The 144,179-nt window shown below is 50.4% G+C and overlaps 1 protein-coding gene across 1 annotated transcript; it reads right to left on the bottom strand.

Moving 5' to 3' along the window:
• Positions 1–36,586: 36,586 nt before the first annotated feature.
• Positions 36,587–137,221, bottom strand: TCERG1L (transcription elongation regulator 1 like; the record flags this gene model as incomplete). The annotated part of the gene is made up of 13 exons (XM_082486561.1): positions 36,587–36,743; positions 38,269–38,387; positions 41,904–41,993; positions 45,968–46,103; positions 52,915–52,984; positions 58,364–58,518; positions 63,543–63,631; positions 66,902–66,996; positions 77,141–77,266; positions 123,332–123,511; positions 134,492–134,672; positions 135,548–135,694; positions 136,928–137,221. The coding sequence occupies 13 exons, from the start codon at positions 137,219–137,221 to the stop codon at positions 36,587–36,589; spliced, it is 1,839 nt and encodes a 612-aa protein (XP_082342687.1).
• Positions 137,222–144,179: the final 6,958 nt, after the last annotated feature.

Below are 144,179 nucleotides of genomic sequence, written 5' to 3'. Positions count from 1 at the left end.
AGGTCAAGGTCGGGGCTCGCGGGGAGCAGACGGGGCTCAGGCTGGGAACAAGCCCACCGGGGGGGATGCTGGCAGTAACTTCTTTGTAGGCAAAACCATGAGGTTGCCCATCTTTCGTTTAATATCTGCTTGAAAAGACCAGGATTTCCAGCCCGTCTGTTCACATTTCCAGTCCTTCCACCAGTTACACCGTAGCCAGAGCAGAGTTTAGCATCCTGCACTGCAGTGCTTTCTATCCTGCTAGAGCGCAAACTCTGTGAATGAGAATAAACTCGATGAGATGATGGAGATTGTGTGTCAGATACGTGACTGGGAAACCCACAGAGATCAGTGCAGAGTCCTCATTTCGACTGCAGCAGTGCTTTTGGTGAAGCTGGTAAGAGCCTGCATCGAACTGGGGGCCCAACACCACTCTGAAATGCCACTGAGGGAAGAGTCAGGGAGACTGCTGGTACGTCAAGTGCTCTCCTGACGCGGGGCAGCACGGGAGCCATCCTTCACTTACACATTAGTGAAAACCCAAACACAACAACAACAACGAGGCTGTTACATGGCAGAAAGGAGCTGAAGAGGCAGCGGCAACCAGTGCTCAGCATCTGCGCGCAGCGTGGCCCCGGCCGGGGATACACGCTCAGCACCTCGCGTGCGAAGGGTGGGCTCGGGGAGGGATGCCGAAAGAGTAGCCAAGCGGAGGGAGGAGCAGCAGGAGACGCCAGCCGAGCAAGGGGGGCCTTGGTAGCATCACGCGTGCACAGAAAGAGGAAAATAAAAAGGCAGAAAAAGATAGAAGCAAGTGGGGGATGAAAAGGGTTTTGAACTACGAGCAAAGGAACTCGGACCGCTTGAGCCCAGCGACGTGGAGGGAATCGGCGCCCCGGGCAGCCCCTATAAACAGACCTGCACCGCCAACTCTGACTCCATCTCCAAATTTCTCTTCCTCAGAAACCTAATTTCAGCTAAATGCTGGAGTGACAAGTGTAATAAAAATAACACTATAAGATGCATGAAGAATTTCCTTTCCTAAATATCAGATTTTAAAAGCAAAATAAACATTAATTCTCTGCTGTCCCGCCAGTGACACTGATGTGATTCATGGCCATTCCGCTGCACAAGGCTATGTTCTTTTCTTTGAGAAAAAGAATATAAATCTTCAGATGAGCTATCAAACGGCTTTATGATTAATTCTGTGTTATCCTTGAATTTAAAGCCAATGGGTGGGAGGAAAAGAGGAATATCCCACGGAAGAGGAATGGAGCAGCAGACACACTCAGCAGCTCCCAAGGTTAATCTGAAAGAGTTTCTTTCTCATCCCTCCTGCGGAATGCAGCGCTTCGGGGCTGACGCTGGCACGTCCTCCCCCCGGGAAACGAACCCCGCGGAGGGGCTGCCTCGAGGAAAAAGCAGGGCTGGTGAACGCTCCCTTTTTTTGCCTGCTGTGCCCAAATACGCTGAGCACAGGTCCCCTTTGGAAGCAGAGCCCACGCTGCCGCCAGGACCTGCAGGGACGAGCGCTTTGCAAAGGCTGTGCCTGGCTCCTGAGAACACCCACAGGTGTCTCACGAAAGGCTGGACAATTCCCTTTCATCCTCTGCGGAAATCTAGTAGGATTTTCCTAATTTCAATTTCAATAGGCGTGGGAAATTCCTTTTATTTGGTATGAGTTGAAAATTAAAGAAAAGAAATGAAGCCGTGCCTACGTATCTGATGTAAGTGTGGAATTTAACTGAGAGGGGTGAAAGATTTTATATCAGCTCTTACTTGCGCAGACCACAAATTAGCCACTGTCTGCTCCGGTCTCAGGAGGTTCACCTTGCTCTGATCACTAGGTTGTACCTGTTAAGAAGCAGCATGTCAAATAAAATGGATCGATAGCACTGATGGTATGTGACTCCCTGGTAAAATTCACTGATAATTTTATTTTTCTTGTTCTTGTAAAAAGGCGCCGGCCGGTGTGGAAAGTCATGTTCAGAGGAACAACAGGGCAGCCCTGTCCCCCATCCTGCGCCCAAGGGACCCCCCAGCCTCCAGCCATGCATGGGAGATGTCTCTGCGCTGAGTGGGCTGGGGTAGGTTCCAATTACCATGAGGATGGGGATTTTGTTTTTCATGTTGTCACCTGCGTGTTAGCAGCTGGATAGAAGCTGCCAACCCCTCCACCGAGCCAAGAAGCTGTCGGATCACGTTAAGGAGCATTGAATGGTACTGACAGATTGGGAATGAATATTCATGGCCATTATTCTGCAGTCTGCACCCCATATATGCGTTATCGGTAAAAAAAAAAAAAAAAAAGTAAAAAAAAAAGTCTGAACTGACCCCTCAAGCCTGAGTGTCACAAATTTTTGTCAAAATAAATGTGGTTAAAAATAAGCGAGGTGGTGGACTGCGTTGTCCTTGGCATGGCTTGCTGCTTCCTCAGGCGTCTCTGGTCCCCAGCAGTGTAGAACACCCAAATTCCCCAGGGAGAGGTTACACATGGGTGTCGCAGACAGAGCAGTTGTACAAAAAGAAATAGTTCCACATTTCTGGATATTTAGAGAAAAGAAGAGTAGTGCTTGGGGCCCCCTCTGCTCGGTTTCAGAGCAGGAGGAGTGGCCAACCCCCCGGGAGACTCCGCCACAGCTTTCAGCCTGTGACCCCGCAAGCTTTTGAGAAACTTCTGGGAATTTTCTCAGAAAGTTCAGGCTTTTTGTTTGTCATGACTCAGAAACCAACAGAAATCGAGGTCAAAGCATGAACGGCCAAGACTTTCTACAACTTAAATTGGCGTCTTTTGCTGTCTGGACTCTGGAAAAGGGACTGAGCAATAGAATGAGAAAATTGCTGATGCCACAAATTACTTGAAACCAGTCAAAGGTCAAAAAACTGAATAGACTGCGAAGACATTTAGTGGGTACCAAACAAGTCCAGGTCAATTGATAGGACGGTGTTGGAAGAACCCACATCTTGCCAAAGACACATTAGTTAGTATAAATTTTGGAAGATTTCTTGCAGTCTTGCAGGGATTAGGCCTGGGAAACATTTATAAACGCAAGCTCATTTGCTCACTGCATGCTATTGCTCCTTACAAGTAAAGTGCTAGGCAGCATAAAAACAGAATAGAAATAAAGCAATACAAAGGATACCTTAGTATCCCACCTTTTGTTGAAACTTTGTCCTAACCTAAATTTATCTTTTTGCAAACTAGAGTGGCTGTACTTGGAAAATGCACTCGGTATTTCTCCCTACCTCAAAAGATCTGGGCAGACGTAGAAAGTTATCCATGGCAATAAGCAGTCAACACATGAAAAATCAAAAAGATGGGATAGAAGAATTCAAGAGGAAATAAATGAGAGGGTATCCTGTAGAGATTTATGGAATTAGAAAAAAAAAGAGTAAAAGACGCTAAATCTGACACTTGATCTGTCTTGTTATATATAAACCACCAACAACTCCTAACACTAAATTATTTTTACTTTTGACTTATTTTGTTTTGCTCAAAAAAAAGCCTTTCATAGAATAAAGCATGCCATCCTACAATGAAAGCTTTTGAGAAACCCATGGAGAAGAACCTGACAGAAGTCATCCCTGCGAGCCCACGGGTGACAGTGCCAGTGCTCGCGCACCCCACCTCCAGCACTCCTCCTCTTTCCTGGGTATGTGCATGGCCTGGTCCCATGGTCAGACGCTTCGGAGCAGGGTACGACTGAGGTTACGGGCTCCACAGGATTAAAAAATAAATGAACAAATAAAAAATCAACACTCCTCCGAGCAATGAAAATATCTAAACACACTATGTTAGGTTAAAGCGAGTAAGGAAGGTAGACCTTCATTCACCATGGCAAAATTCAATGATTAACTATTTGTGTTTGTAAGAACTAATCCTAACTAAGAGGTTTTTTCTCCACAATACACGAGCTGGTGATCAGAAAAGATAGACAGAATAACATACAAATATGGGCCATCACCCAGAAAAGCAGTGCCTGTTCTCCGGGGGTGGCAGGAGGTGGAAACCAAGAGTGGGTTTGGCCCCTGGAGGCAGCTCAAGCAATGGCCGAGTCTTCATATTGATTAACTTGCTATCGTGCAAACTGTTAACGATATGCACACTTCTCTACAAGTCAGAAACACATCTTACAAGGTCAATGAACTGGAGCATGAGTATGTTGTGCATTCGTGTGACCAAATGAGCAGAAGACGGCTTTAAATGGGGCCAGAACTGAGCTGAAACAGTCAATGCAATTCTATGCAGCAGTCAAGAAATCCCACGTGCTCTTTGAATGCAAAAGGGAGAACAAACAAGAGAGCAAAACTCCTGTGTTTTCCGAAAAGAGCTTGTGTAGGCTGCTGTACAACCTAGAAGATTTAGAAACTCAATGTTTAGGAAAGTCCCAAGGGCATCCCAGGACAAGAAGAATACCCAAAATGTTCCACTGAAAATGTTCCACTGTCATCAGTTTTCAGCTAGGAAGTGTCATCTTCTCCATCCATCAAGGAGAGAGGAAACTTTAGCTCCATGTAAGACCTGGCTCTTAAAATTCTATTTGTGCTTTTGAAAGATCTCCACAAAAGTTTAAATAAAAAAGGACAGAAGATGTGGCTAGTATACTCAGGAGTGACCCACATGGAGAGCAAAAAGACTCTCACACAAATAACGGCTACAATTTACCATGGAGATGGTCAAACAGCGATGGTATCAGGACCACTTATTTTTATTTGGCAGTTTGAAGATCAAATATACCAGGAGGTGAAGGCTTGCTGGAGAAGGCACATGTTTGGGATAGCTGCGGGAAGGGGGCACGCTGTCCCTCAGGGTGCCAGGCAAAATCCTTCTACACGCTTCTTTATCCATCCCTTTGAAAATTATTCTCTTTCAGACAAAGGAATATGAAATAGAAATTAGTGACCACACTACAAACTGCTCACACATGAATTAGAATTACTTAAAAAATCATTAAATTATGTTGTAATGTTTATTCTATTTTGCTTATGATTTTTCTATCCATTACAGTCACAGAAATAAATGATTTAATTTCTCCGGCCTGCACTCCAGAGAAAGTATTGCTCTTAGAAGCTATGGAATATATATGTTAATCAGCTCCACTGCTGCCCATGCCATTACCACCCCTATTCATTTGTTTCCTGTTGTCATTCTTGATTACACATTTTTAGAACAGATTACTGTAATAACAGGGGGCGGGCAGGCAGTTCCCCTGCTACGAGTGTCCTTGGATCAATCTTCTGATCCCAGGTGAAATATATTTTTTCTAATAAATTGCCGGTCTGCTTTACGTTTCCTGTAACTTTTCAGTTTTGGAAATCAGTTAATATTAGTGATTCCAAGGAGAGGTAGGTAGAGCTTTGAAAACAGCATAAAGACACACTATTGGAAGCTTAGATGAAATACAGTACTGGTACTGCTTGAAACAGCAAACTGAGGAATCGAGTGATTTTTCCGTGCCTCCTAATTCAGCACCCCTTGAAAACAGGACTCTGCTCAGCCTCGGAGCCAGGTCTCGAGCGACGTGCTCCTACCACCAGCCTTTTCCTGCTGCTTTGTTCTGGGACCGGTTGTTTGGGTTGCCTGTTTAGTTTGCTATTGATTTCTTCGTGTTTTAAAACCATCCTGAGCAAATTGTCCTCCTGAGTGAGTCTCTTACCGCGGAACAAGGCTGTACTGTGCGTGCGGGTCCATACAGATGCACAGAGAAGCCAACGTTGCTGCTGAAGTGGCTGTTCCTTTCTGGGCTGCTTTTCAGCAAACCTAAAATGATGCTGTATATGGAATGCCATACTGATGGATTACAAAGAAATTCTTATGGACTACTCACAGCACAGCATATGTAGCTGCCTTCTTTGAAACAGAGTAATTGGGGGCTCTTGATCATGTACACCCTGTCAAAATCCCACAAAAGTCTGTGCTTCACAAGAAAAGCCAAATGGCAACCCTCCCCATCTGTCATTTAGGAGTGAGTAGGTACTCCCGTAAGTGTTAAGTTTATCAGAAAGCCATCAATTAATGACAAAGACCAACGCACCACTACCCAAAAAGCATCATTACACCCGGATTTCCCTGTTCCTCTTGACCAGCCTTCAAAGCCCCCCTCTTCACGTCTTGCCACTGAGCAAATAGCCAACTGCTCCCCATGCGAACAGGGACTTTAGGACCCAAAACTGCACAGGAAGGCTCCCCAGAGCCAAGGGAAGCCTGGGCGCAGCCACACACCACTCTGCACGGAGCTCGCCTTGGCTCCAGGGGCATCTCAGCCTGCTCGGGTGTTGAGGCTGGAGCAATGAGAGACTTAATAGACATAGGGATGACTCGATGCTTTCCATCAGCTCAAAGAAAATGGGACAGGAGCCATTCGGAGCTGATAATTACAGCATAAACTCAGACTCAATAACAAAGAACAGCAGCACAAAACCCCAGATAGATAACACTGGAATAAGAGAATAGGTTGTTTCTTCTTCTCATTTCTTTTATTCACATGGTAGAGAATTACTCTCTCTCACAACACTCCCTCAAACCTCTGTTTTTAGCGGTGTGGGTCATGGGGAGAACAGACCCCCTACATCCCTCCAAGGTTTAGCTACCACTGGACTAGGTCGAGACCTTCTCATCACAAACCATCACATGGACACGGGTGGCTGCTGCAGGTGGGACGGTGGTTACCCATCTGCCGTGGAGCCATGGTGCCTCTTGGTCACCACAGCATGGAGCAGCCTTGGCTGCCCCACCACCAGAGGGGTGTCCCAAAGCACTGTCCAGACCTGCGAGGGCTGAGCCAGGGCAAATGCTGGGACTCTGCACGCCAAAGTGAGATCTTGTCCTCCGGCCCGCTGGATTGGCACAGCTAAGTGAGCCCTAAGGCATGCTCTAGAGAGGTTTCCACTAATCATCAATCCAATAAAGACTGTGGTGGCAGATACGTACCACGCTTTTATGCAAAGGACTCCCCATATGAAGGTCTCCAGTTCCCCCAGCGTTACCATGGGCTCAGTGGCCAGCTCTCAGCCCCGCAGCCTCCCCGCGAGCCTGGCTAGCGCCGGGGAGCACCCCTGGACACACCACCTCCGCTCTCTGTTTCAACTTTTGAGGCCACAGGGGATCTTAAAGGTCTCTCCAAGCGAGCTCTGCAGTGAACACTAACAGCGGAATACTAAAGTACAAAATATTTTCTGCTCAAATCTAAGAAGCGCGTCGCAATTTCAGCTGTGCGCAGCAGAACACCCTGCTGGAAAAGCCCCATGCTGGGAGGAGGGCAGGGCAGGACGCAGCAGGAATCCCACCAAGCAGCGATGAGCAAGTGACACCTCCAGCAGCTCCTCCCGCGGATCCACACCAGCCCATCCCCCCAGGTCCACACACCTCATGGGGTGAGGACAGCACCGTCCCCATGGCTGACTCTTTCCAGCAACCTCACTTCATAAACACTGTGGCTTCCACATTTCAGACACAACGCAATAAACCCCCACGTGTCTGCAAGAGCGACTCAGTATTCATATTCAATAAAGTGCTTTACTTCAATTAATGACTTTCTTTCGATAATTACTTCACTTGTTTTGAATTAGGAACCGTGAATCCGCTGATAAATTGACCGATTTGAAAGATTTATTCCCACTGTAGCTTCTGCAATTTGCTTCTCATGCAGCACTGCATCGCAGTGATTCCCGCCCGGCAGCTCCGGAGCCAGCGGGGAGGAGAAGCATGGGAAGGAGGGGACACGGCAGGGCACGGGCTGCCAGCCCGCAGGGATGCCCACCCGCTGCACCCCGGCTTGTGCCCCCTTCGTCTTTCCCCCACTGCCCCCACGAGCACAGCACCGGGCACGGAGCAACACCGCGGCGCGGGGGCACTGCTGGTGCTGCGCCTGCACGAGCCCAAGGGCCAGGGGGTGAAACACGGTCATGCTCCAAAAAAAGTCTCTATACGCCTGAGGTCAAGGCCTCTCGCTTTTTCCAAAGACAAGGGCTAATTATTAATATATATTTAATTTAAATATTAATCTAGGTGAGGAGTCTGGAGCACATGTCTGATGAGGAGTGGCTGAGGGACCTGGGGGTGTTCAGCCTGGAGAAGAGGAGGCTGAGGGGAGACCTTCTTGCTCTCTACAGCGCCCTGACAGGAGGGGGTAGCGAGGGGCGGTCGGGCTCTGCTCCCAGGGAACAGGTGATGGGACAGGAGGAAATGTCTCAAGTTGTGCCAGAGGGAGTTAGATTGGAGGTTAGGAAAAATGTCTTCACCACAAGGGTTGTCCAGCACTGGCACAGGCTGCTCAGGGAAGGGGTGGAGTTGCCAGCCCTGGAGGGATTTAAAAGACGGGCAGACGTGGTGCTGAGGGACGTGGGTTAGTGTTGTTTTTTGGCAGTGCTGGGTTGATGGTTGGACTCAGTGATCTTAAAGATCCCTTCCAACCTCGATAATTCTACAATTCTATGCTTCTAAACCCTGGCTCAGGTTGCCCAGAGAGGTGGGAGATGACCCATCCCTGGAAACACTCCAGGCCAGGTTGGATGGGGCTCTGAGCAACATGGTCTAGTTGATATCCCTGCTTATGGCTCATGGCCTTTAAAGGTCCCTTCCAACCCAAACCATTCTGTGATTCTATAATCCTCTGAACTTCTCAGCCCATTTCACCCTTGTAGATCATTCTGCCGGATGATCCAGATTTGCCTCATCCCGTGCCAGCTGTTGGGATGGTTGGGAGTTGCCTACCAGTGCTTCCCATTGCAAGACTCCGCAATCATTATCTAATTCCCTTTTCAAGTGCAATTACTGGAAACAAACTTTTCTGCCATCCATATTTGCCTCTGCTGCTTCACTACATTTCAGTGTGCTTTTTTAAAAAAAAAAATATTCTTTTTTCTTGAAAATTGAAAGCCTCTTAGAGCAGTGGCAGAGCTGCAGGATCTCTGCGCTGTCGCAGGGACGTGAAAGCAGCGTGGGGCATCCTGGGGCTCCGGGAGAGCGGGCATCCCGCTGAGCCCATGCTGGGTTTGGGGTGGCTGGGGGGGTCCGGCCGGGGGGCGCAGGGCTCAGCACCCTCTGCAATAGCTATGGCTCGCAGGAGAACTGTGCATAGAAATAGTAAGTGTGGTTAAACACTCAATTTGTCAGTAAGAAGACCTACATTAACTAGATTTAGATTTACATCAATTTAATCATTAGCGCGCATTATTACTGAGTGTGTGTTAAGTGCGTGTCTGTAAAGGCATATTTAAGCATCTCAACGCATTTAACAACTGGAAATTTTTACAGACTGCTTTCCACGCGTTTCCAGGCGGTGTCCTGCCAAGCTGTGGTAAAGGCGCGGGGCTAACGGCTCAGTGCCCGAAAGCACTGTAAAGTGCTGCCGGTAGAGTGAAGGACACCGCCGCAGGTGTGACCCGCAGTGAATCCTCCTCCGACCGGTTTGGTACAGGCACACTGCATCAGAATAGGCCCATTTGAACTGTGCTGTGATGCAGATGTATAATGAACCGGGGTAAGTCTCTAAGTGTACTTAACACCTCCTGAGCAGCACTCCCAGCTGGCATCTATCTCCGCCGCTCCTGACAGCAGCAGCGCAAGCAGTGAGCATTTCGGTTCCCCACGGCTTAGCACGCTGCTTCATTGCCACTTCACGGTGCTCCACTGGGGTAATCCTCTGCTCCGCATCCCTGCGGGGACGTGCTTCACCTCCTCCCTGGCCGCAGCCGCTCTCTGCTGCGCCGTGTGTGTCATTTGGTGGGCACAGGGACCGGGACCCTCATTGCACGAAGGTTTCCCGCACCCTCCCAGATCACAGCATCCCAGACTGGCGAGGGCTGGAAGGGCCCTCTGGAGCCCCCCCAGTGCCAACCCCCGCCGGAGCAGGGGCACCTCCAGCAGTGGCACAGGACACCTCCAGGCGGGTTTGGAATGGCTCCAGAGGGGGAGACTCAGCAAGGCTGATCTCTAATGAAACTGCTTTACCCCTTAAGACATTTGCCGTTACATTAAAAATACGTTATGCCACATAAGTGGCATGTGTGCATGCAGAAGAGCGTTTTAAAAATCCCTTTTCAAACTTTTCCCAATTCTTAAGTCACCCCAACCCTTGTCTGATCTGCCTCTTTGCATTTCTCCCCCTCGCCCCCCCCCCCCCCCCCCATATTTGCAGGTGATGTTGTTATACGCCAGCTTCCTAGACTGGAGAAATAAAATCCTGACATAGAATATTTTCACGGAGCTTTTTTCAGGTTAAATGTAAGCAGATTTGGTGTGGAGAAGCTAATCCTTTCAAGGCATATTTAGCTGTCTCCCCAAGGAGCGGATCAAGTGGTGCGTATTTCAGAGCTCACCAATCACATTAAAAAACATTTCATTTCGCTGCGGATATCCCTAACACCTCCCTGCACGAAACGGGAGCCCACGCAGGAATTTCAGGCCCTTTCCCTGCTCCTCACGGGTGTCAGGGGCGAGCCGAGCCCACGGGAGCTGCTGGGACAGGGACAGAGCACAGGGTGTGCGTGCGGTGCCCGAAACCACCCTCTGCCCGCTGAGAACTGGGAAAAAAGGCACAATTCTGCCTCGTCCGTTTAGACCATTCGCGTCACCAGTTCAACAATCTGCTGAACTACTGAGAGGAAAGACCTTGCGGTCTTTCGGCTCCTCCCCAAAGCTACGCTGGTTTATTGCCAGACTGCTTCCTGGCTCTTCAGGGACACACGAAGGTTTGTCATCTCTGTTTGGCCCTTTTCTGCCCATTTTGCCAAAGACAAGGGATGAGCGGCTGCCTGCGAGCGTTGAGTCCCGGCAATGTGCTCCTCTGGGACAGACCCAGCTTTGACCCCGGGGGAGACAGCGCTCTGTCCCCTGGGAGTCCTTCATCACTGCACGGCCTTTCCATTGCGAGTGCACCGCAACTTGTGTGGGGAGCTTTCCCTTTGCGGGGAAGGGTCGTGCTTTAATTTTTCATTCCCCACGGGAACTGGAAGGTGGTTGAAGGCTTTTTCTTGAACGTTCGCTTTCATTGAACCAGAATGCCTCCCACCGCAATCAAAGAGGGGAACCTGGGCTTCTCAGCAGGGTACCGCTGCTGCCCGTGCCACCGCTGCACAGCATCGAGCACCGCTTCGGGAGGTGGAAGACAGGCTGGAGAGGGAGCTCTCCGCCCATCAGGAGCTGAAACGGGGTTTTTTTACATAATTACGTGTCCTGGAAAACTGATGGGGCTCTGTGGGTGGTAAGAAGAAACAGAGCAGAGTATGGAACTCATGCGCATCCTTCTGCGCTCAGACGATGCTCTAGAGGACTTTGCTGGCCAGTAAATGGAAAGGGCAACCAAATTACTCCCAAATACACTCCAGTATTCTGACACAAAAAAAAAAAAAAAAGCCTAGTCTTGTTCTCTTTTCTCATTGAGGCACATTAAAAGATTAATAAGGAAGATGTGATCCTCAGGAAAAGGGCGTACAGGATTTCTATTAAGAAGTCTATAAGTCTAACCAGATCAGCAACAGCAGCGGTAATAAAATATCTTTCTGTGATCCTCACAACTGAGATTAAAGCCTTCAAGCAGCCCACAAGATTAAGGAAATTACTTCCATAAAGCATAATCTGTTACCCTTTCTGGACTTGGCTCAGCCACACAGTCAATCAGGGAAAAATGTTTTCTCCTACTAAGAAAAAAAAATTTTTATAGTGACGCTTCTTTGCAAAAATGAGAATTTTTAGCGATAACAAAATCCAATTTTCTTTGACCTGGTTTCTGCAGGACAGTGACTACAGGCTGGATGTTGTAAACCATTTCTCCAACCTCTCAAGCCCAGGGTTAGCTCAGTCCCTGCCTTCTGGTTTCTCTCGCAGGGTAGAGGAGCGAGTCCCTCTCCCGGCATCGGGATAGTGATGAACTTCTCATTCCCCTCACACCGCGTTAGACTGCACAGCGCTGAGCGTGCACTAGGGCACAAACCTTTCGCTTTCCAACCAGCTACAGAGAAAAACTATTTTTCTGGCATGAAACAAACTCCATTTCATTTTGACAGAAAGAGCAAGAAATCTACCCAGAGAGGCTTTCTCTGAGCCACCACCTTTCACCAAGACCTGTCCCTGGGCATCGGCCACCGCCTGCGAGCCCAGTGGCCACCACCGCTGCTTCGGGTAGGGTACCCTCAGGTACCCTCAGCTTTCGCAGGGCAAGGGCCAGAACCGCAGCAGGAGGGGAAAAAAAAACAAACCAGAAGAACCCATTACAATCATAGCTTAAATATTTCTTCTGAAGGTTATTAGAATGATTAATGCCTGCGCGCAAACTTGTTGAATTAGTACCCAAGTTAATCGAGGACTGGATAATTGTACAATTTCTATATACATAGTAAAGTATATATATTATGTAAATGAATAATAATAGAGTAATATTTCTTCTGTTCCTAAACAGAAAACTCGCTGTTAATGCAGTTTTAATGTAAAATGCCATTTACAAAAGTGCCGTGAATCTGCCTGCTCGCCGGCAGCGGCGCCCACCAGGAGAGCGGGCTCTGCCGCTTCATCCCCACCATGGCCATGGCCACCAGATGCAAAGAGGCGGCAGGAGCGCTCGGGGACAAGGGGGGCTCAGGCATGCCACCGGCCAACATTTAGATTTTGAATGTACCTTTCACCCACACCTGGAAATGGTTGACTTTCTGCTCGGATTTGGCGGGGCTCCAAAGCCCTGCCATAAAATTTGGTGGCCTAAAGAGGGATTTTCAGCCGGGGAGAGCGGAGCACCACAGCCCCAGGTTTTGTGGAGCCACTCTTCTCGCAGCCTCCCGATTCAACCAGAATGGCACGGTATCAAACGTCTCTGCTACCAGGTTTTGAGGTTTTTATATTATTGCAGCAAATTTGACCAAAAAAACCCAGAGAGAGATCAGGCACCAAAGAAAAGCCGGAATCTGCAAAGCGGAATGGGAAGGAGCAGCGGTGCTGCCGGCCCCATCCAGCACAGGGCATTGCCGCCGGCAGAGACACTGCCACTGCTACAGGCAAATTAAAAGCACATTAAGAGGAATCTTGAGATTTTCGACAAAAGGTTATGGAGGAGTGATGCAGGGCAAACGGTTTCACTTAATATACACTTACAAGTGTTGCAGAGGGATGTCAGCATCAATTTGATAACACTATCGCAAGAGCAAAAGACTCCGGGGAGCCAGCTCCGCTGGGAAGGAGCACATCTGATAGGAGCAATGCAGATGGTAATGGACTTTTTGCTTCGCTAAGTGACACGATGTCAATAAAGTGAGCATTACAGGAGAGCGATGCAAATTTTAAGTGTTGGGAAACCCTTGCCTGGCCCATGGGGATGCTTCTCCTGCCTGGCGCTGCGAGAGCTCACATTACCAGCCTCCACGGGAAGATGGGGGAGGCCAAGAGATGAACCTGCACCAAGGAGACTTTCCGTTTGTGCTAGGATAGAAAAAAGAAAAGAATAATTCAAATAGATGAGGGAGGATAACAAGCAATGGCTGCGTGCACGGAGAGCAGGGTCTTGGCTCACTCCTTTGTTGCATCAGGAAAAAGGAAACTGAGATTCTGAACTGGAAACCGCAGTCCAACCACAAAGAGGAGTAGCATTTTAAAACCAGGGATTTTGTTTCCCGGGAAGCTGACACTTTCCCACCCTGAGCGAGCGTGGAGAACACAGGCAGCAGCTGCGGGAAGCGGCGCATCTCCATCGCTCCCCACTTTACCTCCCTGGTTAATTGGCCGTAACGGCGGCTATTTCTTGTCTGGAATAAATGAGGTGTCACTTTTCTGGGACAGCACTGTGGAAGCAGCTGTGTGCTCACCCTCCCACAGTCAGCCAGAAAAAAAAAAAAAAAAATCATAGAATCATTTAGGTTGGAAAGGACCTTTAAAATCATCAAGTCCAAAACATAGCTCTGAAAGTGCTACAGGAAAGGAGTCTAAACCCAAAGTCTAATTTGCCTTGTACCTCCAATGTCTTCCTAGAACAGCTGTAAACCTCCCCAAACGTCCTTTGGTTTGGCATTTAACCATTTCCAAGCCAGGCAGCCCAAAAGCCCACCAGTTGGTGACAGCCCAAAGGCACTGGAGACGTGCTGCTGGGGGACGTGGCAGGGCTGTGGGTGAGTGGACCCCCTCAAAGCACCCACATAAGCAAGGGCAACGGCGTATGCCCTGATGCCACGTTTCATCCACGCCTTCTGAACAAACAGTTCTCCCTTGCTCGCCAGACATGTGAAATCTGTGCCAGTTATGTTTGCAAACGTAATTAATTGTTCTCAGCGCGCCATTTCTGAAGCTCTTCAGGCACATGTTACCTGCAGCAATGTGAGGGACGCGCTCAGGCAGTAGCACGGGAGACATCCCTCCTCTACTCGGCAGGTTGCAGTAAAACGCCCCCAGCACCGCAGTGAAGGGGACGCTGCCCTCGGCGGCTCTCCCGGGGCACCGGCACATCGCCTGGGGAAACGGGATGGGGTTGGGTGGCCAAAACCTCCCGCCCCTGGGGAATTGCCCCGCGAGGGCACCCGGCGTGCACAGGGGGGACGCAGAATCCCCCCAGTTAACGCGGTGGGGAGCAGTTTTTTGGCGAGAGCTCGCTCGCCCTCACAAAGAACAAAAGTAGCTTAAATGGCAAGTCTGAAAAGACCTTGCTCGTTAAATGGGTTTATTATTTCCTGAGCTCTGTTTAATCACCCTTTTAAAGCCTCTGTTTGCTAATTGAATGCTTCCCCTTTTATCAGGAGATAAAAGGAACGAGGAGTTGTTGGAAATGGTTGATTATACATATGTATAAGTACACTGGGCTGCTTAATCAATCCGGTAGAGGCGAAATTTATATTTAACCTAAACCAATCAGCTGCTTTGTTATCCCCGTTTTCTGGGGACTTTTCACAGTTTCCTTTCCAAAAGACCGTGTGCGTGTACGCGTGGCTGGTGACCATCAGCCGCTCATGGTGGCTGCAGCTCGGGGACACCCGGCACCGTGCAACCATGGGGCAGGTCCCTGCTGCCTCCCAGCATGTCTGTGTCCACACAGGTGACAGACAGAGGGTTGGGGACAACTGCAGTGAGCCACAAACGTAGGGCAGCAGTGGGGTACCCCACACCGATGTGGCTGGGGCTTTTCCCTGTGTCCCAGGTTTGATGCTCACAGTCTCGTGGTGTATTTCCACCGATGCATTAGGGAGTCACTGGGGACTGAATGAAAAAATCTACAAACATTTGGCAAATACAGCCATAATGTTTACAGGTAATGTGCTCTGACCACATTCTTTCCCTCTTTTGTTTGCTCTGAGAATATTTGCGTGAATTCATCTATTCTTTCCCTCTTTTATTTGCTCTGAGAATATTTGCGTGAATTCATCTATACAACTGTTTGCAAAAAGCTAACACCTAAAGTTCCGTGTGTGTAATAGTTGCTGGAAAGGAGAATTTAAGGTCATTTACACCAGCACTGCCATCGAAACTGTGCTCTCCTCTCCACACAGCAGCTCCGTAACTCATGAGAACTACTCAGCTCCCCCTACAATAACCAAGGGAAGGAAACCAAACCCAAAGTCGGAGTGTCCACAGCTTTGAGAGCTACTGAAGACATTTGCAGGATGGTCATGAAACAATTGATGAGCTCGAAGCTGAGCTGGAGCCGCGTGTGTGCAGAGAGGGCAAGGTGGGCACGGTGGGTGGGCAGCGAGCCAGGGCGAACCCCCCAGCAGAAGGCACCCTGCCCTGCCCCAGCATCCTCCAGGAGAGCTTGCCTTACAGAATCAAGAATCATAGAATGTTTAGGTTGGAAGGGACCTTGAAGACCATCCAGTCCCCCCCCCCTACCCTGGGCAGGGCCACCTCCCCCCAGCCCAGGTTGCTCCCAGCCCCGTCCAACCCGGCCTTGAACCCCTCCAGGGATGGGGCAGCCACAGCTCCTCAGGACAACCTGCGCCAGGGGCTCACCACCCTCACAGGAAAGAATTTCTTCCTCAGATCTCATCTCAATCCCCCCTCTTTCAGTGTAAAACCATTCCCCCTCGTCCCATGGCTCCCCTCCCTGACCCAGAGCCCCTCCCCAGCTCTCCCAGAGCCCCTTTAGGCACTGGAAGGGGCTCTGAGGTCTCCCCAGAGCCTTCTCTTCTCCAGGCTGACCCCCCCCAACTCTCCCATCATGTCCATTCTTTGATTTGCTGCTGTCAGTAGAGTGCAGCAATGGAGACAGACCTGCAGGCTTGGGCATCCCTTTGCACCACTGTCACCTTGATATGGCTTCTAAATGAAGCCCAGATATAATTAAAAAATATTATTCCTTTTATAGGAAAGGATGCCCCATATCTGGGCTGCAGATACCAGCCCAGCCAAGGGACGTCTGTAGGATTTGCAAGAGATTTACCAGCGGTGGAGAGCGCTTTGAAAGGAGCCAGCTTTGCTAAATAGCTAGGCAGTTTTGAACAAAGTATCCCTTTTTTATCCCCCCAAGCATAAATTATCAGTTATAACACATAATTGCGGCGAGAGAGAGAGGAAAACAAAAGTTAAATGAGCTAAACTGTAAGCAGAGACACTTTTTGAAAAAGATAAGTGTGAAGTAAGTGAACCAAAACTGGCTTAAACACAGGGGAGAGTGGATAATCAAGTTCAGGAATTAAAGTGAAAAAATAGGAGATGGAGTTTAGAAGGATGTCTATCGAGCAGCATACCAAAAGATCAGGAAAGTCAAGTGAAGGATAATCCGATCCCAGCAGGATTTGTGCAAAGTGCTGTTCTCTGACTGCAAACACTCTGCTCGGACCTATTTATGACTCTTACTGTTATTTTGGCTGGCTGATAAGTGCTGTTGCACTCTCCTGCGTGGTGACGGGTTTCAGGTGAGCTGCGGAAGAGCAGGAACTCGTGATGGATTATGATGGACTGAACAGATGCTTTTGCACGGTGAGATCCTGCCCTGAGCACAAGCAGATACCCACCAGCTTCCAGCCGCCCGCCAACAGCTTGTCCAACACCAAGAAACGTTTCACCTCCCGTCTTTAAATTGCATTATACTTCTAACGGGGGTACTTCAGCTCTGCAGCGGTCAGGGCAGCATGGGCGATGGTGACTGAACGACACAGAATCATAGAATGGTTTAGGTTGGAAGGGACCTTGAGGATCATCTACTTCCAACCCCCCTGCCCCGGGCAGGGACACCTCCCACTAGGTGACCAAAAAGATGTCACTGCGCACCCCACTCCTGCAGTGGGGCACACGGTCTTGATTCCCTGTGTTGTTTCTGCTATTTTTAATGCAGTGCTGCAGTTCGCCTAGGAGCATTCCGAGGGGAGGCGGAAGTGGAGGAGATGGTGGAGGCAATATCCATTCTTCTGCTTGTCTCCAGAAAGCGGTATGATTTCCAATTTGTTAGCGCTCATTTCCAAGTGTATTGCTTTGACCAGGCTGTACCCACAAGCTAATGCATTGCAGGTGGGGCTGCTGCTGGATTGCAGAACGCTTTCACACCAGCCTGAGCTTAGCCGGGGACGAGGCCACCAGCTAAATGTTTTTCGTTTGCCATTTTGGAGGACAGGAGCTTTGGCTGTACGCGTTTCATGGCAGCAGCCGTGCCAACAAGCGCCCAGGGGAAGGTGCGGAGCCCAGCGTGGGCTTTCTCCAACAGCGGGCAGCACCGCCGCTATCTGCTAAGGGAAAATGAACCAATTTAGGGTCTGAGGGCCCATGGCTGGAGCCCTGCCCGCCGCAGCCCTGCCTGCCAGGCCTTCCAGCATCCCGTGTTAATCTGGGATACGCATTTCCACAGGTGGGGCTCAGCCAGCTCATCACCTGGGGCTGCACTGTGCGTTACGGGGTCCGCTGGTAACGCCGCTACCAAACGACATGCTGATTTGCGAAATAATTTGCTTAAAGACAAAAAATGTCAGCCCAGAGTAAAGCCTGGAAAATTCAGGTATGCCTGGGCAAAACACTGGTGTGCAGCCCAATGGCCGCATGGAAAAATGAGGAGTCTCTACTTCTGAGGGCTCAAGGGGCAGCACGTCCAACGGCCCCGGCCCTCCCGCAAACTGAACCACGGCCTCTGGTTCAAAGCTTTTCTGGGAAAAGCATCCTGAGGGAACCAGCAGATGAAGTTGCCAAGCCAATATCCATCATATTTGAGAAGCTGTGGCAGTCTGGTGAAGTTCCCACCTTTCCTCTTTTTCCCACCAGCTGGAAAAGGGGAAATATAACTCCCATTGGTAAAAAGGTAAAAAAGGAAGACCCGGGGAACTACAGGCCGGTCAGTCTCACCTCTGTGCCTGGCAAGATCATGGAGCAGATCCTCCTGGAAACTCTGCTGAGGCAATAAGGAGGTGATCAGTGACAGCCAACATGGCTTCACTAAGGGCAAATTGTGCCTGCCAAATTTGGTGGCCTTCTAAGATGAGATTTGGTGGATAAGGGAAGAGCAACTGACATCATTTACCTGGACTTGTGCAAAGCATTTGACCCTCTCTTGCATGACATCCTGGTCTGTAAATTGGAGAGGTATGGATTTGATGGGCAGATTGTTCATTGGATAAAGTACTGGCTGAAGGGTCACACTCAAAGAGTTGTGGTCGATGACTCAGTGCCCAAGTGTAGACCAGTGGTGTTCCTCAGGGGCTGGTACTGGGACCAGTGCTGTTTAACATCTGGGCTGCATCCCCCGCAGCGTGGCCAGCGGGGCGAGGGGGGATTGTGCCCCTCTATTGCGCTCTGCTCTGGGGAGACCCCCCGCAGTGCTGCCTCCAGCTCTGGAGCCCCCAACATAGGAGAGACATGGACCTGTTGGAGTGGGGCCAGAGGAGGCCCTGGAGATGCTGGGAGGGCTGGAGCCCCTCTGCTGGGAGGACAGGCTGGGAGAGGTGGGGGGGTCAGCCTGGAGAAGAGAAGGCTCCAGGGAGACCCCAGAGCCCCTTCCAGTGCCTAAAGGGGCTCCAGGAGAGCTGGGGGGGGACTCTGGATCAGGGAGGGGAGCCATGGGATGAGGGGGAATGGCTTCAAACTGAAACAGGGAAGATTTAGATGAGATATGAGGAAGAAATTCTTGCCTGTGCGGGCGGTGAGCCCCTGGCGCAGGGTGCCCCGAGGAGCTGTGGCTGCCCCATCCCTGGAGGTGTTCAAGGCCGGGTTGGACGGGGCTGGGAGCGACCTGGGCTGGGGGGAGGTGTCCCTGCCCGGGGCAGGGGGGTTGGAACTGGGTGAGCTTTAACGGCCTGTCTAACCCAAAGCATTCTGTGATTCATGATAAAAGCGGCAGTGTGGGGAAATGGGTTTCTTAAATATTTTGGAAATGCTTAACTGCCTCCAGCCACTTTCTGAGCAAAGAGGAGGCTGAGGTGGTGGATGGTCACTGATCTATCTTTTCATCTACTGCCTGCTGCGGGGAGCAGCAGAGCCAGGACCAAGCACGCTCGCTCTGGTTAACAACATAAGCTAAGGGGAGCCATCCCAGTTACTTGGGTTTTTTCTTATTTTTCAGGCCCCACTGGTGCAGTGCTTTGAAGCCATTCCGTCTGCAGTGCATTTGCCAGTCCTTCAGGCTTAACACGCATTCAGGTGCTTGGTCTCCTTCCCAATCACTGATTAGCTGATTTTCAGTGGCTAGATGGAAGAGAAGAGTATCTTGTTTAATTAAAACCTGGGAACATTTCCCTGAATTGCTGGGAAGATGCAGGGATGCAGTGTGAAGGTATACTGTATATTTTCTTATTAAGAGCATCATGTCAGAAATACAAGCAAGAACTAGAGCTACTGCATATTTCATATGAGACTACCTTTAGCAGCGTGCAAGACAGCCCTGAAGATTGCTTTAGAAATTATTCTGGCTGTGGAGCATCAACTAAAGGTGGCTCGATTTATTATTTTTTTTTTAAACTTCAGAGTGATGTCACTATATTCATACATATATATATATATATGATATATATATATCATATACTCATTTGCTGCAAAGTAGGTGCCAGACTCTCGCTATAAACCCAACACATGTGTTGGGTAATTACCGTTACTCACAGTAGCAGCTAAGACCATTTAATAAAGTATATATATTTAGCATAGCAGTCAGAATAAATGTTTGTTTATAGAAATAGAAATAAAACTCATGTGCAAAACCATCTGCTTCTGTCATTACTGTCAGAAGGATCTGAGTTACTACCAGCTACTGAACCATCAGCTTTACCATGGGTTTGCATCGGTGCGATTGAAATTATCAAGGTCATCGGCCGCAATAAGTTCTCCAGTTTGTTTTGCTTTGCTCGGCTCTTTTTTATTTGATTGGGAATCAGACTGGAGCTGGCTGGACTAAAAAACAATGTTTGTGATTCACTTGGACCAAAATCAGCTTTTTGCTGGGCTTGCTGCAGTGGGTTCCCACGGTAGAACTCGGGGATGCTCATAGGGGAGCAGGGACCTCGGTGCGCTGCTGTCTGCCTGCCCGCTCCAGGGCCAATCCCACAACATGGCCTGGTAGAGCAATACATTGATTTTTGCCTCTTCCTTAAAGTACAGATCCCATTGCTGGGAGACAGTCTGCTAAATACACATCAAAGAGCCACTGAGAGAAAATAAGTGAGATTCAAAATGTAATGTCTTGTCTTCCTGAGTATTACAGACTGACTGGCGGAATAAAACTTATAATCTTATCTGCTGTTTCAAAATAAATATATTAAAGAAAGCACCAGTAACTCCACCTCCTCCTTATTCTGTCCAACACTACCAAATACCAGTTGGAAAACACAATGGTTTTATCACCGTGAAGGTTTTATCACGGAAAGATAATCACAAGCTACTTCTATAGCCCAAGAAATAGCTGACAACTCCACCAAGGGAAATAAAATTCTTTCTTCTCATAGTTAACGACTAACAACCAAGATTAAAGACATCCAGAAACATGGCTAGATATCTAGAAACATGGTTTTCACGCAATGAGAATTCCGACCCAAAGCCCTGAGGGCCACACGCGAGACCGGCCTCGGGAGGAGCGGTGGGATCCTGCCTCGACAGAACACTCTGGACGTGAGAGGACTGGTAGTGGCAGCAGCCACAGGCGCTGGGATGAATAAATCAGCACTGGGATGTAAACCCGCCATTCCTTCTCCTGAACGCGTTTCAACTTACTTTTGGTATTCTGCGTAATTTGTATTATAATTCCCAGCATATGAAGTAAACAATCTTATGGCTTTTTTGTGTGTTGTTTTTCCTGAGTATCTCTCCTGTGGCAAAACTTTTCTCCTAACAGAGGACAAGTGCAGAATATTTAACAAGACCAGCAAAGCGGAGAGGAAAATGTTGCCTTTCCTCTTCCCAGTCTTCCCTTCAGAGTACAACAAACACCCACCACCACACTCACAGCACCGGTGACCCCCATGATGGGGACAGACCCTGCTGTAAAGAGCAACGCCTTCTTTTAATGGGAATATTCTGTCCCGGATATCCTGAGGGGCAGGCTCTGAAAGCTTTCTGCGCGATAGGTATTTTTGGAAAGAGCCGAGGCCGTGCTCCCGGATACCGCGGGTCCCCAGAAGAATTGCTCTTTCACCGCACGGCTCTGGTGTCACGCTGTGAAACCCGTGAAGTCTACCTGCTCAAGAGTGGCGTAAGTGCTCTCTTTTCCTTTTAACATTTTCCTACCCGCAATTAAATACATGTGTTATTGTAAACGAGACCTATGACCAACACCCAATGTCAGCACCGACTTCGAGATCCTCAGCAGTTAGAAATGTATTTCAACATTGATGCTGTGACAGATGCCAGCTTCACCCCAAGCCAAGTGTGTCCTTCCCTGCACGGCGTACATTGAGGGATGCGCGTGTGAACTGCTCCCACCTCCCATCACGGGGGCAGTCCCACCACCACTGTGCACGGGGCTGAGGGCTGTGAGTGGAGCAGTGCCTGCACCGTTCTCTCCAGCACTGCTGAACTGCTCCTTCGGTAGGACTCTCTCAGACCAAGCCCATGCAAGAGCCGCTTGCCCAAGTTTTATTTATCTATTTAGAATCATAGAATTGTCTAGGTTGGAAGAGACCCTTGGGATCGTAGAGTCCAACCATCTACCCTACGCTACAAAGTTCTCCCCTACACCACATCCCCCAACACCACATCCAAACGTCTCTTAAACACATCCAGGGATGGGGACTCAACCACCTCCCTGGGCAGTCTATTCCAATGCCCCACCACTCTTTCTGTGAAAAATTCTTTCCTAATGCTCAGTCTAAATCTACCCTGGTGGAGCCTGAAGCCATTCCCTCTTGTTCTGTCATTAAGTACCTGTGAGAAGAGACCAGCACCAACCTCTCTACGGTGTCCTTTCAAATAGTTGTAGAGAGTGATGAGGTTTCCCCTCAGCCTCCTCCTCCTCCTCAAACTAAACAGTCCCAGCTCTATTCGATAGGACGAGGGGGAATGGCTTCAAACTGGAAGAAAGGAGATTTAGATTGGATATGAGGAAGAAGTTCTTTGCTGTGCGGGCGGTGAGCCCCTGGCGCAGGTTGCCCCGAGAAGCTGTGGCTGCCCCATCCCTGGAGGTGTTCAAGGCCGGGTTGGACGGGGCTGGGAGCAACCTGGGCTGGGGGGAGATGTCCCTGCCCAGGGCAGAGGGTTGGAACCAGATGGTCTTCAAGATCCCTTCCAACCCAAACCATTCTGCGATTCGGTGACTCTATGCAAGGAGCCCCTACCTATCATTGACTGTTGGGTGGCATTGAAACCCAGCTGAAGTGCCTTGGAGCAGATCCCGAGGAAAATATGACACCACTGATCCTTTTTGAGAGACGGCTGTGCCAGCACCAGACCTCAGAGGGGTCTGGAACAGGCAGGAGCAGCCTGGGGAGCTCGGCTGGTCCCAGGCACCCAGCGGCTCAGCACAGCCAGCGGACCGCGCTCTGTCGGGGAGGAAGATGCCAGTTACCCAGGCGACTTGACAGGCAGAAAATAATAGAAACAGGGGATTCATTAAATTACCTGATGGCATCTCCAAAGTGAAATTTTAAAATCACAATGGAAAAGTGTAAGTTCCGATTTTTAATTTTTCTTTAATGACACAGAAATCCCCCGTGCAAGCCACCCTCGTTAGCCGGCGGGCTGGTATTGCCTCTCCTTCCTCCGTCATTTTACCCAAGCCCCACGCAGCCCCTCCTACATCAGCAACGACTCTCCAGCACAAGGAATGAGGAAGACCCTTTGGCAGGTTATAAATCAGTCAGTTTGTGTTTTATTTACTGCTCTGCATTTGGGGGTTTTTGCTTAAATTGAAAAAAAAAAAAAAGAGAAAAAAAGTCATTCATGCAGTTCATGGAAACAGCGAGCAGAATATTCATGCTTTTAATTTCAGTATTGAAATTAGTAGATTGCATTTTATTTTAAATTAAAAAGTCAAAAAAAGACTTTTTTTTTTTTTTAAATTGCCTAAAGCAAATCCTTTAATTTTAAAGCAGTACACTGATCTGCCTTTTCCAAAGCAACCTAGGGCAACAGGGATTTTGGTGTAACAATTTCAAAAGTTGACATGTTAGAAAATCCGCTTCATTCGTAGCAACTGCAGAGGCTTTAACAACATGAAGAGATGACAGAGATTTGAAAGATTTAATAATTTCTAATTAGCCAGCATTGGTGCAAATGGGCACTGACAAAGGTACTATCTGTAGAATGCATCTGCCACCCCTAATTGTCCCCTGTGAAAAGCCAAAGTGCCCATCAGCGCTTCATCTGTGCGTGTCTGCGCTAAATGTCAGGTGCGGAGATGATCAGTTCTGCTTTGCTGGGACCTCTCATTGCTCATCGACAACAGCAATTTATTACCCTCTGAACCAATACCCACCAAAGTGATTCCAATGCAAAGAAATTAACTTTACTTTTAGGTCCCCAGCGCTCAGCTGTGGTGGGGTGCGAGTGGGCGAAGCCCTGCGGTGGCATTGGGGCAGCTGCACGGATGGAAAGTTATCCGGGGGGGAAAAGTTACAGCATCCCTTATAAGCGACTGCTTTAAGACCAGAATAATACATGGAGATTGCCAGAATGGAGAACAACTTCTAATTAAAATCATAGAATCGTTTAGGTTGGAAGGGACTTTTAAGATCATCAAGTCCAACTGTTAACCCAGCACCGCCAAGTCACCACCAAACCGCGGCCCTCAGGACCGTGTCTACACATCTTTTAAATCCCCCCAGGAATGGCGACTCCACCCCTTCCCTGGGCAGCCTGTGCCAACGCTTGACAACCCTTTCCGTGAGGAAGTTTCTCCTGACATCCAATCTAAACCTCCCCCGTGGAAAGCAGCAGAGGGCGAAGGTTTGTTCTGTACTGTTTTTGCAGACACCGTGCAGACGCTCAGAGACCCAGAGAAGCGGAGGTGCCAGCCCCACCAGCGCCACAAGAAGTTATGTTTCCCAGATGTCAGATGAAGGCTCTTTTGGGGCCGTTCCCCCACCCAGCATGAAGGATACAGACTGCCCGGGGGCGTGCGTTCTCCAAAACCAATCTCCAGGATAAATACGGACTGACTACAGCATCTCTCTTATCTGTGCTGCGTTCAGCTGTGCTTGCTCGGAGTTACCAGGTGATTACATATTTGGTCTTGAAGAACGAGGACATTTCATTGCTGAAAATTATTTCACCTTTCCTGTAAGGAGGCCAAATACTCATGAAACCTGTGGCTTTTCCGATAGAGAAAGGAGAAGAATGTATAACTTGCAAGAATTAAACAGCATAAGGATCTCTCCTAAGACAGGATCCCACCTCAGGAGACTGGTGCTGCAGATGACGAGTAATAACTGTCCCCAGTACTTGCCGCAAGCCAATAAACATGGAGAAAACCACCTGGGGAATGTATGTGTTCAGGATTTTATCTTTCCCCCTCCCCTACTTCTCAGTGGGGGGTGAAGGGATGACCAGGTTCCAAACGTGCAGTAATACGCTCAAAAAGAAGAGTAAGATCCAACAGAAGCAGTTTCGGTAGCCAGACTGCCCTTTGGCTTCTTCCTGGCCCGAGGAGGGCAGGAGGGACCTCCCAGAGCAGCTCATGCTGCCCAGAGAGGCTCTTTGCTGTTGGTGGGGGGCAGGAGGGGTTCCGTCAGCTGCCGACAGGGCCTGGACGGCCACCAGCACCGACTGACCGACCCTCCCTTCACGCGGTAACACCAGCGTGATGCTGTTTCCCTCCAGCAAACGGTCACACGCAATTGAAGAAGAGAGACACCTTCCTCCCGCTCACCGCCCAGCATCGCTGCTCGCTGGTTCCCGCCGCGACGCGCGTGTCAGCATCACCTGCTGTGCGCTTCTGAGGGCCGAGCGGGGCCGGGGCGGAAATCAAACTGATACTCCCTCTAGAAGGTATTAAACGAGGAAACGGAAGAGAGAAGAGAGGTCTCCAGTGGTCTGTAAATAATAGATTTTAATTAAGGCATGAATTTCACCTTAGGCCACTTACAGAAACTTATGAATGAATTAAATGCCTTTAATCTCCTTCAGGATTATAAGTATTAAATGGCAACAGAGTGGAAAGAAGAAACATTGCACATGGTGCTGCCAAAACCAGCTCATTAGCATTGCTTGAATTCTTCTAAAGTTTCTATCCTTGCTATTTTATGGCCTTCCTGACAAAACATCCAAACCTATTTCTTTTAACCACGGACCATAAAGATGCTGGGAGGGCTGGAGCCCCTCTGCTGGGAGGACAGGCTGGGAGAGGTGGGGGGGGTCAGCCTGGAGAAGAGAAGGCTCTGGGGAGACCTCAGAGCCCCTTCCAGTGCCTAAAGGGGCTCCGGGAGAGCTGGGGAGGGACTCTGGGTCAGGGAGGGGAGCCATGGGATGAGGGGGAATGGTTTTGAACTGAAAGTAGGGAGATTTAGATGAGATATTAGGAGGAAATGTTTCCCTGTGAGGGCGGTGAGCCCCTGGCGCAGGGTGCCCCGAGGAGCTGTGGCTGCCCCATCCCTGGGGGTGGTCAAGGCCGGGTTGGACGGGGCTGGGAGCGACCTGGGCTGGGGGGAGGTGGCCCTGCCCGGGGCGGGGGGGTGGAATGAGATGAGCTTTAAGGTCCCTTCTAACCCAAACCATTCTGTGATTCTGTGGACAGGTTTCGGCACAGTCCCTGTGCCTCTCTGTGCCCGTCACCCCGCTCTGAGCGGAGTCTTCACTCTGAGCAGCGCTGTCGGGAGCTGCAGGGAGGAGAATTTCCCCACTTGGTAACATTACAGCTGCTTTGATCATTCTCAAGAAAACATTAGCAGCTTTTGTTGCAGCTTTTTGTTGCAATTGTAAGAAGATGTATGCAGGTTACACATATCAACCTCCAGTTGACTACGTTTGAATTATTAAATCAATATTTCATTTTTCTAGGAGGAAAAATATCACATCTTATGGAAAAATATTTTTAATACAAACAAAGCACAGCCCTTGAAAGTCTCAGCTTACCACTTTAATAAAGACCTTAGAAGGTCTTTATTAAAAATGCTCTTTAACGTTAAATATATTCTTGCTTTTCATGGAGTGGTTGTTCCAAGCAGGAACACTGCTTTCCTGTGATGCCAGGGAAAAGCTTTTCTCTACAAAGTACGAAAAGGAGGAATATATAAAAAAAGACATTTTGCCTCATCAGCTAAAGCCTGACCTAAGAGCACGGTGACACCAGGCTTGCAGCTTGCCTTCCAGACTGCCGCACCGTGGGCTGCCCGGGACCTCCCCGTGCTCCCCTCCCTTTCCCCCTTCCTCGTCAAGTCGTTCCGCCGCTCTTTGGGCAGTTCCGACTTGATTTAGTATCGGTAGGAATTTACGCTGCTCACAAAGTTGGGGGGAGGTGGCAAAGAACGTGGCCTCTAACGCGCACCCCTTGAAGTTGTCTTATTTTGTTGCATGTATTCGAGGAGGAGACACTGCAGAGGTTTGAGGGAAGGTCAGTGGAGGTTCTCAGATCAGTATGGACAATACTGGAATTCAAATGTCACCGCAATTGCGCTCTGCCATGAAAGCAACAACAGAGAGGGTTTCACAGGAGAGCTGCTATAGCTGAATATGTGATATAGATATCACTAACAGAAGATGATGCTGTGTTAAGAATAGGTTTGATAAACGCTGGGAATTCATAGAAGAGCTAGTTATATGCAAGGAAAAAATCCGAAAAATTTTGATTACTTAACCCCAAAGTGGTTTGGTTCAAAATCAGCGACGGCTGAAGAAAAATAGGTCCCAACAGGCAAATGTGGAAAAATTAATTTAGAAAGATATAGATTGGTCCTTACAGCAAAGCAACTCAGATGTAGAGTAGAACTGAAGACTCTTCAGTTGAAATGCGAATTTCAGACACCTTTTCAAGACAGAAAGAACTCACAAGGACAGGCTTGCTTTCTCTCTAGATAAATAACAAGCTCACAAAGATGGGGGAACGCTCAGAGCCTGCAAATAAGAAAAAGGCTGAATCAGCAAAGAAAAACTGTACCTTTTTTTTTTTTAATCAGACGCTATCTCAAAAGAAATCAACTATAGAAGACATTGTGATATGTATCTTGAAAATAATTTTCAGAGTTAAATACTGACAAGTTATTCAGTTTTTTAAAAAGAAAGAGAAGAAGAGGGGAATGTGTTGTGATCCTCAGTGAAGATGAGAGCACGGGAACAGCTGCCTAACTGGAGTTAAAAAACCAACCTTCGTTTTTTTCCCCACAAGGTAAATGCTGCCCAACACTGGGGTATGGAGATGCAACGGGTCAGAAATGAGGCGTAAGCAAACCCTGACACTTTTGATATGATCAGTGTGCAAACATCTTTAATGGGGAGAAACAGCAGGAAAGAGGTGGAGAACAGCCCAAGCAGAGCAGCTCATGGCCCCATGGCTGAGCAGGGCAGAACACGGATGTTTTTTAGGCAATATGTAGGCAAACACAGTCCACGTGATGCATCTGGGCTTCAGAAGAGCTTTTGAGGAGGATGCCAGAGCAGCTGCTGGATTAGATGGAGGTGTCGGGGCGCGTGAAAGGTGGGAGGGAATCGGAAGAAGCATCATGGGACAGAAACACCGGGATGTGCTGCTGGAGAAACTCTGGGGCTACGCGGCATCAGCGTCAAGGCTCTGCATGGTCTCCACCACGTCCTCACCCCTGATGTGCTCAGGAACCCGACTCAAGCTTAGGAGGCTTAAATGGCAGAGAGTGAGAACCTGGCAGGTAGGAGGAACAGCAATGGGAAATGCTTAACAATAAGAAATGTGAGATGAGGCACCTGGGGATTAATTTATGCTAAAACAAAGGGGACGCTCAAGCAGAAAAATTAAAGACTTAAATTTACCTTATACCTGTACGGTAACTGCATCTAATGATCATCTTTTGCTGTGATCACTGAAACCCCCTCCATAGATATGAACTGTGGCAGATACAAAGAGGAGCTAAGAGCAAATCGCAAAAACGAGTGTCTAACCTGGAAGAAATCTGCCATACCCTGGGTGAGTGATGACAGGGCTGGGGCACCTGGCAGGCGCCAGGCAAATAACCACTAAAAGAGGGAAAGAACAATTGTTACGTGTTTTCTACGGTTGCATTTGGACTGGAAATTAGATAAAAAATAATATTGTCAGCATGAAAGGACTACAGTCTGGGAAGGCATCAGGTGCTTCTGCAGGGATGTAGGAGAACAGGAAAGAGCTGAGAAGTGAAGACCAAAGTCCCTGCTGTCTTTGCTACTTTCCAAACGTACGCATTTATGACCCTTCAGGTGAAGCCTGACCCCGCTGATGTCAGAATGAACATCAACAAAACTCTTTATCAATGCATTAATTAATCAACGATTAGATGTGGATGCTCAGAAAAAAAACGCAACCTACTGTTCTCAATGTCACAAACATGCGGCGACTGCAGCGACCCACCTGCTGACACACAGAAGTCGGGTGCCCAACACATTTTCCATGCATCCACCTATTTCACTTACACAGCTCCATATTTTAACTTGCATCTTGAAAAAACAGGTTATCGCACACCAAAACTACAGACAGACATCTGCAGGGTTTCACGTTCGTGTCTCCTTCCCCCGCCCCCCGGTATAGGATGCTCGAGCAAAAAAAGTACAACTTTGATCAACTATAGAGCATTCAGTCAGGGGTGGACCGAGTATCCGGTTTACTCTCTCAAAGTAACTTTTCACAGACTCTTCGAAAGCCAAATATATCTCACCCTGCAGAAACTCGGTCCCGTTTGTGAGAGGAAGCGTTATTCTCCGTGTCTAGTTGCTGCCCCATTTTCCTTCCCAATGTGAAGACATTATTAAATATAACAACTTCAAGACAAGTAAATAGAGGAAAACCATGAAAAACTGTCTGGATACAAAACAGCTCCGCTACAAGCAAACTTGCCAGAAGAGTATTCATTATGAAAAGCATGTGGAGAGGCAACAATTCTGGATGTCACAGCCAGTGCTGAAGAAATACAATATATAGATATTTCATTGACGGTTGCAAGGATAAATCAAGTTAAATTGCTCACAGAAGCGAACGCAAAGCGTCTCGCTGTGAATCTAGAAAAGTAAATTCGTAGTCTCTTGGGAACGTTGCCATCATTTGTTTTCATTTCTTTGACTTCTCTTCATTTATGCTAGAGATTAGCTCTCCCAACAATGATCACAGCAATATAGAAACGTGTTCCCAGAGGAATGGGATGAAAGTAATATTTACCGAAGTAAACCCAAGTGAAGAAATCAAAATAGCAAGAACTAAGTTTTTAAAAAAAAAAAAAAAAAAAAAAAAAGCCACAACCTACTTAGGAAAGGGAAACAAAATTACTTTAACTGCTGCCGAACGACTAAATGTCTACGCAAAAACCTGTAGCCTTGTTAGGATGCCAAAAAGCAGAGAAAAACCCCAAGCCACAACCCATAGAAACCTGTCATCAACAGCCTTTTGCATATTTTCACATGGCCCACATTGTTCAGAATTTATTCACTAAGTATTTTTCATTTTTCCTAAAGAAAAGAACCCATAAGATTATCACCTTTGATTTTTTCCTTCTATTTATCTCATTTTTAGCCAAATATAACCCTTCTAAGGACATAAACAAACAAATTACTTTTGAAACACCATTATACAAGCAAAGTGATATTAGTATTTTATCAGCACGTGAAGCTAATAAGCAGCAACCTCCAGCCTTTGGCAGGTCATTTCACCTTAACTTAGTTTTAAATTACAACTTCCTTAATTTTCAGTGTTTTGTTTGTGGGGGAGGCAAAACCAGAACTCCCTCTGGATCTATGTACCCTGTGGTCGGCTCAAATTCATTCCTCTTCCTCGAGCCATTTCCCAACGACCCAACCAACTTACAAATTTATCTGCTATACATGTCCTCTTTGGGGTACATTTTTGAGGTTTCTGGGCTGTTCCCTCTATGCTGTTGGTTGAGCTGGGAACCATACATGCTTTGTAATTTTTTTTTTTTTTTTTCTTAAAACGAACTTGAAAATTGAGAAAGAGCAGATATCCGAAACCCCCAAGGCACTTACCTGAGCAAAAGAACACCAAGTCCATCGCAGATGTGAACTCATGGAGCAATGAAGCAGGACACGGAAGAAACGGGGACTCTGATGAGAAGCAACAAAACCAGTACCGGACAAGCATCGCCGTGGGAGCAGAGGGCAGGTACCGTGTGCGTCCGGCACACACGCCTGGACAGGGGCGAGACCCCGATTCCTTCTCCCATACCAAGGCTGGGTGTTGCTCTGACAAAAGAGCCAACCATTTCAAATATATCAAGTTTCCCGGCAAAATAAAAAGTATGTACGTTGCTTTCCACGCCCATATGGGTCAAGCCGTAACGGACTTCAACTGCAGCAAGAGAAGGTCACGTTGGAAGGGGAAACCCTTTCCTGCTAGGAGCAGTGGGGCAGGGAATGAGCTGCCTGGGGGTGGCTGAAATCTCTGCAGGGTTAGAGAGCCAAACCAGCCCTCGGCCCGTCAGGAGTGATTATACACAGCTGAGGCTCCTGGGCGCAGGGGGTGGCCTAGAGCAACAGGGGGGTGGGGGTGGGTTGTTTTTTTTTTTCCCCCCAAATATTCAAAGTTTCATTTCCGTAACTATTTCAACAAAGCAGACCAGGACCTGGTTTACAGAAATAGAGCGGTGTTGAACAAATGCTGTAGGATCAACATTTTTTTCATTTTGATAAAAAGATTCTCTGGTCCTAAGAAATCCAATACGCTGAAAGTTTAACCAACGTGAGCAGCTTCTTTCTGAAGGTGTTTTACCTCATTCTTGCTGCCCGCTTTCCCACATTAATTTTTAACTCTGTCCTCTGCTGCTACGGCAGTCTTGGACTCCGCTGCTGACTGCATTTTGGTTTCTCAGTACTTTAAAACATAGCAAAGGTTTTCTTCTTATTATGACAAAGAAAGTCTGTATTTATTAAAAATCTTGTTGAAGATTCAGTTTTTGTTATTTTTCCCTTTGCTTCCCCTGTAGAAATAGCAAGTTCCAGGCCGTTATGCAATTTTTATTGGCTCCTTTAGGACCACTTAGGATCTTTCCAGATTTTTTTTCTAACTTTACCAACACCAGAAAAGGCAAGCCTCCCTCACACACACCTTTTTCTTCCTTCTCATTTTCAGAAATCCACTATAAGTTGACCTTATTCAGCAGCCAGACCATCACTGCCCATCACAGGCTGAGGAGCATCGGCCCCCACACGCCCCACCAGAAGCCCCGAGTCGTCTCCTCTCGCCCAGCCCTGGCGCAGGCGGTTCCGGGGGAAGGGGGGACCAGGACAGGGCAGGTGGGACTCATCACGGGATCAGGCTCAGCACTTACCTCCAGATTGAGAGATGCTGTGAGCTGTGAAGGGCTGGCGATTAGTTTGAGTGTTTCTGGTCAAATGTCCCCCAGGTGGGAGTTGGAGACCCCCGGGTGGAGGGGCTCGGGGGTGGTCGCTGCTGCAGAGACCAGGGTTAGAAAACCTGTGTTGGGTCAGGGGAAGACAAGAGGGGGGGTGACCCCCGGCAGCCTCCACCCCCGCGTTGGGGCAGTGACCTGGGACAAACCAATCCCCCTCCAGTGATCCCGGTGAGCCCAGGACCCAAAAGGTGGACTGCACTTGTTTTAATGTGACAGGTATTAGGAAACACGGGGAGTCCCGGAGAGCTGAACAAAATTTCTAGCAAAATAAGTTGAACAATCCAGTCACAATCCACCCGGAGCACTACTCTCTTGAAACCAATCGAGAAAAAAAATTCAACGGGTTACTTAAGTCAGGAATAATTAGATTTTCCTCTTGGTTACCCAGATAAAAGGAAGAGTGCCCTCATTTTAGAAGGTAAAAAGAGAGTCCTGGAAATTAACGCCTAACTCATGAAAATCAGTTTAGTCTGATTTGCTCTCGTGGAGTTGTTCAGGTCTAGTAAACATCATCTCCCGCTACGCTTACCCCCTCCTCGCGTGATCGTGCAGAATAATCATCTCCCTTTCTACACTTAACTGCACCGGGCAAAGTCTGAGGCTTTTACGGTGGGGTTTTTTTCAGTCTTCTCTTACATTGGCTTCTCCTCGGGGTCCCGTAGCGATGGGGGCTGACTCCCCCAGTCCGGCGGCTGCCACACCACCTCACAGAGGTGAGCTCCATCCCAAACTATTTTTTGGCGAGGTCTTGCGGCCGCCGCGATGGGAGGCAGGTCGGTTTGGCTGTCCCTGCCGTAGCTTGGGTAAGGCGCTTTGAGGTGTGAATCCCAGCGTAGGCAGATTTAGATATATTGCAGAAAAGAAATAACTAATTCTGGAAAAAATTGTATTTCCTGAGAAAAACCACCAACTCCGACCACTTAACGGAGCCCGGCGCTTATCAAAGTTTCCCGCAGGAGCTCAAAGCTGTGTGTGCGCTCTGTGAGTGACCTGCGCAGAGCGATGCTCCCTCCAAAGCTGCACCCAAGGCACAGGCGGAGCTCGGCAGTGCTGCGGGGGTATGAGCTGTAACTCCCTACCTCATCTCCCCTGGACTTACAGTTTCCTGGCACCCACCGCGTGCTGGTTAATGTATGATGGTCACACGTTCGTGGCCATTGTCCTTGTGCAACTTCCAAATCAGCCGTGAAGTTATCCCCAGCGACAGACTGAACCTCCTGCACCTCCCTGGTCTCACCACGCAGGTCTTCCCCGGGGCAACACAACCAAACCAAGCACCAGGCCTCCTTTTTCTCTAAGGGTTTCTGGCGTTGGCATCAGAAATGGCCTCATTTTTCAGTGCCTGGAGGCCACGCCAACCTCACCTCTAACCTCCCCCCAAAACAGCCTCCCCTGACCATCGGCAGGAGAAAAGGACAGACCTGGAGCTGAGCTTCTGGACACACCAAAGGCACCTGGAACCTCCAAGGCCTTCCTGACCGTAGTTATCTTTTATTAAAGTAATATATAAACAATAATAATTAGAACATTAAGGGATATTGTGTGCTATACGCTATACCCCTTGAAAGGATAACACGGGAAAGCAAAAAGCACCTCTACTCATCTCGGACTGTACTAAAAAGTTGTGATAGGTTTTTCTCTGACATATTAGACATCGAATCACAGAATCACAGAAGGGTTTGGGTTGGAAGGGACCTTTAAAGGCCATCTAGTCCAACCCCCCTGCAACGAGCAGGGACATCGTCAACGAGGTCAGGATGCTCAGAGCCCACGAACGCCAATTCATTTATATCCACAATGCTAACGCGTGTATTCTGATAATTTTTATACATGGTGAAAATGGGATATAAATAAACATGTGATGGTGGCCCTCAGCTCCTCGGGAGTTTTCTGCATTATGCACGGGATACACAAAAGCTGTTTCCAAGCCCCGGCTCCGAGAAGAGGTGCTCCTGCTTTTGGCGGTGGCGCATCCCCGTGATCACGGGGGCGTCTCGCTCGCTCCCGCCCCGGCACCGGCCACGCTGCGTCCCCCTCCGGGTGCGCCAGGCGCGCGAGGAACCCAGAACGGACCAGGAGCCGCGTCTCTGCTACCACCGACAGCCGAAAGGAATAAATCCGGCATCCCTGAAAAGGTGCTCTGTGATTTAAGCTAAAGCCTAAAATGGTTTTGTTGTTTCTCATCGTTATCCGGGTTCCCCTTTCAGCTCAACAAAGCGATTTCCTATAAGAACAGGAGAAGGTAACGCGGAGGACGGGCTCTGCCGTCGTCTGAGGAGACTTCTGATGAACAATGAAACGCGGTCGCTCCCGACAACGTCATTTTTCTCAGGTATTAATAACAAGAGAGGAACACGTTTTAATTTGAGGCACCTGAAGTGAGATTAGGATTTATTAAGGGCACTGTGAAATGAATAGGCCACACAGATATGATTTGGGATGAGATCACACACTTCCACAAACTTGAAGAGCTTCTCTGAAGGTGTTTTACCTTGGCCACTATCAGTATTTTATGATAATGTGCCTTAATATACACATTTCCTTCTGTTGTGTCATGGGACTAGCTGTGTTTCTTTTAATATTCCTCCATTTTAAATATAAGAAGACAGAGCCAAACTTGGAGGCTTTCTGACAAACGCAGGTCACCACCGGCACAGACCACTTCTTGTGTTTCACAGAATTTCACAGGAAAATCAAAGCGCTTATCCATTCCCCACCATACTTACACTGTGACGAGGACTTCTGACACCATCAGGAAACGCTAAAATCACGGAGAATCCCCAAAATATTAATACCCCATTTTATTCATATTTGAAATCAGGGATGGCAGTGTAGGGTCGAGATACGCACATACATTTAAAACAGCACAAGGGGTACAAGCCACTGAAACAGAAGAGCTTTCAGTCATAAAAGCAAGAGCTCATGGGTTTTCTCCACCTTACTTTTCTTTTTTTTTTTTTTTTTTTAAATAGGAAAATTTGCACAACCTTATGAAAACCCCCATGAAGTCCATCTTCAGCTCTACGGACAGACCTGCGTCATTCTTCTGGGTCACCGCTGCCTCCTCCGACCACACGTACCGGTGAAGAGCACTGGTCTCTACGGAATTCATGCAGCTCTCCTGAGCCACACCGGGCTCTTCCAGAGAGGTAAAAATAATTGTTAAATGAAGTTGTAAGCCAGTGGCGATCACAAGTCTTGCAAGCCATGGGAAATCAAATCGCATCTACCAGCTTGCGCTCCAGCTCGCGCGTTCCTGCAGTCCAGCCCTCCCTTGCGGGGACGAGAAAAACGGGCAGCGCGTGTTTCAGCTGCTCATTCCAACACTGCAACACGTCCCCTCCCTCGCGCCGACAGCAACCTCGGGGCAGGTCTTGCTCTCATAGGAATAAAGGAGGATTTTTTTTCGTGTGGAGGTTTGAAACTCTACGTACTTTCTAAAACACGTCTTATGTTAAATACCCCTATTCTGAGTTCATTTTTCCAAAGCATTATAAAATACCCTTGATTTCCTTGATTATAAAAAATATCCAGCAGAAATCTAAAGAAAAATTACCATTAGTTGGAGAAAATATCAAAACCACTCCTACCAAATAGAAATCTATAAAACTCATGACTAATAACTTAAAAATTAGGTCAACGGAGAAATGATTACGATCACGGAGTGTGTCTTCCCTGTGGCATAAAGGAAGGGACATCATGATGTTCAGCGGAGCTGTGCTGAATTATTCCAGCCACGATACCCTGCCTTCGTGGGCAGAGAGACTGTTTTGCTCTCCGTATGCTCAGAACTCCAATTGATATTGGTGGAATTTGCATCCAGTCCATGAGCGGTAGAACTCTCTCTGGGTTTCTACCTCTCATGTAGAAACCATGAGACCTGCGCTATTTTACCCAATATTTCATGAAGTTTAGAAACTTACCCCCCCCCGCCCCCGAAAATTGGCTTAAAATATTTATTAATTAAAAAAGTTAAATATTTATTTATACAAATATGATGAGAAAAATCTCATGCAGACTTTTCACATACAGTAACACGACTGAAATCATAGCAGGATGATGGTTTTACAAAATAACTTCTTTCTCGGAACAGTGACGGAGAAGTGTCGCCACGGCCTGTGTGCCCGAGAACACCGTTCACGGTAAGTAGGAAGGAATTTCTGAAACTTAGAGTTTTCCTATGGAACATATGCCAAGATTTTCACACTCTTCACTAAGATTAACAATTAATATCTTATTACTACTACTCAGAGAACTGGACAGAGACGCGTGAACACCGGGTAATGAATTCCTGCGTACCACCGTACCTCTAAACACTTTATGGTAATGCATAAAGTTGCCAAAAGATTGCTTTAGATAATTCCCCTAAATGATGAAAATACCTTGAGATCGTTATGGATGGCATCTGCGTCTGCTTAATTACAAATCTGCATTGGATTCATAATTTGTGTATATTACAAGTAATTTGCATAATTAAAACAATTAAGGGATTGACATATCATGGCAATTAGAAATGCATCAAACTCTGGATGTTGTACAAAAAAGAGAGCTTCAATATGAAACATTAATTCTTTGAGAACAAAATATCCTTCAGTTTCCTGCAGAACAGCCTTCACAAATTCAATATATGTTCAATAAACTCTGTTCAGAGAAAGTTTTTCTCAGGGATATCCGCTTCCTCGCCAGGGCAAGTTGAACCCCGAACGCTTTAGCCTTCATTTGAATTTCTTACTGCAGTCCCAGCACGGACGTGTGTATTTATTGCCAGTTTCAGGAGTTTTTATCTCATTTTCCGTAGCCGTATCCTGTTTTCTTTGTCCCTCTTTTTAAGAAGAAGTATGAACTGATTGAAAAAATGCTCTTGGTCCTTCTTCTTCTGAACAAGGCGAAACCGCTGATCTCTTCCATATTTCTCTGCAAATTCTTTAAACGTCGTTCTGCAGAAAAGAGAGACATTTTAAAGCCGCGACTTTGTCGATCCCCTCTCAGTCTCTTCGACCTGGGCCTCACTTTCCACACGGACACTAAAATTGGGGGTTCTGGGGAATACGGGACGGTAACGCCCCGGGACGAGGCAGGCGAGACCATGCCAGACCTGCCCGGGCTCCGGGCTCACGGATCGGTCGGCCATAGTTAACTTCCATTTCTCGGTTGAGACAAAACCGGGTGATAGCCGACGGGACGGTTTTGAGTCATTAACACCGTATTTGCTGCAGCCCAGGTTACTGCGGCTTTAATCTATGCCTTATGGCCAGTATTGCAATAATTAGCCTAAAACAGAGCGGAGGACCACCCCCCTACCTGACTGCAAACACACGCTCTTCGACTGTCAGTAGTACACGACACCTGATGAAAACCCAGGCTAGTCTGATCTTTTCTAAAAACAGCAAAAAATTCACTGTAACTTTAAGCGATGGGCACAACGCAACTGAAATGCAGAGGCAGCTCTGCCCCAGGATTTCGTCGTCAGGTCAGCGCTTTCCCAGGCAAAGGCGGCACTTGATTGCGTGTCAAAATCCGGCCGGAGACCACTGCTGGTGCCTGCGTTTCTCGGAGGCTGTGGTCTCACAGTCAGCTCGACGAAAACGTTAACCGGTAAAACGTTCTCTGTCCTGGAGGCCAGCACGATTTTGCCCTCGCAGACCGACAACGTCATAGCTGGAGCCAGCGTGTAGCTGCTCCATAAGCCCAGAATATTCTCAGTTTTGGTGTAAAAAAACTTCTTATAATTATCGCTTCCATTGAGCCTGGCGGCTTGTTTGCATCTGTGTGTCTAGGCAGGTAGTGCGGTACGATTACCTGCATATTTTAGTAGAGAAAACTGTAATTTTTTAGTTCCAATAATTTAACCAGACTTATACTCTATAAATCTCTTTATACCCATATAATATACAAATGCTGTAGTGCTATCCTAAGCGCTGCATTCACCATTGTGCAGTTTCGGATCCACCACTTAAAAATCAATGTAGAAAAAAAAAAATCGTTGCCTTGAGTACTTTATTTTAATTTAGTGCTGTGGCATTAATACTAACTTTGTTAAATTATGTTCCCTTTCCATCAAAAAAGAAACCTAAATACAGTATTTCACTAGTTACACCTATATGCCTAATATGAATACGACTTAACATTCAGGTACTGATTTTCAATAGCTAATACATGCGTGTGTGTTCTATAATTATACCATATATATGCACATAAAATAAATGTCTTATGCAAAATATCACACGTTCTTAATGATAAAGAGAGAGAAAAAGGAACCGAGAGAGAAACGGTTCGTTCCCTTTCCCAGTAATACGACAAAATATTGTAAAATATGAGGGAGGAAATGTTAACGCAGCATTGTAACAATGGATGTAGAAGCTCTATGAAGAGTACGTTCAGCGTTAGGGCGTTCCGGGGCTGATAAGCACAGGCTAAATGAGAAAGCTTATCTTAACAAATCTTCATAAGGCAATGCCATACCTTGGCGATAACTTGGATTCTTCAAGGAGCTTTTTAAATTCTTCTTTGGCTAACAACAATTTATTTTTCTTTTCTTTGTATTCTTCTCTGATCCTGGTCTTGACAAACTGTTCAAATATCTTTCCAAGAAAAGGAAACAAGATACAGCATTTATTAACAAAGCCTTTATGGAATTTATGCTTGATCAAAGGGCCGTCACTCTCACGACCCACAGCTCTTATCTGCCCTCGGTACAGGCTGACTCGCACGCAGCTTCATGCAGCACTGACCATGTTCTCACAAAGTAAGTAGCTGGAAAAAGGCATGATTTGGACAGATAAGGTCTTCATTCAAACTCCAAGTGCAGCCTGCATCGAGATTTCCTGACTTCAGTGTCTTGCTCGCATTTTCATGCCTATAGCGTTGGTTTTGGACATCCGTACATCTGACTGCATTTATTTAGTTTGGATCTCGCATCTTTCCCAACTTGATGGAATTCCTGAAAACGTCTATAACGCTAAACATCAATATTCTGTAAGTCACCCCCCAAAAAAGCCTGAAGACCTTTCAAATCAGTTGTCAAAAGCCACGCGCCTACACGTGATCCTCTGTACACATACACCCGAAAGCTTTAATGTGTTTGGAAGGGTCGACAGCCTCCCTCTAGCAGTATCTGGCAGCTAAATATGCAGCAGGACGCTCAGCATCAGGATTTTTGGTGTCATGAAAAGGAGTTAAGGAGTTCGCTACACCACAAAATTCTGCCAACTGCTTTAACCACATTTTTAATACCAAAAATCCAGTCCTGCCGGTTTCACGCTCTAAAAAGTGTGGCACACTAAGTCATGGAATAAAAGGAGCTGCTCCTCAAAATGCTATTAGCATTCCCTATTCACCATCCTTTCCACCACAAATGACGTACATTAAATATGATTGCTACGGTTACTGCCGCGGTTGCTTTCTCATCAGCCATGAGGATGCACAGGTGCTAATCTACATGTCGTGAAAGCTGAAGCAACCAAATTACAACTGGTAGTTAGTACGGTATGTGGAAAAGGGAAGAAATAGCACTGGAAAAGTAAACATCAACAAACGGCCACGACAGAAGTACTACGAAAACCCCAGGAAATCCGAATATATCATACCGTAGGCAATTGCTTAAGTTGAGTGTAAGAGGAGACGGAAAAAATGGAACAACTAAAGCAGGTGACACCGTTATTGTTCACCTTTCTTGTATCAGTGAAGCTATTATGAAGGTAATAAATCAAAATTAATAGATAGCTCATCGTTTTAATACAGTTGCTCCTTTACCCTTCACTGTTCCTCACTTAAACGTAGCAGCATCTTTAAACTGTTAATAACTCCTTGGAAAATATTGGTAAGTAAGCTGAGCAAACCACAGATGTTCAATACAGATCGTTACGCTCCTCGGGCAGCGTAAGGGCACCCACCATCAGCAGGGCTTGCGCTCCTGGAAGCCAAACCCACCTTAACACGAGCTCATGTCAAGAGGCCGTTCCCTCAGAAGTCTGCGGATCAGTCAGAACGCTCTCCCTGCCCTTTCCACCCACCTGACCATGGGGAGAAGACAACTGCAGTACAGCCAGCCGTGCTCCAGCACTCCCTCCTCCCTCCTTCCCTCCCTCCCTTCCTTCCTCCCTCCCTCTCTTCCTTCTTTCCTCCCTCCCTCCCTCCCTCCTTATCTCCCTTCCTTCCTCCCTCCCTCCCTTCCTCCCTTTCTTTCCTTCCTCCCTTTCCTTCCTTCCTTCCTTCCTCCCTCCCTTCTTTCCTTTTCTTCCTTCCCCCCTCCCTCCCTTCCTTTTCTTCCTTCCCCCCTCCCTCCCTTCCTTTTCTTCCTTCCTCCCTCCCTTTTCTTCCTTCATTCTTTCCTTCCTTCTTCCCTTCCTTTCCTTCCTCCTTCCTTTTCGTTCCTTCCTCCCTTCATTTCTCTCCTTTCCATTCTTTCATTATGAGCCACTTTTCACCTCTGACCCCCTCCGCCATAAATTCATTTGCCTAATTTAGGCAGCCCCCAGAAGCTCGCTATCCGGGTGGCACAGGCAGCCTCCGTGAAGGCAAATGCTTCCATAAACCCACATAATGTCTTCTACTAATCTAAGTTGCGCTTCAAGAAGTACTTTCATTAAATCGGGCAGCTACTCTTGTCCGAGCCTCACTTTCTTCTTAAACTACTTCTTGGAGCACAATGGAGTCCAATTAAATGGAACTCCTCATAATGACTGTCTAGAAGTCTTAACTTAAGCGTAGTATCTAAAATGTGTTACAGACCTGGCACGTGCTCCCAAGCTTACTGGTCTTTTCACCATTTTGCAGAAGAGCACCCGGCGATCGCCCTCTTCCCCCTCTGCTCTGAGCCTGAATTGGTCACCCGCAGAGCCCACCTCCACCTGCCGGAGGGCTTCTACCTACGGGACTGCCAACCACCCGCCTCCCGTAACGCCTTCCCGGAGTATTAAATAGAGCCCCTAAACGAGGTCCCCCTCAGCAGTGCTTCAAGCACGTTATATTATGTGTATTCATGATGTGGTTTTATTGTATCATCTCCAAGGCTGATAAAATGAAAGAAAGAATACATCTTGATTGACTCATCAAGGTCTAGGTTCTGTCCTGGCTGAGTCCCTGAAATAAACACAAACCTCCCTGCTCAGTCTCCTTTAGCAGTATTTTCCATTCTAGCACTTTCTCTTACATTTTCATTCCCGTATTTCCTTATTGTTTTCTTTTGCTTTTTTTTTTTTTTTCCTTAGGACAGAAAATATTGGGAAGGCAGTAAATGAAGATGTATGTGCCCCGTCCCTCAGTAAATAACCAGAGGGAGCTCTCTGGAGAATCACAAGACAATATGGGCCCCGGTGCAATGGAATAGGAATAAGTCCATTTGTCATCGTGTTTATTTAAAAAATGGACAATTCCATATTCAAAATTCTTCCTTCTCCAGGATGACAAAAGACTGGTAAGGAAGAGAAATCACTACAGGATAGAAGCGTTCGCCTTCTCCGCAACATCCTTGCCTCTCGCCTACATTTTTCAGACTGGTCTGCAGCCCTCGGGTCCTTTTAGATCCCCCACTGCCCAAATATTAATAATAATTATTAATAATAATTACTGCCCAAATAAACAAGGCAGGAAAAAGCCCGCTTCCCTCTGCAGCTTGCCAGAAGGAGGAAACCCACCGGGCGGGCACCCGCCCCACTGCTCCACCCAGTTACGTCTGGCAAGTTTGGTTATTGCAAAATACAGCGGTAAACACTGCCCGACTCCTCGAAAATATTCTAAGTAATAAAAATGAAGTAGTCTCTCTACAATACTTAACTCATTCAGAGGGGAGACATTGCCCGGTGGCCGTTTCCCCTTCCGGAGCGCGGTTTCCCAGCGGGGGCAGCGGTTCCCCCACGGCGCCCGAGCCCACCGCTCGCCTCGGCGGGCAAACCCGCGCGCCGCCCCGCTCGCCTTTCAGCGCAGAGAGCGCCTCCGCAGGGGCAGGGCCCACGCCGCCACTCCTACCGAGAAACTCCAAAAGGGCGTTTTAATCTTAGGCGATTCTTTTCATCCCACCAAGATCACGACCCCGTTGCCGCGGTTCACCCGGGCGCTGTTCGCTGCCGCCCCGCCGCTGCGCCGGGGGGAACGCTCACCTGTTTACGCTCTTCTGAATTGAGCAGAAGGTAGCGCGGATCGAATACGATTTTGTGCAACTCTTTTTCCCAGGTAGAAAATGCCGAAACCTGTGAAGAAGTACACAAACGCGGTCGCGTTAAGGAATTTTAATAAGGATGCGCAAGAAGGAAATGTTCCGAGGTGAAGCCAGGGAGCAGCGCAGAAAGCTAATGAACCCTCCCAAGGATGCCTCAGAGCGCTCGGAAGTGGAATTTTAATCTGTTTCTGGCAATGCTCCGGTCGCCCCCACACCATTAGTATTGATTTGCTCTAGGACATCTCAGTGAGTATCTGGGAGACGCTCATTCCACGTTTTTGATGGAAATACTCCGTAGCAGAAAGGAAAATTCCCATTTTATCATCCCCTCTGTACAACAGAAGCATCAATTTCCATTTAAGCGATTATCTCAGCTTTAACTCCCCTCCTCTCCAGAACTTAAATTATAACCCAAATGAGGCCGTCAGCGCATGCAGACACTGAAAATCACCAAAGCCCCACGTTTTTGCAGTAAATGCGCTGCTTCCCTGTGACAGCACGGCTGCCACATCCCCGTTCCGTTGCTGCCCCGTTCCCGCTGCAGCCAGCTGGGGGACACTGGCCACCCGCCCACGCACGGGGACGTGTCACCTCCTGCGGAGGGTCTCCCGTCTTCTCCAAAACCCCCTCATGGCCAGCGAGCTGGAAGGACCACCAGGAACCGGCATGGGTCCCTCACGTGCCCAGACCCCTCTGCCCGGGACTTTTATGGAGCGACACTCTGGGAGCGCAAGCCTCGAACCCCCGGCCTGATTTCGGGACCCGGCACAACACCCCCGTTAATTAGCTTGTTACAGAAAACTCTGCGGTATCATAAAATATTCTGATCGCTCCATCTAATAACAAAGAAGAGTAAATTCACTAAAATAAGTATGTGAAGTATAATTAAAATAGAGTAATTAGTATTCGAACAGGAAAGCTGTGATGCAGCAAAGTGGGTTTAAATGGTTTTCCTCTTAGAGTGGTTAGAAATCGGAAAATTCGAAGTTCGGGCTAACTTTCTGGACGCGCAGCGGTTGAGGGCTGCCTGCTGCAGACGTCGCCTCCTCGCAGCGCGCGGGCGGCCCTCTGTGCCCACGCAGGCGGCCAAGTCCTGAGGTTTGGGGTTTTTCCCCACCAGAAGGGTCAGCAGCAGCAATCCTTCGTTTCAGGATGTCCTTCAGACTCGCTTTTGGACATCAGCTTTCTTTCCAGTACAAAGGCCACTTTGAACTCAAAGCTAGTTAAGCTCGGGCTAATTTATCACGTAATCACTCCTGTTTACGATTTTTTCTTTAGTAATCATTTAATTCCACGTACTGCAGACATAAACCTAAATTAAGCGTTGGCTACAGATATTTATAATTTAATTCTAGCTCCACGTGTCATACACTCTTCAGGTTATTCATTTCGGAGCTCTAAAAACGCACGTACAATATTAACATTCTGACTCATCTCCCAGCGTGTACTGTATCGTGGTCTTCTTCCCTACTACGGGACGCTCAACCAGGGAACACGAGCACGGGGATGGTGGGGGCGGCATCTCCTCCCGGAATACACAATGACTTCGGCAGCCCGCTATCACCGCCGAGGAACAGGGAAAGGGATCGGAGCTGCTCACGGGTTTCCAGTTCTCACCCCCTGCTCGTTCCCAGTGTGCAAAGTAGAGGGAAAAACCGCGCCGGGAAGGGGGGTTAGGACCCCCCGGCCCCTCTTTTTTCTCCGCAGTATTAAAAAGGTAATATCTTGAGAAAAAATATCATTTGGAATCCTTAATAAAGTCTGGTTTGGCCAACGCCGTCCCAGCAAAGAGAAGAATCTCCGAGAAATGCAGCCGGGAGAATTCGGGTGTTTCGGCGCCGTGGCTGAGAGGGAGCCCGAAGAGGCCCGGATTTTCTCAGGGTTTTGTGAAAATTTTTGAACTTTCAGGAGGATATCAGAGATTACATTTTTACATCGGAAAACGGGCCACAGGCTTAAGAATAGTGCCATTGTCTTGGAGGTACACCCAAATCACGTTCTACTTTCAAAAAGTTACGATATTCTTCTGTTGATATAATCTATGTAGGAAGACTCAGAAGCACACTGAAGAACTCGGTCTAGTTCAAGCTCTTTGTAACACCACCAAATAACTTCTTGAGAAAGAACATTACAAGGAAATGGCAGGAGATGTTTGCTTAAATAATCGGTTTAAAATAACGCTAATGGCCTCACCCCAATTTCAAGCGATGCCGACCAGCTGAGCTAACCAGCGGCTTCTCTGGACATTGAAAAACTGCTTAGGGCAAAAGTGGTCACCTATTAGCTATACATTTTTTAAATAATAGCAGAAGCAAACAGTATTTCTTACTGAATTTCTTACTTTTATGAGCAAGTCTGACTCTTACACTGGAAACACACGAGGAATCCTATTACAGAACATCCTTAATACTTTCAAATTTTGACTTACTGTCCCCTGACTTAAAATATTCCAGCAGAAATCTTCAACACGTATTCATTTATGGCACTTCTGCATTTTTTTAAGCGTAAATAAAAAAATGTATTAATAAAGCAGGTCTGGCGTGGAGATAATTTACTGTTGAGCTTCTGAAGCTCTAATTAGCTACCTTTAAACTCCGCTGATTACTGGTGATAAATTTTATGGGCTTTACTGTCTTACAACACACACCTTGGATTTTTTTTCTTTACGGAAACTACCTGAACTTCTACAGAAAACATATCTGCAGCGTGTTGGAGGGAGGTATGAAAGCTGCATACACCACTCCATTATAAACCATTCACATTCGCAGGACTGGGGCCCAAACGTGTTATGCTTATTAATTCCATTCACGCTCAAAATCATCAGTTCTCTGGAAGAAGGGACACCGTGAGGTGAACTTTTGCGGAGGTGATTTTATGTATATAAATAAAAGCATCTTAAATTCCTCATATTGTCGGTGGTCTTTACGTGGCCGGTTCAGCGCAGGTTTGTGTGTGCTGCCACGGAAAATCAGTCAGGATGAAGCTCTTTACAAAATCAGTCACTGGATGCTATTACGTGATCCATAATTCGTGTTTCGCTCTCGGTCATGAGGCTCATAGCACTGATGGGTTCTCTCTGTAAATTTAATTTGTGCTCCATCTATCGACTCGATAGATGAGGTCACGGCAAAATGGCTGCAATGGCTCCGCGCCCTCCCATGACCCGTACCAGCGCCGCAGCCGTGGGAAGGAAGGATGCTCCCGGTGCTCTCGCCCGGCTGGCCGCGGGGGGGCCACCGCTTCAGGTCCCCGTTCCGCCCAAAGCCCCGGGCACCCCACGCTCCTGCCCTCAGCCTCAGCCGGAGCCTCCAGCTCTCCCCAGGGAAACCCGAGGACCCTCAGGGAGGTCCAAGGGAAAGGGTGGGTTATCTTAACCCTCCTGAGACTCCAGTATGTCCTTTCCTAACAGACAGGGTGGATTTCGGATGGCCAGTAAGTGAATTTGGGTTCCCACTGCTGGGATCGTTGGAGTTTGCGGTGATGAAACCTCTCCCACGTGAAAAAAGGTGAGGAGCTTGCCTGGAACCTGCTCTGGCAGGGAGGTTGGACGAGATGACCTCCAGAGGTCCCTTCCAACCCTGACCACTCTGTGATTCTGTGTTCCTGAGCCCGGCCCTGTCCGCCAGGTGATGTGCATCACACATCTTTTGTTCCCTGCCCACCATTTCTGGGGTTCGCGCGGGACCCCCGGGATGGCGTGTGGCACTGCCCTGTGCTGGAAGAGCTCCTGCCTCTGCCGACCTTTAGGTCCGTCTATAGCGATTTAGTCACAGCTGCACCCGCGAAGGGCTTTCAGCTCTGCACAGCCAGGCTTGAGTGGACGGCAGCGCGAGAAAAGTCACGGCATCACAAACCCAACATGGTTAATAGACAGAAAAAAACCCCTCTCAATAACTCTTCATTTGACTGCTAAGTGACAGTCACGACACGATTCCTGCAGCGGTCATAGGTGGTGCCCTGTTTTCATAAATGGCGTGTGTCAGCGTGAGCCAGCGCGTCTCTTACCCCTCTCTCCAGAAGCATGTCTCGGAAATGAGTGATGCGCTCTTCTAGGGGAGGCGTGACCTGAGATGCTGATGTCTCCTCGGTTTGCTCCTCCCTTTCAGCCTTCCCCTGCTCAGCAGCTTGGGAATCTTCTGTTCTTTAACAAGGAAAGATAGAAAATAGTTCAGTAATTGTCAACTCGGGAGGGGATTTTCAACCCTCTCCGGAAAAGCCCCGCGGACAGCCAGGGAGCGGCCGAGGAGAACCGACCCAAACCCGCAGCTCGTTATTAAACGGCGGAGCTGCCGAGGGACCCCCGACAGCTCCTTCTGAGGGAGGAAGGCCTATCGGGGTGATCAAAGAGGGACTCAGCAGCCAAACACTGCGCTATATTTCAACCTACAGAACAGTGACAGCTTTATACAAAATTTGCCAGGGAGTGGAGACTTTAAAGCAGTGACTGAAGAGACTCATCTTTTTTTTTTTTTTATTATTTTTCTTTCCTCGTGCTTTTGTGCCCTCAAACTTGAAAGTCGGCACTAATCTTTATTTTATGTTCCCATGCGCCCCACGAGCTCCCTCCTAAGGGGAGTGCTCCGGCCATGCATGGCATGCACAAACCGCAATAAAGCACCGGCGAGGAGCCTGTCCCGTGTCACTGCCAGAAGGTCTCTATTTATCCCGGAAGGCTTTTTCCAAGATTGCATCTGATTAGAATAAATAGGTGTTTTCGAGAAAATACTGACTGCTTATCGCCTGAGCCCCTCTGCTTACAAGACCCCCTGGATAGAGGCGCGTACGTAGCACCGCTGTGCTCATTGCAGGGACGAAGGACGGTTTAGTGCAAGTTGCAACCATAAAGTAGCAGCAGCGTAAAGAGGGATGTTCTCCTCAGCTGCAGCCCTGCATAACCAGTGCCACCACTGGAGCGGAGCTGTTTCACGCCAGATAAATCACAGAATCATAGAATGGTTTAGGTTGGAAGGGACCTTGAAGACCATCCAGTCCCCCCCCTGCCCTGGGCAGGGACACCTCCCCCCAGCCCAGGCTGCTCCCAGCCCCGTCCAACCCGGCCTTGAACACCTCCAGGGATGGGGCAGCCACAGCTCCTCGGGGCACCCTGCCCCAGGGGCTCACCGCCCCCACAGTCAACAGTTTCTTCCTCATATCTCATCTAAATCTGCCCTCTTCCAGTTTGAAGCCATTCCCCCTCGCCCTATCACTCCATGCCCTTGTAAACAGTCCCTCCCCAGCTCTCCTGGAGCCCCTTTAGGCACTGGAAGGGGCTCTGAGGTCTCCCCGCAGCCTTCTCTTCTCCAGGCTGACCCCCCCACCTCTCCCAGCCTGTCCTCCCAGCAGAGGGGCTCCAGCCCTCCCAGCAGCTCCGGGGCCTCCTCTGGCCCTGCTCCAACAGGTCCATGTCTCTCCTATGTTGGGGGCTGCAGAGCTGGAGGCAGCACTCCAGGTGGGGTCTCCCCAGAGCGGAGCAGAGGGGCAGAACCCCCTCCCTAACGTCTACATCATTTTATCAGAGTGAGAGACCATCAGCACTGTGGTCGCCCAGCGCTGGGAGCCAACACCTCTCCCGTGGTTCGGAGGGCTGAGGTTTGCCCCCGCGGTCCCTTGGCGTCTGCAGGGAGAGGTGGAGGAGCCGGGAACGTGGCGGGTGGGCAGGAGGCTGCGCCAGGAGGTGGTGGGGTTGGGGATGGGGATACGGAACGCCGGCGTTGAGAGAAGGTGGCCAACTCAGAGCTGCAAACCAGGCTCCTGCTCTGGGTCCATCCTGCTGTTTCTCAATGCTCTGAGCAATGAGTGGGTTCAGTGAAAATTAAGGCTCTTTCTGGAAAGATCAGGAGCCTTAGAACGATCGCGAGGTTCAAGTGAGGATAATGAATATAAAGCGATGTGCTTTTTAGCCTCCTACTACACATGACTGCATGTTCTACTGATGTCATTTTCACCACTACGGAATAATACTTAGTTTGAAATTTCAACAGGAAAACACTTTTTTGTTTCTAAGCAAATGAATTAGATCAGCATGTAATGTGAGCCCCAGAGTATTATCTTCCTTCTACAAATAATTACATTACACTTACATTTATCCTAAAATGATGCTGCATTACTACTGATTTGAGAGATCAAATTGGTGTTCTTCACAGAATGACACTGACTTTTATACTGTAATGGCAAATTTTACTCTGTGACATGGTCCATGAAAGGCCCAATTCAATTTCTGGTACACACAAAGAGCTTTTACAAGCTGAAACAGAGAGAAATACAGCGCCGCACTCCACCAGCCGAGCACCAGAAGAGCCCCTCTTTCCATCAGTCCTTCTCACGCAATTGAAAATGATGCTGCAAAATCACACAGACTTCTTTCTCATGCCCAAAATGGCAACAAAGAATACAATTTTCTTTAGCAAACACTACAATAATCTGCACAACAAACTATGTGACTCCCTACTCAGAAGGACGCACAGGGGCAGCCCACTAGCACAATCTCGGAAGTCTGCAAATCTCAAAACGGATATGGCGCTGAGACTTTTTTGCATCACTGGTACCCACAGGAATGAGAAGAGGCAATGGGCACAAACCGCGACACAGGGAAATCCATCTAAGCAGAGAAAAAGTTTTTTTTTCACTGTGAGGACGGTCGGGCACCGGAGCAGGCTGCCCAGGGAGGCTGTGGGGCTCCGTCCCTGGAGATGCTCAACCCCTGCGGACAGGTCCCGGAGCCGCCTCCCGGGAGCCGGTGGGACAGAGCCCCCCACAGCCCTTCTGCCATTCTGTGAAGAACCCCCAGAAATACTAAGTTTCTCTGAAGATTGTTCTTCTTTTGTACAGGGTACAGTCAGAGCACGGCCCGAGTGTGAATTTGACTTCAGCATTTTTTAGCAGTTCCATTACACGCCAGGGAAGCGCAGTGGGAGAGCAGGCTGGGCAGCCCAGAGCTCCCGCGCCCGCAGATACGGCGACCCAGAGCGAACCTCTGCGCGATGACCCTCCAGTTGAATTAGAGAGAACTGTGCTGGAACTTTTATGGAATTAGACCTCAGCATTAGCACCGAGCTTTCTGCATAGCAGATGATTTATTGTATGTCAAAGGAACAACATGATTTCCTAAGGAACTTAAATTAAATAAAACAGAATAAGGAATACAGCATACTTAAAACAAACCCTGAAAGCATGCAACACCTCCTTCTTCAGTTATACTTAACCTATTCAATGTAGGAAAACATTCACTGCCTTCGTATGCAATTATTAACGGGGATATGGCAGCAATATAAATAGTTTTTCTGTCCGTCCAGCACCAAAACGGAAATTTGTTTCGTTTCCTGTACGGACAAATCTGGATTCAGTCTGGAGCGAGCAGCACTTTGTCCATTCCCAGGGACAACAAAGCAGAGGACACAGAAAGTCAGATTTGGGCCGTGTACGTGCGACTGGGAGGATGAAAAGCTGCTGCTGTGTATCCCCTTCTCCAACACTCGGAGCTTAACCAGTGCTTTAACAGACTCCACGTCTTACGAACTCCCCTTTTGCCGTTTATGGCACGGAGTAACTCGGCAGCTTTCCCTACAGGGAATTACGGGCCACGTTTTTGGAACCGCTTCTGCTTTTGGCTGACTGATTCAGGCACACACAGATGGGGGCAACTGAGACCCACCGCGCTCCGAAACGAGACTATTCGTTCCGAGCACCGATGGCAGCGGCGATTCTCAGCGCTGCGCCCACAGCGTGGCCAGGTCTCGGCTGCGGCGCCGGGACCCCCCGCTGCAGGACAGCCGCGGGGACGGTGCGTCCCCCCCGCCGGGGGGATGTGGCAGGCACGTTCGCGAAAACAATCTTGGTATAGCAAAAGAGTTCATGCATGACTTTCAGCCCGAGGATAACCAAATTCTACTTTGAAACGAAGAACCTACAGTATTTTACTTTTTTATGTCATGAACTCTTAGCTATAGTCTAAGATTAATCCATTCAAACAGGCACTTAGACTGCATTTCTCTGGTAAAAGGTCAGTATTTTAAAGGTCCAGCCACGAACCTCTATATTCCGCCGTCGTTTCAGGGTACAAAACAAAATGTCAGGAAATCCTTACATGTTATAAAAGAGAATTTAAAATTCAAAAACAGCTGTAGAAATCACATAGTGGTTTGGGGATGCGTGTTCTGCTGACAGAAAAATAAACTCTTTATGGCTTTTTGGTGACAGGTCAAACTTCTGGGGAATTGGGATCATCACAATGAAGTCTGAGAAAACGCTGTGTTGTGAGGGCAAATTCTACTTGATTCTTACGTGAATATCCTTTCCTAGGACTAAACGTCCAAATACAGCAAATAAGAATTGGTCCCTCCTAACCTAAAGACTTATTTTAAAATAAGTTAAACAAAGATAGAACTTAAGATAGGGTTCTTCGAGCTTTAACTCTCCTCTCAATGACTATCTTGCCACAGAGTCACAGTACGCTATAAGTTGTATTATTTGTTATACCGTAGATATGTGAAGCCCAACATAAAGACACCTGATGACATGAACAGCGGGTGGTACACGTTTATGCCCACATGCTATTTAACTTTGGGGGCATAAAGTCACAGCTGAGAGTACTTTGTGCTGCCTCTGACTCCAAAGCGCTTTTCAAGGCCCAGAGGATGACTCCCCATCCCAGGAACGCGCCTCTCCGCGCCAGATGCCTTTGCAGCACCGGCGGAGACCGCAGCCGACGTTGCCGGCAGTCGGAGGTGATGCCACCACGCTGTGGGATTGCTGTCGGGATTGCACTTTTAGCTGCACGGCTGCATGATTTATGCTTATACATGTACATATACGTATCTCTGGCTGTGTAAATAGAAAGATGCTGCAATGCAGAAAGGCAGCAGAGGCACGCAGCGGCTCCGTGACGGGCGGAGATGGCCCAGCTTGAGCTGCGTTTACCTACTTGCTTTGGGGAAAAATTTATACCAAAATGTATTTCTGTGAGTAAATAAAAATAATCACAGAATCATAGACTGGTTTGGGTTGAAAGGGACTTCGAAGACCACCCAGTGCCGCCCCCCGCCCCGGGCAGGGACACCTCCCCCCAGCCCAGGTCGCTCCCAGCCCCGTCCAACCCGGCCTTGAACCCCTCCAGGGATGGGGCAGCCACAGCTCCTCGGGGCACCCTGCGCCAGGGGCTCACCGCCCACACAGGGGAAAACTTCATCCTAATATCTCATCTCAGTTTCCCCTCCTCCAGTTTAAAACCATTCCCCCTTGTCCTCTCACTCCATGCCCTTGTAAAAGTCCCCCCCCAGCTCTCCTGGAGCCCCTTTAGGCACTGGAAGGGGCTCTGAGGTCTCCCCGGAGCCTTCTCTTCTCCAGGCTGAACCCCCCCACCTCTCCCCGCCTGTCCTCCCAGCAGAGGGGCTCCAGCCCTCCCAGCATCTCCGGGGCCTCCTCTGGCCCCGCTCCAATAGGTCCATGTCTGGACAAATTCTGCAAATATATAAAAAGATGGTCCATATTTGGGTCTTAACAATTTTGACAATGTCCTTTTGAGTGTAAAGAAAATAAAAGACTAAAAAACCCAGAGTTAGCCTTTCAGGAATGAGTAAGTCCTGAAACTCCAATGAAGATGAGACAATATTCCGTATTCTCAAGCAGACAGTGAGAGAGGCACTGCCTGAGCTTCCGACACGCTGCACCGGAAGCCCACACCTACTTTCATACCGTAATCTTTCAATAACCACATTTTTCTTGAGTTCATGAACATGCTTCTGGAGTTTCAGTATTCCATTTATGTACATTAATAGAAAGAGGTTTCACATTTTCTCAACTAATCACTAAAGGGCATCATCTTAACAGCACATGGCAAATAACCGCTTCTGTACACAGGTAATAATACTGGCCTGTTTTGGTAGACCCACTGATGCCAATAAAAAAATTCGGAAACACTTTTATACTAAATATGAACTTTTATACTAGTTTCTAAATACTAAATACTATGTAAATTGTAAAAGTACATACTTACTACACACAAAGTATAAATACACCCTTTTATACCAAACATGAAATGCACAATAGTCTCAGAGTTTATGTTTATACCAAACATTAAACGCACAAATCAACTTGGAGTATCCGACTTTCTCTTCGTAATAAAACAAATCCACAGAAACCCTTAACGAGGTCAAAAGAACCACCCAATGTAGTAGGATCAGAACAGCAATGTGGGACAGAGTATAATTATCTTCAATATATTTACCTGAAAAATATAGAACATTGTTGCGCTTACTGGTCAAATGCCCCCCCGCAATATAACACACGATCTATGCAGATTTACTGCGCAGATTTAGCTTTTTAATGGCCCAAACCAGTACCTCAATCCTAGCCAGCCCGCACCAACAGCTAATGCCATACGCAGTTACCGGCCAGAGGTTGAATAGAATGAAACGTCTCTAAGGTACTTCTTAAACCTGAAGCGTTTACTTCATTTTCTTGCTTTTTTTTTTGGCAAAGGGTGAGGGAGTTGCTTATTTGGCACATTGGTTTTTGCCTGTTACTTCATGAGAATTTGAAACACACATGGTAATAAAGGTCAAATAAAAGCACCGTAACAGAAATAGCATCGTAAGAGAAATACCTCCGGGTATTTCTGAGCCGGTAGCCGGGAAACCCTGACACCAGTGACAAAAATCTGCTTCCCTTCAGTGAAGACAAAGCTTTTATCCAACGTCTTTGAAATAGCTACATATTCTTACAGTCTTTTTTTAACCATTTCGAACTACGTGAGAGTTACCCAGGCAAAAATGGGAAACAGAGATCATAGAGAATCCCGGTGTTTGATGAAGACTGGATACCTTAAGAATGACTCTCGTAACTTATGGGCGGAGTTATCCACAGAGAAGAAAAGAACTGCGTTTTTCTTTGCACTTATTTGTACGAGACGTTCGCTTCCCAACATTACGTATAGATAAGGAAACTTTAGAACTTACTTATTTCTCTTAGTTTTGATGCTAAGATCATCGTTTTCATCCTCTGGACAAGAACTAACACATTTATCTGCTAAAAAGAAAGAAATAGTTATTAGATTTGAACTAGATAAATGGGAATACAAATTCCTCAAATTAACCTTTCATTTCTTGTCTTTGGCCGCTGCTCAGGTTTTCACTATTGTTCAGTCTCCATCTCCACGGAGCATTTTATAAATAACACATATTTCATCAGAACCTCAGAATTGCCTTCATCCAAATGAAAGTGACAGCAATAAACCCGACCGTTTTCGTGCTGAAAAAATACTCATTGTTCATCTGTGACACGATTGTTTTAAATCTTGTTAACGTTTCACCCGATCCTCCCTCCCCCCTTCCCTTAAAAACGCAACTGCAAAGGCAACTCTGCAAAGTTATTTCAGTGCTGGCAGCCTGAAGGATTCCACGGTGCTAAGGGGCTCCGGAGCCTCCCTCCTTAAACTAGAACGCTGCTTTTCCACAAGTTCAATGGGCAGTACAGCAAAGCTGCGGAGATACCAACCACCCCCTCCCTCCTGACGCTGCACCGTCACACTCCTGGTTGGGTCTGGAGACACTCGCCCTTGGAGGACGCTGAGGTTGCACGGTCACTCATAACAGATGTGAAGCGTATGGAACAGGTATCTACCGGAAATTATTATTAATTTTTTTTTGACGTATACAAACTGCAGTTTTCATCAAAATTCAAACGGACAGACCACCAGAAGTCACGTCCATCCAGTTTGTGCGGGGGCTCTTCCGTAGCTCACCATGAATTAGCTGAGAAATGTAAAATTCAAACTGTACGTGGTGAGCTCGGGAACATCCGAAGCACCAAACCTCAGCCTTTCTATATTGGATTGGCAATGAAGATGTGTCTTGCTATTTAGGAAACTATGAAAAAAAACACATTAAAAATAAATGTAAAATTGAACTTAGGTTATGGAGATAAAAGGTTTGAATAACTTGATATGGTGAGATCTGATCTCACTGGAATCAGATGGAACTCCAAGACGTCTGCTAGGAAAGGGGTCCAATCTTTGTGCCGCTCAAGCTAACAGAAATTTGGCCGTTTATTTCTAGTTCCAATTTAAGAATCTCATTCTTATCTCCTTTTGTTTCCCTGTTTCAGGGAAATCACACATTTATTAGCGTGCTTTCAGCAAATGTTACCTTTTATTCACGTTCAGTGCGTGGCCGCGGCATGCACTAAGTCGCTGCAAAAGGAAGACCGAAAAGCGAAGAGCCGCCGTGAGGCTGCGGCGCGGGGACAGAGGCCCCTGGGGAGGGAACGCAGGGCAGGTGCGGACCGACACCTCACTGACTCCAACTTAAAACGATAATATGGAGCAATGAATGGCATTCCGAAATGAGGAGTTTGATCTCAACGTTCCTGCCGCTATACCAGCATTGTGAACGCATAACTGAATTCAATCGTGTTTCGAGTACACATAAATTCACTGAAACTATTACCTCTTCCTGGTAAATTCTTCTTGGGGATACCCAATTGAAAATGTAAAGAAATAGGAAAAACAACCTGTAAACTCAGAAGGTGGAACGTAATTCAACAGATATTACAAAGGTATTAATCAGGAGTTGAAGGCCCTGCGGAGGCAGCGGTGACGTTAACTTTAATGAATGCTGCAGGCAATAATATGGAGTGACGGGGTACGGGATGGTGTCTTCCAGGAGAGCTGAAGTTTAGGGTGAGTGGGGAAGCACCACCCTGTTCCTACCGAACCTCACCACTACTAACGAGAAGGAAAAGCCGTGCCCGGGGGCAGCTCCTGCGGTGTCCCCCTCCAGAGCCGGCTGAAGGACCCGCGCCGTGCCACGCTCCGACATGACGCATCCCAACGATGGGATGTTCCTTTAGCCAAGCGAGCACATGGTGGCGAGTCCGGCCCAGGCGGGGACCCTTTCCCATCGGCGTCCCCAGGGGATGGAGCGAACTCACCGGGGACGGCAGACGGGCACGTGCAGTTCTCCAGCTACTCGATGGTGAACTCAAATTTGAAGTCATCTCACGACAAGACCTTTCACAGATTTCTAAAGAGGATACGTAATTCTTAAATTTTGCTGTGAAAAATACGCGAGCTGGGCACTTATAACCTTTAATGACCACATAGCTTTCAGGTAAAAGAACTCTGACACAAGACACCTGATTTCAAGAGTTCGCTTCCACCCGCCGGTGCCCGACACACCTCAGGGTCGGGCAACACCTCGTTGCTCACCGAGGACACCAAATCCCTCTCCCTTCGCCTGCACGACTGCCTGCTCTGGGTATAGTGTCTCGGATAAACGGGCCAAGGTTAGAGGCAGCATCTTCCCTTAAAATTTCAGTGCAACGGAGAACTCCGTGAGACACGGCCAGTGGTATCTCCGTCTCACCCAGGGACCCACCGAATCACACCGCGCCGCCGGACCGCCGGTACGATCACAGACCCACTGCGAAAGGGAAGCGAGGCAGCCGAGCGCAAAACGTAACCACTGATTTAAAGCTTGGAGGAAGAATATTACTTGACAATAATCTTTCCATGAAACCGTGAAGCGGAGCACTGCCCCGGTCCGACGGTCTACCGAGCTCAGTGCTGATTAATTAAACCATTCAGCTAAGCCCGGCCAGGTCGCGAATTCCGCTTCGCTTTCCAGAAGGAAGAGGAAATACGGGCGTTGACCAGGTGAGGTGACGCGGTGTCAGGCCCCGGGCCACCGGCAGCAGGCTGGAAGGGGCGCTGCCACCCCCCGGGCAGCACGGGAGCCCCGGGGCTCCCCCGGCCCTCCTGGGACCGCGCTCGGCGTTTCTGCCTGAACGCTCTCCGGCCCGAAGTATTTGTGGGAACAGAGCAAACTACATCATAACTGGTTTTGAATAGGGATCGCACCAGCTGTGAAGCAGCACGTCATTTTCTCTCGTCAGAATCTCGGTTTTCTTTTAATCAGCTGAAAAAAATACCGCCCTCAGCCCAAACACCCAGACAACCCCTCGGAGCAGGCGGAGGAATGGGAAGAGAGAAAAATGCCTTTCTCCGCCGCAATGAGACAGAACCATTTCAAGGCATATCTGAGGGGAAATCGGGATGTTCTGGTCCGTCTGTGACCGCACGGAGACAGAGGAGTAACCATTCCAGGGGACGGCCCGATGGGAGCCCGTTAGAAAACAGCCGTGACACCCTCATAAATCTCCCTAAGAACTAATACTTTGTGGAGGCGGAGTAATTGATAAATGAGTAATTTTTCATTTACGCCTAAATTATAAATGCACTTGATCTTTCAGCGGAGCGATGCGCAGATAACCCACAGCACCCCATGAATAACTACGCTTGCCAACTTTTTTCATGCCTCTGATTTAAAAATTCTAATTAAAGCTCAGCAGCAGCAACTAAGCTAAATAAATTTGGCAACCATTGTTGCAAACACACAGCTCATTTGTGTTATTTATTTACTCGAGATTATAAGCTAAGAGAAATGGTAACAAATAATTCCTTTCACCTCGGCAGCTAATATATACTAATTATAACCCGACTGTCTCAAATACTGAGCAACCGCAAGTCCCAATTATAGCAAGGAAGATTAAGACTATCAGCAACAACGAAAGCCGTGGTCATAAAGAAACTGGTGAATCAAATCTTGGTGGTACGTATAGCTATTAAATAAATAAAAAGGATGGAACACGCAGCAAAAAATAGATTTTTGAAGTGAAACATATCAACAATGACTTTAGGCTCTTCTTGTTAATTAGTTACAGACCATGAGCAATGACTTTGGCCATCATTGCCCCTTGTCAGTAATTAATTGATCATTCACTATGTCCTGTAATAAAAAACATATGCTGTATTTTTCTCCCGAAGAATGAACTTCAGCAGAAATGCTTTGGAATTTTTAGATACACAGCTCGCGTTATTCAAACCATATCAAAGATGATCTGCATACAAGCACCCGGCGATTGAAATTTATATTGAAAAATGAAATGACATTGTGTGTTGACAAGGACTACACTACTAGAAAACCATTCTTTGTAGCTCTTTTCGGGTAAAATTCTGCTAATACTGATAACGTAAATCCTGATTATCTCTCACTTTTATCTACCTGCAGACACAGCGTTTCACGTCCACAAACGCGCACTCGCAGCCCTTTCGCAGCGGTGACCTGGGAGCTGTGCGTGCGCCGCAGCCCTGGGGGCCGGAGCGTAAAAGGCAGCTCCTCGCCTCGCGAGACCGGCAGTGCTACGCGTCGTGATAAAATACCACACTTTAAAAGAATGACCAAAGTCTCATTTTTTTCCCCCTCCGTTTTTCTAGACCTCACCACTAAAGAACAGCCATCGGCTGACGGAGGCTCTCCACTGAACTGCCGCAGAGCGGAATATTCAAGAATTAGGAGCAGCTCATCAAGAGAAGCAGCGTTTCGTACGCCCGCCGTACGCCGTGAGTCCTCCCGGGACCGGCCGGTCTCGCTGCCACCGCTCCCACGTGAGAGCCAATGTACAGCGTCAGGAAATAAAAGGAGCACTGTCGCGGCACGGAGCAGCTCCCAGTAACGGGGAGTCCACAAAAACCGGTGAAACATAATCTTTGGAGAGAAGTGTGGTGGAACTGACTGCAGAGCCACGACTGCACGGGGAAGCAGAGGCTGGCACGCCGGGCTGCTCCTGGACTGGTCACCATCACGGACGAAATCTGGACTGAACAATGAAAGTATGGAAAGCAGGAAAAAAAGAGAGCCCGGTGAGGAGCACGGGATGGGAAAACTGCCTCGGCGACCTGGCCGTCTTGGGAGGAGCAGACGGTGAACACCTCGGGCGACTGACACGCCATGCCAAGGGACGTTCCTTCAGCTGTACTTGGAGCCACCGAAGACGGGGTACTGCCAATCGGCACGTTGTTCTTTGGCCACACTCTGCCCTTCAGGAATCCACAGAGTTTGGAAGGTGCGGGGCAGAGTCACGTTTAGATGGAAGCACCCACTTCTCCACCAAACCTTTTAGCGCTCATTAGAGGTTTACTACTGGGATTTTCTCACCCCTCTACAACTTGGCTGGATAATCATTAGCTACGGAGTATCTGCTTTTGTGTAACAGCTGAATAATGCATTGGCAATGCACTCCTAATGTACATCCTGGAAATAAGTGTAATAAAACATAAAGACAGTACCTTCCGAGATGTATTTTATACATCAAAGATTCATCTCGTATAAGAAGCCACCTGCTTCTTCACTGCCAATAACGAGAACGTTCCATCCCCCAGCTCAGCACATCAGTGAAAATAAGGGGTTTGCAATAAACACCAATTTTAACGCAATACTATATATGAAATCTCAAAAGGAAAACCACCCTAATTACGGTTATCAAACTTTCACTGAGCGTATTTAGTCACCAAGTTTCATTTGACATTTGAGTTTAAATAGAGGCAAATAATCACAGGGTTTTAGTTACTTGCTGCAGCTTCCAGCTTGCGCTTGTGAGGAGGATCCTCGATGATCCGGTTTATGTCGCCGCGGTGCTTCAGGTCCACCGGCTTCTCCCAGACGGACAGCTGCATTGTAGGGTTGAAGAAGAAGACCCGGTCATCTCCAGTCCAGACTACACACCTATTCCAAGTGATAAACTATGCTTAGATAATGTCAGATACGCCCACGAACAAGAAATTAACCCACCGCCGGCTCATTGCCTCTCCGTTTGCAGCAGGCGGGTGAGACCGCCGGCCTGCCCCGGGCCCCGCCGCCCACGCCGCTCACCTCGGGGACAGCAACTCTCTCCTCATCCATAAAATGTCATAGAAATGGTCCAAACACCCCCCAAAAAAGCAGTAGGTGAAACATTCTATCAAGGCAGGGGAAAAAAAAAACAAGGTGTGGAGGAACGCCGTGGTGCTCACAGGAAGAGAAGCCCCAGGAAAATACATTCCATGTTCTCACGCCGTGGCTGAGAGCAGCAAGCGGCAGAAGCCTCGGCAGCGGGGCTGCGCAGCCGTCCCTGCAATGCCCACGGGCCGGGGCTGTGCCTGCGCCTGGAGGGCGGCCGTGGGAGCCTTATCGGGCTGCACTGGTCACAGGAGGTGTAACACAGGCATGCCCGTAGCATCCCCATGACATCCCTGTGGAAACCCCATGGCATCCCTTTGGCATCCCCATGGCATTCCCGTGGTAACCCTGTGGCAACCCCATGGCATCTTCATGGCACTACCACGGCATCCCCATGGCAACCCCATGGAATCACCAGGACATCCTCACGGTAACCCCGTGGCAACCCCATGGCATCCCCATGGCACCCTCATGGTAACCCCGTGGCAACCCCATGGCATCCCTGTGGCATCCCCACGGCAACCGCATGCCAACCCCATGGCATCCCCATGGCATCACCGTGGCATCACTGCAGCATCACCGTGGCACCTCCGTGGCATCCCCACGGGCTGCCCCCACCCCCTGTGCCAGACAGGCACAACCAGCCCCCGCAGAAGTCTGCCACAAAGGTTTAGGTTGATTTTTATGGGCTCTGTTTCAAGTTAGAAAAACGCGACCAAGTGCTGCTGTCCAAACGGCAGTTCCTTGACTCGGTCAGCTACAGTATGCGTGACAGCGGGTCAGCTTTTTGTCCTGACATTCATTTAAAATCAGCTAAAATAATATTAAAATAAGTATTGCACCATCCTTAATGGACATTCAAAAACCTCAAGTTGTACTTCACTAAATCTATACGTAAATAAACAAACAGAATATCAATCTCAAGGCCACACTTTCTGAATCCTAAAGAAAACTAAGAAACGTCATACACACACTCGGACTTCCTCACACACACACACACATTTATAATAGGAAAATGTTGGTCTCTCTGAAACATAAATACCTGGAAGGGACAAATTTTATCGTTAGAAGGTCTGAGGCTTAACTCTTATTAAAAGCAGGGAACAAAACTGGTTTAAAAAAAAAAATCTGGTCTGAGTAAATACTGCAAATAGGAAAAATGCTCCATCACTGCAGAGTACTGTAATAAGATAATCCAACATACTCCGTGCACCACTGGTAAGACACCGCCATCGATCTTGCCCAAACACGTAATGAAAAACAGATAACGTGGGTGAGAGGCGGTGGGGGAGCGGCAGGGCGCCGGGAGCAGCTCGGCGTGAGGGGGTTACTGAGCCCCAACACCACCACAATTACGTTCTGTGGAGTTACACGTTCTCCCAGCGAACAGGAGCACAACACTGGTTGTACGAACCCGGCTGCGGACTTCAGTCACACTTACAGCCCACGGAAGTTTTGGCATCCCGAATTCAGTGACACGGACGTGACAAATATTTTAATAACATTCTGGGGTTTTTAGTATGTTTTGGATCACAAAAGAGCCTCACGAGACAGATGCTCTAATCCTCTGCTCCACAGTGATTAGGTGGAATCTAATTACCACTCCTCACTTTGTACCTTGGAGCTACAGGAACCTCTGTTCTCCCCAAAACACCGACCCACCAGCCCCGAGCCCCCTCGGCAGGACGCACCAAGGGGCACTTCACGGGAACGTCTCACACCAAGGCTCCACGCTCCCAGAAATGCCACAGTCATCCAAGAAGGAAGGGGAAACATCTTGGGATTTAGCTGAAGAGGACAGATGCGGCTGATTAATATAACTGGGTTACGGTTATCCTTTTATAAATATTCGAATTATGGTCCAACCCTGCCTGGGAGGAAATGCAGCTCCGAAATGCCCCTCACTCTAATTTCCTTCCTCAGCAAGTTTAGAATCATAGAATCATAGAATTGTCCATGTTGGAAGAGACCCCTGGGATCATAGAGTCCAACCATCTACCCTACTCTACAAAGTTCTCCCCTACACCACATCCCCCAACACCACATCCAAACGTCTCTTAAACACATCCAGGGATGGGGACTCAACCACCTCCCTGGGCAGTCTATTCCAATGCCCCACCACTCTTTCTGTGAAAAATTCTTTCCTAATGCTCAGTCTAAATCTACCCTGGTGGAGCCTGAAGCCATTCCCTCTTGTTCTGTCATTAATTACCTGTGAGAAGAGACCAGCACCAACCTCTCTACAGTGTCCTTTCAAATAGTTGTAGAGAGTGATGAGGTCTCCCCTCAGCCTCCTCCTCCTCAAACTAAGCAGTCCCAGCTCCTTCAGCCGCTCTTCAGATGGTTTGTCTGCGAGGCCCTTCACCAGCTTCGTTGCCCTCCTCTGCACTCGCTCCAACACCTCCATATCTCTCTTGTATTGAGGTGCCCAAAACTGGACACCATACTCGAGGTGTGGCCTCACCAGTGCTGAGTACAGGGGCACAATCACCTCCCTACTTCTGCTGGCCACGCTATTTCTAATACAAGCCAGGATGCCGTTGGCTTTCTGGGCCACCTGGGCCCACTGCCGGCTCATGTTCAGCCACGTGTCAATGAGAACCCCCAGGTCTCTTCCTGCCCGGCAGCTTTCCACCCACACCTCCCCAGGCCTGTAGCGCTGCACGGGGTTATTGGGGCCAAGTGCAGGACCTGGGTTTGTACACTGGAGGATTTGAACCGCTCGGGGAACTAGTTGCCAATGACGGTAAACTTGCAATCGGCATCTTGTTTGGGATGTGCCATGGTACCACGTGCACGCGGGACTGTCGAAGTCACTATTTGATTCGAACCAGTGGGTTTGGAGACGTGTGTTCTCCTCTGCCCGTGCGCTGCTGCGCTCACGGCTCCTCTGGCTGCGCACACGGGTCCTGATGGTGCTCGGTAATCACTGAGTATCCCCAGGTCTCGCGTGCCACCACCCCAGGTTACAAACCCTGGGGTCCCTTGTGACACCTCTTCACTTTTGCATGACTAATATAATCTGACATTTAATTTAAAATTAACATCCCTTTCCCCATGTAACATGTCACCTGTTCCTCTTTGGTGTAATAACGGTTTCAATTATCCGCAGGGGCCGCGTGGTATTTTGTTTCAGTCACAGAGCATAAACTGGAAATGCTGATATTGTTATGTTCATATTTCCCTTTAGAAAATTGCAATTTGAGAATGAGCAAGGGCACAAGATGATGATATTAGTGTTGGGGTTTTTTTTTTATTATTTCATAAGATAGGTAAAGTTTGGTAACTTGGATTCCTGAATTTTTTTCTGCCATTAAAAATGAGGCTCTCGCTACTCCTGCCCGGGGCCTGGTGATGCCCCACCAGCCGCGGGCCCCACAGAAGCAGGGAGCCAACCTACGGGTGGGGAGTGGTTGAAGTAAGTTCAGAATTTGTGTTGCATATCTACTTTCAACCTATCAAAAAAAATTGTAAATTGTCATTGAAGCACCCTACAGCCACGTTCCACCACGAGCCACGGGGCGGACGAGATATCGCCACCTCAGAACACAGGACAACTGCCAGCGCGAGGGCTATGCCCCCTCCCTCCGGTCCCAAGGAGCAGGTTTTTATGCCTTTTTTCGCACCCGGAGCGCTCACTGGGTCACTACACAGCCCTCTGGAAACCCAGAAATGTGGGGTTTCTCCCTAGAGAGTGCAATATCACCCGTTTGGATGCGAGTGGTGCACTTTGGGGGAGGCACTGGCTGCCCATCCACCGCTCAGCGGCCACTGCCGGAGAAGAGGGGGTGCGGTGAGATGGCTCTGTGGGTACCATGGGCTATGGCCCCTGTCTTGGAAGGGATGAAACCATAACCTGCCCATGACACCACTGGACTCCAACGGTTCCTCTGTGCTACGCCACAGAGCAGCAACTGTCCAGAGGAGAAACGATTGATGCAAATCACATATTTATGATGTTGAAGACTAAGCAGGACACCAGACTGCGCTTACTGCACTGGTTTGCAAAACGGCACAATACGATAATAACAAGTAACGGCTGATGTCCACGTGCAGTGCCTGAGCCAAAGATCCCAGAGGTGTCAGCCACTGAGGATAACCTCATTATTTCATCCAGCGTACCAATGCATATAGGTAAGGGGGGTAAAAAGTGCTTCTAGACAGCCATTCAGGCCAGAAAGCGAATAAAGGTTTTATCTATTTAAAAATGACACAAGAGCTTTAGTTACCCAACATGTGGTTATCTGAGTGGGAATGTGGTCAGGAAACCTGGCTCATGAGACACAACCTGTTTCCACTGAAATCAACCCCATTCTTGCAAGTCAGTGAGAGTCACCCACTGCCAAGGAAATAACCAGGAGAGAAAGAGAACCTGGCCCTAAAAAGCAACAACATTTCTTAGGAACCTTTCCTCTCCCACCCACCCAAGCGCCACCCAAGCTGAGCTGCCCGAGGAGCACGGCCGGCCACCGCTCCGCTCCCAGCCGGCACGCGGCCGCACGCCCGCAGGACCGCACAGACGAACCATCGGTTGCCTCCTGCCGGCGCTGGTCCCCGGCTGAGCCGCGGCTCCGCCGCACACCGCCCTCACCGCGCAGCTGCCCGGGAGCTGGCTCACGCCGCCCGTGTGGCTCCCTCCCCGCGTTTCCTTATGTACACGGTTAATGAGGAAAAGCTCCAGCAGAACCCGGCGTTGCTACGTAGCACCCAGGGCAGCGCGTCTTCCCCGCGTGCCCGACCCCTCGCGCGTGTCTGGCAAAGGAAACGGCATCGATGGACGGCTTCTAGCGGGTCCGATCGCATCTGCTTACCATGGAGATCCTGGCACTGGAGTGGATGCCACGGGCTTGTTGCCGTTGGATGTGCTGTCATCCTCATTTACTAGTTTAAAAGAATGACCCTTGAAAGACAGATAGAGATTAGTCAACAAATAAAGCCGATGCAGAAGACTGTTATTGTTATACAAATCACTCACTTTAACGTGCAGTGGATTACCCTTATTGCCGTCATTCCACGAGCAGCTTTATGAACAACCAGCTACCTTGAGAATAGCCCAGATAAACGGGAAATAATAAAAACGTCGCCCCACTTACAGCGATACAAATGACTAACCAGCAGATGGGCTTTCGTCCAGGCCAACAGCTCACTGGGGACAGCGGGCGTAACTCTGGGCGCTGCTGCAACGAGGAGAGCCGCCGCGCCAGAAGCGGAGGACGGGGAGTGATGCCCACCCTAACGAGGGGCAGGAGCGGGCAGGAGGGTGCTCCCACCGCCGCCCGCCCCCGGGGCCGTGCACAAAGCGGCAGCGCATGGATGGGAGCGGTGTTGAGATGGCCAGGAGAGGGGTGGCACACGTGGCAGCGGAGCACCGAAGGGCATCGCTTGCACGAGCACAGGAGGAGCAGCGGAGAGAGCCCGGGGAGCAGACACTGCCCCGCAGAGCCCAGAGCCCTCGCTGCCCCCCCCGGCTACTGGCTTCTGCGCAGTCTTTCGGGTACTACAGAAAGACATAATAACAACAGCAAGAGCGACCGTCCCTGGCTTTGATGGAGCGACTGCATCAGTGGACAAGGGGAGAGCTATGGATGTTGTCCATCTGGGCTTCTGTAAGGCCTTTGGAGAGGTATGGATTCGATGGGTGGACTAACAGTCCGGTGGATGAGGAATCGCTTGGATGGTCACATCCAAGGGTAGTGGTCAACGGCTCAATGTCCAGATGGAGATCAGTGACAAGTGGTGGCCCTCAGTGGTCCGTACAGGCAGCAGTACTGTTCAATATCTTCTTCAATGACACAGACAGTGGGATGGAGTGCACTCTCAGCAAGTTTGCAGATGACACCAAGCTGAGTGGTACGGTTGACACGCTGGAGGGAAGGGATGCCACCCAGAGGGACCTGGACAAGCTTGAGAAGTGGGCCTGTGTGAACCTCATGCAGTTCAGCAAGGCCAAGTGCAAGGTCCCACGCCTGGTTCAGGGCAACCCCCGGTATCAACCCAGGCTGGGGATGGAGGGACTGAGAGCAGCACTGAGGAGAAGGACTTGGGGGTACCTGTGGATGAAAAGCTGGACATGGGTGGTCACAGCCCAGCGAGCCCCCGGCACCCCGGGCTGCATCCCCCGCAGCGTGGCCAGCGGGGCGAGGGGGGGATTGTGCCCCTCTGCTGCGCTCTGCTCTGCTCTGGGGAGACCCCCCCCAGTGCTGCCTCCAGCTCGGGGGGTCCCCACAGCAGAAGGACACGGAGCTGTTGGAGTGGGGCCAGAGGAGGCCCCGGAGATGCTGGGAGGGCTGGAGCCCCTCTGCTGGGAGGACAGGCTGGGAGAGGTGGGGGGGGTCAGCCTGGAGAAGAGAAGGCTCCGGGGAGACCTCAGAGCCCCTTCCAGTGCCTAAAGGGGCTCCAGGAGAGCTGGGGACAAACTTTTTAGCAGGGCCACAGAACAAGAGGCAATGGCTTTAAACTAAAAGAGCGGAGATTTAGACTAAATACAAGGAAGAAATGTTTTACGCTGAGGGCGGTGAGCCCCTGGCGCAGGTTGCCCAGAAGGTGGGAGATGCCCCATCCCTGGAGGTGGTCAAGGCCAGGTCGGACGGGGCTCTGAGCAACCCGATGTAGTTGAAGATGTTTCTGCCCAGGGCAGGGGTTGGACTAGATGACCTTTAAAGGTCCTATCCAACCCCGACCACTCCATGACTCCATGATCCTGCGGCTTCAGCCAGCAGTACCCCCCCGACAGAGGGGACCTGGCCGCACTGCTGCCCCCACCGAACCCCGCTGCGGCAGGGTTGGGCCGCTCTGCACGAGGCCGGCCGTGCGGACGGAGCACCGGCCACCGCAGGGGGGGCGTAGGGCACAGCCGACAAGCGCGGGCAGCGTTTCACCGGCTGAAGAACGGCTGTTTACTGCAGTGGCTCACGAACTGCTCTGCGAGGGGGGGGGGGGGGGAAGGCAGCGATCCAGCTCAGTGCGGTATCAAAACAGGAGAGGCACGTACTTAATTAAAAAATAATAAAGCGTATGTCCAGAGGTCTTCACCTTGAAAGCATCTTACAACTTAAAGCCCTAAGGAACGTGTCCGAGCACCGGCGCAGCTGCACGTGTGGGAACACCACGGCGCCCGGTGGGCAGGGGAGGTTTCCGGCACAGAGCCCAAAGACGCAGCGCGACAAGAAGGTGCCGAACGGAAACGAACGGCCCAGCAGCTCGGTCCCCCTCCTCCCGCAGGACACAGCTCCGGCTGCAAAAAGCCTGAGCGGAGGGAGCAGGAGCGCGGGGGAAGAGACCACCCCCGCTCCCGGGCGCCTTCCAGCGTCTTCCACGCTGCTGCTTTGGGAGCCTGCGATGTTCTCCCACACCCCCGCGCTCGGATAAAGGTTCCCCTCATTTAGCTGTAGCCTTTTGCATGAAGTCCGCGTGAGCTGTGCAGAAAGGCCGTATTTCCATCTATCTCACAGAAGCTGGGAGTATGACTCAGGTTCTTTTCTTCCATACAATAATCCAGGCTTTTGTGTAAAGAGCTAATGAAGTCACACACATACAGTGTTATCCATCTGTAAGTTGCACATAATATTTGCTCTCTGTTTATGTTCACCCGACAGTGTTATTTGAGGGCTGTGCAATCACCTGTAAAGGAGGGCTGCAGAAGTGCGCGGCGTTTTAAATGAGCAACACCAAAAAGGTGGGGGCCGGGAAAAACCCTCCTGCCTGGAGGTGGGGCTGACGCCGAGATGAGCAGCAGGACGGCCGGCGAGGGCACCCTGCCCTGCGCGGGGGCCGCCCCAGCCCCGCGGCTCCCTGCCGCCGCAGCCAGGCACAGAGAATCCCGGACACCCTCTTCCTGCACTTCGGCTTCTCAGGACACGAATTGTTGTCCCGGGCGGTGTCACACCTCCACATTTGCACACACACACACACACCCCCCATAGACTCGCTTCTCCTCCAGCGTGGGGAGAAAGCCAGCCGCGAGCATCCCGCTGACACCCACGCCACAGCGCAGGGCTCCTACGAAGCACCGAGATAAATTATAAATAGATAACTCTATAAAATCGACCATAGGGAACGATTCCCTATCACCAGCAGGGCTCCAGTCACGGGACGGTCCTTTATCCTGACTGCGATTTGTACAGTTCAACAGCTTAAAGAGGTTTTTAAAAGAAGAAACGCCAGTGCAGACCTTATCGCCATCGCTCTCCACGGGGGTACTCTTCCTCTCCGTGTGTAAAATGAAGGTCGGTGCGCAGGGGGATCTACTCGGTTCTTTGCCGTCATCTGGGAGGGGAAAGGATTTCTTTTTAATGTGCAGCAAATACATTCCCAACAATCCAAAACTTGCAAAGAAAAAACCAAACCACTGCCTGTGGCTCCAAATCTCCTCACCTCCTCCTCCGCCCTCGCTCCTTTATTTACACGGCTACGCGTGTGCGGAGGACCATACCACCTCCCTAAGCATCACGCCGGACTTTAACGGGACGTATTCACGTACTTTACCGCGAGGCTTTTACTGCACTGAGCTTTTTGTCCTGCCTTCCCTGAACAAAACCCTTTGTCCCATGGGCCATGCGCACCTCCCCGGGGGCACGGCCGCCCCCCGCAGCCCGGAGACACCGCGCTGCTCGGGGTCAACCTCCGCAGGAACCCCCCGGAGCCCTTCACTGCATTTCCACTGGACGCAGTTGTAAGAACACACTCAGCTGTCCCCATCCCGCAACGCTGAGCACTAAAGTCTTTCCACTGGCTACAAAATCTGTACCTTTTGGGAACAGAGAGGCCACAAGGGACAGTGAGGAAAGGCAAAAAGGCAGCAGCTACGAGGTACAGACCTAACAACGAGTGAAAAGTAGTTTTGACAGTAAGAAACTAAAAAAGACACTCTTTTTTTTTCCTTTTTGGTTCTCTTTATTCATCATCTTGTCCCTCCACACATCTATGGGGGTTTGAGCAGGTTCCCCCTCGTCCCCTGGCCCATCCCGCCGGCAGGACGAGGTACGTATACTCCTTGTAGGAGAAGCGGTGCGGGGGCCGGCGCAGGCAGCCCCCTCCCACTGCTTCTTCCCCCCCCCAGCCGCGGGAGCAGAGCGGGGACAGCAGCGCCTCGCGCACATACGGCCCCGGCACTTCTGCCTTAGAGCCTGCAAAATTTTACACACAGTTAAACAACAAACAGTGGTGATGTTTCAACTCCCTCATGGTAAAAACTCCACGAGCAATACATAATCATAACCAAGCACTGATTGGGGTAATGGTTTTAAACTGGAAGAGGGGAGATTTAGATGAGATGTTCAGGAGGAATTCTTGGCTGTGGGGGCGGTGAGCCCCCGGCGCAGGGTGCCCCGAGGAGCTGTGGCTGCCCCATCCCTGGAGGGGTTCAAGGCCGGGTTGGACGGGGCTGGGAGCGACCTGGGCTGGGGGGAGGTGGCCCTGCCCAGGGGGGTGGAACGAGATGATCTTCAAGGTCCCTTCCAACCTCCACCCTTCTATGACTCTTGTGCATATGTGCCTGAAGAGCTCCAGCACAGTGATAAAACTGCCAGAGGAGGCTCAAACCTCTCAGGAGTGGGGACTGTGGGGTTCCGTCCCCGTGCACAGCTCTGCACACCCCCAGCTCTGCGGGGAGCCCCCCACCCGCCACCCCAGCTCTGCGCATGGCCACCACGGGCTCCCCGGGGAGCTCCAGCGCAGCCATACACTGCAAACACGGGCCGGTACTATCCGGATCAGGAGCGCCATAACGAGCACGAGCCGTGACATACCTCACCCCTTCTCCATCTCAGGACGTACGGAGCGCCTTCTGTCTGCCAAAGAGACTAAAGCGACTTTGGTATAGTCACTTCAAGAAACTATTTGCAAGCACTGCTTTTCTAGGACTGCGTATCATATAGCAGATCCACACGTCAAAATACCATCTAATTGATTTTAAAATTACTCAGACCACAGAATGGGCACACGCGCAACAGGAGCTACACCGAGGAACAGGCTGGAGTCTCCGCCATTTCACTCTGCTTCGCCGTGGGATACAGCACAATAATAAAAATTTAAATATATGTCATTTTCCTCAGAAGACAACTTACTCAATTTTTATGGGTAGTGAAAAGGAAGATTTACAAACCATATCAATTAATTTCCATACTAAAGGAGCTCGGAGTAGGGAGCAGCTAATACATATCAAAAAGGTCTCCAAATTTATCGTTCTTCACGAGACGTCTGTTAACGGGGAATCAAAGCATTACCAGGCGCATTGGTCTTCGAGTGCAATAAAGTCAGACGCAGCTTCAGCCCACCGCTGCCCGCTGGAGAGGTGACAGGAATGCCAGCAGAGTGTTTGGGAGGGCCGGGGACAGCGGAGGGACAACGCGGGACCCCGCGGGGACCGGCCCCGCCAGCGGCAGTGCCGCCCACCAGCGCCCGGAGAGGCGGGAGGCGGCCGCTGGCGCCGGCAAACGGCGGCACCCACCACCATAGAGCCCCGCGAGAGGAACGGCGACACGGCGAGAGCACAGCCGAGGAGCGGGATGCTTCTCGCAGGCACCGCTCTCGGGGGTCTGGAGGCACAAATTGGGCACCTGGCTGAAATTACACTTTGCCAATATGTTCTCCAGCTCTGAAACACGGCAGAAGAAAGATGACGTGTAGTTTCTTTGCCCTGTGCTTTGCCACCACTCCGTCTCTCCCGCTGCTGTTCCCCTGGGATAGCCGTGGTGGCTCGTTCTCGGCTCCCACGGCGTGCTACGAGCCAGCCCTGCGCGGCACGGCAGGCACAAGGCGCCCGCACAGCCTCCCTCCTTGCTGAAGAGGCTTTGAACCCAAAATGTTAGCGTGCCTCCTGGAAATACGTCCAGAGAGGACGAAAGGAACCTTGAGACATCCCCTCTGCAGCAAATGTTCCTTTTTGATTTTGCAGCAGTTTAAAGGCAGCCGGAACAGCCCGGCTTTGGGTCGGCTTTTGCAGGTGCACAGCTGGCGCTGGCCACGTTCTGCGGGCGCACATCTGGCGCTGGCCACGTTCTGCGGGCGCACATCTGGCGCTGGCCACGTTCTGCAGATACACAGCTGGTGCTGGCCACGTTCTGTGGGCACACATCTGGCGCTGGTCACATTCTGTACGTACACAGCTGGTGCTGGACATGTTCTGTGGGTGAACATCTGGCGCTGGCCATGTTCTGCGGGCGCACAGCTGGCGCTGGGCCGAGGGCACCCCGGCCAACCATGTGCTGGGAGCCTTTGAGCGCACCGCTGCTGAGTGGCACCGCAGGTCTCAGCATTTCCAGCTCTCGACTCTTCTGCTCTTGCCATGAAATAATCACAGAATCATAGAGCCGTTATGGCTGGAAAAGACCTTTAAGATCACCAGTTCCAACCGCTGTCTAACTCTCCCGGGCCCACTTCTAACCCATGTCCCTGAGCACCACATCTAGACGGCTTTTAAACACACCCAGGGATGGCGATTCCACCCCTTCCCTCGTCCAGTCTTTGAGAACCCTTTCCATGTAGAAGTTTTTCCTAATGTCTAACCTAAACCTCCCCTGGCACAACTTGCCATTTCCTCTTGTCCTGTCGGCTGTAACTCGAATCCCTGAAGCAACAACTCTGGAAGGCCAATTAGCTGCTGACGAAACAGCCACAACCAAATTGCTGTTCGGGTCCTGTCACTCGAACCCGGAGCAGCTGGACGTGGAGCAGCGCGCTTGGGAAACAATGCTTAACGCACCCTGCGTTTATTTTTTCTCTTAACAGGGAAAGCACATCAACCCTTCTTCCAGCTCCGCTTCTTTCTCTTTTTAACTATTTCTCTAATCCCAGAAAAAAAGCTTTTTAGTAGTAGTAGTAGTAGTTTGATTCTTTTATAGTCTTCATTACCACGTTGGTTTAAGAAGTAGCCAAGATCTTTCACTCACGTATACGCATATGCACACAAGCACGAGGAACACGAAAAGGCATTTACCTAGCTGAGGTCAACTTTTAATGAATCATTACGAGCATTACTACAAACGCATGAATGTCAATTGACAGATTTGAAAAAACTGTTGCAAAAGTGAAATTGGGCAGAGGAGTTTCATAGAATCATAGAATAGAATCAGAATTGTCCAGGTTGGAAGAGACCCCTGGGATCATCGAGTCCAACCATCCACCCCACTCTGCAAAGTTCTCCCCTACACCATATCCCCCAACACCACTACACAGTTTCCTACAGTTGATACTGAGGAAACGAAATCGGAGCGAGAGCCTGAACTGCTCGCGCAGCTCCGGGAGCTCCGCTTTGAGACGTACGACCTACGGTGCAATCGCCTCTCCCGCGGCTGCCCTTCCCCTGCTCTTCAGTAACTGAGGGGTGGCTCAAAGTGCGGCGCACAACTCCGTACAACTCTCTGACAGGGGGGTGCAGAGAGGTGGGAGTTCTGTCAAGTAATAGGGGATAGAACAAGAGGAAATGGCTTCAAGTTGCGCCGGGGGGAGTTTAGATTGGATATTGGGAAGAATTTCTTTACTGAAAGGGTCATCAGGCACTGGGACGCGTGAGCCGGGGCAGTGGTGGAGTCCCTGTCCCTGGAGGGACTTAGGGGTCGTGTAGATACAGTGCTCAGGGACGTGGGTTGGTGGTGGGTTGGCAGTGTTGGGGTAATGATTGTACCGGGTGATCTTACAGGGCTTTTCCAATCTGGGAGATGCTGTGATTGTGGTTCTGTGCACGGGGGCGCCGGTGGGGACCCAGCCGGGAGGCTCTCGTGCAGGGGCAGCCAGTCCCACTCCCCTTTGAACCTTACACGTCTTCGGCGTGGCGACACTCCGTGCTGCCAAGGCCCAAGGCTGTGAGGTCCCTCACAGCAGCGCCGAAGCCCCAGAGAGGGACTCGGGTGCTGCAGCTTTTGCCCGAAACGGAGCATCACCGGTGCAGCACGTGTAGGTGAACTTCTGCAGCGCACAGTTCATTAGGCACTCACACAATAAATATACTTCCACAAAATTTTGGAGGATCAGCACATAATAAAATAAGATGGAAATAAAAAAAAATAAAATAAAAAAAAAAAAAGAAAGCCCTGAAAGTCACTGTGCACGTCAGGAGTCATTTATTTTTATATCTCTGGTTGAACATTGTGACCATTTTCCCTAAGAATAACGTCAAAAGAAAACCAGTTCGAGCCCGTGCTTCGGCCCTGGAGCTCCGGCGTCCCCGCGGAGCTCGGGGCCCGGCGTGCTGCCCGGGCTGTGCCGAGGAGGGATGCCGCGCCGCGCCGGAGCCGCCGGCCCAGGGGCGGGAGGAGGGCGGCGCGGCCGAGGCGCTGACCCACTCGCCTGCCCGAGGAGGGTACCGAGCACACCTCTGTCAGGACTTCTCCCACCGTGAGAGATATCCTCTCCCCGGCACACGCGGGGGAAGGACAGCCAGCGAGGCACGTGCTTACCCTCCACTGGCAGCCGGAGCGCATCTTTGCTCAGGTTCACTTTTTTTCTCGTTAATCAACCTTCCCCCCCCCCCCCCGTCTTTAACTTAAGCGCATAAATAAACTGCAGTCTGACAATTAAGCCACCACATATTTCCAACATAATCATGCAGCTTTTTTCGCCCCTAACCTTAGCGGCGTAATTACTAACGATGTGTTCCCGCACTTGCCGTTACGCGGCCGAAGGATGCGCTGGAGACGGGAGGATAAAGATATCTGATTAAAGAGACTTCTCTCAGGCTCCACGGCAGGCAGAGACGCATGAATAATTCACACTACGGAAAGTAAAGGTGAAGTAGCAAAACTATCTCGGGTATATCACAGAGGACGTAGGTGTATGATCATAAACATCTTATTAAAAGCAGAATTAGAGAGGGAGAGGAAGGGGAAGAGAGAAAAGGGAAAAGGGAAGAAGGGAGAGGGGTTCATTCCAGAAGCAGCTATGGAGAAGAGAGAAAAAAAAAATTGTTTTGCAAACATATTTAGAGGCCAAACCTCCGTTAATCTCAAAGGAAGTTTAAAATTTTCATTCTAAATGTTTCAGAGAATTGGATTTACTTCAAGTGCACCCATCTAAACACTCAGGTTTTTTATTATCCCACCAGCACCTCTGCAGCTCAGTTCCGTCTCTCCCCACAACCTTATTGCTTTTGGGTTTGGGATTAGCCTAAATCCCATATCTGACGGACCCACAGGTCCTCCTCTGTTGGTTCTGGCTTGAGCCACGTGTGGGATTTCAGTGCCGGCTACGAGAGCCAGGCCCGTGCCCTGCTCCCACCTGCAGCCCATCATCACCGCTTCGGGGAATCACATCCTGCTCCCGCTCCTGCCCACACACTGTGTTTCACCCTTTAACTTGTGTCTATTTTCTGCTTTCACCAGTTTTGCCGTGCTCTGCCAAACGCTGTCTCCCCTCTTAGAACAAGTCTCCTTGAGCAGTGCTTTTCTCCTTCTGTAGCCATCTCTTCCTACTCATCCCTCTATTTTTCTGGAGATTGGTAATGGGAACAGTAGAATAACACGGACAAATTCTTTGTCCACTGTACCGTACCGTGGGCTATACGCCTGCTGCAGAGTTCAAGGACAAACGCATTTCACGGCTGGCCTCTGCAGGCACACAGCCAGCACCGCCCCAGAGATGCTGTTTGCCACTACCCTGAAAACAGTTTCTTTGTTAAAGAAGGAAAAGCCGAAGGAAAACCCCTACCAGCACACTCCCTCGGACACCGTGCAGGGCGGGCAGCGTACCATCCCCACCTCCCACACCGCCTCCATGCATTCGTTTCCCACGGAGCTGCGCAGGCAGGAGCATCACTAGGAGCATCATGATGAGCATCGGTTACGAGCATCACGACGAGCACCGCTACGAGCATCGGCTGTGAGCATCACGACAAGCATCACAACGAGCACCGCTACAAGTATCACGACGAGCACCGCGACGAGCACCGCGACGAGTATCACGACGAGCACCGCGACGAGCACCGCTACGAGCACCACGACGAGTATCACGACGAGCACTGCGACGAGCACCGCGACGAGTATCACGATGAGCACCGCGACGAGCACCGCAACGAGCACCGCTACGAGCACCGCTACGAGTTTCACGACGAGCACCGCTACGAGTATCACGACGAGCACCGCTACGAGTATCACGACGAGCGCCGCTACGAGTATCACGACAAGCGCCGCTACGAGTATCACGACAAGCGCCGCTACGAGTATCACGACAAGCGCCGCTATGAGCACTACTGTAAGCATCACAACAAGCATCGCTACGAGCATCATGATGAGCATCGGCTATGAGCATCACAACAAGCATCGGCTATGAGCATCACAACAAGCATCGCTACGAGCATCGCTACGAGCATCGCATCCCACACAGCAGCACCAGCTCCCACCACCACCAGGCACAGCACAGGGTCCCCATTCCTTTGCGTCCTCCCTCCCTGAGCACGAGGCGGCCGCACGCCCATCGCGGGGTGTTTCTACCTGGTTCTGCATTTCCCCCTCGTTTAAGCCTCTGTACCAGTTCTCAGCCTCTCCCGCTGCTTCCGCAGCCCTGCCAGCCAGCCCAGGCAAAGCCGGGCTCCGAGTCAGAGACCTTCGCTGAGTCTTGCTGACGTTCCTTCCTCTGCTCTTTACTTGTGATTCACTTTAAATATCAAGATCTCAGCCCTCGTCTTCAAGGCACTTAACGATCTGAGCTGTGAATACCCATAAAATCATGCAGAGCTCTGGGAGGGCGGTAGTTACAGCTCCGCCTCTCTTGTACCGACTGTAATGCAAAAAAGTCATATTTGTACTTGAGACTGGACTTCTCCAGCTTCCAACGCAGAAATAAATGTGTACTGGAAGACAGGACCGTTGCAAAGTTTACTCATTCTGCTCCAGAAATTGAGAAAATTGTATTCATTTTGCTTCAGAGAAAGAGGGATTTGGTGTTGTCACGAGCAAAATCCAGCCCTGGCAAGCCTTGCTGAACAGTTGCCTCCTTAGAAACCACGCCAAAGAGAGGCTTATCTATACTGCAAAACAAAAGCATGGCTGTAATGCCATGGAAAATCTGTATGTTGCTTAATACTGCCGCTCGTGGCTGAGCGGGTTGGTATTCCAGTTGTCCACCCTAGTCCTCTCTTAGAAACAACTACCTCCGTTTCGGTGCTCCAAGGCTGGAGACACTCCATGAATACATTTTTCAAGGTCCAGAGCTTTAAAAACCCAACAAAACCAACAAACAAACTAACAAAAAAACCCCACAAACTCGGAGGACGGTATCTTCTGACACCATCTCTGCCCCCTGACTGTCCATCCGGCCCACGCTGGTGACTCGGAGGAGGCTGGCTCGCTTGACTTTGCCCCCAGGTACGGGAAGGTCCCAGCACCGGGTCCGGTGGAGCCACCGGGAGCTCAGCCCCGGCCCCACCGCCCGCTGACTCGGGGACAGGTCACCGCAGGACTCGGTCAGGCTCCCAGAGTTTCCGACGGCTTCCTAAAGGGCAGGTTCGCTTTTCTGTAGCTCTTTGAGGCTGATTTGTGAAAACACCTTTATTACTGTTATTTGCTCTTAATTATGATTCCTACTTTGATTGTTTTTCCACTGGAGATAACGAGAGTTTGCAGCAACCTATAGAGAAGAATGCGATCTCCTCAAAAACATTAAAGAAAAATCCATACTATACTTGAGTATACCGTTTTTCTCTTCAATGTAGTTGGCAGCAAATCAAAGATGACAAAAGGAGGAAGAAGAAGGTATTTTGTATTTTCCAGAGAAAGCTGGAAACAAATACACAATGTTCCTCTTATTTACATTACTTGCATGCATATGAAAACGTAACGCTTGCTCTCCCACAGTGACGGCCCCTCCACAGTGCAGCCCTTTGATTTGGGCAACCTGGTGACCAAACGTCATGCTGGCCTTCCTCAAAAGTCATCTAGTCATCAAAAGGCTTTATATGGTTAAACCCTTATTCAGCACAATGGATAAAATCAGGAGGGTTTGCGTTTTCAAATCTGCCAAGAAGATGATTATGAAATATATTTGATGTGAAATGTATTAGAAACTACGATTTCGGTTTTCAACAAGCAAGAAGCCGCAGATCAGCACGGCCCTCGCACAAATCTTCATCTTCTGTCCCTGCACTCTTTGAACAGTTTTAATATTTCCTCCATCTCACTTGCTTCTGACGAGCCAGTCAATACAGTTCTTGGCAGCCTCAAGGAGGAGTGTGCAGGGCTTCAAGCGCCGGAACGGCACAGAGGATAAAGGCAGTGGGTGTTTACCAAAAGCAAACCAAACCTGACAAGAAACTTTAAACTGCCGCATGTCAAAAGAGATGTGTGTGAACTTTCCTTCAGTTTTAAGGTGTCCGTGTCATAAAATTTTCAGCCATTTCCAGACAGAGCTGGGATACTCGGCAGCGTAAATTCAATCCGAGGATCTCATTCGAGACAGGTACGGCCGTGGGCAGAGCGGCCTCAAAGGGAGCCTCCAGCTCCACTTATGGATTTCCCCAGCGCAGCTGACCACGAAGCATGTTATGAAACTTTTATCTTAGCCGTGAGCTTGAGGTACCCACGAAGGAACCGGCTCAGCTGGACGAGTGAGAGCTTCTATACCAAATGTGTACGTGAACACCCACAGCACAGGTCCATCCATTGCGGACCCTTCAACACCTCCACAACCGTGCTCTTCCCTAGGTGTGACGGAGCAGATAAATCACGCCTGAGCCGACACCTTGTAACTCCCAATAAATGCCGGGTTTTCCCACGGAACGCGGCTGGGAAGGTGTGTTCAGGAGCCGCGGTGCCACACGGCCGGCGAGGGCTGGCCGCCCTCGCCATGGAACAGCCTCCCCCGGCCCCACCGCACCATCCCCCCCTCCATTAACAGGGCTCCCAACGTCACAACCCCATATGAGGGATTTCACCTTATTCGGAAAGAAGCTCCCAATTTCCATGCAAAATCTGATGGCTTTTCGATCGTGATTTGCAATGGGTCCATGTGAATCTAACCAAAGCCGCAAGACTTCCTCCGGCCTTCGGGAAGGGCGCTGCCCCTCCGCTCAGAGCAACGCGGCCCCATTTACGCGGCAGTGAATGAAGCAGCTTTATCGCACAGTGCAGCACAACGCATCCTCGGAGGCTCCAGCCAACAACGCTTCACGGAGCGACTATCCAAAAGATAAGGGCATTATCACTGCGCTGCTCGGGAATACCGCTGGCACGGGAAACGCAAAGCCCAGGGACGCGTCGGGAACTTGCCTTTTGTGCCATCAAATGCAACGCTGCTGCCAACGGCCCGACCGAGTAACGGGAGCTGAGGCACTCCGAAGGCGCTGGCACCGAGTGAAAGCAAACGGCATAAAATTTGAGCTGATTTTTTTAAGGCAGCGTGGAAAGCGTGGCTTGGTTGGAAGTACGCAAATAGACAACATATGCTCCAGCAACAGAATGGGCAGATAGAAACATAAACACACCTGTTAACGTCTGATCCATCAAGTCGGTCGCCATGAAGGTCACCGCCGGTGCAGACACAGCAGTTACGCGGGTGACTTGCGTCGGCATCAAAGGACCCACGTGAGAATCCACTCTGGAGGCACAACCTGCATTCAAACCATAAGGAAACCATTTTTTTTTTCCCCAGTAAACAAAAATGCCCTTAAAAAACTCACTTTTGTTTCTGGCCGTATTTCACAGAATGCTCTTTTAATCTCCTGCTAAACATTTCTCTCTACCCTAAACCAACAGGCTTTGATTTTTTAGTTGAATTACTGGTCTACTCTGGCCATGATGTCCACCGATTCTCAGCAAATATGCGTCAGTGGAAATTTTAAAGTAATAAAAATGTGGCCCTCAAAATAAGAATTTGCAAGGATACATTAATGCTTTTAGAACAGATTACAGCAAGATCGGTTTTCTTATTTAAGACTAAATAACACATCTCCGGTTTCTACCGTTACTCCATCACAAACTCTGTGTCCCACTCCATCCATGGGAAATTATTTTGCCAATAATTTAAAAGAGCAGCTTTATCCGAGGCAATCACGGTCTGCTGAGACAATCCACAAAACAGAAAATCACTGAATTGCTCATATACGTCATTCATGGTAAAGCAGCAATCCACGTCTGCTGCTAAAACTATGCTAATTAACCAGGCCACTTCATCCTTGAGAACTCGTGGCTGCTGCCGAATTTGAGGTCACACCTTGAGCACCGGTTTCCCATTAGCTGTACATTTAGACACGAAACCATTTTTCAGAAACTGGAAGACCCAAACCACATCATCTCATTTCAGACGGAAGCTCGGGCGTCCCACCAGCAGGCTCCGCACCCTGTTTGGAAGCCACCACTCCAAAACCGAGCCGGCAGTAGGGACACAGCCCCCGTTTACGGCAGACTCTGGGAATAACATGGTATTTCCCAAGCACAATCCCAGCTGCAGAATTCCCTGCCCTTTCCTTTCACTAACTACTCCGGCGCTGTCGGACACTTCTCGTCCCAACTCCTCTGCGTTTCACAGTCATAGGGATCATTTCTGGAACATTCACTGTTAGAAAAACTCACTCGCACACTCTAAACCTCTTCATTGATTTTTGTTTCTCGGACTCCAGGTGCCAAAGCAGATTATTAAACCCAACTCTCACCGACACGGGAACGCCGGCTGCATTTTTGAATACAACCGTAGCATCAGTTTATCATTAAAAAGGGCGCTTTTTCCTCCTGAAAACTAGAGTTTCGCATGCCGCAAGGACACGAGAGGGTATCTCCTCCTCGCCGTGGGGTGTGGGGCCGGGCAGAGGTACCGTCCCCTCCGCAGCCACAGCTCCACCGCGCACCCCGGCTGCCCGCGCTTGGAAAGGCACGACGCATTCAATAGGGGGGTCTTTTAGCAACAATATAATAATGATGGTGCTAATTATTCTAATGAAGCATGCACTTTGCCGTAAGGCAGACGTATATTCCATTGAATATAATCCGAATTACCTGTATGAGTAAAAACACGCACCACGAAATTCACGGTGATCCTTTCCTCCAGCCCCTGCTCTCCCACCGCAACGACCAGGAGACAGCAGTGGAAGCCAGAAACTCTCCAGGAAAAGATAAATCTGAATATTTTGTAGTAGATTGTTCAAATGAAGAAGGAAATAGAAATTGGGACTACAGAAAGCCTAAAGAAAACCCAGTTTGCACCACTCAGAGACTGCCCGGCAGCACATCCATGTATTTCTGCCTTCACCCGGAATCCCTAAGCCCAGAGCTCTCGGTGATGGACAAAGGTCTCTCTCGGAAACGGAAGATAATGCTGCTATTTTAAAGGCTCTCCTGGTGGCCCAAGCCATGTTAAACATCTTCTTCTGCCCAGCTGGAAATACAAAGTCCACAATTACGACTGAACCCGGGAAAGCCCACGTCTTCTACCCGGACCTGGTGACATCCTCTACAGAAATACAATTCCAGCGACCGCGGGGCTATTTTCTTTCGTAGCCAGCGTGTTCTCAAAGCTGCCACTTCAATGCGCTTTCTCGTGTCATCAGTTCTGTGTTCCCGAAGCAGACGGGAATTCAGGCTATCACCGGACTTTGTGGGATTCACCCTCCCAACAGGTGAAGCAGAATTTAAAAGATAGTATATCATTTTAATCAAATTCCATTTTTTTAATAATCTTTTACAACAACAGAAATAGATATAAAATAAAGACTCTTATATTCCGACTCTAACCGTTCTAGGATTCTATGAAATAAGATTTTATAAAATGAGAAAGCCATATGCCATTAAAGGGTTAACATGGCTAAAGAACCATCCAGGGAAAGGTAAAGCTTTGCGAAAACACAGTCTTAGGAAAAAGCAGGAGGCTCATGAAGCTTTAGGAGCTGGGGTCAGAATGCCATGTTCGCTGAATACCCAATAATGCATTTGCACAGCCATGTCTCAAGGCACGTGCAAACACATACCCACAAAGCACAGATTTTCTTAAGCAATAACTCCGGTGTATGAGTCCACGTGTGGCGCCCGTCTGAACTGGTGAGAGCCCTCCACGGACCTGCAGCGGTCTAGAACAAACCAAAACGGGTACCAAGAGATGCTCCTGGATCGTTACCAGCAAGGGAGCAGGAGGAGAGGGGAGACAGCAAGGAGACCTCTGCGATGCACTAACTGTCCCGACCCAGCCGCTCCTCCCCGGGACGGCAGCACGGCCTACCTGGGGGCACGGGGAAGATTAATGGCAAGTAGCTGCAGGAAAAACTCCAGAAAGGGAAACATTTTATTATTTCTCTTCTTTGGTGGTGTTTTTTTGGCTATTAAGTCCAGGTAAGAGAAATTCCTGCAAGACATGATCTGTAGCATGATAAAGAAATTACCCTGCGAGGTACTGTGATAAATTTAATCCATATTTGCTTTGAAGAAAGAATGATAAATAAGGCATTTATGGAAAAGGAGCAGGTTGGTGTGCTGTTTGTTGTGCTACCCACAGCACAATAGCGTAACTGGAGGCACTTGTACTTTGGCCATCGCTAACAAGACAGTGAACCATTTTCCAGCTCGAGATGATGTTCGGACCTCAGGCAACGACAGGGTTTGGTTTTTTTCTGCTTCTGCCAAAGCCCCTGGCGAAGCTATTAACTTTGATGAGCTCTCTGGATAGAAAGAGACACTGAGGAACCATCAATTCCAACACTGAAGTCTAAGGTGCCTCTGATTATATGGAGCAATCCATGCAAAGGCAGACTCACGACAGCCCCTCCAGTGTTACGGAGACGCCCAGCGGGGGACACGCGTGAACAGACCGAAATTCTGGTTTCCATATCCTTGGAGACCGTTTCATAAGCTGGGATTGCCATCTCTCACTTAGATGTACGTCACTGCACAATTAATTCCATAAGTAATATTTTACAGAGCAAGAGTGGTTTGGTTTTCTTTGGCTTTTCAAATTAATTTTAATGATAACAAAAAGGACACTTTAATCCTATCGCTTCCAGAGTCATCAGAGACAGATTAAAATGGTATTTCATCATCTGGTCTCTCCCGATTCCGGTGAGGTACGTGCACTCGGCTGCCTTGCTGTCTACAACAATATACTCGGAAAAGGCTATGCAGCTATTCCGAATTTATCCAAAATGACCATCTTTAAAAATAACAACAAATCAAAAAATGCTGGAGATGATGAGCACGGCCGGGAATCTCTGCCTTGTCTTTTTCCACCTTTAAATTTGCAACGGAAGAGGGAAAGGTTCACCCCTACAGATGCGAACCTGTGCCACCCAGCGGGCTCAGCCCAGGTCCCCTCCTGCCGCCGCAGGTCTCTGGGGGCACAGGCTTGTCTCAGGCAGCCCCATGCTTTCTGGACAAGCTCGTTGAGAAACACTGATCCCAAACCAGCCCCCAAGCACGGCTGGGCAGCATGGCTCCCACCACCACCAGGTGCCGGGGGCTGCGTTACCCTGCAGGGGAGAAAATCACACCCGGCCCCAAAACCACCCCCGGTCCCATCCCACCACTGCCTCCTGTGCTCGCAGGAGCCTGATACCCTGGGATGCTGCCCCGGGATGCTGCCCCACGATGTCGCACTGGGATGCTGCCCCGGGACACCGGCACGCAGCCCATGAACCACACGTGGGCTACACATGCAGACACTTGGAGATTCACTCCCAAATTCGGAGGTTTATAGGGATACCAGGTAGAGGTAAGCACACACTAAGGTATGCACGTGAATTTCAGTACACAAGCAATTTTCTACACCCAAAATCGGAATCATTTTCATAATGTGCTTAATTATCTCCCTATAGCGAGACCTATGACATATATGTGAGACACTTGAGATCAGCTCCGCTCGTTTTGCTACCACCCTGTACGCTGCATGTTGAACCACGACTTTCCAGTATATAATTTCAACTGCTTCTTTATGTTGATTTATTATCACATCCCGGAACAATAAAATTATCAGTGCATCTTTCGATGTGATCGAAGCAATTAGTTCACAGCTCCCATCCATATTGGAAGCAAGAATATACATATATATACATATATATTATTTCATACATGCAGATCGAGTTCAACTGCTTACTTTAATTATATCTGATGCTCACCAAACAAGCTCGAATGATTTAAGGCAATCATAACCTTTAAGGAATAAATATTTATGCTTTCTAGTTCTTCGTGCTCATAAAAAGCAGTCTTCGCAAGAGATGGATCTGGAATACAAATAAACTCCGTGGACTGAGTTTAATGTCACGATGCAATAGAAGCTTTCGGTATGAACCGAACATAACCCGGGCTGGAAAAACAGCTAAACAGGAGCCTAACACCCACCCACGCACACTCGGTGCATTTCAGGATTAACTTTAGGCAAATTTTACTATACGACGCTACTGAGAAGGGGGAGGATCAAAGTGATCTTTCCTATGAAGTTTCGGACTACCGTTCGAGCCACGGAGCCCTGAGGAGCTAGTCGTGCGTTCGGAGAACATCTGTCCATTTTTAAGATTATTTCAGTGCAGAGGCATTTTGCCGCCGCTTACAAACCCGAGCAACCCGCGTCCCAACCGCACTGCGAGGAGGACGCTGCAAGGACAGAGGAGGACAGCAGCAGGCGAGCGGAAGGTTCAGAAACCCGAAGATCCTCTGCGAGTGATGCGCCGCCCTGATTTGCATCCCTGATGAGCAGACGCTGATTTGCAGCCCTGATGGTGGAACCCGGTGCCGGGGGGAGCTCCAGCCCCCCGCCAGCCCCCCGCAGCCCCCCGCAGCCCCCGGCCCAGGAACTGCCTCTCTCCCCTCTGCGCCCGGCCAAGGGCAGCTCGGGGATGCCAAGTCCCACAGCCGCACTGGCCAAACTGGGAACGGTTACAGCCACACTGGCCAAACTGGGAATGGCAATAAAGGACAACCCCGTCACCCAGCATGTCTGAACTGGCATTTTTACGCTGTTGCTTAAGCACCCGAAGAAGCGAATGGGAAACTCTGCGTCACATAACCGACCCGCTGTGCCTCACCTCCAGCAGAAACCACCCTCCCCGGGCACGCACCAGGACTCAAAGTAAATTAGGTAGTAGATCTTCCCCAGAACAGATAACTAACTTTTCCACCTTTGTTATTTCCAGCAAAAAAGGCTGTATCTTGTTTTACCCCGCACCACACAGACAGATCACTGTTCGCTCCCTCCTCTCCTTGCCCATCACCAAAGCAGACCTCAGGAGAGGCAGCAGATACATCACCGACGCTCGTGACCGGGTTGAAAGGGATAGGATGGATTTTCAGGGCAAAACTGTTCCTTTTAAATGTTTACTCTGTGCCTCAGCACCCGTCTGCTCTCATCATTCCATTCCACAGTGCGTGGATGTTAACGACCCGCGTTAAGGGGAGCTGTGCCGCCCACAGCAGAATAACACACACTGGTCCTGGGCCGCACCATAGCTGGCTACGGCGGCCGAGGTCTCCCGCTCCCGCTGTTAAGTTTTAATTCTTACCTTTTCCAATTAAAGCTTGGCACTACCAACATTATCTTAAAGCTAGGATAGCAGTTCGGCGGGGGTTTAAGACCAATTTTCCGCACTGTGATTCCAACAGCCCTTAACAGCATCAGTTTCTCCAAAAGAAGAGGGGCCCCATAACTTATTTTAACGTATTCATATTGAAAATATCCATCGCGTGGGCCTAATCTTACCCCCGGTGAAGTCAGCACAAGTCTCTCTGTTGAGCTTTATGGGCACTGAATCACTCTCCCGACCCCGAAGCGATCCTCCCCGCAGCACAAAGCTACTCTTCATGCCACGGGACACAAGATATTAACGCATTATTGAACAGCCTCGTTTCTCATTCGCATTTATTTTCCCTAAATTTATCTCAGAACTTGTTTTTATTCGTGGCTTTGTAAGACTGTCTCAGGCACGGTGCCACCCATAAGAGCACAACGCGCCCGGGTGACGGCAGGGCACCGGGTACCCGGCACACAGGGCCATCCCAGCGAGGTGCTCAGCCAACCCGGGAACCCGTCAGGATAACCTCTGTAAGAACTTCTACAACTCAACTACACAATCGCAACACGTGTTTGGTGGGAAACCCACAATGAAACAGGAAATTGTGGTCCCTACAGAGCGGGATGGAGGGGGGGATGGAGGGCCACCACCAGTGCCGCTCCCCCTGTGCCTGGGACGCTCGCGAAGGTCTCCGGCTGCTTCTGAAGCAACCCGCTCCCCCGACGCTGATGACGAAATGACAGCAAACATCCTCAATAAATCACGCCAATTAAGAGAAATACAAACTAATTATTCGAAGAGGGAAGGAGGTGTCTGGGAGAAGGGGGAGCTGTGCGAGGGGGTCCCACAGCCCTCTCCCCAGCAGAACTGACGCACTCCAGAGGGAAATCGCTGCTGCAGGGATCCATTCCTACCCATCCCCCCCGCTCCAAGCACAGGGGTAACTCCAGAGAGAAAGCCCCCCACTGAAATGGCATCTTCCAGGCTGTCACCACGACGGGTAGAGAAAACGCCTCTTCAGCACAGTGCCCCACCGCCCGCCCGCTGTGTGGGAAGAAAAATGGGGAGAAAGAGGTGAGATACTGGTGATGAATGATGCCCTCCCCTAAGGAGGGAGAGGCGTTGCTGGTACCCAACTCCCCGCTCACAGGAGCCGGGCTCCGACCGCTGTCCCCTCACCTACACAGGGAGCAGAGAGCAGGAAAGCATCCCAATGGTTCTGCTGGTTCTCACGGGGTTTGGCAGCCTTGGCCTCTGCGGGGGCAGCCGGGAGCCCCCCCGCCCCAGGGCTGGAGCCACCGGTGCCTCGCAGGTACCCACTGCCTTCGCTGTCAGCGCATCCTGCCGTGACCCCCACCTGGGGAAGGAAGGGAATGACACCAGGCCAGGAGCCCAAGGATGGCACGAACCTGCCAGAGCTGCTCTGCAAAAGGCTCAGGAACCCTGACTGTATCTCTCCACAACAGGGAAGCACAGAATCACACAATCACAGCATCTCCCAGATTGGAAAAGCCCTGTAAGATCATCCAGTCCAATCATTACCCCCAACACTGCCAACCCACCACCAAACCACGTCCCTGAGCACTATATCTACACGACCCCTAAATCCCTCCAGGGACGGGGACTCCACCACTGCCCTGGGTAACGCGTCCCAGTGCCTGATGACCCTTTCAGTAAAGAAATTCTTCCAAATATCCAATCTAAACTTCCCCCGGTGCAACTTGAAGCCATTTCCAAATGGTTTAGGCTGGAAAGGACCTTTAAAGCCCATCTAGTGCCACCCCCCGCCCTGGGCAGGGCCACCTCCCCCCAGCCCAGGGTGCTCCCAGCCCCGTCCAACCCGGCCTTGAACCCCTCCAGGGATGGGGCAGCCACAGCCTCTCGGGGCACCCTGCGCCAGGGGCTCACCGCCCTCAGCATAAAACATTTCTTCCTTATACCTATTCTAAATCTCCCCTCCTTTAGTTTCAAAACAACACTTTCAGTGTATTTTAAGCCCGTAACAAACGCTTTCCAGCCAGCCCTCTTATCCTCCCGCATTCCGCTCATTTCAGAAGATTCCCCCTCCCACTCTCAAAGCCCCACGATGCCCACAGTGGGTGAATTAGCCTCTTTCCACGCTCGGGGGAGCCCAGCCCTGCTCCCATCCGCACCCTTACCCCCCCGTGCTCCCCCTCACCCTCCCGCCTCGGCGGCCGGACAGCCCCAGCCTGCTCCAGCCCAGCCGCCTTCCCTGGGCACAGCCCAAACCGCGCCGAAGTCGCACTTGCAAGAGCGACTTGGCATTTGAAACGGAAACCTCTGCGAGACCTTCAGCTGCAAACCCAAAGGGGCTCAGGTACGGAGGGGCCACCGGCCGGGACTCAGCACCGGCCCCGGTGTCACTGATGGACCGACGGCGCCCAACCCGCCCTCCTCACCGCCGCAGGGGGGACAGACAGGGATGCTGCGGCAGCGCCGGGGGTCCCCCATCCCATCGGTGCTGCTCCTCTCGGCCCCGGGCCCATCCCAGCTGCCGAACATCAGACACCAGGACGTGGCGGGCGCAGCGTCTGCGCGAGAGCGGCAGTGGGCTGGAGCAGAGGGCGAGCGAGCGGTCCTGCCCCGGGAGAGCTCACAGCGGGAACCCACGGCAAAGCGGGGATGTCCGTTGCATCACAAACCTGCCTTAAAATGCAAAAGCTTCATTGCCTTGGCGCATTTCAAATTAGTTCTATGATATTTCAACAAGATCAAGACGCACCATCAAAATATTTGTTATTTAGAAACATCTTTAAGTCAGGTAAGTTAAATTTCGATTGGAGACTACCATCCGAACGGCACTCATCATAAACTTCACTGCCTTAAAACAAGAAAAAAACACTGCGCCTCTGCTGCTGAGAGATGGAGGTGTCACAGGGCTGTTCCCCGTTACCGAAAAGCTCTCACCAGAGCCCACCGGGGTCAGCGGGAAGACACCAACAGCCCCGGAAAGAGGACAGTTAGACTTAATTCTTCGCCACACCTTAAATAGTTCAGAAACAAGACAAGAAACGGAAAATACATTTTAGCACCCTTGCACGCAGTTAATCAGTGCAGGCACTCCCCCGCACGGCAGCACCCACCAGTTCGGTGCCGCCAGCGCCGCCCCACGGGCCGGGCACGGCACACCGGCCGGGCGCAGCCCCGGCACCGGGCACTCCTCCCCCGGAGCCGACACCAGACCTGCCCCACGCCGGCGTTATCCCCCCCAGGTCCGTAGCACTCCCCACCCCCGGGGAAAACCCCATGGTCTCCGCTCCTGCTGTTTCCCGGCTTCATCTTTTGACGGAGGCGAAGACCCAGAAGATTTCCGATGCTCAACCGGCTGAAGCGCGGAGCCGCGGGGCCGAACCCCGCACAGATCCCGCCTTCCACGGGGACGGCACCTTCCGGAGGGTGCAGCCGGGCTCAAGCGTGGGAAGATGGGAATTTTGCTTCCTTTCCTGCGCTGTTTTAATCTGTTCCAGCACCTTGTTTTGTTCCTGGCACAACAGCGTTTTAATTCCTCTGCTTTGTCAGAAAGGTTATTCTCACTTGTTTGTGTGTATAGTCACTACTTTCTGCTGTGCACAGACAGGATCACCTTTGGTTTCCAGAAACAGCGAAAAATTTCAGTAGTAAAAGCCCAAGAAGTTAAATTTCAAAAGTGCGCCCATGACCAAAGAGTAGAAAACCTATTAACAGTATAATTTTGTTGACTTTCAAGTCACTGATGCAACACTGACAATCCCACGCTCAGTCAGGAGCCCGGCGGGTACTCCGCGATATGCTTATTTCTGAGTCAAATGTGAGCCACAACGACTCTTTTTTACATCCAAATTGAAATGTAATAAGAAGGTATTAACAGAGAGTGTTAAATATGCAGCGGTGTGGCTCTGCCAGGGAAAGGCTTTACCTTACGTGCCCCGAGGGCCCCGCGGGGCGATGCTGACGGAAGGCGGGCTTTGGGCTGTGCCCTTTCCGTACCATTTACAGGAATTCCACTTCTGCACGGAAAAATCAAACAAAACCCAACCGACCAAGCCCAGAAAAACCTAAAGCAGGAGACAACTTATAAATATGAAAGAAAACGCTAATATTGAAGCTAAACACTCTTTCCTCACAGGGGCAGATAGAGCTGCTGTTTCCTTTTGCGGTGAACACCTACAGAAAGCGATGGTTTGGGGAGTAGAAGACACAGCTCCCAAACTTGCCATCCATTCCTTATTTCTTTCTGATAATAACCCTGAACACGTACCAACTCGTGGAGCGGATGACCGTAGTGGTGTAAAACGCGTTCCAGAGCTGCGGGGAGGAACTGTGGCACCGAGCGCATCAAACCCCCCTTCTCTGCCAAGGCTCAGAACTTAACATTTTCTGGGGTTCTGTGGATTTTTCAGACTGAAATCTGCGCTCAGCGAAGGACGGAGCACCGTTTAGCAATCTAATGGGATATAACATCCAATTAAGAGAAAACATACCAAACCGAAGAAGCAACGTCGCACATACCTGAAAAATAGGCACCAGCGCAGGGGGAGCGCTGCAGATGGACACCTCCTGTTGACTGCAGGGAGACCCCTGGTCTGAAACGTGGTGTGAATTCACAAACATGAAAAAACGTGTTGCGGTACTGAACCCATAAGAACGGTACGTGTAGGGGGGACACAGCGCAGCAGAGCAGAGGTCCTTCCCGAGCAGCACCCGGCTACGGCTAATTGCAAATGCTGCGGGGAGAGTGAGGATGGAGTGAGAGAGAGGGAAAAGGTCTAAGAAAAAAGCACGGAGACGGAGTAATATTTCAATAGGATACTCTTCTAACCCTTCAAGTACCCAAGACTCAAAGAATTGAATCATTTTGTCCACAAGCGTCTCTCGTAACTCTTTTTCACCCATCAAGATGAAACCACACATTTGCACTGACGAAACTCTTTAGGATGAACTTCCAAATATTCTGGGTCTTTTTTGTCCAACATCTGGTAACTCTGTGTCTTTGTGAGAGGCTGACACTCGCTTACGCCCCCCCCCACCTTACAGACCTGCACCACGTCCCCTCCCAGCCTGCCCTCCGGCCCTGTTCCAGCTGACGGCCACAAGGTTCATTATCTGCTCTTCTGGCCCTGCCCTGAACACTGTGCAGCCAAAGGGTCATCAACAAACAGGAATCAAACCCTGTATTTAGATAAAGATAAATATATACGTGTAATATATATATATATATATATGTGTCTCATTCAAAAATAATCAAACTTTGGTAACGCTGCCAAATTACGAAACATGTTTAAAGAAAAACATTGAACTGTGAAGGAATCTCACCCAAATTCCTGGAAACTGCTGGAAGGAACAGAGAATTGAAGAGCAGATGAGTGAAGCCATGCAGTAATCAATTCCTCATCGGCTGCTAACGAGCACGCCCGCATGGCCGGGCAGGCGCGCGCCAGCCTCATCCCCTCCCTGGAAGATGCCGCCCTCCCGCGCAGGCACAGCCACGGCGGCAGGGGCACGGTGCCAGGCTAGAGGGAAAGGGGCCTGAGCCCAACGCGGCACCTGATCACCTTCTCGCTACGGCCGCCGACCAATTTTACAAAATACTCCTCGCGGCCTGAGGCACTGAGCTTGAGGCGTTAAGCCCAAGAAGGATTTAGTAGATTTAGGTTAGATATCAGGAAGGAATTCTCTCCTGTGGGGGCGGTGAGCCCCTGGCGCAGGGTGCCCCGAGGAGCTGTGGCTGCCCCATCCCTGGAGGGGTTCAAGGCCGGGTTGGACGGGGCTGGGAGCGACCTGGGCTGGGGGGGGGTGGCCCTGCCCAGGGCAGGGGGTTGGAATGAGATGAGCTTTAAGGTCCCTTCCAGCCTGAACCATTCTGTGATTCTACAATTTGATACAGGGCACTCACGCAGCCCTTCTCCGACGCGAGAAACGCGTGTAATACCCCGCTGCTGCCGCGCGTAGCTCAGTCGTTTGCACTGGGAATGAAAATCCAATGCACGATGCTGCAGGGAAAACACAGCTTGCTTATAAAAATCATTGACAACGTTTCACATTTAACTCATTTCTGTTGTCTCTCTAATGTCTCCTGTGGGATTTGGACTTGAGAGAAAGAAACAGGGGTAAAGTTAGAAAATCTTGAAAAAGGCGATGATAACCTGAAGAAATGTGCAAGTAGGATTAAGCAGGTCGGGCAAGAAGCATCAGAAAGAACCCACTACCCAACGTAAGCCAAGCCCAGCGGAGAAATGCAGTCTCTGCCGGTGAGGAAGGTCCTGGGCAGAAGAGCCCACTGCAGGACGGTTCCGTAATAAGGAAACAGAATAAACCCGTATCTGGTCCAGTTCTTCCATTGCTGAAGTATCACTCCGGAGGAGTGTTCCCAGCCCCACGAGCGCTCACCCAGGGCAAGGACGTGGCACCGGCTGCAGCAGGACAAGGTGATGCGGACACTTGTCATCCTGCTCCCCCCCGAGGACCCCCTTTGCTCGTCTTGGTCCCGCCAAGCGCTTCTCAGCAACAGGGAGGATTAGTCTGTAAAAATCCTTGGAACATAAACATGTAGTTTCCTACTGAAAAGATGAGAGCAATGAAATTAGTAATTTCAATCGCTGCGTCTAATGGCCAATATAAGAGAGTCAGACACAGAAACACACCAATTTATTTTTATTATTGCTGTTATCATTTTATGACCCCAGAAGTTAGTGAAGATCAGGGCCCGGGGACTTGCTTCATTTCAAAGCAACATCCATCGTGATTAAGTAATTTGGGGCAATACTGCGTATTTGCAAAGGACAAGAGAAGCCTCTTTGCTTGACCAAAGAAGGAATTGATCAGTAACACACACACAAAAAAAAAAACCAAACCAACCAGTTTTTACAAACCATGCAGACTCCTCCGGCTCCATTCACCTTCTCCTCAAGGTCATACCACACTTCCCCTCAGAGCCATTTTCAGCTGGCCTAGAAGCCACCTTGGCTCGCTTCTCTTACCCAGTCTCTTTGAGAGGCCCAGGAGCGTTCATTAAAAACATTCAGCACTTTCTGAATCCAATATAATGATTTTTTTCTTTTTGTTTTAAACTCACAAGTCTCTCTTCTCTCTCGTCCCGCTCTCCCCGAAGGGAGATGCTCTCCCTTCTCTGAAGAGGACAGAAGTAACCGAGAGCATCGGTCCGTGGTCTGAGCAGCCCCAACTGCGACCGCTGCGCACCGGGGCCCGACGGCCCCTCGGCCTCGCAGGTGGAAACCAGAAACCGAAGCAAATTTACCAGGGAGACGCAGACAGGGTTTGTTTGCTTGCTCACTGGGAAGGAGAGGCCACGATGCACAGCGTCTGCCCCAGGAGGTTACAGAGCACGTTTCCCCCAGAGCCCGCGCAAAGCCCCAGCCAGACGCGCTGGATGAAACGGTGCAGGATTCACCCTCAATTTTCTCTTTTTTCTTATGTGATGCAAGTGCAAGGGGGACAATCTGCAGGCAGTTTTTGCTTGTTCCAGTGAATGGGACTGAACTGGAAGCCACACATTTACTGGTTCACAGCTAAGACAGGAAAGGAGGGTTGGTGCTGAGGAGAACCTCCTGGAAAGCTGGTTAGCACAGCAGGGACCTTTCTGAGCACGGACCATCAAACTGTCTCCATATGGTCTTGTTCTCAGCAGTGGATGTCTACAGATCTGTCATTAAAAGGGACAGTTTCCATGACACTCTTCAGAGGAGACAAGCTGTACTGTGAGGATGTGCTGAAGGCGCCCTGTGGGATTGCTGCTCGAGTCCCAGCAGACGGCATTTCATAGAACCACAGAATGGTTTGGGTTAGACAGAATGATAAAGACCATCCAGTTCCACCCCTGCCCCGGGCAGGGCCACCTCCCCCCAGCCCAGGTTGCTCCCAGCCCCGTCCAACCCGGCCTTGACCACCTCCAGGGATGGGGCAGCCACAGCTCCTCGGGGCACCCTGCGCCAGGGGCTCACCGCCCCCACAGGCAAAAATGTCTTCCTCAGATCTCATCTCAGTCTCCCCTCTTCCAGTTTAAAACCAGTCCCCCTCATCCCATGGCTCCCCTCCCCGACCCAGAGTCCCTCCCCAGCTCTCCTGGAGCCCCTTTAGGCACTGGAAGGGGCTCTGAGGTCTCCCCGGAGCCTTCTCTTCTCCAGGCTGACCCCCCCACCTCTCCCAGCCTGTCCTCCCAGCAGAGGGGCTCCAGCCCTCCCAGCAGCTCCGGGGCCTCCTCTGGCCCCGCTCCAACAGCTCCGGGGCCTTCTGCTGTGGGGACCCCCCGAGCTGGAGGCAGCACTGGGGGGGGTCTCCCCAGAGCAGAGCGCAGCAGAGGGGCACAATCCCCCCCTCGCCCCGCTGGCCACGCTGCGGGGGATGCAGCCCGGGGTGCCGGGGGCTCGCTGGGCTGCCAGCGCACGTTGTGGGCTCATGGTGAGCTTCTCCTCCACCAACACCCCCAGGGCCTTCTCCTCAGGGCGGCTCTCCAGCCATTCCCCACCCAGCCTGGAGCTGTGCTGTTGTGCTGTATTTGTGCTATTTGTGTACTTCACCTTCTTCTTGGGGATGGGGATAACTCCACTCATTCTCATGATCCTTTATACGGATGTCTAAGCAAGTCCTTATGTAAAATAACCCCCTGAAGCACCCACAGGCTTTACCGGTGACAGACTATTCCATCCGCAGGGTGGGAAGGTGAAGCAGCACATCCCCGGGGCACCCGACCCCAGCGCCAGCCGTCCCCCGCCTGATGCCACCCCCGACCCAGCCCAGCGAGCGGGACAGCCCACGGACCTCGTCTGAAGGCAGGGAGAAAAAAGGAAGAGGATTTGGGAGATGAAAACTTTCCTTGTTTCCCATCTCAACAGAAACACCACTTCAAAATTTGGCAGCCTCATTGCTTTTGGCAGAGTTACACTGATTGCTTTGCAGTTCTTTGTCCAGGTTTCCGTGGTTTTATTTTTGTTTGCGTTTCCTATTTTTAAATTAAAATAAAAAAAAAAAAAAAAAGGAAATCGCTACTGAAGATCTATTTTGCTACTGTACTGGAAAATAACAAAAATAATATATTCAATGACCTGGGATGGAAAACAGAAGAATGGCAATGAGATGGAAGGGTGAAGGGTGATACCAAAATGAATGTACGTTTCTGGAAAGGAAGAGCTCTCAGCAGGTTACGGTACCGCCTGGCACAGACACGAGGGACTCGAGGGCATCACAGCAAGCTGGAAAAAGCATTAGCTGGCTTATGAATTTTGACACAGAATTATTTTACTTTTTTTAGTTAAAAATGGATAGTGCGGAAGCTTAGTCACCTCATTGCTATTCCATCAGATTAATAAATTGCCCTAAAAGGAGGTCAGAAAATTAGTATAGGACTTTCACTCTTTGGTGAAATGAAAAATGGCAGCACAATACACATAACTACAGACAGATACACACACGTGCGCATATATAACTCTACAGCAGAAGCAATATGGAGAACTGTCACCAGTCTTTTCTAAAGGATAGACCCATTTTTCCACCTTTACACTGGAATTCAGTGCAATGGTACCGACAATAATCATTTAATTAAGATGAAATGAACAAATTCCAACTTCTTAATTACAATTGTTTGACTCAAAATGGCTTTAGAAGGTAAACGTGGCAGAAAGGTTTTCACGAGCAAAGCACCAGCAGCGGCTCCAAAACTCCCTCCATCCCTTCAATCCCTCCATCCCTTCAATCCCTCCATCCCTGCAACCCCTCCATCCCTGCAACCCCTCCATCCCTGCAACCCCTCCATCCCTGCAACCCCTCCATCCCTTCAACCCCTCCATCCCTGCAACCCCTCCATCCCTGCCCCTGCTGGGAGGGAGGTGACGCCAATGGCACGGTGCTACCGAGAGGCACGGCAACCGGCCGGGCTGCTCCGGGGGCTCGATAGCCCTCCGCAAGTCTGACTTACAGAGTACTGAGGTACTTTACTGACAAGTGTGTACAGCTTTGAACAGCAACCCAGACTGAAGACACCTTTTAAAAAGTAGGCACAGAAAAACGACCGCCACGCCGAAGACCCAGCTGCCAACAGCACCAGCCCAAAGCCCTTCATCTCTCGCTCGCCACTAAACTTTTGGAAGGTCAGTAATGAGCTTTTTAGTGATGAGTGTTCATCATAGAATTATAGAAACATAGAATGGTTTGGGTTGGAAGGGACCTTGAAGACCATCCAGTGCCACCCCCTGCCCTGGGCAGGGCCACCTCCCCCCAGCCCAGGTTGCTCCCAGCCCCGTCCAACCCGGCCTTGAACCCCCCCAGGGATGGGGCAGCCACAGCTTCTCGGGGCACCCTGCGCCAGGGGCTCACCGCCCACACAGCCGAGAATTTCTTCCTCATATCTAATCTAAATCTCCCCTCTTTCAGTTTAAAACCACTACCCCCCATCCTGTGGCATCCCTCCCCAGCGCTCCTGGAGCCCCTTTAGGCACTGGAAGGGGCTCTGAGGTCTCCCCGGAGCCTTCTCTTCTCCAGGCTGACCCCCCCACCTCTCCCAGCCTGTCCTCCCAGCAGAGGGGCTCCAGCCCTCCCAGCAGCTCCGGGGCCTCCTCTGGCCCCGCTCCAACAGCTCCGTGTCCTTTTGCTGTGGGGACCCCCCGAGCTGGAGGCAGCACTGCGGGGGGGTCTCCCCAGAGCAGAGCACAGCAGAGGGGCACAATCCCCCCCTCGCCCCACTGGCCATGCTGCGGGGGATGCAGCCCGGGGTGCCGGGGGCTCGCTGGGCTGCCAGCACACGTTGCTGGTTCATGGTGAGCTTCTCACCCACCAGCACCCCCAGGGCCTTCTCCTCAGGGCTGCTCTCCCGCCATTCCCCGCCCAGCCCTGATTTGTGCTTGGAATTGCCCCGACCCAGATGTAGGACCCTGCACTTGGCCTTGTTGAACTGCTGAGGTCGGCTTGGGCCCACCTCTCCAGCCTATCCATCCCCCTGGAGCTGCCCCAGAAGGGCTGCAGGCTCCTTAGCCTGGCTCCTACAGAAGCAAAGATTTTTCATGATACCCTCTTTTTTTGGAGGAATATTTGCCCAAACATACCTGTGTTCCTCCACAACCACATTTGGATGTCAATTGAAGTTTGCGCTTATTTAAATACCAGGAGGCATCAATCTGTAGGAAACCAGCCCTCGTAAGGTCAGAGAATTACTTAAGGAGGTAATTGCCCATCTCCTCGCGCGCTGCCTCGGCAATCGAGCACAAGCCGTCTCCTCCCACCGCCACCGAATGGCCTGGCTTTGGGAAAGCCCCGTTTCCTCGTCCCTTATCACAGAGGGATCGAGGGCTGCCTGGTTTCAGCTGCGCGGGCTCTGCCCCGGTGTAGTTCCCGGGTACGAGGGGGGAGCGATGCTCCCTGCCTGCCCCCCGCCACCCCTCGGCAGGACCACGAGCCCGGCCTTGCCGCTAGCCCCCGGTGCACGCCCAGCAGCCCATGGGCGACCACGCCGGCATGCTGGGCTACAGCCCAGGCAGCAGCAGGCTCCCGGCAGAAAGGGCCCCGCGTTTGGAAAATATTTATGTTCCACTGCAATGATCCTCTGTTATGCATCCGACTGCCAGGCTGGCAAGTGAATTCTGCATAACAAAACAGATTATTGGAAAATATTTCCCTCCACATTACCAGTAGTCTTGTACGGAGCGAGAGGGTCTCGGGGTGCAGGTCCTGGGCACGGAGCGGCACTGGCAGCGGGAGGAGGTGCAGCAGCGCACGCAGCGTCCTGCGGCTCCTTCTGCTTCGTGCAGGAATGGGGAACCCTCACCATAATCTACACAGGAAACGGCCGCGATGCATGAAAACGGCGCTTGAGAAAACAGATTCAGCTCTCAAAGTACAGATAAAGTAGAGAAAACAAATATCTGTTTGTTTTGAACGAGAATATCCTGACTTAGCATGAGTAAAAATGTGTATATTTACTATGCTGGCTCACAAACCAAACAATATTTCTCTTTGTTTAGTTCTTACAATTCAGTCCTCTGACTGCAGCAGCATTTCCACTCAGGAATCTGCCAAAGTCCTCTTCTGCTTTCCAATGACCAGACAGCAACGCTAACACACACCATGACTCCTCCCCACATCCCACAAAAAAGGTCAATAATATTTTTCATATTTGGATTTTCAACAGAAGTGCTTTGGGGGTCTTTGACTAGCAGGTCCCAGAAGACACAGAATCACAGAATGGTTAGAGTTGGAAGGGACCTTAAAGGCCACCCAGTGCCACCCCTGCCCTGGGCAGGGCCACCTCCCCCCAGCCCAGGGTGCTCCCAGCCCCGTCCAACCCGGCCTTGAACACCTCCAGGGATGGGGCAGCCACAGCTCCTCGGGGCACCCTGCGCCGGGGGCTCACCGCCCCCACAGGGAAACATTTCCTCCTAATATCTCATCTCAATCTCCCCTCTTCCAGTGTGAAGCCATTCCCCCTTGTCCTATCCCTACATGCCCTTGGAAAAAGTCCCTCCCCAGCTCTCCTGGAGCCCCTTTAGGCACTGGAAGGGGCTCTGAGGTCTCCCCGGAGCCTTCTCTTCTCCAGGCGGAAGCCCCCACCTCTCCCAGCCTGTCCTCCCAGCAGAAGGGCTCCAGCCCTCAGATCATCTTCTCCCCAAAGGAGACCGTCCCATCTGCACAGCAGATCCAATGACAGGCTGGTGACCTTTCAGGTGTCTGAATAAGTCTTCAGGTGTACCAAGCTCAGAAAATAATCTCGGAGCAGTTACTCTCTCAGTACTTCTATAGAGACGCAGTACTTCAGCCCAATAAAAACGCAGCCCACCCCGGGCTCACCTTGGCAACGAGAACCAGCAGATCCGCGCCGCCGCTGTGCTTAAAATGAAGATCAACTCTCCAACTCTCAATCCTTCTACACGCTAATTTAGACTTCCTTGAAAAACTTCGTTCCTCGTGGGATTTTCAGACAGGACTATCGTTTCAGGTTTCAGCTCACTTGTGGAAAAGCTTCTCATGACCCAATCTCCCTTAGACGTAACTCTAAGGACTACCGTTTAAGGACCTGCAGCTTTTAAGACGCATTCAGCAAAGAAACAAATTCTTTGATCTTTCCTCTAGCTCTTTCTTTTTGGAAAGGGATATTTTAAAAAACAGGAAAACATTGGCTCACAATATGGCTTGACGCAAGTTTCTGTGTTTCTATCAGCCACGACCCAACCCTCGTGTATAAATTTCTCAAAATCTTAACGAAATCAATACTTGGATGCAAAATAAAACCAAAGACACAGAACCCCCAAACCTCATTCCCACTTTCCACCATGTTACGCAGATCCTCCCTGATGTCCTCCCCGATGCCAACATGAGCGACTGCTCAGGGAACACCCAGAAGATCCGACATCGGTGTCACCAGAGCATTGGGCGGACACGGGTGGGGACTGGGTGGCCGTGCCCCGTTTCCCACGCCACCCCCCGCAGGGAGAGCTCTTCCTCCTCCTCCTCCTCCGCTCCTCCCATTCCTTCTCCAGGGGAAATGTGGGGAAATCCCTGCAGAGGGAATTCTCGCTGAATTACTCTGACCTCAGCTTTGGGATGCTCTTAACGTGTTGCTGTCTGTTTCCCGTATTTGGAAGTATTGGGAATCTCTCAAGTTTTTGGAGCAGCATCGGCAATGCCTATGGAAATGTGTTGGCTTCCGGCTAACGCGCAGCGGCCGCTCTCCTCCGGCTGAGCTCATTACTTCTTAAATGTCTCTTTGAAGAAGTGAATCAGCAACAGAAGACAAATGAAACAGGGCACCTTCTACGGTGCCAAAAAGGATAAAAAAAAAAAAAAGGGATCCTTCTTGAGCCAAAGCAATCCACAGTAATGCAAACTCACTGGAGTGTTACGCTTCGGATTTTCTGCCAGCTACACAAACAATAGCTGTTCTGCGCTGGAAACAGTTTTTATCATGAAATTTTAAAGGAACCAGAACATTGCACCAGATCCAGACCAGCTGGGTGGCACGGGCAGCGGCTACAGTCGTCTTCTGCAAAAAGGCATTTTTTAAATGCGCAAAACGTGTGCTTAGAATTAAGCATGATATTATACTTCATTTAAAGAGAAACTAGGAATCCTAAAAAAAAAAAATTTGTTTGGCACTTTTTTTTTTTTTTCCCCTCACCAGCTTCCTTTGTTTTCAGTGATTTCAGGTCTGGTAAGCACCGAAATGAGAACACGGGCTAGATGCGACTGCAAAGAGAAATTAAAACTAAGCGTGTTTCACCTGAGATCAAAATGGAAATAAAGTATGAGATCACTGTTGATGAATATCCTCTCCCACAGGCAGGGAGCCTTAGACGGGCTGGAAAACTCCCTTTCCCCTATTTAAAGGGCACAACTCGGGATTCTCGCTCATGCCATTTTCCCAGGTCACAGCTTTATTGCCTAAGGTGTCCCCTCTCCGGGGATGCTCCCCAGCGACCGTCAGGCCACTCTCCAGCGGTGCCCGGGATCAATAACGCTGATCTGGTAACAGAGCCATCGGCGCACAGCCCTCCCAGCTCGGATTTACAGACAGATTTGGGAACTTGCGGATTGAATTGCCATCAACGCCATAACTTTAAAGCCAAAAGTGGAAGCAACACCGGTTTTCTGCGTTGTTTTTTTTTTTCCAAACCAAAGGGTGGAATGAAATGCAAATACATCTTCACGGTAAAGCCAGGACCGTACCCTCAGCCGTGCTCCACGCAGCAGAAACGAACAGAACTGAAATGGGACTTTTTTGGGTGCAGAATCGTACATTGGGGTTGTACAATCGATGCTGCCCGCTGACAGCGACAGCCGAGGCTGCGTAACGCTGCGTGCTGCGACGGCTAAACCAGGAGGGCGACTGTTACTGGTATCTGTGGGAGGCGGAAGGCGCAGGACCCCCAGGACCGCGCGGCAGCCACAGCTCTCCTCCCCGCGCGCGGGACACTGGGTTACACCGAGTCTCAATCGGCGTTGGTTTTCTCCAGGAAAGAAATACAGAAAATTAACCAGAAAACCAGTATGATAAGTTCCTAAGAGAAACTGACATAATTTTTAAAAAACAACACTGGTGAGTTTATGGGGTTTACGTTTTCATGTGCAACGATCCCTCGTTCCCTTAAAGATAAAATAAAAAATAAATTATCATGTCAAATAATTGGCAAGCTGTGTGTCACTATCAGTTTCAGATAATTAAGTGAGACGTATTCTGGAGCAGAGCCAGATCCCAGTAATATGGCAATTACTTCCATAGAGCCCCGCAAGCTCACATAGCCCTCTCCTCCTGCACCTTCGCTACTGTCTTGTTTTAAACTTCGGTCTTCGACTATCTGAAGAGCTTTTGGAAAAACGAAACCTCTGCCTTCACATCGCTGCTTAGTAACGGTGGGCTCGGCGTCGTCCTTCCGAAGCCAGAATTTGCGTGGCATTTCTGGAGGACCCTTGCGTGCACGCCGCCAGCACGGACCGACCCAGCCCGGCCCAGCCACCGGCCGTTCCCCTCCAGGAGGCTCCCAGACAAAGGCTCCCACCTCGGGATGCTCTTCGGTCCCATGCGCTGATGCACAGATGGGTTCGGTATTATTTATTCTTCCTATACCTCCTTCTTTTAAAACATTTGCTAGTTCTGCAGGAGCCAGGTCGGGGTTCAGGAGACCAGGAGAAGTTCAAGAATCTCACTTTGGGTTCCCATCTCCAACGTCCTGGCATTGCATTTCTTCCCGTACTCCAACAGCAGGTTCTCCACGGCCAGCTTTGTACAAACCGTTGTTCCACAAATAGCTGCTGGAACTGTGTTTTGAGAAGCAGAAAGCTCAAGGTTGGTCTCTGGAGACGTATCTTGGCTCCGGCGTGTGCTAGGGAAACAAGCGCCGGGGCCCTGCTCAGCCGGGACGGGCGGCTGGAGACGTGCCGTGCTCGCAGCGTGTCCCACCACCACACCATGGGACAAAGCCATCGCCACGTGTCCTTAACTACATCCCTTGTGCTTTATAAAGGAAGGACGGAGACGACTGTCTTCATAGCCAAGAACAGACTAGAGAAAAGGTCAGACTGCCCTACATGATTGCAAATTATGATACCGCTCTGCAATGTATAATTTTTATTCACTATGATTTTAACGGGACAATTGATTTTTAGGGATGAAGAGAAAATATGATTTCATCTCATTTCATGCAGGCGGATATTTACAAGATACAAATCATAAAGACAACATGGCTACAAATATTAGATTACAATCTGTGCCAGACTGGCATGGTTTTAAATTACTTTGCTTCTACTAAAGCTTACACCAGAAAATTTTTCCTTCAAAATGATCTGTATTGATATCAAGTATACCTTGCAGACGCACACACCAAAATAATAATTTGAGGGAAGATGAGCAAAATCAGCCACTTCACTCTTGTGATGAGACATATTTAGCAAATTGTGAGTGTTCCCCAGCTCGGATTCCCCGTCACCCCGAGCCTTACAGGATGACCATACAATGTGCGGACAGACCGACAGCAACAGCGTTTGAGGTAACAGGGCACTCATCTGACGCACGCACAGGCACCTTCCGTAACGTGCTACCATGACTTTCCTTCAAAAAAAAAAAGGAAAAAATATTCCTTCAACATAAACCCTATAAAAACATTATCGATGGAGTCTCCAGGAAACACACCTTCCAGCTAAGTGGGACATAAACGGCTGCTTAACCAGAGAGAAAATTTGTCACCTTTAATAAAAAGAAACTGGGCACACAGGTCCTCGACTGCCAAACAAGAGGCTCCATCCGCAGCCGCTCGATGCCGCAGCGGCTCCGTGGGCACCTCCGCGGCTTTTCCTCAACGGACGCCAAATGCTCTCAGCATCGCCACATCTGGGCTGCACTGAGAGCACCAAAAAAACCTCCAGCTCAACTGAAGCCAGCACAGGGAACAATCAGCAGTGCAAACACATCTGATGGTGACCTTAAAGTCCTGAAAAAGAGCACGCGTGTGCTCAAGTAGGAGCTTTCACTAGTCCACCACCCATGTGGGGTTCCCACATTCGCAGCCGACTCCAAACTCCGAACCCGAGCTCGCCGCTACCCCTTCACACCTAAGGAATGCCGCAGCAGCAACGGCAAACCCAAGCGATGCCAATTCAGCCAGATGCCAAAGTCCCCCTGTGAATCTCAGAGCAATAACTGGACATCTCAAGGCAGAATGTGGCTTTTCAGGAAAGCTGAATCGGGAAGTTTTCTGAACTTTCCAACTACCCATTTATGTCAATTTACGCAACTAAAATGAAGTTGCCAGAAAGCCTGGGGGTATAAAAGGCTCAAAAATTCCACAGCCACCTAACCAGCCCACCAAGCCGCAGAGCTGGGCACCCAGGGCACCCTTACCTCCAGCCAGGCTTTAATTTCCATTACTTCGCTCCTAGCAGAAAACAGAAGCTGGGTAAATACCAATACAAAAGAGAAAGCTGAGACATATTTTGTTTCTTCTTTGCAAAATTATTTTGGCAAATAGGAGCCGTGATGTGAGGAAAGACACCAAATTCTCCTCGGTAGGACAGGTTCTGGTGGCGGAAGGGATCAGATGGATGGAGATGGTGGCACAGCATTCTGGCAGAAAACGACGTGAGGATATAACCTCATCAGATGTAGGATCATAGAAAATCAAAAGCTGACTATACCACGCTCTTCGGAAAATGCAAGCACATGCGTGAACTGGATAGCTGGAGAAACTGGGAGTGAAGATGGCAAACCACAGGCAGAAGGCAGCAGGAACATCTGCGGGAGTGCCATGGGCAGTGGACCCTGCCCAACACTTTAAAATAATTAAACAGAGCCCCAAACACTCAGCAAAACTCTGAAAGTAAATTTGGACATCTTTGGGTCCTGAGAGGAAGCTCCCAGAGCCCGTTCTTGCCTGTAGTTGGAAGGAATGTGGGTTTCGGCCCTTTTCAGAGCTCCCCACGCTGTCGCTCCTCATGTGAAACGGTTTCCCTCTGTCCTCTGCCACCGCCTGCTGCAACCTGGTCCTGTCCCACTGCCTCCCGTGCCTCTTCTCCATGTCACCCTGCAGGTAAGCCACCAACTAGTTGGCTGGTTCCGTCCTCCCTACTTACATCCACTACAGCAAGTCCTAGGGTCTTCCTCAAAATTTTCCTTTTTTTTCCTTCACCGGGGCTCCGACAGCCCTCACTCCGTGGTTGTTCCTACTACAAAACCTCGCGTCTGTGCCCTTGCTGGCCACTGAGGGTAGGGAGGGCTGAAGCCACCGCGGCCCTCCAAGAGGAAAGGCCCGAGGCGGGCTGGCACGCCGCCCCGCGCGCCCCAGGCACCAGCACTGCCCGCGCTCCTGGTCCCGCAGGACAACTTTAAGCTTTCATTTCAGTACGCATTGACACAACCACTTCAGGAGCAAGGAAACGCCGAAGCAAATTGCTCATGGGAGTGGGGACGGAAGGCGTGCGGATAGAAAGTCAGCAAATATTCCTGTAAATCTGCAGAGTAAGTACCAAGTGTGAACGAGCCCCTCCTGCCAGCGAGCCCCGCTGGGTGAGACCCTCCGATCCACTTTCTCTTCTTTTAACAACCTCAGGTTTTGCAAATTCCAACAGATGAGCAGAGAAAAATTCAACGTGGCTTCAAAACCAAAATGAAGTCAAAACTAGTCAACCCCCCGTAAAAGCTCACGGCTGAAGTGCCACCTTTAGCCTTCTCTAAAAGCTGTGTACAGTTATTGATTCTTGTAAATAGCATCGGTTAAAAAACAACCAAAAACCCTCTCTCTGACCTAAGGGAGGGGGAAAGGGCCGTTAGAAGCCACTAGCCGCCCCCGCCACCCCTGCCCTGTCCCAGCCAGGGACACACACACGGCGGGAGCAGCCCCCGCTCCTGCACCACCACTGTCTGCTCCGATGCGAGTGAAACATCCCCGAAGGAAGCCCTCGTCCAAACCTCCCGCTCCTCTCTCCGCCGCGGTTTCGTCGTTCAACAGGCATTAACTGCAGGCAGTTACAACTCCAATTGCCCTTCCAAAGCCTTGTGGCCACATTTGAGAAAGCAGAAGCTTCTCCATTTAAAAGATGGGGTTTTAGCTTCCTTCTCTTCCCTTTTGGGGAGAAGGGGTTCTCCAAGGCCATACTGCCTCCCCCAGACCCTCCTCTGGTGCTGCCTTTAGATGTCCAGGATCTGGGCCAGGAATTCATCCCCTCTGAGCACCACATCAGCTCTACCTTCTTCCTGCTGTGATTCTACTTCATTGAATCACAGAATCATAGCATGCTTTTGGTTGGAAGGGACCTTGAAGCCCACCCAGTGCCACCCCCTGCCCTGGGCAGGGCCACCTCCCCCCAGCCCAGGGTGCTCCCAGCCCCGTCCAACCCGGCCTTGAACCCCTCCAGGGATGGGGCAGCCACAGCTCCTCGGGGCACCCTGCGCCAGGGGCTCACCGCCCTCAGTGTAAAACATTTCATCCTTAGATCTAGATACCAAAGGGGTGTTCCTTCTTTCAAAAGCAGCAGCATCAGAAGTGAGGAATTCCACTTAATTCTGCCTACTTTGATAAGGAAGGGAAGGCAATTCCACAGAAAAGAAGAAAAAAACAAAAAACAGGCCATGCATCACACTAGAGAAATCTCGCATATTTTATGCCAGTAACCCAACTGGACTTCAAAAAGGCCCCTCAAGTCTCTAAATTTCAGCACCACCGGTTCCAGACTCAGCTGGAACCTCCAGCCACAGCTTCTCGGGGCACCCTGCGCCAGGGGCTCACCGCCCACACAGGCAACAATTTTGTCCTAATATCTCATCTAAATTTCCCCTCTTTCAGGGTATAACCATTCCCCCTCATCCCATCACTCCCCTCTCTGATCCAGAGTCCCTCCCCAGCTCTCCTGGAGACCCTTTGGGCACTGGAAGGGGCTTTGAGGTCTCCCTGGAGCCTTCTCTTCTCCAGGCTGAAACCCCCCAACTCTCCCAGCCTGTCCTCATAGGAAGAGGCTTCTTCTTGAAAAAGAAGCCCAAATTTAAGCGAGAGCTCTGTGAACCAGCAAAAGTTAAAATGAACCATTTCCCAACTTTTAATGAGATTTCTCATCACAATAGCCGTAAAAGCAAGAATCATAATAATGGTATTAAAAATGGCATACTTAATAACAGAAATAACAAGACCATTAACCACCACTTTAAGCCCCATAGTTCGAAAAGCAAACGATGCAAATCCCCAGAGTCTCAGCCAGTGTCCCCGTGTAACTGCTCAGCTGTCTGGACTTCTGCAAACCCAATGCTCGAGACCCTTCACTCGGGGTTAGATTCCACATCTTTAGAAGACTGAAAATACAAATCCTGCCCGGAAGTTTTTTCTCACCCTTTTTATTTTTAAAGATGACTAGTACAACCTAGGAGGTACCCAGGTTCTGCGTCCTCAAACACCGACTCCCTGCCTGCAGTCATAAGGGTGGAATTGCCCATCTCTAATATTTCAGGTGTTCCTGCAGTATTTCGGGCCGGGCGGCCACAGAAGGGAACTGAGAGACGCCCCAAAGACTTCAACCCAGGAAAGATCTTGATATATTTACTAACAGGGAATTTCAGCACCATTTACATCGAGCTTCCTAACAGCTGCGTACATCAAGTGTGAAATGAGATTCCCTGCTTTTGCTCGCATTAATTAACTCCCGGAATCCATCTCAGTAACCACAGGCTGTGCGACACCCAGGGCTGGAGCTCCAGCTCTCCCTGTCCCTGGGGGTTCCTCCTCCACCTCCTCCTCCTCCTTGCAGCGTGGAGGACAAACCCCATCAACCCCTCGACCACCACCCAGCCTACCCTGGCACCAACTTACTCATTTTTATGTATTAATCATAGAATCACAGAATGGTCTGGGTTGGAAGGGACCTTAAAGATCATCCAGTTCCACCCCCTGCCCCGGGCAGGGCCACCCCCCCCCAGCCCAGGTCGCTCCCAGCCCCGTCCAACCCGGCCTTGAACCCCTCCAGGGATGGGGCAGCCACAGCTCCTCGGGGCACCCTGCGCCAGGGGCTCACCGCCCTCAGTGTAAAACATTTCATCCTTAGATCTAGAAACCAAAGGGGTGTTCCTTCTTTCAAAAGCAGCAGCATCAGAAGTGAGGAATTCCACTTAATTCTGCCTACTTTGATAAGGAAGGGAAGGCAATTCCACAGAAAAGAAGAAGAAAAAAAAAAACAGGCCATGCATCACACTAGAGAAATCTCGTGTATTTTATGCCAGTAACCCAACTGGACTTCAAAAAGGCCCCTCAAGTCTCCAAATTTCAGCGCCACTGGTTCTAGACTCGGCTGAGCCCCTCTGCCGCACCGACGGTGAGGAGGCGGCAGCCCACGAACACCCACCTGCAACCACCACTGCTGTAGATTAAGGGTGAACAAGGAAAGCAAATACCCGCTGCATTTCTAGTCAACACAGAGAATTAACCCCTCAAGCTTCTCCCGTGGGAAGGGGGACAGGATAGCAACCGATACCACAATATATACTGGAAACCACAAACAATCCCGTAAAGCAGACTTCTCCTGATTATTTTGAATTATGACAAATTTCTCTTGCCCAGAGGAGCTGTGGCTGCCCCATCCCTGGAGGTGGTCAAGGCCAGGTTGGATGGGACTGGGAGCACCCTGGGCTGGGGGGAGGTGGCCCTGCCCAGGGCAGGGGGGGGACTGGATGGTCTTCAAGGTCCCTTCCAACCCAAACCATTCCATGATTCTCTGAGTTACTGTTTCGGCAAGGCGGGCACTGGCACCGTGGCCCACGCTGCCTGGGATAAACTCATGCTATTTATCACCATTTATCATCACAGAGACCCTGTCTCGGGTCTGCTGTTCTTCTTACATTGACACCTTTCTGGTTGAACATTCTCCTGATTTTCAAAATACTACGCTGAGAAAAAAGTACCGAGGCGGTATTAGTGATTAAAAAGAAATCTTGCCAGAATTGTGCCAAAAACTGAGGCACCCAAGAGCTGCATCCCGCTGTGGAGTGATAACGGCGGCAACACGCACGGCAGTATGAGTCAGCACGAAAACAAAATACACGGAAAACTTTTCCAGCTGAGCGGGGCTGCGAGGCAGGAGAGGGAAAGGGCACAAGAAAAGACAGAAGGGAAGGGGAAAATAAGAAAAAGGGAAATGCTCTACCCGCGGGGGACAAAACCTCCTCAGCAGGACAGAGCCCACCGTGTGCCTCGGCCGACCCGAAATGCCACCAGAGACCGGGAGGAAGAGTCTGGACACCTCAGCACCCACCACCGGCAGACGGGGACCAAGCGGGATTAAACAGACTTCACTGCCCCTGGGTGGTAGCACGGATATTTATTTGCATTTCCACGAATGGCATGAGCTCACCACCACATAACAATCAAATTAATTCCTGTGACACACCTCGGGAGCGCGTGGGCAGCACTGTACGTTTGCAGAGGAAACATACACAGTGGTACCGAGTCCTCCTACGGCGAAAGGACAATTCTCTTTATCCTTCCCAAAGCGACTACAGCCTTCTAAACGCCAGCAGCCCAGTGAAAACGGTCCTCTGGAAAGCAAAGAATGCGCTAATTCCAGAAAAAAAGATTCCAACAGTACCATTCCCGCAGCAAAAATCATCTCTGCACAAAGCAACGCGAGCGCGCCCGCCCGGCACAGCGCAAGCCGGAGCGGCACCCGTGCGAGGCTGCGGCAAGGCCAGGCTGCTCGTCCGTTACAGGCGGACAAAATCCGGATGCTTCGGTTGTGTGATTTACAGAGCCCGCGGAATTAAATCATCCTCCCGATTTACCATCCAAATACGCGATGTGTGAAGCGAAACCAAGCTCTTCTGCTGACTTAAAAAAAACATTAAAAAAAAAAAAATGTTTACTCTTTTATTTTAAAAGATTGTTTCACAGAATCACCGAACCCCAGACTGGTGAGGGCTGGAAGGGCCCTCTGGAGCCCCCCCAGTGCCACCCCCCGCCAGAGCAGGGGCACCTCCAGCAGTGGCACAGGACACCTCCAGGCGGGTTTGGAATGGCTCCAGAGGGGGAGACTCCCCCCCTCTCTGGGCAGCTGTGCCAGTGCTCTGCCGCCCCCACAGGAGAGAAGTCCCTCCTCAGGTTGAGATGGAACTGCCCACGGTCACGTTTGTGCCCGTTCCCTCTTGTCCTGTCACGGGGCACCACTGCACACAGACTGTTCCCCCCCCGGCACCCGCCCTGTCAGTATTGATAAGCGTTGATGAGACCCCCCCTCAGCCTTCTCCTCTCCAGACTGAACAGCCCCACGGCCCTCAGCCTGTCCTCAGCACAGAGATGCTCCAGTCCCCTCCTCATCTCCGTAGCCCTTTGCTGGACCCTCCCCAGCAGTTCCCTGTCCTTCTTGACCCGGGGAGCCCCGAACTGGACACAGTGCTCCAGATGTGGCCTCACCAGGCAGAGCAGAGGGGGAGGATGACCTCCCTCCACCTGCTGGACACACTCTGCTTGATGCCCCCCAGGATGCCATTGGCCTTCGTGGCGAATTTTTCTCTTCTGTGCTTCATTTCTCTTCTGTGTTTCCTTCTGTACTTCATTTTAACAGCTCCTAAAACCAATGCCATCCCACAAAAGGTGACACCACGTGGGTTGTGTCTCCTGCCGTGACTTACGGAGCACAGGTACGCGCATCAGCCAGCGGCAGCGCCAAGGGCTGCAGCAGGCTCTGTGTCCACACGCTGGCTCCAGCCTGAGCTTTGCGGCTCGCGAAGGTGGACAGATAGATGGATGGCCAACGCAGGAGCACCTCTGCAGCCGGGTGTCCCTCAAGCAGCGCCGCCCCCACGGGATGGCAGGCAGGTCCCGTGGGGGCAGCACCCCCCACTCCCGCCTCCCCTGCCCAGGAGAGCCGGCAACCGGCCCCAGGCATCGCCCCCACCTCCCCAGCTGATGGATGCTGGGCAGAAGTTCCCACATCTCCTCTGTGTCACACCAGAAGAACTGATACGGATTTCTGGGACACAGAGACCTGATGCCGCCATCCTTCCTGCTAGAAAGCCTCTCCTTCTATATTCTGCCATCATCTCTTACAGATCCAGAACTGAACCAGCATGTTCTCAATATCTGAATTATTTATTGATAATTAAAATAATGTAATTATTAACACTGGTATTAAAGTATCAATAATTTAAATTTTGCTGGATTCTCATCTTAAAGATTACTTCCGCCTAATTCCCTTTTATACAGGGCATGAGTGTGGCATCACTATTTTCCTCTTCAGTAAAACACAAATGAGATGTAACTGATGGCTCAGAAGCGGCACTTGAGCGGCGGTGTTTTTCTAGCTGTGGTTCCCATGTGTTTCTAGGGACACACGTCTAAAACTCCACCGAGACCCCATTAAGCACCGCCGGCTCCTGCTGCGTTACAGAGCGTGGTGCAGTCCTCTCAAACAGAAAGAAAAGTTAACATTAGATTTTCGGCAAGTTTCCCAATGCAGTAACAGCGAACCTGGGTGACCTTCCCAACCCAGGAATCACAGCATCTCCCAGATTGGAAAAGCCCTGTACGATCATCCGGTGCAATCATTACCCCAACACTGCCAACCCACCACCAAACCACGTCCCTGAGCACTGTATCTACACAACACCTAAATCCCTCCAGGGACGGGGACTCCACCACTGCCCCGGCTCACGCATCCCAGTGCCTGATGACCCTTTCAGTAAAGAAATTCTTCCCAATATCCAATCTAAACTCCCCCCGGCACAACTTGAAGCCATTTCCTCTTGTTCTATCACCTGTTACTTGATAGAACAGGTCGACTCCCGCCTCTCTGCACCCCCCTGTGAGGGCGCTGTAGAGAGCGAGAAGGTCTCCCCTCAGCCTCCTCTTCTCCAGGCTGAACACCCCCAGGGCCCTCAGCCGCTCTCACCAGATGTGTGCTCCAGACCCCTCACAGCTCCGCTGCCCTTCTCTGGACACCCTCCGGCCCCTCGATGTCTTTCTTGTGGTGAGGGGCCCAAAACTGAACACAGCACTCGAGGTGGGGCCTCACCAGTGCCGAGCACAGGGGTAACATCACCTCTCTGGTCCTCCCTGGAAGGCGACAGCGGTACAGGAGGAAAGGCTCCTTTTGAATTATTCACGCGATCCATCACAAAGTCGGGAGATAAGGATGCAGGTCCCCAAGCCCAAGAGCTGTGGTTTATGCGGAGCGCGGCTCGGCACATCTGGCAGGTAACAGAGTCTCCGAGGCTCTGCGCGTGGCGGTCCCCGAGCAGAGCCCATGCTGCGACGCTCCGGCCAACACCGAGGAGGGCTGTGGCGTGGCGGTCCTGCGCCCGCCCTGCGCCCGCGGGGCTGGGACGGGGATGGCGATGATCACCCCACACCGTTCATCTCCCGTAACGCTTCTCGCCGCTCCTTAATACCATCCCATTTGCAAAACTTTTATTATTTTTTTCCCCCCCAGCTTTATGAAAACTAACTCCAGCAAAAAATTTCAATCTCTTCATTTAATAGGATGTAATTCTGAGAGAATACACTAAATTATGCAGTATCAAACCTTCAGAACTTCCACTTTCTCTCTGCCATATCAGAGTAATTATTTCTGCATGAACTAATCCTTTGTATTTCGGAGTAAAATCTTCAAATGCTTATTTCTAGGAGGATTTGAGTTACAAATTAGGTTTGGAATTTTAAAAGCGGCGAAGTAGAAACCAGAAACGCGATTCTCTGTTTTTTTCAGTACTTGCACGATTCCTTATGACGGCGTCTGAGCCGAGGCCTAAAAAAAATAACTGGTTCTTGAGATCAGAGCGGGGAAGCAGACAGGAGAGAGGGCGGGCAGGAGGGCTGTCCTTCCCGGGGAGCCTGGGGGTCTGCTGGCACTGCTCTCTGCTGCTTCACCCGTTCCCCAAAGCCAACCCGAGACAGATGGGACTCTGTTTCGGGCTATTTGCTGCCAACTCCTCAAGCCAAACCGCGCGGCTCCTTCGGCAAAGCTTTAGCCACGTAGTTCTCACCCCATATCTTACTCCAGATGTTCATGACGTGACATCATCTGCCTCCCCCTTGCAGCCCGCAGCAGGTCCAGCACACCCCCCGCGCGACGGCCAGCACAGCCCCCTCCACGCCGGGCTCTGCCAAACGGGGAAAAGTCCCTTCTCCGCATCCCACGTGTTCGGCGCCAGCACGGGGCCAAGACAGCCCTGCCCGTGCCGCCGGACCTCCCGCCACGGCTGCAGAAACACCACCAGCACCGCTCTTTGCATGCGGTAAACAGAACTAAATTTGCAATTAAAAAAAAAAAAATAAAAAATCAATGAAGTTCTATTTAGCGACTCTTGGGAAGCAGCTATGGCACACTTAAAATTGTGGAATTTAATTAATTTTCCTTATTTATATTCTGGCCAACGAACTAAGACTCATTTTACCTCATTAAATTTATTTACACTTATATGGTGGGGACTGATTGAGAAACACGGGAAGTCAACCAGAAAACACCCATTGACTCCTAACCATAACTGGCTAAAAGTACCATGAGTACCATGGAAATTGCTATAAATTTGTTTCCCATCACCCAAGAGGTTGAACGGCCACAGCAGTTTTACTGGATAAATTAAAATACTGACAATAGCATCCCCCCCGCTGCCCGTGCACCCCCTCGGAGCGTGCCAGCCACCCGCGTGTCCCTGGGGCTGGAGGACCAAAGCCACCGGCAGCAGGGCTGGCAGGGAGCCACCCTGAGGTCTCAGCCCTGCAGACCCCCCACCTGCTCCGAGCTGCTCACGGGCAAGAGCACCTAACCGCTACGGTTCCTTGAAATCTATATCTACATTGGGGTTTCCTTAAAATAATTTTCCAAACCAGTATTGCTATATTATTTTTAATTTCCAATATTAAATTTAATGGCATTCTTAAATTATCTGAAGGACGCTTTTGTGGCACAGGGTTTACTCGGTTCATGATGACATTGAACAAACTGTTAGGAGAAAATTACCAAGTTCTTCGCTTTTCGAGAACCCATTCTATTTCAGGGAATGCTGTGAAATCATTTTTTTGTCTAACACATCATATTGAGAATTTTCTACCAGAAGGTTCAAGATTCTGCAGATGCACATTCTACAAGAAGGGATCAATCCACTGAGACCACAGAATTTCTTCCTCCACCACACGCTGGTTTTGCAGTAAGTTTACACAACAGAATCACAGAATCACGGAGTTTTCAGAGTTGGAAGGGACCTCTAGAGACCATCCAGCCCCACTCCCCTGCCAAAGCAGGATTGCCCGGAGCACATTACTCAGGGCTGCATCCAGGCGGGTCTTGAAAACCTCCAGAGAAGGGGACTCCCCCCCTCCCTGGGCAGCCTGTGCCGGTGCTCTGTCACCTGAACCGTAAAGAAGTGTTTCCGTGTATTTGAACGGAACTTCCTGTGTTCCAACTTGTGCCCGTTACCCCTCGTCCTGTCACTGGGAACCACTGAAAAGAGCCTGGCTCCATCCTCCTTCAGCCCCCCCTTTAGATACTGGTACGCCATAATAAGGTCTCCCCTCAGCCCTCTCTTCTCCAGGCTAAAGAGTCCCAGCGCTCTCAGCCTTTCCTCATAAGGGAGATGCTCCAACCCCTCAGTCATCTTAGTTGCCCTTCGCTGGACTCGCTCCAGCAGTTCCCTGTCCCTCTTGAACTAGGGAGCCCCAAACTGGACACAGTATTCCAGTTGTGGCCTCACCAGTGCAGAGTAGAGGGGGAGAATGACCTCCCTCGACCTACTGGCCACACTCTTCCCTATGCAGCCCAGGATTCCATTGGCCTTTTTGGCAACAAGGGCACATTGCTGGGCCATGGATAATTTACTGTCTACCACAACCCCCAGATCCTTCTCCTCTGAGCTACTTCCCAGCAGGTCCGCCCCTAACCTATACTGGTGCCCAGCGTTCTTCCTCCCCAGCTGCAGGACCTTGCACTTGCTTTTGTTGAACCTCATTAGGTTCTTCTCTGCCCAGCTCTCCAGCCTGTCCAGGGCACGCTGGATGGCAGCACGGCCCTCTGGGGTGTCAGCCACCCCACCCAGTTTGGTATCATCAGCAAACTTTCTGAGGATACACTCCGTCCCCTCATCCAGGTCATTAATGAATATATTAAACAAAATTGGACCGAGTATTGACCCCTGGGGGACCCCACTGGTTACAGGCCTCCAACTAGACTCTGTACCGCTGATCACAACCCTCTGAGTTCTGCCCCGCAGCCAACTCTCAATCCACCTCACTGTCACCTCATCTAGCCCATACTTCCTCAGCTTCCTAATGAGGATGTCATGGGAGACAGTGTCAAAAGCCTTGCTAAAGTCAAGGTAGATGACATCCACGACTCTCCCCTCATCCAGCCAACCAGTTATAACATCATAGAAAGCTATCAGATTGGTCAAGCACGATCTACCCTTGGTAAATCCATGTTGACCACTTCCAACCATGACCAACATAATGACCTGATTCAGTACCACAAATTCAGGTCAAACACTGAGAACGTGTTGGTTGAAACCACACTACTCCTTCATTTTACAATATCCAATAAGATAAAAAAAAATCTGAGAAATAAAGTCAGTGAATGTATTATGAAAAATATTTTTTTTTTAAAAGCGCACATTTCTCGCTGATAATGCACTTACAATTTTCTCTAGTGCAAGAGAAACGCACACAAAGTAACGTCACTCCTGTTGAATCTGTCCACCTTTTACATGGACTTTAGCAAAATTTGCTCCTTTGTACCAGTCTCAAAATTGCCACAGTATTTCTGGTGGGCACCAATAAGCAGTTCAGAAAAAACAGGTTTGCACCATCGTACCTTGAATTATTTTGCATTGCAGCAACATTACATCGTAACCGTATTCAGCCTGGGCAACGCATGCAAAGTTCCTAATGGTTTAATTGCATAAATAAATTTAAGGAAGCAACAACAGCAGCCACCAAAACAGTGTGTTCCTTCAGCTCTGATTTAAAACTCACGATCGCAAACAGCAATTCCCGCCCGTTCATCTTCTCCTGGAGGGGGGCAACCTAACGGCTCTGTTCTCGAAACGATTCCGTTTTCCTTGCAAGACCTATTTCTTCGTTTCAGTCAATTTGCTTTTTTCTTCTAAGACTTCTGCTCCACTTACTTACAATATATCAAGTTTAGCTAAGACTCTGCTTTAAGCTACAAATCCGAGTTTGCAACTGAAAAAACACGAAGTAGGAGAATCCCTTATTGAAAAGTCTTCCAGGGGGTGAAACGGTGTCTCTTGTAGGTCACGAGGAAGGGCTGAACTGATCTGAACTGAGATGTTTGAGGAAGGGTGGGAACCCCCCCGACACACGGAGCTGCCCCAGCCCGGGGATCACGCTTCAGGGCGCTGGTGGGCCGGCGGGCAGCTCCGGAGCCGTACGGAAAAGGTGACCTCTCCCCTATGGACCCCCAGTGGTCCCATTTGCCACAGTGGGAGGAATTCAGCCCATAAAGCAGCAAGAGAGACCTGCAGAGATCCCCCCAGTCCCGCTCCCGTTGCAACCCATCACCTCGGGCGTGAGATTTAGAGTTAGGGCATCTGTGTTCCACCAAGGCAGGACTTCAACGCTCCCAAGACTGAGGTTAAAACGTTATGAGGCTGATCAAATAATCACAAAGCGCTGGAACAATTCCAGCACTGGCACAGGCTGTCCAGGGCAGCGATGGAATCACCATCCCTGGAGGGATTTAAAAGATGTGCAGACGTGGCGCTGAGGGACACGGTTTGGAGGTGGACTTGGCAGTGTTGGGTCAACAGTTGGACTCAATGACCTTAAAGGTCTCTTCCAACCAAAACGATTCTATGATTATATGATTCTAAAGCCTAAAAAGAGGAAGAAAAGCGGTATGTAGTGTGCTTTTAGCCGCCTCTCGGTGTGCCAGGGCAAGGGGGGCTGGCAGCACCGTGGCCCACCACAGCGCAGGAGGCCCGTCCTGCTGCGGGAAGAGCAAAACGTGACCAATTCAGACAACGTTCCTCCAAGCGCCTGTGCTTTCTGCAGGGAAAATTGCTAACTGCTATATCAGTATTAGTCTTCCAAGCAGCAATAACTGCCTGGGTCTGCGCCGCTCGCTCCTCTCTTGAATGGGGAAAACCACCCCGCAGGTATTTTACCGGTGTAAATGCTATTACTAACACGTGAAATCTGATTTAAACTCTCTCTACAGCAGTGCACTGGCATTTTTAGAGGGGAAAAAACCTACTACTTGTTTTAACAAGCAGTTAAACATACGGTAAATTTAGTCTGACTTTCATGACATTTACCAAGCAAACAGTTGGGCATGAATGGAAAGATTTGGGTTGTTTGTCTTTTCTAACTACTATATAAAATACTGAATTAAGTTTTTGCTATTGTCAATATCTTGGTATTACATTCAAGACACTGAACCAGTTTCTTCTGGTTCCCACCAGAGAAAATAGCTGTTTACCCAAGAACACGGTGTAAATGAAGTAGGGCTAATTTGTAGCTGATACCAGCTCGGCCGTAGGATTCTCGCAGGAGATCAGACGAACTACCACAGCAGTACATTCCCTCTGCAAGTGTATTTTTATCCCACCAGAAGATCTTCCCTTCTACTTCTAGTTAGTCACGTCAACGATATTGCAGGAAAAGGAGGATTAGAGATGCCTTTTCCTACAGATTCATAAGATGGGCTCAGACAGACATCTTCTTAATGCCTCAGAAATCACCGCCTGTTTGTATAGACGGTGCGTGATGACCCATACAGCCACTTTAGTCAATCCACATATTTGCACCAATAAATGCTCCAAGATTGACTTTGTTTTTCAATGTGGATGGTGTAAGAAAATTTGCAATATCAAAGAGTTCTGCCTGGTAACACTCTGCCTCTCCTCCGCACGCAGTACGTTCGCCCCCGTAGCCCAAAGCAATGGCTGAATTTTCACACAAACAGTAAGAACCATCTTAGGAACGACCATCCCGTTTCTTAGAGAGTCTCAACTGGGCAGCTGAGCACCTGCAGTTTCCAGCAGAGGTTTACTGCCCAACAGTGGAAGAAAACTGATACCCATTTAAGTGTGAACTCTGGCATTATTTTAGCTCAGAAACCGCCCGTACCTGCATGCCCGCCTTGCACGTGCCAACACAGATAGGAAACAGCAAAGTAATTTTACGCTGAATATTAGCTCGAGTAGGAAGTTATCACTTTAATAACTATAAACATTCATTTGCTTGCTTCGTTACACAGCATTAAAGCCGGGCAGACCATTTACAACAAGCTCGTTAGAACTACTCAGTATCCAGAGTCAAGCCTGTTTTACCGCCAGGCACGCGGGACGCCCAGGGTGGGGAAGGAGCGCCTCCTCAGCAGGGAACATCACATCGCCGCTTGGAAAATTCGGAATTGCTCGTTTCGTTTTCCAAAATCATTATTTCTTGCTCACCTAACATCTAGGAATCCCGCTACACGTAACGGCTAGACTGTCTTATTTAAGAAACGCACGAGGAAAGGCCCCACTGGGTGAAGGCTCCCGGCGATGGGAAGGAGTAGGTGCGGAGGCAGCGCCGCGGAGCGCACCCGGACGGGCGGCGCAGGGAGAAACACCCCCACGCCCAGAGCGGCACAACCTCTCCAAGTCTTTACTCACTGAATTACATTTTTGCATTAACCTTGTCAAGAAAGCAAAGTGTTCGCAGCTTCCGTGGAGGCCGGACAAGCGCAGCCGGGAGGGGGACGCCGACCCCGCCACTGTGGAGACCCCGCGCAGCTCCCCCCAGCCAGGCCTGCCGGACCACCCCGGCCCCCCCCGCCGGCCGCTGGGAGGAGACCAGCGGGACAAACCTCCAGCTAACTGGGAGGTGCTCGCGATGTCTGACCTCACTCCTCCGTTTCTCAAATCCCTTTTCCCGGGAATAACGTTTCTCGCAGACAAATTTCACCTCGCCGCCCGCCGTCGGCCTCACCCGGGACGGCACTGAGGAACTGGGGGGGGGAAAGGGGGGGAAGACGTCAGGCTGAGCTTAAGGGTTTCCCAAAACGCCTCTGGGCTCCCACCGCCTTCCCCCCACGGGCCGGGGCCGCTGCGCGACAGCCGTCGCTTGGGTTTGTGCAGGGGAGAAGCTGCTTCTTCCAAAAACCACCCTAAAAATAATTGAGTGATTGTTGTTATGAAAACGTGTTTTCTATCAGCAGAACGCGCTAATGAAGCAAGCTGACAGCCACGGGACAGCGCACGGAGAGAGACGCCGGCATTAAGAGCTGTTTTTAACATAGAACGCCGCTTGGCCGTTAAGGTACTGATAGGAAAAATACTTAGTCACTTCCCAGCTGTTCTGTGGCAGGCTAAAACATTAAATGTAAGCCATTAAATAATTCTGAAAGCAAGGGAACAGGTGGCAAATGGTTTATATGGCAGATGGTGCCTTTTTTAATATTTGTACTCACTGCTAATTTACAGAGTCCATAACCACAGACTCATATCTTACCTTTTTCACTTGAATAATTAGGAAGTCATATGTGAAACTAAGAAAATAAATACCCCAATTCTTAATACAGCAGCCATAAAAGTGGTATTCGAGATTACTACATAACCAATACCTGAATTACTCCACATAACTGTTTATATTCCCAAAGTTTATTGCATTTTTATTTTTTTTTTAAGATAAGAGGACTCTTCAAAGACTTGGCTTGATAATGCTGGAAAATTAAGTTTTTTCTTTACCAGCAGAGGAAATAAGCCCAAAGATGCAGCCCAGATCACTGCGTAGCTGCATCTCCACGAGCTTCTATTTTGTCTTTATGTTAAATCTGGCACAAACCCCCAAGTTAACAGCAAGGCTGACATTAAATATTTAAGGGAACATTTTGCCTGGCACACGTATGAGCAGAACCACCAGTGGATGAAAAAAAGAAGGAAAAAAAGGAACAAATAACCCAAAACGGAGCTCCAATACCATTGCTGGAACGTCTTCCATTTCAACTCACGGGTGTGAAAACAGTCGACCCCGTGTTCAGCAGAAGGCACAGACATACTGAGCTTTCCCACTGCCCGGGGTTCCGAACGGCTCCATCCCCACCTACCCGAGGTTTATTCGGGTGAATGTTCCACGCGTGATCCCCGAGACGAGGCCGTCCCCAGCGGGGACCGCTGGAACAAACCCCATATTGAGGGAGAACCAAACAGCATCCCCGGGCTGGGGAAGGGATGGAGGCAATGCTCTGCGCTGGACCATGGCCGGGCCCGTCCCGCGTCGCCAATGACCTCCAGGCTCCACTCCACTTCGAATCTCTCCCTACTGCTGTCGCGTATCAGCTTTTGCACCCTCTCTTAATCCCAACTGATAGAAATCGGAGTTATTCAAAGAAACGCAATTTTTTTTTTCAAAGAAGTGTTGCTTATAACACACTTGCTGCTTGTGAACAATTTAACTTAAATCACGAGGTCCTCTAGAAAAAGGATGAGCAAAAGGATCACTTAACAAAAAAGGTCTGACACTTTTTGGGGTGGAAAACTGTCAGAAAGCAAAAGTTGCATCCTGAAAGTCACAGTGCCACGTACCAACGTCAGGTCCGCCCAGCTGGCTGCCCTCTGCTTAAGGATGATTTTTTTTTCCCGCCAGGGATAAGGGTGTTTGCTAGTATTGAAAATTTGGTATTTTTTTCCACCAGACTCTAAGGATTGAAGCCCATTGAAGAGAGCGTTCACGTGGCTGCACGAGATACAAAAGGGTGTTTCAGCGCACAGCTCGGGAATGACTCAGCTGCCAACATTTTCACGTTTGTTTAGCCAAGAGGATGGATACTGTACCTCCAGCTTGGTTGGGGCTCGTCTCAAGTCATCATAGATAAAATGTAAGGGAAAATGACTGCATCCTACCCTCCCGAAGCTGCCAGATGATAATTGCAGGGTAAAGCGTTTTAGATCACCAATACCTGAATTACTCCACGTAACTGTTCATATTCCCAAAGTTCCACCATCTGGAACATCCCTCTCTCCAGGAGCGAAGGCTGCCCACAGCACCGACTGCCCTCGAAACCACCGCCAGAGGCTCCACAGTGGTCGAAAGAAAGTGAAAGCAGTGCCAAAGAATTCATTTTATCATTGCAGGAGTCCCTAATAAATACAGCTCTACCCACTTTCAGAAGGAAGTATAGTTCATAGAATCATAGAATTGTCTAGGTTGGAAGAGACCCCTGGGATCATCGAGTCCAACCATCTACCCTACTCTACAAAGTTCTCCCCTACACCACATCCCCCAACACCACGTCCAAACGTCTCTTAAACACATCCAGGGGTGGGGACTCAACCACCTCCCCGGGCAGTCTATTCCAATGCCCCACCACTCTTTCTGTGAAAAATTCTTTCCTAATGCTCAGTCTAAATCTGCCCTGGTGGAGCCTGAAGCCATTCCCTCTTGTTCTGTCATTAATTACCTGTGAGAAGAGACCAGCACCAACCTCTCTACAGTGTCCTTTCAAATAGTTGTAGAGTGATGCGGTCTCCCCTCAGCCTCCTCCTCCTCAAACTAAGCAGTCCCAGCTCCTTCAGCCGCTCTTCAGATGATTTATAGTATGACATATAGTTATAACATCCAGGGTGTTTCTCATTAGAAGACGGCTGAATCAGCATTTTATCTGCAATTTCTTACTTCCGCCATCTTATTTTTTACCAGCTTAAACCTCAAAATACTGCTCTGGCCCAGTTGTCCAAGGGGCGTTTTAGCGTGGCAGAAGCAGGGCTCACCGAAAGGGAGTGATACCAGACACCCTGTTAAGCCAAATCAACCTCAACAAAAGAAGACAAACATGAAGGAAAATTAAAACATTAAACTTCTTGTTTAAAAAAAATATCAGGGAAAATAAGGACTTTTGTAAACACAAATGGCATAATCATAGAATCATAGAATGGTTTAGGTGGGAAAGGACCCTGAAGATCATCGAGTTCCAACCCCCTGCCATAGGGAGGGACACCTCCCCCCAGCCCAGGTTGCCCAAGGCCACCTCCAGCCTGGCCTTGAACACCTCCAGGGATGGGGCCTCAACAGCCTCTCTGGGCAACCTGGGCCAGTGCCGCACCACCCTCAGAGTGAAAAACTTCTTCCTAATGTTCAATCTGAACCTGCCCTCTTCCAGTTTAAAGCCATTCCCCCTCCTCCTATCACTACATGCCCCAGTAAAAAGTCCCTCCCCAGCTCTCCTGGAGGCCCCCTTTGGGTACTGGAAGGCCGCAATAAGATCTCCCCGGAGCCTTCTCCTCTCCAGGCTGAACAGCCCCAACTCTTTCAGCCTCTCCTCATAAGAGAGGCGCTCCAGTGCTTGGGTCATCCTCGTGGCTCTCCTCTGGACACGCTCCAGCAGGTCCATGTCCTTCTTATGTTGGGGACTTCAGCGCTGGAGGCAGTACTCCAGGTGGGGCCTCACGAGAGTGGAGTAGAGGGGCAGAATCACCTCCTTTGACCTGCTGGTCAATAATGTAGCATGCTCGGAGTTTGTGGGAAAATACTACAATGAATTAAGACAGAATTCTACATTCTTTTGGAGGGAGAACAGAAGAATGTATCCAGCAATGGGACAAATACCTTACACCTATATCACAAACCTGACTGCCACGGGACTTGTCTGGAATTGTCTGGGATCAGCAGTTTTGAGACGGGAATGGCTGAAAATTTGGAAGTCAAGTCTACGGAGCATCAGTTTTCATCTGCAAAAACATCAAATACCACATTCCTACAAAAATATTGAGCCGCTCTCCAGAACAGAGTTCTGTGATTTTCCCCAGGTATTTCCACACCACTTGCCTTTTTTTTTTTTTGCTTTTTACTTTTTAAAAGAAACAACAAAATGAGAAATGCCTAACCAAACCATAGCTGCCTAGAAAAGCAGAGAGCAGAAGGAAAACGCTTCCTTCCAGCTACTGGAAACAGAAGCCCGGGGCCCCCGAGACCTCCCACTGCATCCCCCTGGGGCACAGCTGAGCAGCCAGCGCCGGCGGCGGCCGCAGTTCCATCAGACCTATGACTTTGTGTTCTATATTAATTTTTAGGGCTTTTTTATTTATTTATTTATTTTCCCCAACTTTTTCTGTAATATCGCTCTGGCTCCTCACTTCTCGCACGTTACTTCAGCAGCAACGGAACTCTTACGCAAACTGCACAACACGTTTACACAGCTCCGAAGCCAGGCAATGGCAGAAACCATATTTTATAGACCAAAAAGGACTGTTGTCAATTGTGTAAGCAGTAAACAAACCCTAACACAACAGGAGAACGACGGTGGTATTCCATTTCAACCCCAATTTCAACCAAGACAAGGATTAGTAATACCAATTTATTCAAATGACCACATCATACTGAATTTCAGTTGGGTTTCTGAGAGAGTTGGGGGGGTTCAGCCTGGAGAAGAGAAGGCTCCGGGGAGACCTCAGAGCCCCTTCCAGTGCCTAAAGGGGCTTCAGGAGAGCTGGGGGGGGACTCTGGATCAGGGAGGGGAGCCATAGGACGAGGGGGAAATGGTTTTAAACTGGAAGAGGGGAGATTTAGATGAGATCTGAGGAAGAAATTGTTGCCTGTGGGGGCGGTGAGCCCCTGGCGCAGGGTGCCCCGAGGAGCTGTGGCTGCCCCATCCCTGGAGGGGTTCAAGGCCAGGTTGGACGGGGCTGGGAGCACCCTGGGCTGGGGGGAGGTGGCCCTGCCCGGGGCAGGGGGGGGGGGGGGATTGGATGGTCTTCAAGGTCCCTTCCAACCTAAACCATTCTGTGATTTTTAATAGTTATTAACCGTTTAAATCTCAACTCCAGCAGCATTAAAAGCAGAAAATTCATGTCCTATACCAGGAGGGTCTGTGCCTACGTGGGCTCTCGGGCCAAAGGAAACGCCTCACGGTGGGAAAACAGGAACATTTCCAGCCCACTGCCCCCGGGACGGCTGATTTTGATAAGGGCAGGTCAGAGAGGGACGCTGCGCTCTGAGCGGGCATTTAGCCTCAGTACAGAGGCGCTGAGTCCTTAAACTAAAACCGGGCGGTATACAAACACCTGAGCGTGAACTTCTGAGGGTGACAAAAGGTTGTGCTTCTCTGGGTCTTTTTTTTTTTTGTGACTGCTCGCCGGCGGTCAGAGCCTTGCTCGTATTTTCGTTCTGCATTACACTGTAACACGCCGCCCGAGCCCTCCAGCAGGTCACAGACCACTTCACGTAGAGACAAATAGTTTCCTCCCCCTTAAATGCAAGGGTGGTTTATGTTTCTTCTTTTCCATAAATTTATTTCATCACTAAACGTTTCCGAGATCAGCATGGTGCCAAACTAATACCCAAAGGCAAATCTGACTACGGGAGCTTCTCCCATCGCAGAGCCACGGGCACAGCAAAGCGGTGCCACCTCCCGACCGGCGCGTCCCACCCTCCTCTGCCCCCCCCAGGGCCAGAGACCCAGCGGGACCCCTCGCAGCATCCCGCGCCGGGAAAGGCTGCGCAAGGTGCCGTATTCCCCAAATGTCCTCTTCTCTGCTACAGCTCTACTTCTGATTTTCTCCTACAAAATGGAAAATAAATTGTAGTAAAATGAACTCAAGATTATCACCGTGTTCTGCATACTACCAGTTCTCCTTAACTCGCGGGACCTGGTGATGTGCTGCAAGGAAACTCCAAGAAATTCCCGCTGGGAGGCTGGAAAAGCGCCGGTGCTTGGATCCTGCCCCGGCCAGCGCCCGCTGCCGCGCCGCACCGCCCCATCTCACAAACTTCCCATTTCTTACCAATTCACCCAGTTCACTAATTAGGCTGGCAGCAAGTAGCGCAGCCCAACGGTAAGGCTGCAGAACTAATCATATTAAAAGGCCTCCTTAAAAGTAAATATTCAATTACAAGATCATTGATTGGACAAACCGCTGTGATTAGAAGCACAGTACTGCACAAGGTAGTATCATGATACCCATCTCCAGTATAACCAATTAACAGTGTATAACTACGCACGCAACGTTCAGCCTTACAGGCACCAACAGACATGTAGATCTAAGTTGGAAATAATTTAACCTTTTGTTCCCCGAGTTCATTCCTACTCTACGAATATTGCCTCGCATAAACTCTGGACAAGGAGAACGTGGAAAGTTCATTAATTACCACGTTACTTTGTCAATCGCACATGGATCACAAAAAACGCAGCTGCCCCCGGGGTCCGCAGATTACGCTCTCTCCAAGATGTTATTTCTCTTTGAAAACAATAAGTTATCTTTAACAAACGCCAGTGCGGGGATGTTTTCAACCGAGGGGCCGACAGGGTTATAAAGCGCGCTCCACGCTCGGGATTGCCTGTAGGCTAGATTGCGCCTTCGTCACCCTTTCCCAGCCGTTAACTTATATGGCAATAGAGACGTTTATTTCTGACAGCAGAGAGCCGCCTTCGGCCAGCTGAGTGTTTTCTTCCTGCAAATTAAGGCAAAGCATCACGGGCAGGGATGCCAGCCCGGCCGCTGAGCTGCCTCAGGGGCACCCAAAGGCTCCCTCTCCAACCCAGCACCACGGGGGATGCTCCTCGTCAAGCCGGTGCGGACAAAGATCATCCAAACCCAACGCCTCCGAGTCCCCTTCTCCGCCAGCACAATAAAAAGGAATTTCACAAAAGCGCTCTATGTCAGCCTCCGCGAAGGCAGCCGCCTTCCCTCCAGAGATGGCGATTAGCAGAGAAAAACGGTTGGCCGCATCTCCAGTTTCTTGTACACGGACCGGGCACTTTCAAGCTTTCCTTTCTAAAAAGCTACTATATATTCTGTAGGAGAAAACACCCAGAAGCGCGTGGTTTACTGTGAACGATTGATAACGGGATGATTGCTCAGGCACTCAACGCGTGACATTTGATAGCCCATCTTACGCTCGTTGCAAAGGAAAGCAATCATCGCGGCCTGCCGCGCTGGCCGTGGCAGAGCTGGGCCGGTTAGCCAAGCGGCGGGGCGCCCCGGTGCCACCACGTCCCATCGCATCTAACGCCCCCCCCCCGTCCCCGTCCCCGCAGAGCGCACCCCCAGTGTCCCGCGCCGCCTCCGGCCCCGATCGCCCACGCACCTCTGTGCAGGGAAGAGCCCATCTGGCACGTTAACTCCGCTTTTCAGCGCAGATAAAGAGCGATTATTTCCCCCCCCCCCCCTTTCTTTGGATTGCCCCCTCAGAGGCTCACTCACAAACAGGCAAAATGGTTTCTGTGGGCCAAACGCCACCCCGCGGGGAACCCCCCAGCCCCTGCCCTACGGCCGCCACGCGCTCCCGCTCCCGCCTCGGCGCCGTCCTTTCTCGACAAAGCCTGAAGGACTCGTACCTCTATTCCCAGGGGCCGTTTTGCTCTTCAGACCCCCGAAATACAACCCCACCGCCCCACACCCTTGGCAGGCGTTTATCCGGGGGATTCCAATGGCTGCTCACCAGGAACGATAATTACCGACATACATTGCTCATCAAAAGATGTCATCTGAACGCCGAAAATCACAACCGCGTCCCTTCTGCGAAATTCAATCTCGCTGTGCCTTGCTGTGTTACACTTCAAGTACCAAAAAGATGGAAAATGCACCCTCATTTAAATTTTTAACGTAATTGGTAGATAACTTCTCTAAATATAGCCTTGAGCATTCAAAGTACAAACCGTTTCAAAAACCACCCCAAAAGACGTTGGATCAGTCAGACTTCCGGCACGAGTCGGAGGTGCCATAGTACGTCCGCAGCCAACATATTCAGAAAGTCGTTACACAAAGCCACGCTAAGGAAACAGCATTTTTTTCCAGTACACAACCACATCCAAACCTATCAGAAAACATACAAAACCACAGCTGCCTTCTTTCAGCATATTTTATAATTAAACACCCCAACAATCTACTTAAGTCTTAACTAAATGTTACTGTACATCAAACATAGTTTTCAGCTCCCACGCCGCCAACCTGAGGAGCTGCTGCAAAGCCTCGGTGGCGTTACGGCCCCGTTTTGTCACAGAAGGCACCGAGAGGAGAGGACGCGGCTCAGTTCACGGAGTGCCCGCAAACCCCACGGCCACGTACACACCGCACACGGGGGTGGAGTTTTGAGCTCACTTTTAACACGCAATTTCAGAGCACGCTTCTAAGCAGCGCCATAAAAAATAACTTTAATTCTGGATTAAAGTAGTGCCACCTACATCCCCTGAACATTCGATTTACCAAAGCTCACCGACAGCAACACTGGCGCTCAGAAGCCTCTCTCTGTTGCAAAGTCAATATAAAAAGCTGCTCATTAGTGTCACCAGGAGCGACCTTACCTGGAAAAGGCGATGCCAAGACTGGAATTTTGATAGGGGAGAAGGTGAGCACGTGGCAGGGCTGGACGCTCGGCACCGACGGTCCCTGCGGGGCTTCGGGCTCCACCGACACCATCGCGGCGGTGGCCAACGCCAGGGTCTGACTGCCACCCACGGGTTTAAGGCTATTCTGGCAACCACCTGTGGAAGGGTGACATAAACAGATTTCGTTTTTAATGGGAAACGAGCAGCTTTATGGAGGATGATGTTTTCAGCCTTTGGAATTGCGACACAAGATGGAACAAAAGTCTGCAACATCTCCCCGCCAGCCTCCACCGCTTGCACGGCCGCATGAGCGAGACGCTGGATTCCAAATATATTGTATAATATATTTTCTAAGTACTCTCAAAGCCCCTTTCCTAATCGTTGCTCTTAAAGTTCCAGTTTCTGGTTGGTGCGTTTTTAGATATTAAAACCCCATATATGTGAACATACCATTATAGCCCAGAGGGACAAGACAGTAGCGAGTCATATATAAACTGTGCAGAGTTATTAAATTCAAATGAAAACCCTCAATAAAAAAGCCAAATATTTGAACAGATCGGTTGGCACTTTCTTCAGCTCCCCCAGCTTCATATCGACGCACAACCACCCTTATTCTGACTTTTCCTAAAGAGAAGTTGCCTGATTTCAAACCTGAATGTTTTGGTTATTTCCTCTATTCGCCATGCAACGTTGCTGCTCCTGCCCTGTAACATGTGTGAAAATACCCGAGTTTTACAAGTTTTAGGTCCCATCATCTTAAAAACACACCCTGCAGGAAACTTCAAACGGTTTCACCTGGGAGCTCAGAAGCCCCCCAAATCCAGGCTCAGAAGCGCTTTAGACTCTGTAACAATTACCTTTAAGTCTAACAAGCTCAGGGGGAAGACCTTCAGAGCTCAATCTTGGCTAAATATGTTAAATAAACAAGAAAACGAGGAGTAAAAAATCTTAAGGAGAGAACCTAATTTGACAAACACCAGCTGTTACTCCCTCTACAACTGAGCTATGTATTCAAAAATTAAGCAATCATTAGCTTATTATGTCATTTAGCAAATGTTTTTGGTTCATGTGGAAATCCTTCAGGCAGTAAGAGCCAACTGCAGCTCTGCACAAAAAAAAAAAAAAAAAAAAAAAAAAAAAATCCCTATTCACTCCAACTCCTCACTTGAGGCGTTCGGTGAGTTTGCAGGAGGTCTCCCCCAGCGTGGGGCCCTGCGAGGAAAGCCGGGGTAGGGCTCGTGGCCACGGTAAGAGTGGCCATGGGGGCGCCGAGGGTGGCACAGCCCACCGCAGACCAGCAAGCCCAGTTCAGGGCATATGCCATCCAGAGGGACCTGGACAGGTGGGCCCAAGCCAACCTCAGCAGTTCAACAAGGCCAAGTGCAGGGTCCTACATCTGGGTCGGGGCAATCCCAAGCACAAATCAGGGCTGGGTGGGGAATGGCGGGAGAGCAGCCCTGAGGAGAAGGCCCTGGGGGTGCTGACTGACGAGAAGCTCAACATGAGCCGGCAGTGGGCGATCGCAGCCCTGAAGGCCAACCGTACCCTGGGCTGCATCAGCAGAAGTGTGGCCAGCAGGTCAAAGGAGGGGATTCTGCCCCTCTACTCCACTCTCGTGAGACCTCACCTGTAATACTGCCTCCAGTTCTGGAGTCCCCAACATAAGAAGGACACGGAGCTGTTGGAACAGGGCCAGAGGAGGCCCCGGAGATGCTGGGAGGGCTGGAGCCCCTCTGCTGGGAGGACAGGCTGGGAGAGGTGGGGGCGTTCAGCCTGGAGAAGAGAAGGCTCTGGGGAGACCTCAGAGCCCCTTCCAGTGCCTAAAGGGGCTCCAGGAGAGCTGGGGAGAGACTTTTTACAGGGGCATGGAGTGATGGGACGAGGCGGAACGACTTCAAACTGGAAGTGGGGAGACTGAGATGAGGTATTAGCAAAAAAATTTCGCTGTGTGGGCGGTGAGACCCCGGTGCAGGGTGCCCCGAGGAGCTGTGGCTGCCCCATCCCTGGAGGGGTTCAAGGCCGGGTTGGACGGGGCTGGGAGCACCCTGGGCTGGGGGGAGGTGGCCCTGCCAAGTGCTGTTCTGCTCTCAGGTGGCATTGGGGTAGGAGCGGGTCAGTGCTTTTTGGAAAGGACCCTGCTTTGGTTGCAACTAATTGGGGTTCCTGAGGCTATCTGTTGTCCTAACTTCTGGCAGCTCTGCTCCTAACTCTTTATAAACATTTATTTGCCAGCAAAATAAGCTCCGCATTAACAAAACAGAAGTCAAATATTTTCAGTAAGCATCACAAAAGAACCTCCTATTATTTCTACTGCATTTGTCAATTCGAAGAGAATTCATTTAAAACACCTGCATGTGCACTAATTAACCAGCTCGCAGGCAATGAAAACCCCACAAATATTTTTAGTTTTAGTGGTTAAACCATGGATAGATGAGTAACAAATTATTCTGCCACACTCACAATAAAAATTAAAAAAAATAAATATCATAGAACCGTAGAATGGTTTAGGTTGGAAGGGACCTTGAAGACCATCCAGTGCCACCCCCCTGCCCTGGGCAGGGCCACCTCCCCCCAGCCCAGGTCGCTCCCAGCCCCGTCCAACCCGGCCTTGAACACCTCCAGGGATGGGGCAGCCACAGCTCCTCGGGGCACCCTGCGCCAGGGGCTCACCGCCCCCACAGCCAAGAATTTCTTCCTCATATCTCATCTCAATCTCCCCTCTTCCAGTCTGAAGCCATTCCCCCTCGCCCTATCACTCCATGCCCTTGTAAACAGTCCCTCCCCAGCTCTCCTGGAGCCCCTTTAGGCACTGGAAGGCCGCAGTAAGGTCTCCCCGGAGCCTTCTCTTCTCCAGGCTGAACAATAATAATTAAATAACAAATAAATTTGTGCCCAACTAATCTCACTGTTTAACAGCCATTTATTGTTTCTCCCCATGCCGTTAGGGAAGGTTAAACACCCGGCCCCCAGCACCAGCACTCCCTCTTGATTCCAGCTGTGGGTAGTTGGGGGGGGGAAGAAAATCAATAAAAAGTCTTCTGTAAATCTTATGAAAACTAATGTTGCCTAGAAAAATGACTTTTCTACTGGTTTCCTACAAGGTACAGGAGCAGAAAGGTTGTTTACTTCTCATTTGATTCTTTTATTTTGGAGAAGAAGATGCAATTTCCCCAAAGAGCCCAGGAAAGCAGGAAAATAACGTAAGCCTTAGCTGCTCGGGAGCCAAAGTCTTCCACCAGCGCAGATGAGTAACGCTCCTGAAGCAGGGCTTCCTTATTAAAGTTTCATCAATTCCCTTATTAAAGTTTCATCAGCCAGTTGAAAGAGAAGTTTTGGTGATTTCCCCGCTTTTGATGAAGTTCTCTCTCCCGCTCTCCTAAATAATTCCGTGAAGAAAGGACTACCCCTCGAACTGTTAATCCTTGAGAGGAGAGCAGGGACAGGCTGTCCGGGGGTCATCGAGGCCACTCTCTCGCTTTGCGGTCAACTGAACAGTCACCTCTGCAATTTATCCACCTCCAACATAACATATGACTTGCCAAAGCAACTGGAAGCTGGCCCAGGAGCTGTGGAGCGCCGGGGGCTTTCATCTGCACCCAGCCTGCTGGAGAGAAGTTCTTCTTTGCAGTAAGTATTTCCAAACCTTCTTGAAAGGGCTTTTTAGAATCATCATTAATCACCCCTCATTTATATGAATTTCAAGAGTCAAACGCTTTGAAAATAATAGTAAAACAACATCATCAGTATGTCCTTGAGGGAAGAAACACTGCAATTTTTTTCCTAGCAATGGGAGTTTCCCCAAATGTATTTTTGCCAAATCCCTCTACATCCTGGGGAGAAAGGTAAGACTCATCTGCTGAAATACCAAACCCCGTTCCAGTGCGGTCCCCAGCCTTCCAGCTCCGCTCTTCTCAAGCAAACATGCGAGGTGGGCAGCACGATTTCATGTGAAGCAACGGCAGAGCAGCGAGTAGTTGAAAAAGCAACAAAGCACTTGTTCAGAGATAATTCTGGAAAGTGCAAGGCCCTAAGTTTGGGTCAGGGCAATCCCAAGCACAAATAGAGGCTCAGAGGAGAATGACTGGAGAGCAGCGCTGAGGAGAAGGCCCTGGGGGTGCTGACTGACGAGAAGCTCAACATGAGCCAGTGATCACAGCCCAGAAAGCAACTGGTATCCCGGGCTGCATCCCCCGCAGCATGGCCAGCAGGGCCAGGGGGGGATTGTGCTCCTCTGCTCCGCTCTGGGGAGACCCCCCCACAGTGCTGCCTCCAGCTCTGCAGCCCCCAACAGCAGAAGGCCCCGGAGCTGTTGGAACGGGGCCAGAGGAGGCCCCGGAGATGCTGGGAGGGCTGGAGCCCCTCTGCTGGGAGGACAGGCGGGGAGAGGTGGGGGGGTCAGCCTGGAGAGGAGAAGGCTCCAGGGAGACCTCAGAGCCCCTTCCAGTGCCTAAAGGGGCTCCAGGAGCGCTGAGGAGGGACTGTTTACAAGGGCATGGAGTGAGAGGATGAGGGGGAATGGCTTCAAACTGGAAGAGGGGAGACTGAGATGAGATATTAGGAAGAATTTTTTCCCTGTGGGGGCGGTGAGCCCCTGGCGCAGGGTGCCCCGAGGAGCTGTGGCTGCCCCATCCCTGGAGGGGTTCAAGGCCGGGTTGGACAGGGCTGGGAGCAACCTGGGCTGGGTGGAGGTGGCCCTGCCCAGGGCAGGGGGGGGACTGGATGGTCTTCAAGGTCCCTTCCAACCTAAAACATTCTGTGATTCCCTTTCCCTTCATCTGTAGTCTGTAAACCAAAGTCTTTTAGATGACAGTTCTTTATTAGCCTGCTATCTGAACTAAAACTGACACCCATCTTTTGATGGAGAGGGAAAAAAAAAAGAAGGTAGCTGAAATGGGCTAAAATACAGCCAGCTATAGCCCAGCACTGGGCAGGGTCAGGACAGCACTCCCCATCAGGACAGAAATAGCCCTTTCTCCATCAGCAAAGTGCATTCTTGAAACAATGGCTTTGAGCTTTGAAGATGGAGACACGGTTGGTTCTCGGTTAATCCCCTCCCGTCACTTCTCACACAACGCAGACTTCACTGAAGGGCAACTCATAAACACCCCGGCCCCATGGCCCGGGTACCCGAGAGCCGCCTGGAATTTCGCTCCCGTTCCTGCCCCCCCCATTGCAATGTCCTCTCCCCATTGCCATGTCCATCCCCCCCATCGCAATGTCCCCGCACAGGCCAGGCCGTGGCGCCAGTCCCCATTCCAATGGCAGCTTCCCACACCCCTTGGAAGGAGCTTTGCCTTTTTCCACCCGCACCACCTCGTGCCAGACCTATAGCGCGGACACTTACAGCACCGAGAGCCACTGCCCCCCAAATCGCACGTGGTCTGAGACGGCGGCTGCCGGGCATCCGAGGCAATATACGGAAGCAATGGATCAACGTAAATGGCGTATTTATCCCAATGCAAAGGAAAACATATTGATATCCCTTTCTACCGTAGCCCAAAGGGAGGGGAAAAAAGCTTGTTGTCTTTTCCATTTGTAAACCGAACGAGTCTGCCACTAAGAGCACCGCTTTTTTGCTCATATGCAACAAATACCTGGCTCCTCACTGACACGAGCAGCCGCTGCGAATCTCACGAAGGTCTGGATTTCTTTTCAATGAGGTCTTGGGGCCGCGTGGGACAGTATCATGAAAGGGTGAGAACTACAAGCCTTGCCCATAAACACATTACGTGTAGTTTTATTTCTACAATTTCAGTTGGGAAAAAAAAAAAAAAAAAAAAACTTAATTGGGCTAAAGTTTGCATTTGATTTGCATAAATAACAGGCAAAGCTCAAAAGAAAAAAAAAAAGGTACAAACATAATAAGGAAAACAAAAACTTTGTAAAGGCCGTGATTAAAGTTAAGCATTCCCAGACACAATAAAGTGCTCATCTCCACAGTGCCCAAGTGCTCCACAGACAATGAGGGTTTTCATGGCATTTCAAGAATATTCAGGTTCCTGCAGTGCTATTCTTGTTTTACAAACAGGGAGCCCTGGCACACCCGCATTACAGATAAGAGAATCCAATTTGAGAGGCCCCAAACCTGACTACTTATATACACACACACACACACACACACACACACACACACACACACGTGTGCTTCAGATTTAAAGCTGCTGGTTAGGGAACAGAGAAGGATTTTCAAAACTATTACAAACTACACGAGAACAGAACCTAAATTTAACACAAAGCAACCACATTTCTTCATAGATTTGTAATGTCTGAAATTTAAACTGAAATTACCGAGAAAACTCTACCAATTCTACCTGTACATATGTGTGTATAGGCATATAAATTCTAACACTGATACTCGCTATGAAAAATATTGGCTCAGTTCTGTAGAGGTTAGTGGCGTTAAAAGAAAGAAAAGGAAAATAAAGAGGATCAAAGTTTTAATCTATACATAGGATTGGTAATGTTGGAGCAATGTGGTGAAAGAATATACATGAACTCTTCATTCTGCTATTTCCAATTTCAACATCAATGGATGAAAGAGCAAAGAGTTGCATCTGAGCAAAGAGACGCTGCAGAAACGTAGAGGCAGCAATGTATCAGAAAATATTTACTATTGAAAAATCATTACACAAAAAAAAAGAGAAATAAAATATCTGATTTAAGACGACTATTTTCCTTCAAGGAAATCAACACTGAAAGTCTTCATTCCAGGTTAGATTGCTCCTGTTCCAAATGAAAAAAATAAGTATTCTGAGCTTTTTGTTAAAGATGAGAACCATTAGAAGGCTTTCACCTCTCAGTGTCTCCTCCCGGCACTCCCGGCTCCCGCACAGCTCCCTGAAGGAGACCTCCGAAAATGCACTGCGTTTGCCACAATGCATTCGTCTGCACACACCTGCAGCTACTGCTGAAGACGTACATGGTACCAGGGCCAGTACAACACTCAAGATCAGTAAGAAAATGCAATTTCTGCTGAAATGTGTAAAAAAAAAAAATATCCATTTGAGGACTGTCAAACATTTCAAACTGAAAACAGATGTTCAAACGCTGGATTTTACTGTGCTCTGAGGAGAAGCGCAGAAGGCAACACCCAGGTTCCATCTACCCAACACCCCAGCCGAAGCTCCTGCACCATAGACACTCTGTTTCCGAGGTTACACACGTCTCCAAATTGCTGCTGAGCCACTGCCCACGACTTCTACCCCTGGAACCTCTTGAGAGTACTCATTCAATAAGCCTTTGGCAACATTAAGAGAAGCAACCTTCATTTCTGTGCACTTGCAGCACCAGCTGGGCCAGGACTTGGTTCAGGTGTGGATGGAAGCCTTCACCATAGGCTGAGGGTCTCCCTGCGGAATTCCTGGGTCTCCATGCAGACCATCTGCTCACAGCGTGATAGCCTGGAACGAGCTGCAGAGTGTTGCGGTCTCCAGTAACGAGCCCAGTAACGACATTCTATTACGGGTTCTACTGGAGTCCCCCCACACCGTTGGCTTTAGCGCAGAGCCGTACCGCATCGCACGGGGCTCTCCTGCAGAGCCAGCCACCTTTCTGTCCCAGCAGCCGCCCGACCGCGCGGCACAGGACCGTGCTCACAATTACAGGAGACTACAACTCGCCAACCTTGTGTTCCACTGTCACCCTGCAGCAAGCAGGAGGCAAACACCGATTTCATACAATCCTGGAATGGGTTTGGGTTGGAAGGGACCTTGAAGATGATGGAGTTCCCAACCCCTTGCCCTAGGCAGGGCCACCTCCCCCCAGCCCAGGGTGCTCCCAGCCCCGTCCAACCCGGCCTTGAACACCTCCAGGGATGGGGCAGCCACAGCTCCTCGGGGCACCCTGCGCCAGGGGCTCACCGCCCCCACAGGGGAAAACTTCATCCTAATATCTCATCTTAATCTCCCCTCTTCCAGTTTAAAGCCATTCCTCCTCGTCCTATCCCTACATGCCCTTGTAAAAAGTCCCCCCCAGCTCTCCTGGAGCCCCTTTAGACACTGGAAGGGGCTCTGAGGTCTCCCTGGGGCCTTCTCTTCTCCGGGCTGACCCCCCCCACCTCTCCCAGCCTGTCCTCCCAGCAGAGGGGCTCCAGCCCTCCCAGCATCTCCGGGGCCTCCTCTGGACACGCTCCAGTAGGTACATGTCCTTATGTTGGGGACTCCAGAGCTGGAGGCAGTACTCCAGATGGGATCTCACGAGAGTGGAGTAGAGGGGCAGAATCCCCTCCTTTGACCTGCTGGCCACACTTCTGATGCAGCCCAGGGTACAGTTGCCTTCTGGGCGGCAATGGCACATTGTTGGCTCACGTTGAGCTTCTCGTCAGTCAGCACCCCCAGGGCCTTCTCCTCGGGGCTGCTCTCCATCCGAGGGCTATAAGCTGAGAGCCACCACCTCAGCATAACAGAATCGCTGCATTTGTGATGGCCTCGGCCAGGATGCTCCCCTCGCCGCCCGGCCCAGCCGCGGGCTCTGCTCAGCGCTCACCACCAGCGGCTCATGAAGCTTTTCTGGGGAACTTTGCTTCTTGAAGAGACAGCACCTTTCCATCTGCATCTCCTGCTCCCTCCCTGACAGGAGGCTGGATGCAAGCCTTGTTCTCCAGGATTTCCTGGGAAAACCTTCTCCAACACACCAATAAGGACACCCGCTTCGCAAGGGACCACTGCCGGCCATACTCCCGAGAGCGAAGAATGCCAAACTGCAGAGCTTCAACCATTTAAAATAGCATCAATAACAGTAAAAGTGCAGAACATTATGTACCAGAGGGCTACAGCTTTCATCTAACGGGTGCCACCAGGGGGTCCTGCCGGTGGTCCCTCACCCCACGTCCAGTGGCCACCGACTGCCCAGGGATGCGCAGAATGCACAGATGCCGTAGGGGCACACCTGACTCAGGACCAAACCGGCCCTGACTTCATCCGCACAGCAGAGAGCGCAACGCAGGAGACAAAAATATTAATCCTTTCTCTGCAAAAAATATCTAGGCGCCACTTTCCTCACAAAAAAAAAAAAAAAAAAAGAAAGAAAATGCACTACCCAGTAGACATAAAACAAGCTATCATTCCTAGGTGGGAAAATAAAATGTCACCGTTCGCTTTAGATACACAAAATGGTAAGTACATAAATTCATGTTTTGCAATATGCGCGAGAATAATAGCTGCTTCCTTTTCTTACAGAAAATAACACCTTCCAGTAGCTGCAGCTCGCAGCCGGTACACGCTGTGCATTACCATTCACCAAACTCCAGTGCCTCATGCCTTCATCTCGGCAACATTGCTGATACATTGAGAAAACAATTCTATCATCACCCGCAACTGTGGAGGGCAAACCTGCCCTAAGACAGAACGGGTACAGAGCCTGCAAAAAACCTTATTAACTTCTCAGTTTAAACCACTTAACTAAGCAATTGGCTCTCGGTATTTTTATTACTCTTCGTATTAAGTGTAAAGATTCTCCAGGAAATACTCCGAGCGCTGCCGTAACGCGCTGCCACCCCGCAGCAGCGCCCGCGTGGTGGGTGCTTCCCTGCAGCCCGCGCCTGGCCGGGGGCGTTCCTGGGTTAGCACGGATCGCATCGATCAGAAATGGGATTCCGAGAGGGTTGGGAAGACGGAGAAAGGCGGTTGGGGGTCTTCGTGCTCCCCCCTGCACCGCTCTCCCCCTCGAAGGGCGGCTCAGGGGCCGTCCGGGGCTGAGCGCACCGCTGGAGGAAGAGTTCGGGTCCAGCCGAAGATCTCCCGCGCAAACAGCCTCGAGCGTGTGTGCGTGTTGTCCAGAAAAACTTCTTTTCTTTGTGCTACTTAGACCGCAAAGGTGGCAGGAGGCTGGGGACGCCCCTGCTCCGCCAGACGCGCTTCCCTGACCCGCTGCTCTGTGTCCGAAATACGGTACGTGATAAAGTGCGTTGGCTGAAACCATCGCAGTGTTCTAACCGCACATAAGCGAAGGCCGGGCTGCCGCTCCCCCGCGCAGAACGCCGCCGTCGCCATCGCACCGGTCCTTACGAGGAGGGCCAGAGCAGTGCCTGCCGCCGGCAGCGGAGCCGGACCGTCCCCAGGCGCCCCGGGGGGAGCGCGCCCATGGAACGGGTTCCACCAGGGATGTCCCCCCTCCCCAGCGCTGCCCAGCAGCTCTCCAGTTGAGCATCGGGCGATGCTGGCAGGAGGGGAAGGCAGCTTACTGCACCGGCTTGCTAAAACACCAAAATATGGAACCGATGCGAGCGGCTCAACATGTTTCAATACAGAACAATATTCGCTGCTAATTAATCAGCCTGGCAAACGAACCCAAACAGTACGGATCTCTTCCAGCACGCTGTCACTGAACCTCCGCCTCACTGGCGAAATACAAAGGCAACTTCCCGGTATTTTATACTTCGTAGGGCGAAGACCACGGGAAGAGGGCTCTGCTGTCACCCGCCCGGGCGCTCCTTTCCACCTAAGAAAGGAAGAAACCCTGCCAGCCAGCCATGAAGAATACCCCCATTCCAAATTTAAGGATGTACATTAGGGGCTTGAACATCGGTGGCGTTTTACTTCTTAACCTTTTCTATGAGACAACTGCTATTTCAAATTCCTACTGCAGCACCAAACCAGAGGGATTCAGCTTTACCACAAGCCATTTTCTGTCCTTTCCCAAGCACAAAGCTCAGCTTTTCTGTTAACAGCTGTGACATACCTGAGCTATGCAGATTAATGGAATTTATTTCACAAATATCGTTGTGCATAACTGAGTCTTAACGAGACGATGGATCAATTGCTCTTCTCTACTGACAGCTGTCTGCAGAGAGCCCACCAAATCCTTAAAGTTCGCAGCCAAAAGGCCAATTACCCATGAACTATGTTGGGTTGTGTGTATGTATACGCTGGGAGTGACTGGCCCTTTCATTCCAGAAGTCCACAACAAGTTGTGGAATAATCTGTCACAATCTTCTATAATCACAGACGGACTTTTCTTTCTTTAACAGTAATTTAGAGGATGAAATGCACTTTGCCGTCAAGGTTCAGATCGAGCAGGCCATTTTCAGCTGAATGGAATGCAACCCTTACTTTAGAAAATGGCTTATGCGTCTTTGGGAAGATGCATTAAAAAAAAAAAAAGAAAAAGTAAATACTTAATTATTTATATCCTACTGACCTGGTATCAGCTGAGGTGCCAACACCACTGCGGGAAGAGGCCTGGAGGCAGCAGCCGGCCTGGCTATAGCCATAGCCACTTGATTGGTCATTAACAGAGGCTTCTCATTTCCCTGGAAGAGCCTTGATTCCTCGGGATGTATCCACGCGGAATCCAGAGCAAATGCATTATTCAAGTATATCTGTCCAACACAAGTAAATAAAAGAATGTTAAGGCCCGAGATACAAAATACAGACATGAGAGTGAGAACGTGGTATCTTTAACTCCATTACAACACAGGTAGTACCTCAAGCTGGGGACAAACTTGCAAAAATAGATTGATTTCTGCTCCATCAGTGTTGCAGGCTGCGTTTAGCTGACCGTTTAAAAATTAACCGGCTTTTAACACAACTAATCAGCTGATGCAGCACCACAAAAAGAAAAGAATAGCTGAAGGCAATTGTGCCCAAACACAGCTACTCCAGCGCCGTCCACCCATCCTCTGCGATTCAGGGACCGCGCCGCCCGCCGGACTGCGGAGAGGGGAGGAGGGAGGGAAACGGGATGGAGTCTCAAAGCCGCGATTTCATTATTCGGGTAAGTGAACGTACAGATGTAGGTAACTGTGGGCGGGACGAGGGCACGGGACCCACACCCTGGCGCCGGGGAGGTGGCAGCGCTCGCGGTGACGCCACCGCTGTACCACAACATCCCTTTTGGGGATAAACAGCGGAGGTGCCAAGAAGACAGGGAGAATGGAAAACTCTCCTAATCACATGCCACAGTAAAATTAAAACATTCTACTTAACATAATAAAGATAAATATTAAGGATAGCTATATTAAAGAAGCTATATTAAAGATATCAAAGATATTTTAGTCTTTTTAAAACTTCAGAAAAGTGAAGCTGTGTAACCGCTGCAGTAGCCTCTTCCATTAACGGTCCCTTACAACATCCCTCCTCCGCGGGGTTTTTGCCTGACCTTTCACACCCCTTCGCAATTCACAAAAGCCATACCATTTTTCAGCTTATATACTTTAGCCTTAAAAATACTTCAACGTACCAAGATCAGACTTACTTTGCAGTTCGGTAGCCTTTTATCGATCCAGTTTTTCCCAGCGTGAGGCGGAACCGTAGCTGTGTACACAGGTGGAAAAACAGGAACAAATTCCACGCTTGAAGAAGGCGAAAATCCTATGACTGGAGAATGAGCTCCAAATATCCACTTAGGGGGAAAAAAAAAAAAAAAAAAAAACCAAAACCAAGATGACAAGTTAACAACAGGATTTCACCCTGAGTAAACTGATGCTTTTCACAATTTCCTAATTACATAAAAGATGAGTACGGAAGATTTCATACACATCTCTCCAGTCCAACAACCACTTGTGTTCCTTTAGGCATCACACGGTGAGCGACACATGGCACTGACATTACGAACCGCTTTAGAAAGCCACAAATCAGTAGCCTGGCAGTAAAACCAGCGCTTGGCTAATGGCTGCTACTCGCCAGGAACGCTCGGGTTTTCTCTGCTCAAACAGAATCTCACATGCAAAACAAAATTGCCACAGAAAGTGTTTTTAAAATTCGCCTCCAGGCAAACAAGAACCAAAAACAATGTCAGAAACCTATTTTCTCTTAACTTAAATTCGTTTGGCAAATGGGTTCCCACAGTAAAACCACCTCTGCAGTTTATTTAAGTGGTCTCACACTGGGGAATAATTGATGTTACTGTTTCATTAGACCCGGCACTACCAATCTCTCCCTCCCACTCACTCTGCTCCCAAACCACAAGAGACGCTCGTGCTCGAAAAAGCTGGAAATCTTCACATGAAATCGAGTGGGTACTACAGGGCTCACTCATATCTCTGTTTTATTTTCACTTCTTTCTTGTAAAAAATACAAAGAGAAGGCAAAACTGCGAGCGGAGCTTCCGACATAGCCGCCGCGACAGGACAAACGCTCGGGCCGAAACGCTTTACTATCTCAAGCTGCCTTCCGACAGCAATTAATAACTGAAATATTCATCAGGCAAAGCACTGACGAAGCAGATTGGTTCAAGTGACGTGACTCAAAACTTCAGTTTTTATGAATATTCAAAAAAAAAAAAAACACCCACCACCCAAACACTTGACGCTGCCTGGGACTGGTTTTCTCCCCTCCCGCTCTCTGCAGCACACGCACCCGCCGCCGCCGCCGCTCCCCGGCGGATGGAGCCGAGCCGAGCCCGGCCGGAGAGCCGGGCAGCCCCCCCAACACCCCCCACCCCCCTTCCGGCCCCCCCTCCCCCGGGGAAGCCCCCCGGCAGCTCTCCCAACCCGCCGCAAGCGCCGCACGGCGCCGGGGAGCGGAGCATCCCCCACCGCTCCGCTCCGTCCCGCCGCTCCCGGGGCTGCCGAGGGGCTGCGGACATCGCAAAGGAAACTTCTTCACCTCGTCCACCCCCACCCCCCCCCCGTACCTGCCCGTGGCGGAGCCGGTCGGCGGCGGGCAGCAGCGGCAGCAGCGGCTCGGCGGGGAGGCGCCAGCCCGGGGCGGCCCGCAGCAGGGCGGCGGCGGGGGGGGGCGCCGGCAGCAGCAGCGGCGGCGGAGGTGGTGGTGGTGGTGGAGGGGGGGGGACACCCCCGGCGGCGCCGACCCTGAGGAGCCCCGGGAGCACCCAGGCCCAGGGGGGCGGCGGGGGCTCGGCGGCGGCGGCGGCGGGGGGGAAGCAGAGGAGGGGCGGCGGCCGCCGGGCTGGGGGAGCCGGCAGCATCCTACATGGCACGGGGGGGGGGGGGGGGGGACGCGGCGGAGCCCCCCGCTCCGCACCGCTCCGCACCGCTCCGCTCCACTCCGCCGCCGAGTGAAACTCCGCTCCGCGGTCGGGCCCCGCCGGTAAAGCTCCGCCCGGCGTTGGGGGGGGAGAGGGGGGGGAGCGGGGCGGGGGCTGCGCTGGGGCCGCCCCCGGGGGAGGCGGGGGGGCACCCGGGAGCCGGGTTGGCCGCCCCCCCGCCGCGGGAGCGCCGCTCTGGCTGTGGTTCTGTGGGGATGGGGCGCGGGGGGGGGGGGAGAGGCTTTTCAGCATCGTAACCGCGTTAAGGTTTTCCACCAGCGGTTGTGGGGTCCCTCCGCTCAAGGAGGGGGGGGGGGGGGGACGACGGGGGATGTCGCCCCCGCCTTCGGGTGACTCACGGCTCCCACGGGGGGGCGGGGGGGGTTGGGAAGTGGGGGTCGGCGCTGTCGGACGCGCCGTCGAGGGGATGCGGAGCGGTGCGGAGATGGGCGCGGCGCCGCCGGGACGGGCGGAGCGGAGCGGAGCGGAGCGGAGCGGAGAGAGCGGCTCCGGGGGGACGGGCCGCAGCGTCGGGTTCAGCTGCCCCACGGACACCCCCTGGGATGGGGCCCTGCTCCTGCCTGCGGCAGAAATCGCACGGGTTTGCTCGCAGGCAGAAGGAGACGAGCCCAGTGCTGCTGCCGGGGAGAGGCGCTTCGGGAAGCGGGTGCCCAGCGCGGCACTGGGACCCCAGTGGGTACTGCCGTGGAGAAGGTGGGAAGAGTCCCACCGCCCGCGACACCACCACCGGCCCTCCCACGCACCCGCTGCTTCTGCCGGGCCGTGGAAGAAGCCGTCGGTGGCTCCTCATTAAAAATTAAGCCTTTGCCGGTGGGTCGCGGGGAACCCCCGGCAGTGGGGAGTGAGGCGTCCCACTTGGTGTATCCATTTGAGGGGAAACAAGCACCGGCCTCTGCACAAGCCGGAGAGCATCTCCCTCCTCTGGCCCAGGTCGAGCGGTCCCTGGGGTGAGCAACTTGTTTGCTTGCAGCCCGTGGGCTTATTTTTCCCCCCTTCTCCTCCGCCTTTCCGTGGCTCCGAGGAGAGAGGAGCCGAACAAGCCTCGTCTAGCTGCCGGCGGCGTCGCGCTCCGGCCTCTCCAGCAAACCCGGAATGAATAGCAGTGCAATGGGCTGAGCCTGAGCGCACAGAACGTACGGCTGCTTCGACTTGATGGTTTAAAATCATTGCTTACGTTTCCCTGCCAAACCACCGGCGCTGCTCCGGCTCTCCATCGCAGCGGCGCAGCAAGTGCTGCAGGAGGAGAAAAGGCAAATATCCCGCGGCACCGGTGCGGAGTTTGTGAATCGCCGCGGTCCCACACTGTCAGAGTCTAACGGAAAACTTATTACGTCGGGGTGACACGGCTGCACGGAGGCAAACCAGGGGCTCCTCCAAACTGCTCAGAAGAGAGTCAAAGGTCTCGGAAATTAATCTTTTCTCCTCGGCCACTCTAATTTTATTTGGCGTGCAGAGGAATTGGCTCTCCCGTGGCAGTGAGTAACCTTAGTATAGGTTTAATTCCCAAGAAATTTCGAAATCAAATTATGATGATCTGTGGATAAACACGAGATCAGGGAAACGCACTGCTTACAATTATCCTCAGAGGGGCACCGGGAAATACAGATTTGAGTAATGTACAAAGTGACGGAAATCGGATAAAGAGAAGATCACTTCTAAATGTTTTAGCGCTTGGCTATTTGTTAAACTCAAAACTCCCTTCCTGGTAATCATAAGTGAACAGAGAAACAGAAACATAATGACAACAACAAGAAAAAGCAACAAAAAACGCTTGTTTCCTATGAAACGCAGTGGTCCTCCAGCAGCCCATTTTAAATGTCATGGTTAATCTATAAAATACTGAAAATAACAACAAAATAGACCATTTTATTTCTATTAGTGGCTGAAGATTTATTTTGGGGCGGGAAAAGGTTGAAAGAGAATTGGAAGGAGTTCAGCTACTGTTTGTGCCCTTCGCACCCAGTGGTGTACCCCCCCCCCCCCACGCCTGGGCCCCCCCGCCGGTGGGTGGCGGACACTTACCGCCCCTTTCCTGAGGTGCCCAACACTGACACGACGACTTCTTCTAGTGCAGGTCCAGAGGAAAGATTGTTTCTTAGAGGACTTCGTTCCCTGTGTCGGACCCCCGACTGAGGTCAGCCCCGAGAATGACCCAAAGCCAACCCACATCCAGCGCCGGTGCGACTGTTCGTAGCACGAATCAGGGTTGGGGTGCAGACCGTCAAAACTGCTGATTGATAGATCAAAATCCCGGTCAGTCTTACTTAACACTTCCCTAACCTGCGGTGGGAAAGGCTGTGTGTGCAACGTGGCTTCGGAAAGTCGCCGCTCCCGCGGGTCAGCGGGGTCAGAGGAGGGTTTCTCTGCTGGAGAGCCGTGTCACAGCCCGCCTGAAGGACACACTCACGACCATCAGTGCTGTCCTGCTCACGCTCCCTTTTCCTACACTTCAAAAATAGTAATAAAATTATTGTTGCCTCCCTGCCTGGAGCTGGGGGGCTCTTGGGGGGTTCCCGGTCCGTGTGCGCAGCAGGTTGATGGCAGGCCCATACGCAAGAGGCTCATCGTGGTCTGAGCTCGGTGCTCCCACACTGCAGCCGGCGGGCGAGCGGTGACGGTGGGAGTGAGGGGTGACAGCAGGAGTGAGGGGTGACAGCGGGAGTGAGGAGTGACAGTGGGAACGAGGGGTGACAGTGGGAGTGAGGAGTGACAGCGGGAGTGAGGGGTGACAGTGGGAGTGAGGGTGACAGTGGGAGTGAGGGGTGACAGAGGGAACGAGGGGTGACAGTGGGAACGAGGGGTGTCGGCAGGAGGAAGGGGTAAGGGCGGGAGCAAGGGGTGATGGCGGAGCAAGGAGTGACAGTGGTAGCAAGGGGTGACAGCAGGAGATGGATGACAGCAGGAGTGAGGGGTGATGGCAGGAGCAAGGGATGATGAGCGAGGGGTGACAGCAGGAGTGAGGGGTGACAGCAGGAGTGAGGGGTGACAGCAGGAGTGACAGGTGATGGCAGGAGCGAGGGGTGATGGCAGGAGCGAGGGGTGACGGCAGGAGGCAGGGGTGACGGCAGGAGGCAGGGGCTACATCCCCACCAGCGCAGGCGACGCACACTGCCGGGGCTCTGCTTTTCCCGGCCAGCCCAGAGAGTGGCAGTGATGCCGAGGCCAGCGCCGGCGCGGAGACGAAGCCAAGGCGGCAGCGAGCGCTCGGGCAGCGAGCGCCATTGCTGGGCAGGAGCCCCGTGGGGCGCGGGGCAGGGGGCAGACCCCGCTCGCCCCGGCGGGGTGACGGCTGGGCGCTCGCTGGCTCTGGAGCCACACGAAGTGAAAAATTTGAGACAAAGTTTTCCCACTCCGGCCTCACTCCCCACCCTCGTACGCGCAGGATGTGCATCGTGCTCACCTGCAGGGCATGAGGTGGTCTCCCCTGAAGAATGAAGCGGCGTCTCGAACTCTCCTTACCACCGTTGCCCTCTCCAGAACGCGCAGTAGATGATTGCTCCGTTGTGGTCAGGGGCTGCCCTGAACACACGCCTCCCTCCTGCCCGGCCCCTGCGGCGTCTCCGTAGGGACAAGGCTGGCGGGATGTCCCCGCGTTCCAGCGAGAAGTAACGCGGGGCTGAGGAGTTCCCCGTGGAGCGTATTCCCGGCGCCCGTGGCAAACGCTCCCTCTGCTGCCGAACTCGTTACACGTTTCCGTGAGCCAAGGGGCATTTACCGGCGCAGTAAAACCTGATGTGCTCAAAATGGTGTATATCTCCGCAAGGATGGTACCGTAACACACTTGTCAGTTCAGCCACGGTCCCTCCCAGTCATCCCAGTCACACTCAAGGAGTCTCTCCCCAGTGCTGAGCGCTGGGCAAAACTCGTGACAGTGATGCGGGTGGGCTGGAGATGCCGGTGGTCGTCCGGGGCTACAGAATGGAAAGGAGAGGGGGGAGCAGAGACGTGGCAATAACCTATAAATATGCACGAAGGCTGCTGACAAGAAGAAGGGATTAATTAATGTCTGGTGGACAGAACAAGAAGCAGCAGTCCTAAATCGTAGCAAGAAAAATCTAGTTTGGGCCTTGGAAGAGTTTTTTTAAGGGTGAGAAAAGGCAGAGAAGGGCTGCGGTCTCCCCCAGCGCAGGTCGGGGAAGGGGCGAGGGAGCAGCCCAGCCCGCGCAGCGCAGCCCCAGCCCCGGGGGCTGCAACCGAACCGCAAAACCCTCTCGCGTCAGCAAAGGGGGGTCGTTCTCCACTTTTTCTGACAAAAGGGAGAGTTAAGAGAAAGGCCACGGTGAAAGAAAAGAGAAGTCTTTGGAGCATAACTTTTTTCAACTGTTGCAGCTTCAACTTGGAAGTGCTTTGGGGGGGGGGGGGGGGGGGGAAGGCACCTGAGACAGTCAGTCTCACATCTAGTGCACACATCAGCCCTCAAAGGCCACAAAGTGTACTTTAGGTAGCCAAAAAGCCATTTTAGCACTGGAATAAAAGGTTTAGAGCCGTTATCTTCATTTTTAAGTCTGAAAAATGGGTCTAAACAGTCAAAAGGGATCCCTTTCATTAACATCTAAATTACAGACTTTCCTTACTGATGACTTCACGCCGAGGTTGTCTTCTTGTGAGACAACATCAGGTAATGGCCAAACTTTCTGAAGGCAGTGCGCCAAACTGTTTTACAGACGAGGGGGTGTAACTCTCCGCTATAGCCCAGGAGCCATCCGTAGGGATAAATTTAATCTGGTGGGGTAAACGTGAGCAGAGCGGTCTCCCGTACCGTCATGTCAAACCCGTACACAGGTATCTCTGTAGCCGTGGTATCTGAGCGTACCGAGGCTGCCTGTAGCTGATAGCACCGACCAGAATCTCGGCAGCATTACACGCTTCAGCAAATTCCTAACGAATAAATCCCTCCCTGCGTCCGTGCGCTGCCTGCGGCGGGGGCCCGGGCAGTGGGGTTTGCAGCTCTCCCCGCCGGCGTCTGCCTCTCGGGTTAAACTGCTCATTTCATGCCACGCGGAGGGGCTGGAGCGAGAAAAGGGAATCTCCTCTGCCATCTTTCGGCATCTTGTGCTGTGTGAGAAAGCAAGCCTCAACACAAGCACTTGGTTTTCTTTCTTTTTTTTTTCTTTTTTTTCTTTTTTTTTTCTTTTTTCTTTTTTTTTCTTTTTTTTTTTTTTTTGAGGCACTAACACACCCGATTTGCTCTGTCACAGCAGCGCAGCAATCAGGAACCCCATCTGAGGAGCTCTTATTCCTTCCCAAGCAGAGCTGTCAAAATATCCGGCCAGACGAATGACCCGGCTAGCTGATTATTCTGTTGAGTTTTCTCATAACAACATAGACTAATAGTCTGTCCCTCGGGTTAATCCTTATCTCTGCATTAGTCATTTGTTTCCAACCGCAGCAAATAGCAGATATTTCAGAAATGTGTCAAATAAACCCACTATGCACCTAATTGCGCGATACCGCACTACGAAGGGGAATGAGCTCGAGTCCAGCTAGCGATCGGTTCTTAGTCTGTAGCACGAGGACTGAGCGTTCCCGCGTCTCCTGCGTCTCGCCGGCAGAATCACGGATGCTATTTTCATTCTCCCGTGCAGCTCATCCGAAGCTTTGACAAATCCCCCTTTTTGGAAGCGGTGGCTGCCCAGCAGTAGTCGCTCTATACCTGGAGAGAGGGCTCAAACCCCGCTGCCCAAACCCGCCGGGTTCCCGTGTGCTTTAGCCGCCAGTGCCTGTGCCGAGGAGGAGCTCCGTGGGAGTGGTGGACGGTGGACCAGATTCCACCGCTCCGCAGAGCACAAGTCGGTCCTCCGCTGAACAGAGTCCCCAGAGCAAACACACACATCAACCAAGAAATCCTGAAGTAAGATCACCTTTTGTTTCTATTCCTGTAATGTCAAATACCCCATCTCTGATCCGATTTTTGCTAAATTCCGTTGATTTCCCTGAGCCTTCTTTCAACCCCGGTAAGAGAAACCAAAGAAACAGGAGTCAAATCAATAGTAGCTTCAGTGCCATAAAAATCACTGCAGGAAAACCTGTGTGATGCTCAGCATCAGCCTTTCTAGGAGCCCTTGTGCAGTCTCCGGGGATGATGAGAAGCGCCTCGGGACAGCCGGCTCCCGGGGGGGCGCCCCCAGCTCTGGCAGGGGGTGATCCACGGCAAACCAGGTCGGACAGCCAGACGGGCACTGCCGGGCACCCAGAGGACATGGACACCCTGAGCTGCAGCAGGAGGCGGGCGAGGAGAATTAGAAATCACACAGCATTGGTTAAGCAAGGGGAGACGCTTCAGGAAACTGCAGAGAGGTTCATCTAAATTTCGTTGGGTTGAAGGGATCACCTTGGTTCACAAGCCCCGCGGTAAGAGGCTGCAGATATTGAAACGAGCCGGTATGAGAATGAGCGGTGGATGAGCATCCATCGGGATTTGGCCACGGTCTGGAGACCTGACAGAGTGGCTGAGGCCCTGCAGAAGGTCCTGTCACCCCGGGGGCCGTCCTGCAGGTCAGCACAGCCTCCGCCAGCCTGGGAGCAGGGCTGGCCTACAGCTCACAGGAGGGCGGGCGTAGAAAACCACCTCTGGGTGGGGAAAGGGATCCGTCCCCTGCCTGCCCCTGCGGCCATCAACACCTTCTGCTGGTGGGAATGAGTCCCTGTAATGCTGCTGGGGAGTTCTGGAGCTGCTCTGCCGTTGACACTTTTCCATTTCCAAGTTAGCCATTTGTCCCCTTTTCTGTCTTCAAACTTGCCAGCCTTCAGGTCTCTCGGTGGTCCCACCAGGACATTATGGCTAATCTTCACCTCGCTGGGCGCTAGATTAACCCAACGGCAGTTTGAGCGGCTGTCAGAGAAGGATGTGATTGCACAAAGATGATTAATTGGCAAG

Source organism: Vanellus vanellus, assembly GCF_965231255.1.
Source record: "Vanellus vanellus genome assembly, chromosome: 7".
NCBI lineage: Eukaryota > Metazoa > Chordata > Aves > Charadriiformes > Charadriidae > Vanellus > Vanellus vanellus.
Note: the sequence above shows the minus strand (reverse complement) of the source record. Positions and strands in the feature narration are given on the sequence as shown.